This window comes from Trachinotus anak, unplaced genomic scaffold, assembly GCF_046630095.1.
Source record: "Trachinotus anak isolate AG129_WGS33_773 ecotype Australia unplaced genomic scaffold, CSIRO_AGI_Tana_v1 ptg000019l, whole genome shotgun sequence".
NCBI classification, from domain to species: domain Eukaryota; kingdom Metazoa; phylum Chordata; class Actinopteri; order Carangiformes; family Carangidae; genus Trachinotus; species Trachinotus anak.
Genome location: NW_027273870.1, coordinates 25601074 through 25709743, shown reverse-complemented (window position 1 = coordinate 25709743; position 108670 = coordinate 25601074). Strand labels below are relative to the sequence as shown.

Here is a 108670-nt window from a genome sequence, read left to right as displayed (position 1 = left end):
GCAGGTGGTGAGGGAGTTGCTAAGATACAGCACTGAGCTTTTCCAACACAGACAGATCCTTGGAATGAGAACACAGTGTGAGAGCACAAAACTGTGTTTGAACTTCAACATTCACAGTTATGGTACAAATCTCTGTAAATAAATACGATTTTTTTTTTCTTCTGCCTGTTTCTGTAATGTGATGTGTAACAGTTGCTGTGCCACTAGCCCGCACCGCAGTCCCTTTAGAAACCTGAAAAATCATTTTTCATTCATCTGTTCTATTAGAATGGAGTATATTTTATTTATTTAAAAAACAGTTGTATGTCCCAGTTTTTCCTACATGATGGTAAAAGGACAGATGGACTATAGGAGCTTTCTCCGATCTGCCAGCAAAGTTTGGTGATGAATATTGTTGAGTTTTTTTATTTATTCATTATGATTTTTTCCTTTTAGTGGGCTTGAAAACAGGCATTTAGTATATGCCCTTGGAAAAGTGCTAACTTAAAACCCTTAAAAACTTTGCAGAAATACATAGAGCTTAACCTCTTAACAGCAGCTGTAAAAACATGCAGATCCCAGGGGGTATGACAGAGATGTGTGCATGACATTTAATATTTTCCTCATGTGGTAATGTGTCCCTATCTTCACTGGAAACTCCAAAGAGCCTCTTGCAGGTGTCACATCTGCCTCAGCAGCCTCCCCTGGGTCCTGACACTCCCTCCACATCTAATTCTGTGTCTCACCAATCTGTTGTCACTTCCCCAGTGGCTCTCCTCCTGTCTTTTCCTGTGTCTGTGGTTGTCTGAGTGGAGTTCTGGAGCCACAACAGTCAACAGCATCTCATCACTGTAATCGAGCCTTCTACAAATACCCAACTCTGCCACCACCACCGTGCCAGACCACAGTCTCTGTTTCAGTCTGGCTGCTCTGTCTCCGACCCCCGACTCCAGCCCCTGGCTCTCCTCATCGTCCTCGTGCTTTCTGCTCGGCAGCTCGAGCCTCTACCTTCTCAGCCGCCATCTCCTAAAGCCTGCTCCACTGATCTCCACCCTCATCCACAGCACCATCATCTCCATCACCATCTTCAGCAAATTGTCCTTTAACCACCACCTCCTTGTCTGTTTCTCCACCTGGATTCAATATTAAATTAATGAGCTTTCTTCCTGCACACTGGGGAGAGCAGTTCAGCGTTGGCAGAGTCTTCAGTGTGACTCTGTGGCTCTTTGTATGAATTTTTAACAACGCGGAGGAGACACAGTAAGAGGGAGGAGATATATAAAGAGTGTTTGAGGTGAATAATGAATGAGATGCATCACAGGGTGGAACTATGTTTACTGACACAAGAGCCACTGGATTAATCAGAGGGCTGTTACAATAGCTGCAGAAAGTGCCGGCGCCTTCACGTGAAATAAACCGACCAGGTGAATCCAGGTCAGAGCCATCAGTGTATTACACTGGCAGGAAACCAAACAAATCTGGATGTATCTATGTCAAATCCATTCCAGTCATTAACGGTAGATGCTCACGGGATGGAGAAATGCCAAAGATGGATTAGCAAGCCAGTGATTCTCAGACCTGGGCTGTTTCTCAATATCATATCTTGCCAAAACTCCTTTCTGTAACATCACAAGGACGGAGACATTGCACGTGTCTGCAGGTCATTCCAACTCTCAGCTGTTAACTGTAGTGACACCATGAACCCGGATAATCTCAACATCAGTCGCCGTTCAAAGAAAATCAGAATCAGAACCTGTTTTATTGCCTAGCAGGTTTGCACACACAAGGAATTTGTTTTGGTGTTTGATGCAAGACAGTAAATAGTAACAAGGTGAGAACAAGACACTTGAATATAAATGAAAGAATTTAAACAATAAAATTAAAATAAAATAAAATAATATATTTACACTAAAGATGTGAAGGATGTTATAGTAAGTACAGAAAATATAAATATATAAAATATGAATATGTACATTGTGCAATATGACAAGGGAATGTGCATTAATTCTGTGGGGGAGTGGGGGGGTCAGTGACAGTGGGGGTCCCTAGCCTTGTTGATAAGGCTGATGGCAGATGGGAAGTAGCTGTTCTTGTGGTGAGAGGTTTTGGTCCCGAAGGACCACAGCCTCCTGCCAGAAGGGAGTGACTGTTTTGAGTTTGTGTCCGGGGTGGGAGGGGTCAGATGGCTGGAGGTGCAGAACGGGGGAGAAAGAACACAGCCTTGCGGGGATCCAGTGCTGATGGTCCCGGAGTCAGAGACATCCTTTCCCAGCTTCACGTGCTGCCTCCTGTCAGACAGGAAGTCGGTGATCAGGCACGCTCAGCTGGCAGAGCTTCTCCTGCAGCAGAGCTGGGTTAATGCTGTTGAAGGCAGAGCTGCAGTCCACAAACAGGTTCCTAGCATAGGTGCCTGAGGTGTCCAGGTGCTGGAGGATGAAGTGGAGAACCACGGTGACAGAATCGTCTAAATTAGAGAAGACTTTCAAATTCCTCATTGCTTGTAATGATAATTGTTAAGTAAATACGCAGGCACATTATTATTATTTATATAAAGACACTTTGGACCAGGATTCACTGAACTAAAGACACTAAGAAGCAAACAATCTCTATCTCTAAATAATAGCACCTTTGCCCTGAAGCATTGTCTATGTTGGTCAACATCACAAAAACATAACACACAAGATCATGTATTGATCAGCAGCTGTGGACCTAAGGGCGCTCTCTCTTATTATATCTATCAAATATCTACATGTAATATTCACAGACACAGTTTACAGAAGCGCATGTGAAACTTCTCATATGTCTTATTCAGAAAGTTTCATTTGCGGCTTAACCATCAGGTGAAACAGACGGATGAGTGTGACTCGACTGTTTCCTGCACTTGTTGGTATCGAGTGTGACCAGAGGGGAGTGGTGAGAGTGAGGCGTGAGGACATCAGCCCTGTTTGTGAGGCCAGCCTGACCTGATTTTGGGGTCACTGTGTTTGGGTACTTAAATGTTCAGGATGAAGTTGCCAGATTTTGCTACTCTGTCAATAATAGCCACCTCCCTCCCTCCACTGCTGGGTCAAAATGCCCTCCGCACTGTCATGGTGCAAAAGGGCCACTTCACTTACATAATATTACAGTTCTTTCACATCACGTTTCTCTTTTTAGTCTGTAGTAGTGATATTAAAACTATGCAGTGCAGTATTCTGTTAATAATACTTCCTTTACATACTGTTTCCGCACATGTACTCTAACAGTGAGTGTAGCTGAATTATTTATACGTTGCAAATCATCTCTTTCCACTGGTTCATGTCTATCAGCGTACAAGATGGTGCCAATAGGAGGCCACACATTAATATTCTAAACATGAAGTTTAGCAGTCACACGTTTATTCTACTGCTGGTGTTTAACTTGTCAACTGACTCAAATGTGTAAGCTACTGAATTTATAGGTATTCAATCTCATTGTTGTTGTTAGATTTAGTTTAAATGCTGTAAATAGTCAAATGTTCATGTCAGATTTGTCTTTGTTACCCAGGAATTGAAACTGCAAATAAAGGTCATTTTGCATTATTCAGACTGATATTAACTGATGCATTTAAAATAGATCACATGAACTGGAGCGTCTCTCACTGAAACCACAGAACAGAGCAAGCTGAGAGGAACTGTGTCTCTTTGTGTCAATAAGGAAACTCAACAAAGAACATTTAAGAAAAACTTGCAGTTTGAGCAAGTTTTCCCACAAAATATTTCAATAGCCTTTAGAGGGAAGTAACATTTAAACTGTAAAGCTGAATCTTTCCCACACAACTTTCTCCAGTTTCTCAGGGAAAACATTCCTCAGCAATTCTCACATGTCCCTAACACTCAATCAGTTTTCTTTTTTCCTTATGAACACAAATCCATTTCGGGTATTTTTGGAAGCATCTTTGTTAGTCTCCTCCTCTGTGTATTTCTTTTGTATAAAAAGCCTTGGAAAAACAGTTGCTGGCATGTTATTCCTCTGTGTGAAGCACATTCTAACATTCAAACTCAAAATCTATTGATACTTGAGACAGATGTCATTTGACTCTTGGCAGTGTGGGCGCAGTGACTAATGAAACTATTAAAAAAAAAAAAACCCTCTTCCCGCTCCAATTTGATCTCTACTTACCAGAAATCCCTCAGCAGCTATTATTTTCAGGGGGTCATAAAAATTGCATTTGCTTACGATGAATTTGACCTTAACCTTGAATGTAATTGTAAACCTTCAGTCACGAGCAAATGTTGTGAAGAACACAGGCAACAGTTCAAGTTCCTATTTCATCACATTTCAGAGTTTATTGTACAATCAGGTCAGTTCACACGTAATGGTCCATTGCACTGGATCATTAAAACTGGCATCACCATGGAAACAATCACATTGCTAATATCACTCAGCAGGGTGATATCATTAGGGATTATTACAAACACCTTTACAGGGAGAAAAGGTGGATCGGGTTTAGTGTTGCTTGACTCAGGAGTCTCTGAGCCTTTAGTTGTAAGAAGATGACACTGGTCCTTAAAAAGAAGTTTTTCAAGTCGCATCAAAATATGTACACATAAAAAATATTACAAATTTTATTAAAAGACTAGTGCGGCTTGAGAGAGAGAAAGACACGTGTGAAACGTTACAGACAGCGTGGACAGTTTACTGTTGCACTAACTGCTGAGGGAGGTGACAATGAAATGCTATTTCAAAAAACTGTGTGTGTCCAGCACACACTAACATATAAACTCATTCACACACACGCTCCCTGAAGAGGAATGAGGATAAAGGACTTTGGAGACCCTGGCTGGCTGTATTGTTTGTAAAAGTTAAACTTACTTGCACATGCACACTCACAATGTTTAGGACCATGGATACAGCTTCAAAGAAAAAGGGAGAAAAGTGACAAACAAGGCAGGAAGCTATTTTTATGCCAAAGTGACTGCCGCTCTCAAAATTCCCTTTCAAGTATCTTCCCTGCCAACTACGTTTTTTAACTGGATAAGATCTCCAAACGATGGTTTGCTATCTGCCACAGTGGCTGGTGGTGTGGACAAGATGACTTGCCGCAACACAAATGTAACCAGCGTCTGGCTGGTAGCTGGTGCTCATTCCCAGCCCAGTGACCAGGTCAGAGGGGAGGAGGGGCGGCGAGGAGGTGCTACGAGCACTTCCACACACACACGGCCAGGCTCCCTCCAAAGAACATGTAGAGCAGGTTCTTCACCTCGTGTGTGACCTCAAAGCCGAAGCCTTCACCGATCACTACGTGCCACGAGCTGCCAAATTTCTTGTCCATGGACTCCTTGATCATCTTCGCTGCACTCTGGATAAGTTGGCCAGGACAAAAAAAGATCAATGAAAAAATTAACTGTCATAGGGATTAAAGCCTAATAGAGTTCATAAAAATAAAAATAAATCTGATAGAATACAGCTGTCAAGACTGACTCAATTGCCTCACTGAACCCATTCCTATTGACAGAGCATGGCAGCAAAGCTACCATATAAGCATCAGAAACTGACAGGACACGACACACTTACCTCATTGTTGGTGGCAAACTTTTCACAGGCTGTAACACACAGCTCCATGGTCTCAACCCTCATTTCCTCTGGCATGTCTGTGTGCTGAGAACAACACAAAATGTAAGGGTCTACATTTTCCTGTCAGAATCTGCCTGGTCTATTACATACAGTGTTGGGCAGTAACGTGTCACTCAGTAATGAATTACTATAATATTATTACTTTCCCCAGTAACAAGAAGTGCAAGGGATTACAATTTCTAAAACAGTAACAATATTACGATGACTAATCCTATCAGTATTGCGTTACGAGAAGGCAATTTGTTTTTCTCCTAGGTGGGCTATCTTATGATGATATATATGATTATATATGTCGTTCTGCTGATGTAAGATGCTCTTATTGCAGCTGCTAGTTGTCTGAAGTTCAAACTCCAATAGCTGAGAGACGTCAGACAGAGTCTCAGGACAGCTACTTGGCAGAAAAATAATTAATGGACTACTTGACGTAAATGTTAAAAACATTAACATGAAGTACAACACTCCGACCCCATCTAGCTCACCCGAGGAGCTGCTTTGTAGCTCAGGAGGTTTGGTGCTCACCCTGACAAGGACAGACTGTCTGATAAAAGGTTTGAGAAGTTGCTCTGAGATATAATCATTATTTCACTCCTGAACATCAGGACCTTGTTTAATATGTCAGGGCTAAAATAAAAAAACAGGAAGCTGTGGTATCACCCTAAATGTGCAATGTTTAATATTTGTAAGCAAAAATAATATAGTAATATAATGGGTGACGCAAGTACTTTTAAAAGAGTAATAAGTGAAAAAGTAACTTATTACTCTTCCTGAGTAACTTGCCCAACACTGATTTAACACAAGTATTATGCCAGAACTATGGAAGGAATCTTGTGTGTGCCTGTCTTAGATAAATAACTGTTAAATATTTGACTCTGTAAAGTACACATTCGCTCATGGATTGAAGAGGAAGTTCAGTCAGGACTGCATTTACGTGTTTTGGTGACTCAGTCAGCACACAAAGCAGCAATTTGTATCAATGGGAAGTTTTCTTACATCTCTAAAAAGTCTACCAACTATACAGATTTCAGCAGGCACGTTTGATGAACTTAGTGAGACTCGATTCCATCACAATGCACATTTGCAGCACTCAAACTTATAAGCCTAAGCCTAAAATTTGCGGCCTACACAACAAATGTGTTCAATTAAAATATAATGTTGACGCTGTCTTTGCAGAATGGGCTGCTCTCAGTCGCAGTTAGGATGTTTTTGTCCTGTAGCCAGAGGCACTGTCCCACTTCTCTCCTACCCTGATGAGAGGGAAGCTGTGCAGTCTCTTATAGTCGGCCTCTTCTTTCTTTCCCTCGCCAGTTCCAGCCATTCCGACTCCTGCAAAAGGACATTTTCTGCAAGTTATCTAAAAAAAAATATCTTAATGGTTACAGGCTCCCTTAAATGTGTATTAGAAAAGTATTTCACGAGCAGCGTCAGGTATTGCAGAGAGGGATCACAGCTGTAGCTAGCAACACTCTGTACCCGGTTGGGGACGAGGTTAGCTAACATCACTTAGCCGTTACTAGCTAGCTACAACAAGTATCGCATCATAGTTTATGACAAAATAGATGATTTCGCATTTAGACAATACACAGATATGACACATTGCGGATGTTTGGTGAACTTGACCGGGCTTTATCATGTTTGTAACCTTAACTAGGTTAACAGGGTTTTACTAGCTAGCTAATTAGCCTAGCTTGTTCGATAGCAAACAGCTGATGCTACCGGTTGATGTTGTCTATCCCAGATTTGACTTATTTCAATCCATCGTTGTGTTATTACCAGTGACGGTGTGTTGTCAGTAGTTTATAAATACCAAATGACACAAGGACGGGTTACTTACGAGCCGTTTGTCCAGCGAAAACTTCTCCTGTTTGACTCCCAGCTCGGTCGTTAAGGAGACATCTTAAACAACAGACGTCCGTGCGTAGAATCCCCGCCCACCACAGCCAAACGTCGTTCCTATTGGTTCAGAGGCTGTCAATCAACTGAAAACGAACGCGTCGTTAACCGCCCCTTTTCACCAAAACTGTTTGTTTGTTTGTTTGTTTTCTATGAGAAATTAATGTTTCACAATGTGTTCAACAGCACATGAACCATACCACACCTACATCTGGCTGCATTTGTATGCAAAAGGGTGGGCAGCCCTGTGCAAAGTACACATTTTGTAGATTATTAGTAAGAAGACCTAAATACATAATAAAAAAAAAACTTCATAGTCATTTATTCAGATCATTCATTGAACTCCAAAAATACTCAATTACAAGTAGAAGTCATGCACTTAAAATTGTACTTGGAGCTAATTTTGACTGCTTTATATGCTGGGATTGCATTAAATGCAGTAAAACCCTGCATGCAAGATGTTACTTAATAATACTTGGTTACTGGTAAAAATAAATGAACAAACAAACAAAAAAGACACTTATTCAGTATTCAGATTGTTCTCTGTCAGTGTTGTACTGTTGTATCACCAGATTATATTTGATGCATCACCATTATGTTGCTGTCAGTGAGGGTGGAGCTAATTTTAACTGGTTTATATGCTGTTGTTTTTTTTTGTTGTTGTTGTTGTTGTTGTTTTGTCTGCAGTAACACCAGAAATAAGTGAGGAATATTTATTTAAATATGAGTACAGAAATATTAGCAACAAAAATACTCGACTACTTATTATGCAGAATGGTCAGTGTTATATAATTGAATCAGGATATTTCATGCACAGCTCTTTTGTAATATTGTAATGTTGTAGTTGTTTGAAGTGAAGTTAATTCTAACTGATTTAAAGGGTAATTTAATCTAATAAAACACAGCTATATATTCATTATATAATATTTTAGATTCTTGTGTAAACTCTTAATGTAAGTGAGGAGTAATGTAGCATAAAACTGAAACACTCAAGTGACATAAAAGTAATTAAGAGCATGTGCAATACTTTTTTTAAGAACTGAATTTTCTTTGTTTAACTTTTATTTAAGCAGATAAATCCCACTGAGGTTAGCCATCTCTATTTCAAGGGACACTGAGCCAGGACAGCGACGTCACGAGTTTCAGACAATATAACATCAGGCACACAAATAAACAATAGAGGAAACCAGGTAACACTGTATAAAGGCTGAAATAAGACAATAGCAAAGAAAGTTACAAAACAGTTGTCAATATTAAGGATTTTGAGATGGTGACAGTTCATAATGCACCATGATAAAAAAAGATTCCAACATAGGAAGACATAGTGTTGGTTCATTCATATATAACAAGTCACTGTGATGAAGAAATGGTATGAAGGTTGCATAGATGTAGATATTTTCCACTGCTGTCTAACTGCATGTCTGCCTGTTCTAAAATTACACCGCTCTGTGCAAGTAAAACCCGTTTCAATCCATCCTAATCAGCCCTCTCACTGACTCTGACCCACATTCAGCTGGAAACATCTGGGTGGAATCCCCAGGTGGAGAGCTGTGGCCCAGAATTGTTAGTCTGCTCCACACACACACACACACACACACACACACACACACACAAATACACAGGCCACAAATCCAAACTCGCAAACACAAAAATCCTCAAAGCTTTGAGAGTGAGATAGTCCCAGATTCTCTGTCTGTTAGCCTGGGTTGCGCATTTAGTGTCACACACCCGGTGGAGTAACTCACTCTGAAATACCACCACAAGCATCTGGATTACTTTGGTCTCTCAAACAATGACTCTGCTCTGGATTAGAGAGGATTATCAATCAATCCCCAGAAGGGCAGAAAAACAGATCACGTGATAATCTTTCTCTCTTTCTTCTTCCTCTCTCTCCCTGTGTCCTTGTCTCTACCCTTACTTCTGCACTTAGACAGAGGCTGCAATTTGTGAACCATAAATTTGAACTTGGCCCCTGCACATCAACTCTGCTGCCTCCTTTTCTCAAGAGTGTTTTGGCTCAGATAAACAATAAACCATTAACTAATTGCACCGCAGACAGATTATGTTATGAAATGCTTTAGCAGACGCTTTGATCAGCCCAGTTTGCCCCAGTTTGGTGACAACATGAGTTCGAGAGCCATAAATACAGTTCGAATGAACAGTCCCAGCTCAGGGTCCAGTTCATATTCCCAAATCTTTCCGTCAAATCACACAGTCTTCATCAGTGGATGGAATTTGCTCAGTTGTCATGGTGATGGCTCTGTTGAAATGGGAACTGAATAACTGTATGATTTCAACTTTGCAAAAAATTTACATCTATTTTGAAAATTGAATAACTGGTAATGGATTTGCTGCTTGTTATTGAAATGTAGGTTAAAGGTTTAATGTATGTGTTTTTGTCAGAGAGTAAAAAGAAATGTAATTGCTCTATTCTCAACAACAGGCTGTTTGTTTGCTTTTTATGCATGCAAGAATGTATGTATTTGTGTTTGGTGGTGTATTAATTAAAAAGAGAACATAGCACATTAGCATAGCATTGTATTGATAAACACAGTTCATGCACGTCTTATGTGCTTTCTTGGATCAAGTGTGAAACATCTTAAAATATACAGCGAGAGAGATGGAGAGAGAGGGAGAGAGCATTAAATACCCAGGTGAGAGACTCACAAAGAGAAGTGCCAGAGGGCTGGAGGGTGAGCTCAAATAAGAATGTCAAAATAAAAAGATAGAAGGAGATGGAGGTGTTTCTGACACAAGGTGTAGTGCAAAAAAAAAAAGTCAACAGGGGAAGAGCGATGGATGTAAGAGAGGAGGAGGAGGAGGAGGTGGTGGTATAAAGACCTTGAGGAAAGTATTTATCATGAGGGGAAAGTAGTGTAGAAACATTTTGTGGTAAATATGAGATGAAGCAGAGTTCTGAACACACACACAAAAAAAAAAGCTATGTTACTTCATGGTGAAGAAAGATAAGGAAAACAGTTTGCATAATGAAAGTCAGCGGTCGAGAGCGAAGGGGATCAAGCTGAAGGACTGGTCAACAAAGAAATTAAACTGTAGATGTGGAGGGTGTTGAAGAATTGCTTGAGTGGAGCAGCAATAACGCGATGCACTGCAGTAAATATAAAATTGATTTGTAATCTGTGTCCATCGCCACAAACGTAATGACTCAGGAGGGTTGGACCGAAATGCAGAATCAAAGAAGGGCAGGTGTAGTGAAGATAATTTATTAACAAAAGAGCAGGATTACAAGTAAAAAGAAGAACCATAACAGACACACAAGAAAGGTCATTTCAAAATAAAACAGGTAATAATAACAGAGCGAAAGCCAAGAGTCACTGTGAGGGGCAGATCATGGCAATGAGGAAGGCTGACACGCTGCAATCGTCTTCACAGCGGGGGACGAGAAAAGAATTAAAGATTATGAAAGGGATGAAGATTTGCTACAATATTAATAATGTTTGATCTGGTGTGCTCCTGTGACAGAGAGAGTAGTGTGTTGGTGATGGGTCACACAAGGATTTCCATAATATTTGCCTGCCTCAGAGAGAGGTAATTAAAGTGTATGTATAATTCAGCAGCGGGGGGAAGCAGATTGCTGGGGAGGGGAGAGGAAGACCCCATGTGACTCTGCTAACAAGCTGTGACAGAGGCGAGATCAACAGAGAGATGGAGCAGAGAATCATCAAAAAAATAAAAAAACAGAAAAGAAAGAAAAATATTCACTGACTGACTGAGAGGTTGGCTGACTGATTATCCAACTGAGTGACGGCTTGATGACTCACTGACTGACTCACCAACTCATGCATTCACTGATTGATTGTTTGACTTTGTGATTGATCCGTGGTAACAGGCAGTGAATTTATCATTTTCATGGCTTATATGAGGCGTTTTAAAGCGTTTGTCTCAGTGCATATATTTTAGTTTACAATTAATGACTTCTTGAATGATTTTGTGCTCGTTCATCCATCCGGCTTAAAAATGTGCCTTTCAGAGTCCTTGGGTAATGAGATGAAGAGACTGCAGCAGCCATGCTAGCAGCTCTGTTGGGCTGTATTTGCACAACATCAGCATGCTAAAATACTCACAATGACAATCACGACAGGATGATGCTAAACAGGTACATTATTTACTATGTTCACCTTTTTATTTTAGCATCTTAGCACACGCATGTTTGCTAATTCGCACCAAACACGAAGCTTAAGCTGCTGGGAATTTGCAGGTATGTGGTCATACACCAAAGTAATGGACAAATGTGATTTTAACTGAGTGATGACACCAACTGAAAAGTTAAAGGTTCCATTTCATTATTTCCATTATTTCCATTATTTCAGGTGTTTAATTTGAAGTGTTTATATCCATCAGAAGATATTTTTGTGTTTTTAAGTAACAAAACCCATCTCTCACATGGATGGTTGGTCCAGGTGGGCGGGGCTTGAGGCGAGACTAAGGGTGGTGACTGCTTCGTTGTGACATCACAAAGCTACAGAAGTCCTGACGGCTCGTTTTAAGGCTGAGTTTCTGAACATAGGCTGTGAGCATTTCTCTGTTGGGCTGAGCACTTTGATACTTTCACAGTATTAATACAGAACCTAGACCTGCTTTATAATCAAAAGATACATGGAAATTTGACTTTACACCATATGGGACCTTCAAATATTTATCAAAGTTAGTGCAGTTCCTCCTGAGGGGAGCATGAATATGTGCGGCAAATTTCATGATAAACCATTTAATAGTTGTTAAGATATTTCATGAAAAAACAAAAATGTTAACCTCATGGTGACACAAGAGTAAAGTCAGGGAATCACCAAAGTGAGTAGGATTCCTCTTCTGAGGACCAGGAATGTCGGTTCATGACGTTATGGTCTATCCAGTTGTTGTTGAAATATTTCAGTGTAGACCAAGAGAAAGAAATCTTGCTATTCAAGCATTTTATTAGTAAAACTTTATTTTCTGCAGCCCATAGACTATGATTAAAGTCCTAGAAGGCAGATCATGGTGGTGATGTCATTTGGGACCCAAATCTTTTATTGCCGCAGGGCCCTGATTCAGATAAATCAGGACGTGACACAAGAGAGAAGGAGGCAACTAAATATTGAAAAACAGGCTAGGTTCTTTGATGAGTGGAGATTCTCCAAATATTTTTGGAATATCCCTTAAAATGTAACTAATTCCCAGTCAGAATCATCTGTCCATGACTTCACACTCCACAAGCAATCTGTTAAAGCAGTTGATCAGAAAACACGCCCACACTGAACAGATGGGAGCATTGCCCAGCCGTGGCAAAGATCTGCTTTTGACCAACACGTGTGAATCAAGTGACCTAAGTAAAACTGAAGACATTTTTTCATTAATTAAATAAAACCTCAAATTAAGTGACAAGTGTAAACCTCAAATTGGAGTTTTATGAAAATGAGCTTGCTTCCACGATACTAGTTTTATTATTGCTTATTAGCAACAGCAGAAGTAATGGTGGTTTGATTTTTATGAGTAGCTTTAGTGATAAAAAAAAAATCCTTGGACTTAAATCATAGTCATATTTCTTTGGTTATAAGCCTGAGGAAAAGAGAGGAAAGCTAAAGTGAGACAAATAAAACTTTGATACTTTATCAGTGGGAGGTTACACATCAGACCACAGTTCAGCTGAGCCGAACACCAAGAAATCCTGGTTGTGTGGGCGGATCAGTAGTCACGAAGTCACACTGTCTTAGTTAAATCTATGAGTAATCTATTATGTCTACACAAAAGATCTGGCTCCCTGCTGAGTAATCGCTGTCTCACTGTCTCCATATTAACACACACACACACACACACACACACACAGGCACACGGACACACACACATACACGTGTCAAAGGCAAATTCATCTGACAGCAAAAATAAAGCTCATCTAGTCTGACAGATCAATGAGATTAGGCTGCACACCTGTGTGTGTGTGTGTGTGTGTGTGTGTGTGTTTGAGTCTGTGTTTGAGTATGTTAGGGTCATGAGTGTTTACAGTATCAATGCAGTTGCTTAGTTGATGTGTAATCCAGATGAGCTGAGAGGTGTAAAGAGATCTGTCACAACCAACACACACACACACACACACACACACACACACACACACACACACACACACACACACACACATTCTTTGATGTTTGTTTTAAGCAACGACTCTGGAGGTGTTGTCATAACCATTTTATTGTTTTTATCCACCTATTTCACAATATCATAGAAGATCCATGAAGATGCAAATAAGGACAAGTGCAACACTGTCACAGCCTTCAACAATCAAAGCGAGAGAGAGAGAGAGAGAGAGAGAGAGTGACAGAGAAGAAGAAAGAGGAGACGAAGAAGAAAACATTAAAACATCTGACGATTTTTTTGGGCTTGAGAGCCCAGGCAGGCACTTTACAGCTGGGTGTCAAATCGTACGTGGGGCTGATGTCTTGAGGTAATAAGTGAACAGAAGCACTGACTGCGTTTTAACCACAGTTCACTTCACTGCACAGTGTTGACAGGATACATGTTCAGTGTAGCAGGCCACAGTGGGAATCAATCCCTCACTCCTCACAGTGGGTGGCCTGTGCTACCTATTCCTATGATGTCCATTGTGAACTTGCATTGAGCTCAAGAGAACGAGAGATTAAGAATTCTGATCATTTCACAGAGCCCGCTGAAAACCAAAGAGACAGCCTGATCTCAAAAATGGGAGTGTGCAGCATCACAGCTCAAGGTAACATAGTCTGCAGGCTAAAGCTAAGTCCAAAGCTAAAACTCATTTGTTGTAATTGTTGTCCAAAGGCTAACTGACTAACTTGATTATACCATCCACCCTTTGGTCTGCATCAGGCAGTGTCAGACAGGCAGAGTTACCATCTGATGGAAAAGTGACAACTTTGATGCTCTTTAAGTCAGAAGGAACCCTGCATTTTTTTTTCTTTTTCTCCAATATGATGGAAAAAGAGGCAGGTCTTCATTCTGCTCAAGGCTACATTCATACAGTAACGTGGATAGAATAATTATCATTAAACACAGTTTAGATTAACACTCAAGTCTAGACTAACACTCAAGTCTGGACACTCCAAACTATTTAAAAGGTCCAATATAACATGCTGTTCTGGAAATAATGTGTCTGAAAATCAACAAATATGGCTGGATTTTCAAGGTAACGGTTCCTAACCCTTGTTAAATGTTATTTTGATTGGGTTCATTCCTTCATGAAATGATTCTTTATGATATAACAGCTTGCAAGTCTTGACCATAGAAATCTTTCCCATTGACACTTTGCATCCAACATGATGCAGACATTATTAGGTATTCGATGCTTTCGAAACAGAAGATGGAAAAGGTAGAAACCGATGCCGCAATTCAAATGCATCACATATTTCAGATCTATTTATTTTAAATATCTTATTTATTTGTTTTGGTCTTTCATTTGCTAAGAGAAATGAGTAGCTTGGACGAATGGCTGCCTAATGAGAGCAGATTCAGGTGCTCCTGCATGTCCCTGCTTCATCTTATGTCTTATGTCAAGTACAAAATGGTCATCAAAGAATTTATACACTTCATATACTTTGCTGTCTGTTCTGTGAGGATCTGATTTACCATAAAGACATCTGTGTGCTTCAGGGTGAGGGGCAGTTTGGGGACATCAACTTTGTAATATAAACACTTTGAGTTTGTTTCTTTAGTGACAGCAAATGTGACCTTTCATGCAAATATACTTATACATTCCATCTGCTTTACATTCAAAGATACAACACAGTTTTTTCAAACTCACTCTGGTTTGTCACGATTTCAGTGTCTGGTCGGTGCTTTTTAGTTCGACATCAAGTGTTTATTTCAGAGGTTCAATCGAGAGTGCTGCTTTGCTTAAGTCGTGACACGAAAACGCTGCAACTTAACCTTGCAGGACTGTGAGGCGTGTGAGAGGCTACAGCAGGGGGAGCAGACTGGCACAGAGCGACATGAGCAGAGATACATTATACAATATACATTTATAAGACCACTGTTTTACCAAAACGTAGTATGCAATATAGAAAACTTAAAAGTACACAGATATTACTCAACAGGATCATATACAGTTAAAAATGAAGAAAACTCATTTTGTTTCCCATTGAGTGTTGAAATCAGTGTTAGCATGATAGCGTCTCATAAATCAGTTTTAGCATTAAACACAACCTGCTGGACACAAGATAAGGAAAGACAGAACTTTGTGTCACTTTGTTGTAAAATTAAGAAACCCTTACATATGGCATCAGTAAAGGTTAATTCATAACTGCAAATCAAAGCCTTCTACCTGAACAACCATGTATACTTAACCGGCCCAACAGATTATTACCCACAACAGAAGGTGGTACATTAATCATCATCATGAATCTATTATGGAACGCCTCCATAATAGTCCCGTTCATGCCAAAAGTGAAACCACCCATGCAGCCTTCACTAAGGTGATTCTGTGACTAAACTCACTGTATCTCACTGCAGAAGTAAACACATGAGCGTGGACACCAACACAAAAATCAAAACAGATACACCACTCTTAACGAAGTAACAGCTCCACCTTCCAGTCCACCAGAGGAGCTCCCATCCCCACACAAACAAATATACTCCAATATGATACGCCTTTGAACTCCTGAATCGACTAAATCGACCTATCAAACACGACCACCCATGGCCGACTTCTCCCAGTCACCCCCCTCACTGTTTGGGGCTGGAGGGATTGGATCTCTGGGCAGCGTGGCAGGGGTCCAGGGACTCCTTGGTGGCACCACCATAGACATCTACATCGTGGTCGGTCCAGGGGGCGATGTTGCCGAGCGCCGAGGAGCTGCACTCGGCCAGGGCGGCCACCTCTACAGGCTTCAGAACCCGATCCCACAGGTTGAACTGGGAGAGTTCCCCTACCAGGGCCTGGGAGGCATCAAATCGGCCACCCAACGTATCCTTGCGTAGAAAGAGATGGAGAAAACAAAGGGTTGGGTGTGAAAATGCTAAAATCAATAGCCAAGAGATTAGAGCTGTCCCGAATACCATTTTTTAGAGCTTTGAATACAAATAGGTTATTGACATTAGACTTCAGTGTCTGAGGCAACAATCCCCAGGAAATTGTTGTAAAGTAAATACTACTGTGGTTGTCTTTCCTGCTTAAATGAAAATGAAAATGCAGCTAAAATTTGATCCATACACAGAAATATTTTGTTTTGATGATTCCCCCTTAAATAAGATGTTTATCCTTCCTTTAGAGCCCCCTTGTGAAGGGGATGTCCTGGGATTTTCCCCCGTAAAATCTGGTCAACACATCCACCCAGCAGCAATTCATCATTCATCCACAATACAGATTAATAAAGTACTCGCTCTATCCCCCGCACTCGCTCTAAAGAATATCCATTAAATCAAGTCTTGTTGCATCATTGCAGCATCTTGCAGAATTGGACTCAGCCCTCTGCTTTTTATCCTTTATGCAAGGACGATGAGCTTTGGGTTGTTCTTTTGACACCAGGGGGGAGGAATAATGTCAGACCTCATAATGGTTATGTAACGTGGGTGTCTCGCTAATGAAGAAGCGAGGCAGCCCAGTGAGATGATAAACACCATTAGGTTTCAGTCTGTTCTTGTGTGAAAAGCTATTGGTGTCCCCTTAAATTATCCCTCTCTCCACCCAGCCTCCATCTATCCATCCATCCATCCATTAACCTGTTGATCCATGCATCAGTTTGTTCATCTATCCATACCTGAATCTTTCCGTCCATCTTCCATCCATTCATCTGTCTACCCACCAATCAATGCATTCATCACTGTTTCAATTACTCTTCTGATCTATTCATCTATCTATATATTCAGCTGTGCATGTATCCATCTGTTCATCCTTCCATCAATCTGTCCATCCACTCATCTGTCCATTGTCCATGCTTTCATTAGTTTGTTCATCCATCTGTCCATCAATCCATCCATCCATCCATCCATCCATCCATCCATCCAAGCATCATCCATATGTCTTGTGTTTTCCTGGCCCAGTATATATCCGTCTGTCAATCATTCATCCATTTGTTAGTTTGTTCATCCATCCATCCATCCATCCATCCATCCATCCATCCATCTCACCTGTTCCTGTCCTAGTATGAGGACCCCTCCTGGTTTGATGGGATGCCAGGCAGCCAGACCCTCTCCCCTCCCCTTCATCTTCCCCCCCTGGTAGGCCTTCCACACTCCGTCCCTCAGGGTCCAGCTGACACAGATGTGCTGCCACTCGTCCTGCGGAAGGGACAGAGGCAACTGCGCCACCTACAGGTCAGAGAATACAGTGGCCATGGTTATATCTTTCTTTACAAGGTGAGTAAGTGGTTTCAAGTTCACTAAGCCACAACACATCAAGCTATTATGGCTGGATGTTAGAGAAGTGTGGGCAGGAATCAGGACAGAATGTGGACACACTGCTGGTTTATGTCAGCAAAACTATGCCAATGCCTAACCCTCTCTGCCATGGGAACTAGAGGCGAGAGCACTATAAAAGGGTGAGCACTAACGCACATCATAAAAAAGCAGCAGCAGAAAGATCACCTCCTGTGACGTGTCTCCTCAATGACGTATGTTTGCTGTTGGCCCACCACACATACGACAAAATAACCGAGTACATGGGTTTGTGTTGGACTGTTTTTCATTTTTATTCAAGGCTTATTTCAGGTGAAGAAGATTATACCCAAAGTTATATTCCCATTTTCTGTTGTGTTTATTCAGGGGTAAAAAACATTTACTTTCTTTGTAATTTTTTTTTTTGTAGTTCTAAAAAATTTATGTGTTGTTCAAGAGCAACACGACCCTTACCACAGCAGGCAGAATAAAGGTTTTTTTAAATCAGTGATGCATTAACTTGGCGGTAAAGCTTAGAGGGGGATCAACACACAAACACACCTTAGGCTCTAACATATCCATCCCTAGACCTAAAACAAACTCTAATCCACATCCTACTCCAAACAATAATTGGATGTTGTGACAGTTTAAGCCGTAGAGTTTGTTCTCTTCATCACTCCGGTAAGATGACATGAAAAAGTCAGTCTGTCGCAAGAAACGTGTTTTCCTTGCTCATTTGAATCGATGTATCACAACAAGCCACAAACCTCTGTGGAACACCATAATAAGCTGATAATGATTTCCATGGCAGACTAATTATAAAGAAACCTGCAGGGTTCGAAATGTTCATTCTTTTTTACCAGAAGCCATTAATTTCCATGTATAATATACAGTTTCACAATTACGAGCCGAACCCCCGTACCTTGTCGTTGATGAGCAGCTCCACAGGGTTGTGGACCCCCTGTAGCAGCACCAGCTCGTTAGGCTGCCCCGGCACTGAGTAAGAGAAGGGGGTCCCGATGCCCCCTTCTTTGGCCTTCAACCATACACAGGCAGTGAAGGCATACATCTCGGTTATCTCTTTTCTCACCAAGCCGTACATGTAGTTAGTCCGCATGGGGAAGGAGAGGACGAAGCCATCGGGGAACGACGGCTCTGTCAGCGCTTTGAAGACACAGATGAAGGAGATAAAAAAAGAAACAGTCAGACGGCAGAGAGGGGTAGAGAAAAGCTAAGCAGAGAGAGAAAACGGGGACGGACGATGCTTGAATGGCCAATTTTTACAAGGACACTGGTATTTCTCTTCTTACTTGTCACTGCACACAGTGCACACACAGCCTGGCAAGAACTCTAGTGATACAGATAATGATCAGCCTCTGTAAGTCCAGGTTCTTACAGCAGAGAGGCATGCGGAGACTGTTGGAGTGGTTGGGGAGTGACAGAGCTAAAGAGGGAATAGAGAAGTGCTTTTTCTTTCCCTTTTAACCTTCCTCTTTGCACCTCATGGACTCTCAATCTCTCTTCTACTGTTTCCATTTTTCCTGTTGTCAGCTCTCTGTTTTTTTTCAGTGGTTTTCACCTTCAGTTACTTTGATGGTCTGTGGAAGGGAGTAGTATTTCACAAACAAACAACCAGTGAAACCCTTCGAAACCAATGTGACATTTCCAAAATACACTACTGCCAACTTAAAAACCAAGGAACCTTTATCATCATTTTGAAGATTTACAGGCTGCGAGTGAGGGCAGCAAATGATTTCAGGTCATTTTATTTCCATTTCTAATATTTGCTGTGTCATTTTCATTTTCACCCCCAAGCCCTATTTGACATTTCACAACCTTCAGAACTCATTAATCACTTTATTTTAATCTACAGCTTATTCTCTACCGCTGTGATGAAACAGTTTGCCCTCGGTGCTAATTAAAGTTTCATTTTAGCTGTCTCTAGCGATGCTCTCATGAAAGTCAGCTTGGTGATGCTGTTGTCTACCTCCCTGTGGTCATCCTTACATCCCTTCCTTTATTTATTTGTCCACCACCCCTGGACTCACTGTGTTCCAGCTCAGTGACGCGGTGGCTGACGGTGTCGATGCCCTGGTTTATCTTCTCGTGTTGGCCCTGAGTCTCTTTCCTCATGGCCTGACGCTCCTTTTCCAACATCTTTATCTTCCTCTCCAGCTCCCCCTCCAGGTCCTCCACCCTCCAGGTGCCCTTTCCACGCCCAGGAGAACCCTTGGTTGGGGGCTTGGGGGCAGGGGAAGCGGGGGAGGCAGGACGACGGCCCCCTGGTACAGCCGCTGCAGGTGGGGAGGAAGCGCTGCCGGTGGGTGGAGCAGGAGCCTTGCCGGTGTTACCAGCTGGGCTGCTGCTGCCGCTGCTGCCACTGTTGCTGCTGCTGCCACTGTTGCTTGTGCCCACGGATGTGTCAGTGAGGTTCAATGCAGCAGGGCCAATCTCTGCCTGCAAGACAGGGAGAAAGGAAAGGAAAAAGAAAAAGTAAAGTAGGTGTTTAAATGTAAATAATTAAACATATTATAACAACAGTTGGATGGATTACCATGATATTCAGTCCACATATTCATATATGCCTCAGGTTGAACTGAAACAATCTCCTGACTTCTCATCCTGCACCATTGTAAGGTCAAATTTGTAATTTGCCTCGTACTTTGGTTCACAGCTGATAGTATAGTACATACTAGCTCTAGTTTTGTCAGCAGCAGAAGCTGAGGGTGTAGTTTTAGTAGTGTGAATAGTTTCAAGGTATCATTTACAAATAGTTCCTCTTGAAAATATGTTTGCATTTTTACATTATTAAATGAATTATTTTTGAGAGGTTTGCCATACTCACAATGTATTTATCCAAAGATTTTGTGATATGTTGCATCTGTGAAGCTTCCTATGAATCTGAATCTTTAAAACTACAATTCCCACTTGTACTTGCATGAAAAGGATGTTTACTCTCTTAACGAAGCTTTGAGATTCTCTTTTATAAATTTGCCCAACTGAGGGTCTAAAGATTGAAACACCTGACATTTCAATTAAATCCTCGCGCTGCACAAACATCACTTAGACATCTTGCTTCCCTTATTTTGTTGATCAGTTGTCCAATATAAATGATTATATTGATCAGTTTGTTTAATTATGTCTGTTGGACAGATTGTGGTTGTCCTGATTGACTACTGATGGGCGGAGCTGGGGTCAATATAATCTTTGAAAGTGGACATCTGGTCCAGATGTTGACAACTGGTATTAAATTAGTAGGAGAAAGTCTGTGAGGGCTCACCCCACTTATTTGTGAACTGTGTAAATTTTTGTTCCCGCAGAGCTTATTCCTGTCTTCATTGTAGTAGCATAAATAGAAGCGTTTTACTATTCATGACAGCAGTAGTAGGCCTATTTGTTATAAACTGAAATGAAGCTGAAGGAAGAAGAGTAACACGGTGAAGCAGCAGCAAAGGAAGAGGTGCTGTATTGATGATAGTAGTACCCCAGCAGTGGCAGTATTAGTATTCACAGCAGAGGCTGAAAAAAAAGAAGGTGTCGGTGAAGCAGCAGAAGAGAGAGAGATGCTGCTGTTAGTGTGGATGAGACGGCTGCGAGGGCGATATATAATATCAAAAGAGTTGCTGAGGCAAGGCTGGATCTGGACGTCCGGGGTATAAATTCACACTGACGGAGACAACCTTGTACCCAACTGTGCAGCAGTGTCCGCACATGTATGTGTGTGGTTATAAGCCTCTCTATGTCTCAATCTCAGCACACACACAGGCTGAGAACCTGACTCCCCCACCACCACCCTCTTTCCTGTCCAGCCAGCCTCATCTTTTATTTATTTCTCTATCCTGCTGTTGGATGCGGTGGTAGAGGAGAGAGGCGGCTGACGCGATGGGGAGGGGGAGTACAGAGGGATGTGATGGGGCCAGCAGGTGGAAAGATTTCCCTTGGGTCCGTGGGGAGCGTGTGCAAGACGTGGGGAGCGTCTGTGTCACGAGTGACTTGTCAGAGGAGAGGCGAGGTGAAGATAAAAGAGGGAGAGAAGGTTAAAGAGGGGGAGGGAGGATGTTAGAGAAAGATCAGGGCACATAAGATGATGAACATTAGACGCCACAGCACAAGCTTTTAAACCTTCTCACTGCCATTAGTCCTGCATGCAGCCAGTGTGGCTGTGGGATGTGGCACTTTTCTAAACAAAATCTTTTAATTTTGGTAAATTAGAAAATTCATCTCAAAATTAGAGAGGATTAAAGGTCTTAAACTGCACTTCACAGTGAATTAACACTGGGACAACAGGTCGTTTAATGGAACTGACACAGGCCTAATTTAGTCACTGGACAACAGTGGCTAATTCATAAAATAGTATCAGTCCAAATCTCCTGCTGTCAAACCAAACTCCAACAGCAAGAACAAGTTTGTGGGCTACAGCCTGTTCTCACCTCGAGTTTCTCAATGCGGTCCTTCAGGTCCATGATGGCCCTGGCCAGCTCCTCCACAGCCCTCGCCGTCTGCAGCTGTGCCGCGGCGGAAGAGCTGACATCATCCCCGGCCATGACGCGGCGGTTGCCGCTCCAGACCCCGATGCTCCGCTCCGGGACGCTCCTCTCGTCCTCCAGGCCACTCTCACACTCGCTCAGCTTCCCCGTCAGCTCCCGGATGGTCCTCTGGTCCATCAGTATCTGGTCGTTCTGCTGCAGGACCATCTGCCGGAGCTCCTCCGCGGTGGTCCGGAGGTAAGTCCAGTCCTCATCGCCCGCTCCGTACAGCGGCTCATCCGCCTGCTGCTGCCGCTGCTGCTGCTGCTGCTTCTCCCGTCGTTGCCTCAGATCTTTCGTCTTGCATTCTCCGACCGGTACAGGTGTGCAGATCAACCGGCTGAAACTGAACTGTTTCGCGGACCCCCCTCCAGTCTCTTCTCCCAGGTTGAGCTCGTTCAGAGTGGGAACCTCCAGTCCGATGCCTCCGAGCCCGTCCCCTCCATCGTAGGACTCGGCGCCGTGGAGAGCGCCCAGCGGCCCGGCGTGTGCCACCGATCCGTGCTCCAGGGGCTGGAGCAGCGTCTCCGATGTCAGGGTGCTGTTGTCGCCGAGAGGCGCGGCGCGTTTCCGGGGATAAACACTGGCGACGATGCAGATGACTGCGCCGAGGAAGGCCAGCGCGCCCGCTCCCACAAGCACCACCACGAACTTCATTATGACTGTGGAGAGCGATGCAGAAGATTAGGCTTCAGAGGAAAAAGGCTGACATGCACAAAGCTTGTTTTCAAGGAGGCTACGGGGCTACGGAGAGCAGCGTTCATCCCGCAGCAGCCTGCATCGCCATCGACCAAACTAATCAGACTAATCTGTCCGCTCAACAACAGAGCTGTTCGCTGTAAAAATGGGCACTTACACGGAGGAGATGCTTTCCAGAGGCGCCGCTGTTTTCCTCCTTCCGCCCTCTGTGCGTAATATCGGTGGCACCGCGCTGTCTGGACCAGAGATGCTCCCTCTCCGTCTCCGTGTTGCTAAGCTGCTCTCCTCCGCGCGTTACCATGGGGACCGCGGGAGAGGAGGAGCGAGGCTGTGGGCATGCGCCAGTTAGAGCAGAGGTGAGCCTTCAGGCAGTGATAGATCAGTGTGTGTCTGTGTGTTTGTGTGTGTGTGCGTAAGAGAGAAAGAGAAACACTGAAAGAAAGAGAGAACAGAGAAGGTCAGTGAGAGGTAATAAATCTGTTTACATGTGTGGTTTGACTTGATTCCTAAATAACTGGACTTGCTTCCTCCAGCCAGTCACATTACAGGAAGTATGGTCACAGTCTCCCCTTCCTGAGCATTGAATAAAGGTCAAAAGAGTTTTTGCAGAACATTATGATGTCACAGTGAAGTTGACCTTTGACCATTTGGATATAAAGTGTGGTCATTTCCTTTTATCCTTATAGATATTTTAGTTAAATTGTGTCATAATTAGTGTATGGATTTGTGAGTTATGGCCAAAAACATGACTTGTGAGGTCACAGTGACCTTGACCTTTGACCTTTGTGCCAAATCCAAAGAATTTCCCTCAAGCTTGTCTTAAGATATCACATTCAAGAGGCCAAAATATGTTTTGTGAAGTCACAGTGACCTTTGATCTTTGGTCAGGTCATCCTTGAGTCCAAGTGAATGTTGGTGCCAAATTTGAAGAAATTCCCTGAAGCCGTTACTGAGATTTCTGGCCCTGGCTGCCATAAAAATAAAGCATTTTGAGGCTTTGACACTTTCAATTTTGTCAGTCTTGATTAAATCTATCATGAAAACATCCATTCATAAATAAATGAAGAGGCTAAAATGAAAAATGAGGAGCTCAAACTAGGAATAAGAACGGGCCACCAACTCCCACAGTGCACACCTTCACGTGCACCATACACACACACACACACACACACACACATCTGCAACAACGCAATTAGTCTACTTGGTGCTGAAAGTGCTCTCAAAGTGTCACTCATACAATTTTTGAAGTCTGCATGTATTCACAGAGATGGCAATACCACGTTTGATGTAAAAAAAAAAAAAAAAAAAAAAAAAGTCCAATTTACAGTGAGGGGAGAAGAAGGATAACAAGAGCCTGTAGAACAGAGGAAGAAGAAGGAAAACAGAAGGATTCAGGCTCTGAGACACTACCGTTTTTGGACTGAGTAGGAGTGTATGAAGAATGTGTTTTTCCCCAAGAGGCAGTGCAAACTAAAACTCACCACTGCTGCCAACAGATATGATCTGACCCTGAGACAGCAAACAAACATTCACTCTCAAAAGTTTCTCTTCACGGGGTGGATAAGCCACTTTTAGACTGTTTGCTCTTGACGTAAATCCAGATTAAAGAGAGAGACATACAATTCAGGATGCATCTCCTCTGGTGTAATGCGCCTATGGGAAATGATGTACTGCCAGTCAGGGAAGTGAATCTGCCAATTAGCACAACATGAAAGGAAAAATCCAGCCTCAGACACATGACCTTAGATATCAGCCTGTGATTCTTCATTAATTCCAGGAGTTGCTTCGTGATGAAAAGCCGAAATTCACTTTGTTTGTTCGCGAACACACTTTCCTTTGACCCACTCATACTTCACTTTGTACATTTTCCAAAATCCCTCGCAACAACTTTCAGTGACAACAATTAACCAAAAGCTGTTCTGGCTGAAAAAAAAAAAACGCTAGTGGCTCTGTTGGTCTGTATTTAGGCACAGCAATGCTCTGAGCTAAATGCTAATGTAAGCCTGCAGCAGATAGAGTGTATTCGGAAATCATTCAGACCCCTTCGGTTTTTTAATGACAAAGCAAAAACAGAATTAAAAAAAAAATTATTAAAAAGTTAAAATTGAAATGTCCAACAACTCCTCCAACCTGAACAACCAAGTCGTTGTTTTCAACCTTCTGATACGACCCATAGGAATATCTCCTGAAGTAGTTCCCCTACAGCGGCAGGGTACCAGACTTCAGTTGTCATGGTTACAATAATAAGCACATGGACTGTAGTGAGAGTGGGGTACCTACCTTTGTCACCATGGCTACCATAATAATGGTTATGGCTTGGTTAGGTTCAGGAAAAGATTGTGATTTGGCTTAAAATGAGTACTTCCTTAACATCAGACGACCTTCGTTGTCATGGTTACAGTAATAACATCGAATGATCATGGATAATAGAAACAACATAAACCGGTTTCACACTGGGAATTGAACACGGCTCTCCTGCATCATATTCCTATGTTTTGTTGACCCAACCTCCTCCTGACGTGGACCTTGTCAATCTATAAACTATAATACTGCCCCCGTCACAATAACTACAGCCACTAGATGTCGCCTAACAACAAAACGTAACTATGGGTCATGATAACCTGCTGACCAAAATGGCCGAGGGGCCGTCTTTACAGGAGGACAGTCTTGAAATATCACATTGACAAAAGTACTCAGACCCTTCTCTACGACACTTTGACATTTAGCTCAGGCATCTGCATTTCTCTTGATCATCTTTGAAATGTGTCCACACCTGGGTTGGATCCACCTGTGGCGAATTACATTTGACTGGACATGATTTCAAAGGCAAACATGTCTAAATAAGGTCTCACAGCTGACAATGCATCAGAGCAAAAAACCAAGCCGTGCAGCGAAAGGAGCCGAGCTCAGAGACAGGAGTGTGTCGAGGCACAGATCTGGGGAAGGTTATAAAACTAATATCTGCTGTGTTGAGGTTTCTAAGAGCACAGCGGCTTCCGTCTTTCTTAAATGGAAGAAGTTTGGAATAAATCTTCGTGCAGCTGGCAACCCAACAAAACTGAGCAAAAATATCCAAATTAACAAATTCAACTGGAGATGGTTTGTGGGACACACATGGTTATACGTGTGCCCTGTCAGTGTAACAAAGAGAGCCACTTGAGTGTGTCTATGTGTGTCTGTGTTTGTGTTTTCATGTGCGATGCCTTCTACTCTCTCCAGTCAAAGTCTATAATGGTTGAGATCGATGAAAGAACCTTGGGATTGATGAGCTGCTGTTTTTACAGTCTTTCTTCTCTACTCTTTTCCCCTTGTCTGGATTCATCATGAAAAGGCTCCTGTTAAGACAGAAATATACTCGAATGTAGAGTCACAAACACTCTGTGCACTGTGCAGCAAATGAGCTAAAATTAGGGTAATAATTATTTTGATCTTGTAAAGTGATGTTCACAGATAATTCCAGAGTTTGGCGTTGTAAATCAACCTCTGTAAACCTGTAAAAATAAATCTGTATGAGAAATTCAAGTTTGTGCACTAATAGACAGGATTTGTATTTGTAACAAAAAGACTGTGTACAAATGTTTTCAGTGGTGAGGTTCCACAAAGACAGTGTGAAGGAAGTGCTTTTGTGAACGTCTGATCCAGAGTATAAAACTGCAGGTAAAACTCGGTGCTCAGCTCAATGTTCACTGAACTTACAAGTAGAATTTTGACCTTGTTTTTACACCTGAACCTGATTTTCTTTTTTTACACTGTGGCAGTATTTTGCTATATTTAAATAGGCCAATTATTTTCATTATTAGTTATTTTTCCAATAGATTTTATTTCCTGACAATAAATTACAAAATAATGCTGAATTTGAATCTTTTATTTATATATCATTCATTATGAATAATTAGTGTTGCAGTTTAACAAAGTCGTGTTAGAAGTAATTTATTTACAAAAATGGCTTCAGTGCTGGCTCACAGTCTGTCATACTGTCAAATAGTCATTTGACTGATAACAAGATATTCAGACAATATTGATACAATTCTCTATAGCAGCCTTAATGTAACCTGTTCTTTTTGTAAATTAATGATGGTGATTTTATGAACTATTCATAAAGTCAGTCTAACATTTGACCGTGTGGTAAGTGATTAATTAATGTATGTAAACAGTGATAAGGACATTAGAAACATAGCTCTACACCCTTGATCTAAGCTAACCTTACATGGGTTTTTAAAGTGAAAAGGCAAAGCAAAACTGCAGAGAAAAAAAGTCATTTCCACATTTCTTCTTTCTCCTGCAAGGACTCTACTCTTTCAGCATGCTGCATATTTTTCCATTTCTCCTGTTGGTGAAGAAATCAGGTTTGATCTTTTTTATTTCGGACTGCACGATTCACATTTATCTAATCCACAAAAGATGTGTTTTCCCATTATGTCAAAAATAACTGAACACATCGCACATGGAAATATTCAGATGGTTTGGTTTGAAGTTCAGATTAACCCTCCAACATAATCAGAGGCTGAAGCACCGCTCCACTCAGGCCTCCCTGCAGTGAACATTAGCCCAGATTTAGGATTAATCTCAAGAGGTGGCTGATGTTGCATGTACACACACACACACACACACACACACACACACACAGATGTGGGTCACTCATATCAAACCACTATGACTATTTTAGTTCCATCTGGCTCATAAGCCCGGTGCTATCGTGCCAGGGAGGAAATAGACAACAGGGGCAAACAGAGGGAGCACAGGAAAGAGTGAAAAGAGAGCTTTGCATCACTCGCCCTCGCTCTCAGCCTCTCTCCACTGTGCATCCAGTACAGCAGTCTGAGCAGTAGACAAGTAAAATAAAACGCTGCCTATGGAAAGGAATAAAGCTGTTTGAACGAGATGTATGTATTCATCACAACAGCGAAACAATCAGAGATGAATACCCAGGCATGATGACCTTGATATCACCCCAGCCCTCACAGTCCCTCTGCAGACACAGAGGCTGCTCAGCCTCTGTGACGCAATAACGGCTCAACAGCGACTCTCTGTGGGACATTTGGAAACTACAGCGAGAATATTAAAGTTAGAAGCTGGAGAAAGAAAAGATGAGAGCCTGTGGTTATCCATTTTTTTTAGTTTAGTTTAAGTTCTTCCTCCCTGCAAAAAATTTGATTATCTATCTATCTATTTAGGATCTATCTGTGTATTAACCTTTTATGATAATCATGCATGATGCATGTTTATCAATTATATGAGCTTGTTTTTGGCAGACATGAAAGGAAGGGATTGAATGATTTTTACCTTGCATTCAAATTTTAACACTTTCAGATGACAACGTTGCTCCTTTCTGACTTTATCTGTTCAACTTTGAAGCTGCATAAAATTTGTAATCTTTATTTTTTCAAAGTACAAATTTGTGCCGACAACTAATAATTTTACAATAAATATTCTAAAGACCAAATGTGTAAATAAATTATAAAAAGAAAGGCGCAGCCCACCCCTAAGCCCTGCATCCAAATGTACTTAGAGACATTTAAGTAAGTTTTCTCTGCTGCCAAAGGGGTTTCTCGTCAGGAGTGGGTGGTGGTGACTGTCGCTTGACCAGAGCTTCAGCCTTCATTGTGTTTACAAGACAAGAGGTTATAATACACCCTCTGAGCAGCGCTACGTCTTCAGGGCAGACTGGAGGCTACAGTGAGTCGCTGTCAGAAAGCGATTGAGCTAACTGGTTAGCGTGCTAACTTCAGTAGAAGACAAGACCTTATAGAGACAAGAGATAACACCGGCATCACTAAACACACAATTCTTCTAGACTGGCAAGTAAACAGCTGTTAACGCCAACGTTGGCCTTGCAGCAACAGCAAAACTTACAAATAGCTCCTTTAAATAAGAGACACCAGAAGAAAGAGCAAAAGAAAGCGAACTGCTTTTTAAAGAGCTTTTATTTAAAAGCCTTGTACAAGAAACACACAGAAAGCAACAACAGTAACAGTTAACATGACACTGAATACATAATCTGTACAATAAGGGTTTGCAAAACATGCTTCAGAAGATACATTACAATGTCATCATTATCCTCCACCTCCTCGTCATTACCATCAATACAATGTACATAATTCATATTAGCATAAAACCAGACGAAACTGCAGTATTGATACATTAAAATCAGTTTGCCTTCTGATCAAACCCATATTGAACTATTAAAAATGGCATTCAAATAAAGAGCATCACATTAACATTATTATGCATATTTAAAAAAAACTATTACAGTACAAAGAAAAAAAACAGCTTAAAAAGCACAATTTTCAATTCATTAAGCATATTTATCCATACATTTAAACAAGGATCCTTCCTTTTTTTCCAATGAGTGCCAAATGACTCTAGCACTTAAAATTACATCACATATAAATGTAAAACAATTCAAAAGGGAGAAAAAAAAGCTTAAAAAAGGAAATCAAATAATAAAATCAAGAGCCCTATTTGGTTGAAAGATAGGCCACTAAGTTGAGTTGTGCTACCCCATATGAGAAAGAAAAAGAAGGAAAACATTGCTATCAACAGTTGGAAACGTCGCCTAGCAGCCTAAAACCTTACACATCTACCAACTGCAAGAGTCACTTCTATCCACCACTTAAAGATATTAAAGATATAGTCGATGAAAAAATCTATCCCAAATCACGATATATCCATTTGGAGAAGAAAATAATCCTTTAGTTCATCATGTTTCTGAAAAATATAGAGGACTGAGTCCCTTCACTCTTTGTCAAATCAGGATTTAAGTTAAGTACTGTCCTTTTTTTTTTTATTTGAGTATTTTCACTTGAATTTGAGTTATAGACCATTTCATTATAGTGTCTGTCACTTTTTCTTCATATAATGGATGTGTCATCTTGGAATAAATCCTTCCACATGTAACCTATGAGAGTATTGAAAGAGTACTGACAACAACTAGAACCATCCAGTACATAACAGGAGAGGAGGCGACATCTTCCTCGTCAGCGTGGAAAGGAGACATGGAGAACGAGAACAGAAATTATGATAATGTAACGTTCAATGTTACCATGTTGAAGTCATGGTTTAACAAAGTTTTAGTTTTTTTGTTGTTGTTGTTGTTGTTGTTGTTGTTGTTATCATCATGCTCTGTGTGACAGGAGCCGAGTAAGACGAGGAAAACGTCGCCTGGAGTGTAGCTGGAATTTGAATGGAGCAGCTATAAGGCAACACATGCGGAAGATTTTTTTTTTTTTTTTTCTGAATATTGCAACACACAGGTACATCAGAGTAAGAGCCAAGGTCTGGGAAGGTCTAGAAAGAGCAGGCAGCACCAGGGGAGAGTTTGTTGTCTGTGTATAAAAGGCTTGTTTTCTTTTGAAGTATTTCAGGTACTCCTGAAGGTCAAAAACATGGTCAAAATCTTTGATCGCTTTCAAGACTTCAGGCTTTTAGCTGGAATTAGCCTGCAATGAATGAGCTGAGCAGGGGTTCACAGTCAACAACACGTGGGTGATGGATCAAACCCTCTGAGATTAAGCTCTTTTCCCCAACCTCCAGGCTAGCTGACATGCTGTCTGACTGTTACATGATGCCACTGTAACCCGATGTGTTTGGAGAAAATAAACTCTGCCAATTTTGCTTCCTCTTCAGCCAGGAAACATCCCGACTCGGTAAAAAAGTAAGCGCAGCAAGGCGGGAAACAAAATACTTGTCACTAGGACAGTGAAAATGAAGCATCTGATCATTTGTACCCTGGTAAAGTGGCTGGAAAAGTACATGACAGATAAATTTATCAGCCACAGACAAAAAGATAATTTGTCCTGAGGCGATTCCCTAATAGAGAAACCAGCAGGAAGAGAGGATGTTGTTCGTGTCTGTGTCTGGTATGTCCGTTCATCCGCTGGTTTAATTACCCATCATCCCACTGCATGTGCTCAAGATCACTCTAACCACAAATGAAGAAATTCCCAGGAAAGATCAGCATCTAAAGTCAGGACTGAGTGCCTTGCTCACAGAGACTTCAGCAGAAAAGATGCTACAAAAACAGGAGAACACGACAAAGTTGTCTGGTTCAGGGACGGTCTTCCTACTCTTATCCTTCATGCACACACTTGTGGCTGTCACACGCGGCAAAATGCAAGTTCAACAGTTTAACTGACATGAGTCTGTACAACAATATCAACTAAAACAAGAGCAGCAGGAGAACCTCAGCAAACATCAACCACCAACTGTGCAACATAAGCATCACCAAACCTTGGATACTTTTGATGTAGAAAGTACTTGAGTGTAACTAGAGAAAAGAGCAGACATTCTTCACTGTAAGTGGTGTTAGGTCCTTTGTAGCTTTGACTGGAAAGTGTCACTGTTCACGACGACACATTTATCAAAATGTTCCCCTAAATTTTAAACTTAGTTCCACCAATACAAAAATTTCAAATTCATGTGTGTTTATATATATATATATAAAAAACAAACAAACAAACAAAAAAAACAACGGGCACAGTAACCCATTTCCAGCAGCTCACCGAACAGTTATTGAAGAGCTGACAGAAAAAAACAGCCTTTGTCCTCAAATTACTGGCAAAGTCTTGGCCTGGTTCAGGTTCTCCAGCCCTGTAAGTCACAGGACTCTAACCATGCTACATGAACCTTTTCTATTGAAACTAGCACTTGAGAACATACAAATAAAGACCTGTTAGCTAAAAGACTGACCAGCAACATCCAAAGGAACAAAGCAGGGTGGAAAATTATTTGCTCTACCTACCAGTTTGGAAGGTAAACAGACAAACCTGCCAGTCTCTACTGGTTTTCACAAACCAAAACTACCTGGCTACACGCTCCACAGACCTCAGACACCGACCAAGTGGGTCACAGGTTCAACAACACTACTTTAGCTGCATTTGGTTGGTGGCTTCAGCCTGAACTGTGTTCAGCTCATGGACCTTCTAGACCTTGACTAGTTGAGAAGTTAAATCTGGCATAAAGAGAGAGTTTCACAACTGCAGGCCAGTTTAGAGTCGTGGTGGACATCACAGAGTCGAAGAAGGTGGTGGGTTTGTGAGAAAACAAGGCAAGCAGGGAAAGACGGCAAGGACAGCAATAACTTAAAAACTATTGTTTTTGTATATTATTTTGCAGCTTTCAAGGTTGTGCGTGCATATAAATACTTACTCATACTGTATGTATATGCATGTGCGTTCAAGAGAGCAAGAGGAAAAGGCCTTGAAAAATTGATGAACTACATAGAATAGGTCATTTTTCGATGCAGTCAAGTGCATTGCATTTACCTCGCTGTATTGATGCAATATATCAGAGTCCAACTGTGTTAAGTGCAAAAACACACCACCTCATTTATCATTAACAAGCTGGACTTCCAATGAGACTGGGAGGGGGTGGGGGGTTGGGGGGGGCAGGAAATTGGCATAACACCTGAAGGCTGTCCATAACAGCCTTCATGACAGAGCATGTGTCTAAAAACAGTGTTTGTTTCTTTCACGTGCACCAAGTGTGCTTGATACAACACTCACCCAGCACAACAGATGGACAAGGGTTTCAATCTGTGTCACACCAAAACAAGCTAAACTCTGCATGTCTGGAGCAAGAGAACGAAAACAAACACCATTTCTATCCAAGTCTGCCTCAAAGAGTCAGTGCTGTGCAAGTGGACAAAATATGGCAATTTAAGAGACAACAAAGGCATATGAGCTGCCCCCTTTTCCAATTTATACATTTTCTTTTTAAAAAAAATACGCTCTTTCTGTTTTTACTATTTGATGGCTGGGTGGTGTAAAGTTACATTACATTTCATCAATCCTGACACAAATATGGACACGCCTTTAAGGAAAAGGTAGGAGGGGACTGAAGTGGCAACACTGGCGTGATATTTTTCTATCATCAATGGCAATCGACTTCATAACATCTGATCTCCTATGGCTTGGCGAGGGAGGGGTCGTCGGAGGTGGGGGCAGAGGGAGGGGAAGAGGGGTTTTCGGGGCTGGCGGAGGGGGAGGCAGGGCAGGAGGCAGGGGAGGGGAACTCTTTTATGGTGACGGTGCCGAGGTTGGTGGTGACATCAGTGACCACCACATCCTTGCAGCTTGGCGCCATTTCAGGGTGCCAGTCAGGGTCTCCCTCAGCAGGCACCCTTTGCGGTTCGGTGGGGGCAGAGCTCTGGTCCGCAGGGGTAACAGAGGGGAGAGTGGTGGGGGGCTGGCGTTTAGCCCGGCGTTGGCGAGGATTTTTTCTGCCTCCTTCTGAGGGCACTGAACGGTCCAGGGCACCCTCCTCCTCCTCGTCCTCCAAGGAAGAAGAGGGTGAGGATGGGAGGAAGGGAGATGCTGAAACCGCTGGGTTTGCATCTGAGGACGGGGCAGGAGCAGAATGCTTGGCGCTCTGGCCCTTCTGGGTCTCTGTGTGAGGTTTACTGGGCTTGGGACCCTCGCTGGCAGGTGAGGCTCCAGTGGCGCGCTTGGACTTTGCAGCTGAGGCGGTGGGAGCTTTTCCTTCAGAGCCGCTGGAGCTGGCAGGAGAGGGAGGTGACTGATACTGAGAGGGGGTGGTGTTGCTGTCCCGGGCCCTTGTGCCGGAGCATGACCCTGTTTGGGAGTGGAAAGACACAGGGCCTCCGCACTGCAGCCCAAACGGCTTCCCGTACATTGGGAACCCCAGCATCTTCAGAGGAGGCTGGAAAGGTCTATAGGGGGCCTCGCCTTTTTTCCCTATGATACGATTGCGGGAAGGGATGTTTTGGCGTCCTGTTGTAATATTCCTACTGCCTGCAGCTGTGCCACCTCTGCCTGGCTTGTCAATGACCTTCAGGTTGAGGATGATCCGACCTCTCTTGACCTCTCGAGGTTTGACTCTACGGTTGAGGATGCGGACGGTCTCAGAGAAGGGGGAGACGTGCATACGGGAAGGGAAACCACCAGGGTTGGAGAAAGTAGGCGCCATGGGGTCCGACCGGGGCAGCGGACGCCTGGACATCCGGTGGCAGCGGTGAATGTCCTTCTTCAGCTTGTGCGTGGCTGCAAGGGAGTTTAGCTTAGGAGAAGGCGCTACAGACGAGGAAGTGGAAGATGAGGATGGTAAATGATGAGGCGAGGCAGAAGAGGAGGGAGCTGCCCGGCTGGAAGTGGACAAAGAGGAACGCGATGTAGTCTGGCGGGTGCTGGAGGCCTGGCTGCTGGGCTCTCTTTTCTGGCCACGCGCCTGAAAGAAACAACATGTTTCAGAAACCATGTTTGCAGGGGAGTGAGCTTTACTTTTGTAGGACTGGGATCTGCTTGTCTGAAAAATGTGTGCATGTATCAGTGTAGTGGTTGTCTGCCAGAAGCTCAAAATCAACTTTCATCCAGTTTAAGCCACATTTTTAAAGATAGAGTTTTTACACCATAGTCAATTTCAACTACATCTTAACTGGATGAGGGATTTTAGTCGTCAGATGTCTGGATCTTAAGTTATCAGAGAAAAAGCTGAGTGTCAGTCAGCTCAGCTCCCATCCTCCCTGATAACCTCCTGTGTCCAATGAAGAGCATCTGCGAATCTCTGATTTAAAGTGAAACTGCTTTATTCACTGTTTCTACAAGTTTTAATCCCCTGGACTGTTCATCATGGAGAGGAGGAGACCTCTGCCGGTAAAAACCTCCTGAACGTCTGGTTTTTAAGTGATCAGAGAAACAATCAAAAAAAGGTGAGCAGCAGTCTCACATCTGTTTCATTCAGTGCTGGTTATAATCACCAGGTCTGTTTGTTTTGGAGAGGAGGAGACCTCTGTGGATAACTGAGCTCCAGATAAAAACCTCCTGAACATCTGACACTGAAGAAATTCAAACGTGGTGAAGAAAACAACTCCCATGATCCCATGCTAATTCATGACGTCACCTGACGCCGTTGTTTGTTTTTGTTTTGATTAAGAGACGCCAAGCGGCAGAAGTTACAAACTGTGTGTTTAACACAGTCTTCATTTTAATTTTGACTTTTGACCTGTAATCAACAAAATCCATCCTCACAGGAGTAGTAAGTGCTTGAGCAATACAGCTATTGATTGACTATTTGTGATTTAAAGAACATCAGCCAGTGTAACACAACTCTTCATGTTGCTGCAACTCTAAATGACCCTAAAGTGCCTGTGCAGCTCAAACTACAGCTCTTACTGCAACTGTGACCGTGTCACAAAAATATGACATGACAGATAAAGTTAAACTGTTTTGAACTTCAGACTTGGCTTTAACCACTAGCTGGCGGCGCCGTGTCTACTCAAAGCTGATCTGTAAAAGTGAAAATGGCAGTGTGAAAAACAAAGTATCACAGCGTAACTGCCTCCATACAGCCCTGACTTTTACTCATGTTACTTTCCAAAGACAAGAAACTGTGTGTCCCCAGCAGTGCTGACAGTGATGTATGTTGTGAAGTACAAGCATTAAATAAACTTCAATCACGCAAGAAGACCTGCCTCAAGTGGGTTGACCTTGTTCTCATTTTAACAGTAGATGCCACAAACAGAACTTTCCACTTTCCTGTAAGGTGTTGCTACCTGAACAGATGCACCTATTTAAATTGTTTCTTAACAGCTTAAATTACATTGTACTTTTCTAATTGAAAAGTGAGAATCTGAAGCTCACATCCATGCAGATATAAAAACAAAACTACCTTCATTACAAAGTTTTTGGGTTTTGGTCCTCGCTTCTTCGGCCCATGTAATTCCCTTTCCCGTTCCCTGGGAAAAGAAAAAAAAGGAAATGGCAGTTTACAAACACACAATACAGAAGACAAATGCAGGCTAAAAAAAGAGACAAAAGAATGAGACATCATCAGCCAAAACAAAACAAATCAAAAGGGAAGACTGATGAAAGTTGTGGTTGTGTGAAAGTAGAGCAGTCAGGCACACAGAGCATTTGTTTCTCGGTCTTCACGTGCCCATTTTAGTTTCCACTTGGTGTGTCATTTTAGTTTTGTCTGTTTTATCGAGTTCGTTTTAGCTTTCTCTCCATCTTAGTTTACTGTAAACATTTACTCTCAGCACAGCAGCACAAGTGGCTTGGCAGCAGATGTAAAGGACATCAGCTCAGATGGACTTTTTACTATCAGAGAGAAGAGGAGGAGGAATGTGAAGACACTCAGAGAGCAAGCACAAGCACTTCAAGTGGGACACCTAGGAGTTAACTTAAAGTAGAGAGATGTAACAATGTCCAAGAAGAAGACTAAGACCTGAGATGAACAAAATAGACAGGTTTATAACATTTGAAGAGACTACATCAAAGCACTGCAGGGTCTGACAAACTGTAAGTACACACAACAATGCGCAGAATAAGACTTGGTGTGTGTACTCTCACTGTGTATCAGCTTTACTCACTTTTGCTCAAAGCCCAGTATCAGCCTGTCATCCAGAATATTCTCCTCTGGCTCCCAAGTGCTGTGTCTGAACAAAAATGGAGCAGCGTAAAGAAAACACACTAAACTGGACTTGATCCACATTTTCAATTTAATGCGAAGACATAAAAAAAAAAAAAAAAAGCATAACAACACAAACGCCTCATTTTCAAGAGGCTGACGGTTGTGGTATTTACATAAAATTCATCAATAAGAGTAGCACTTACTTCATTGCCCATCCTTTCCATTTTACCAGGTACTCAATTCTTCCCTGCAAGAAAATGACAGATGGTGGATTAGCCAAAACCTGCTCATATATGACAATGGGGAGCAAGATATATATATATATATATTTAAAAAAATCCATTAAATCTGGAGTGTATTTGCAGCATTGCCCTTTCTCTGTTCAGTCTTTAGTCTTACATTAATCTACATTTGGGAGTTGCTAGGTTTTTTTGTGTCCTTTATGCATAACACAGGCAAAAATCGTGCATGCTTCTCATGCAACACAACACCATTTCATTCATTTAAACATGTCACAGTCCTGTCGCATCCTACCCTACCCTGCATCCTGGTGTGTCTTAGGTTTTCTCCACATTTGACTGGGGATGCTTCACTGCTCTCATCTGGATGAGAGCTCATCCCGCCTCTCAAAGTCAGTCCCATACATTCTCAATAAAGTCATGGTGACTTTCACAAACTTGAACTGCATGATAACCATTATATCTCTGCATTTCAAAAGAAATGATAAGTCACTCTTAACATTTGTATGAAGGGGTAAAATTCAGCAATTCAGAAGTGACTGGAGGCCCGGTGGGCCTTTAAGATGGTACCCCCACCATCATTTACAGGGTCTTTGCCAGCATACAAGCTGTAGCAGGCTGGTGAAACACTGACATCAGACGACCTACATCAGCTGGACTTTCTCTCCAGCGGCACATGTGTGCAAGGACTAATGTTTTGGGAACCATCTCTCACAGCCTGCAGAAGAAAGCAGCAGTCTCAAACAGGCTTCAACGTGGTGCAACATGCATCTCTTCCACAGGCTGCAAACTGTGACCGTATAGCTTTAGCTACCATTAGCTGGCAGAGAAGTCAGGCCCCTCCATTTTTATAGCACAGCCCACATCCCATCCGCTGGGCTGCCTTGTTCTTTTGCAGCTAGCCCCTCTTCTTTGTGTCGCTGTTTTTACTGCCCTGCTAATGCCCGAACACACGACCATGCCATGACTGATAGCCTTGCTAGTTAGCTCCTAGCTAGTCGTGACTAGCAAAGCAAAGGCACCCACAAGCCGCAAGGCCTCCATAGCATTGCATAGGCGCAAGAAACAGCTCCGAGCCTATGGACTGGAGCTGTGCCGCGCCGTGCTGACCGCGGCCAACATCTGCAGGCAGTGAAAAGACGCGGGACGGCGGCGGCGTGGCTCACCTTGCGAACACGGCGTTTCAGTATGGCTTCCGCGGCGAAAATACGATCCCCCGCCGCCGAGAGCTCCATCTTTCATGCCCGGACTAAGCTACCTGTCTCCGTTTGCCTCTCTCCAGACGACAAGCTCCGCTGCCTGCTCGGGCCGACCACAGCCAAACTGTGAGAGAGGCGGCACACACACACACACACACACACACACACACACACACACACACACACACACACACACACACACACACACACACACACACACACACACACACACACACACACACACACACACACTACAGCAGCGGCGGCGGGCCAAGCGCTGTCACGTGGCCGGGGTCAGCCCCCCTTGGTCGTCCTGGCAACGACGAAGACACTCAAGAGGATGCAAAAAAAAAAAAAAAAAAAAAAAAAAAAAAAAAAAAAAAAACGACGCCATGACAGTTTCTCCCTAAACACATGAAAACCTTTTTATATACAGTCTATGATGAAAATAAATTGTTTTTCCTATTGGAAAGCAAGAAAGGCAAAGTTTTAGTCTGTCCAGGGCCGTAGCCATGATTTTAAAAGCACTGAGGGCATGAGTCAGGGGTGCCATATTGGGGGGTGGGAAGTTGGGATGTTTCTAAGGGCCTGTGACTCTAAAACATTATTAGAACTGAGTTAAAATAAAATAAAAAATAAAAAATAAATCAGTTATTAGCCAGTTATCATTAATTGAGTATTTAACAGTTTTCTTGTTTTTGGCAAAAAAACTAAATGCAGAGAAATAAAACCCACACAAAGTGCTGGGATCAAGCTGCCAGACAAAAAATGCTATGGACACATATTAGTTAATATGCACACAGAAAATACTGAACCTGAAAAGGTTAGTGTAGATGCTGCCATAGCATCAGTTATGTCAGAACTGGAGAATATTTCTGGCACTGAAGACTTTTCTTGACACTCTTCTTCCAGCTGGGCTCTGCAAAAGTTTGATGTGCCAATTGGATCCACTGGATGTAAAAAAAAAAAAAAAAAAAAGGGAAGGGTGCAGAATCTAAAGTTAACCCATGTTAGACAGTGATAGACAGATGGTTCATCCAATACCCTGCAGACTACTTTTCGAAAGCGCCTCCCTTTTCCAAACTGTTTCCAACTTTCCAGATTGTGCAGTGTAACAAACCATCTGGCGTGCCAGGTTGTTTGCTCCTCTTAAGGCAACATTTAATCAATGCAGGCAAACTTTTAGAAAACTATTCATACCAAATCATTGTCTCCGCCCCTGGCTGGTGCCATGCTCAACACATGCAGCAAATTCAGGCTCAATGGAGGATGCTGGACAGTTGGAGTGAGTCAGTCTGTATTATAGTGACAGGTAGTGTTAAAATAATTCCTTCAAGTTATATATCAAAGGTATTTTTTAGTATACTTTGTTAAAAAATCTGTTGCTGATTTTATTCTTTTGTTTGTTTTACTATAGACGATAACGTTAATTTATTTTAATTGAAGTATTTAATGTATATTTAAGTTATATTTATTTTAACTTATTCGTTAATGTTAAGAGAATTTTCCATTTAACGACTCTACCGTTAAAATTGCATATAAACTGTAAATGATGGCCTTTAGCACATTTCTTAGAGAGGGTATCAGTCTTGCATCAAATAGTGAATTCCACTGTATGCAGCATGCATGTCTGTGCAGTGGTATATATTCAAGGTTGGTGAGGCCTGTGGTGGTGTGGCCCAAAGTGATATCTTTATCATATCCCTGGTGGGGCCCGGATAAGATAAGATATACTTTATTGTCCCAGAGCAGAAGTGGAATTTGGGTGATAGTGCTACACACAACTGCAATCAACTTAAATAGAATACATAGCTGACAAAATAGTACAGTGGTTCAATAAATAAAAAAAAAAAAAACATATGACAAAATGAAAAAGATATGTAAAATATTGCATAAAAGGTAAAAGTTACAGATAAGTAAATGCATATTTTGAAAATAAGAATTGAAATCATAAATAAACCATAATAAAACGCTTTCAACTGGTGGGACTCTCCAATGTGAAGAAAAGCCATGCATGAGAAAACCCCAGCAGCTTCTATGCGTCATGGTCCCGCCCCCATCTAGCCTAGAGCTCTGATTGGACGAACCCACGTCAATCATGATTTTTAGCAAGTTTGCTTGCGGTGTGCGGCTGTTGATGTAGCTGTCAGAAGTCAGGCAGCGCAGCGGACAGCTAGCAGGTAGGAGAGGAGGCACATCCACAGGCTGCTTTTATGCTACTTAATGCGATTAGCTGCACTTGACAGGTAGCAAACCGTAATATAGATGCTCGGAATACTTTAGGGATTTTTTATATTTAAAAACATGAACTACAGGGATGGTTCGCTGATTATGTGCTGGCTTTTAGCTCTTATCATGTCAAATTGATTCTGGACAACAGGAAACTCGTGAGCAGCATGAATGGAGCCATTTATTCATCTTTTAGCGTCTTTCAGCCTCATTCTTGGTCGGTTACTAAAAAGGTCTGGCAGTGTACAGGAAGTGGAGAGTTGTCAGCTTACCTGAGTGATCAACTTACGTCGTAGCTGAGCTGCTAATAAAGATAGTATAATTAGCTTCACCTCCCAATAGATTGTTTCTGGTAGTTTAGTCCGTGAACCCACTTACCTTTACCGAAAATGAGGGACATGCAGCAGCCAATATATGTAATATGTGGGGTATTACACCTGTTGCTATTCTTGTGGTTACCACCTGTCCTGTGGATAAGATAAATCATTCATTATTGACAGCAGTCCTACAGCCTGTGGCAGAGCAAACAGCTGCCACAGAGAGCAGAGCCAAACATTTCTGCATGTACTAGCAAACCCTGTTTTCATTAGTCCGTCAGAGACTGTGCTGTAGATTGTGTCAGTCCTCCCTGAGCCCTCTTGTTTTCTCTCAGGTAACAATGCAGTTCCTTGGCCGGCTGTTGGACACGGTCTCCTCTGTGTCAACCCTCTTCACCAACCCCTACCGGGTCCGGGATGTGCCGCTGTCCGACTATGGTGGAGGAGGCAAAGTCTTGCTGAAAGAGGAGGGACGCATGGTCCTGTACAGAAACAATCAGTACCAGTCATGGGACTGTCTGCTTATGTGCTCTGAGACGCCGACTGTGGTTCTGAGGTCAATACTGATCACGTCATGGGGTGGGATAGTGGTGTCACGCAGTGTGTTATCTGTTGTGTAATACAGCCACTGAACTAGGGTTAAACGTTCAGATGTTAGCTGAAATGACCACAAGTTTGTTTGTGTTGTTTGTGATCTTGTGACCACCTGCAGATTTGGTTTCATTGATTTCACTGATTTAATTTAGACCACTATTGACCTACACTGTTACCTAGCAAGGCAGCAAAGGCCTTTATCTTGAATGAGTAAGTGTCAGCAGTCATTCAGCCGTTTCACGTCTTGTTGAAGTGAAACCAAAAATTTAACCTATCATAGGATATTGTGCAGGATCTCTGACAACTTAACATTAGATATAATAAAGGGAGAGGTTTTTAGGAACTTACAGTGTCCTAATTTACAGGTAAAGTTTACAATAGTTGTGCTAGTCAGCAGAAAATTGTTTAAGTTACTTTTAAAGCTTCAGTCTAAGTCACAGCAGCTACAAACATTTGTATTTATAATGTGCACAAAAGGTAATTAGAAGAGGGAAACAAAACAGAAAGCTTGACAACACAGCATCTTTACTTTGAGTAGGTGAAAAGACATTTAATAAGTCATGATCAATGAACAAAAGGCACTTTTTGAAGTCAAGGGCTGTAGTTAATGCAAAGAAGGCTCAGGGCTCTTTGGAATTATCTTTCCTTGTGGAGTGAAAACAGTTGTATACAAAAGGCAAAGTACTTATATTGTTGATGGAATTGAAAAGAAGTCATTCAACCCCTGCAGTAAACATTAAAACTGAGCCCTTCCTCAAATGTTAACGTATTGTTACCTTTTATTAAAAAAACCCCCCCAAAAACAGTAATTCTGGTATATGTAAAGGGTTTACGGTGTTAGTGCTTAGATTATGTTGCAGCCAGTGGCAGAGCTGAAATTGCTCAGAAAGAGGTAAGAATTGGTTCCATTCAATATCAGCAAATCCTGGATTTGCTGATATTTACTGAAATGTGCTGCAGTCGGTCAAATAACTTCAAATAACTGAAGCTGAATAGAACCTGGCTTCTGCAACAGGACGATGATCCAAAGCAAACCTCTAAATCCACCATGAACTGCTTCACGAAACGCAAGCTGGAGCTTTTTGAACATCATTTGAATATCTGTGTGAAGATCTTAGAGATGCTGTGTGTGCGAGCCTGAAAATATCTCAGAACTACACACTGACTTACAAAACTTTTCCATATGTCACAATAACGGTTTAGTTTCATGTCCTCTCTCTTTTTAACTTCATTAGATAAAAAGTAACAGTAGAATTTTAAGAAAGGTTCATGTTAATGTCTGATTGCACCAGGGGGGTTGTATTTATTTGTTCTCATAAATCAACAAAGTATGGTAAAAGTATGTGGCCAAACTTTTGCATACACCTATAGTTGTTTATGATAATCTTATCTATCCTGTCTGTCTCTTGTACACATATTACCACTTTCCAGGCTGTTTCAGGTGGCGTCAGAGGAGGACGCCATGAACTGGTTTCCACAGTATGCCCTCAAGCTTCGCCCCTTCTACGAAACCCTTCCTCTGAAGGCTGAGACCACCCAGCCGATTGTAGACTGCATTCGCAACCACCCGGACTGGAGCTCAGCCCACATCGCCGTGGAGACAGGCCTGAGAGAGTGTCTCAAACATAACTATGTCCAGAGGTAAGACAGAATGTGTTGACTTTTATTCTGAAGAGGACCACATCTTGTCATTTTCCACAGTGACACCAACTAACAGTCCAAAATCAAAAGATTTTCAGTTTACAATAATATGAAACAAGAGAAAAGCAGCATGTCCTCCACATTTGAGAAAGCCCAACTAGTACATTATAATAATGGATTGTTTCACTTCTGGCTCAGGTTTGCTCATGGATAAGTGCATCAATAAACAGCAGGATGAAGAGAGGATTAGCCTGTAATACATAAGCTTTTTCTACAGAAGCATTAATTGTGAGTCCGTATGTGAGTGCCAGCTACATGAAAACAATGTAACAAAAACGACTGAGTGTTTATAATTGCTTTATGTTAACAGGGCTTTGAAAGCTGATTTGATATATTTGACATTACTCCTTCTGTTTTCCAAATCATGCCATTTTTGAATAGATTTTTTTTTTTTTAAGCAGCAGTTCTTGTCAGCACCCTATGATAATCAGTTTATAATTACTTGAAAGCTACTTAGTTAATCTTTCTCAGAAGAAGCATTTAATCGCTATATTTATCGTCAAAACTTTGAAAGATTATGGGGAAACATGAACATATTGAAAGGGAAATTCAAAGCAAAATTTGATCTCATCTCGGAATCAAAAGCTTGGAGCTTTACTGGCAAGTGTCAGAGCTGGGATGTTGGAATTACTTACACAACAAACAAGAAAGAAATTTCCAAACTGTCCCTGCCTGACCTGCATTACCACACCATGTTAGCACAACTTTGCCAAAAAAGACACAAAAAACAAAAGGCTTTTAAGCCAGCTTTTCATGCAGTACTGATATGATTAGAAACCGATGGCTGCTTGGAAGGAAGGAAAATGCTTAACAACTGCTTTGTAAAATGAGTTTAAACTGCCTGTGTGACCCTACAATGCAAGAACTTTAGACTCAGTAATCCATGCCAACCCGAAATCAACCTGTCATCTTCTCGTCTCCAGTCAGATCAACGCTCGGGACGCGTCAGGTCAGACGCCGCTGCATCTAGCGTGTGAGCGCGGTGACTTGGTGTGTGTGAAGGAGCTGCTGGAGGAAAGCCAGGCTCGCACTGACATCAAAGACCGCAACGGGGAGACGCCCATGCACTGCGCTGCCAAGCAGGATGCTCCTCAGATCATCCAGGTGAGCACAGGTGAAGCCTCAGCTTCATGTGTAAAGGCTGGACTCTGACGGTGTTAACATGTTTCACTGTTTTTACAATTCAGCTGATTGATAGGTGAAACTGTTTCAGGTCAGAATTAAAAAAGTTATTAACAAGTCATTTCTTCTAAATGACATACTGGGATGAGAGGGCTGGGGGGGTAAAACTGCAAAAAAGAAAATGTTTTCATAGGAAAATATTGCATATGGCAGGAAGTAACGTGATATTCAGTATTATCCAATACTGGCCCTAGCCTACTGCATATTAACACTGCTTTTCCTCCTTCCACCTTCTTCCACCACATCTTCCCCTCCAGGCCCTGTGCTCGCGGCTGTGCTTGGGGGTGAATGAGCTGAACAGCAGCGGGGAAACTCCACTCCACGTGGCCTGCCGCTTGGGACGCGTGGAGGCCGTCAAGGCTCTGCTGGATGGTGGTGCCAAGTGCAACGTCATTGGCGGCACTGGCTACCCCATCCACACTGCCATGAAGTTCAGCGAGAAGGGGTGAGTAGGGGAAAGGGTGATGATGATGATTAACAACACGGAGTTGTTCTCTCTTTCCTGCTGTCTGTGGTGTAACTGCTGATAAACCTTTTAATGGTCTCTGTAGGTTGTGATCAGTCCACGCCAGTCTTAGTGTTGCAGCATTTCAAACGAATGTTTCTTAAACCACATGCCCTGCCCAGATTGAATTACTTAAGGTTTTTTAGCTGCAGAACAGCATCCCTGGAGCTGGCAGGGTTTCTCTATTTTCCTCAGTGACACTAAAGAGCATATGGTTTTGAAGCAACATTTTCCCCCAGTTACCCTGCTGAGCTGCCTCTATTATACATAGAGCTGTAATTGTAGATGAAAACTTATACTTTTCCAGTGTGCCTACAGGGGCCTGGGTTTGTTGACTTTGGGATAAGGGCAGTATATAACAGTAAGAATGATTTAAAAGAGTACCCTTCAGAAACTCATCTTGATAATTCATCGTAATATTGGGTAGTAATGTTGGGTAGGGAGGCTGTAGAAGTTGTTTCTTCTACAGAGTAAGGACAGTGCTTTAAGGAGTCATAGTCTTTGTGCTGAAGACACAAAAAGCATCGCTGTTTTAAATCAGGTAACTAAAACTGTCAGTTTGAAAATAAAACTTTAAACAGAAGGGGATTCTGTACAGTATGACTTTGAGATTTGAATTATGTACTTTACTTCATTTATAGTAAATACTCCTCTTTCTATTTGTGTTTGCCTGTCAGCTGTGTGGAGGAGATCCTCAAAGCGGACCCGGGCCAGCTCCAGGCAGAAGACTCTCTGTATGGGGGGACGCCTCTCCACTGGGCCAAAACTGCTGAGGTGAAAAATATGACTTAAATCCATAATGACATGTTCGTATTACATGTGTGCGTTCTAGTGGTATACATCCAGAGAAGTGAACATGTTGAAGCTTTGATGAAATGGTAATGTTTGACTCTTAGTGACCCATGTGAACAGTTAGCGATTGAGGAACACAGAGAAACCTTTAATCCTGCACACATTTATGGCACAGCTCCATGCCAGTGATGGCTGTCTGTATGTACTTGGTGTTCCTCCCCTGGGGAGACATTAGCAATGTCTCAGCGGGAGTTTATAAAGACTAAATTAATGTTTGCTCTCTCTCTCTCTCTCTCTCTCTCTCTCTCTCTCTCTCTCTCTCTCTCTCTGTCTCTCTCTCTCTCTCTCTCTCTCTCCCCCTCTCTCTCTCCCTCTCTCTCTGTGCCAGATGTGTCGTCTTCTGCTGGAGCACGGCTGTGCAGTCAACTACCTCAGCAAGACCGGAGAGACTGCCCTCCACATTTTGACCAAGAAGGGTCGCTTTGAGGCGGCCATGGTGTTGCTCACCCACGGAGCGAATGCCAACCTGAAGGGCCAGAATGGGAACACAGCCCTTCACCTGGCTATGAAGGTGTGTGCACGGGATATATCCATAGTCTTGATTTCCAGCAGAAAACAACAAGCTCTTACTGATAATCAAAATGGTAATGAAATGGAAAAGAAAGTGTTAACAGACAGACAGGATCACCTTTTACAGATATGGTTCTCTGTGATGACCAACATACTCGCACTACAAGATATTATCGCTTCCTCTTGATATGAGTTCTTACTGACATTTGTTGAATAGAAACTGATCTTTTTTTGTATTCAAAATTGCACAACTCAGCTTTTCCTCAGCTGGAAAAAATGTTGCAACTATGCGCTGATGTAACTGGTTCAAAATGGAAATGGATACAGCAAAAAGCTAAATTACAGAACTTCTTTAAATGTATTGACAATATCTTAAAGAAAACCTGAAGTTGGATTTTTATTTTGGATTTTGTCCTGCTGTGGAAATGCAAATGTTTTTGAAAAAAATATTCTGCTCCACATTCTACATCATCTGTGTGACACTGCGCTCATCAGATGGACCACATAGAGCTGATCAAAGCTCTGATCGTGTTCGGGGCCGATGTGAAGATCCACAACGACCTGGGAGAAACTCCTGGGCTGATTGCTGCCCGCACCAGCAAAGGTAAATGAGGCGGGGGAGGGGGTAGAAAAGAGGGCTTTAAACTATGAGGGGATGAGAGGTAAGGAGGGTATACAGGGGTTAAATGAGGAACAGTAAGACACTCTGAGTTTGGATGACTTTTTTTGTGCCTCATCTAACAAACCTGTGTGATCTAGTCCGATGTTGTTTTATCAGTCTTATTTAAAAGCATGTGTTCTGCTGTAGATGGCAAAACCTCTGCATGAAAATGGTTTGGTATTTAAAGAGTCATTTTGAAAATGTACAAACTCACAAATTTTAATTAACCAATAATCCTGTTTCACAGCTCCTGCAACTAATACATTGCCTTCTGACTAGTTAGGTGGTTAGAAAGCTTTAAACATGCCTCTTTAAAGGTGCAGTAAGTACTGCTATGTTATGTAAGAGTAATTCTCATATGCAAAATTCACATATTCTACAGTACAAGAAACAGTGTTTAGATCTAGGAAGTAGATAAAGTGTATGAAAAAGAATATGGACACATGCTGTAGAGCAAAGCCTTAACTGTTGAGTAGAGGGCGGAGCTACAACTGAGTGGCTTTTGAAAATATTTCCGTTACCAAAGCTAAAAATCTCTGCACTTACACATTTGTCAGTACAGTCTTTGCATCACCCCTTCACTTCAGACACTGAGCTGAATCATCACCTCTCTGACACGATTACAAAATAATTCCTTCCACTTCAGTTCAATATGGATTTATTTAGTGTCTTAATGTAAAGGTGCAGAGGCTTTTCTGTTGACAAGTTAACTCTGTGGTCTGTAGTGCAGTGAGAAAAAACAACAACATTACTACTCTGGGTTTGTCTTCCTATTGATGGAAGATAATGCTTGAGCATATTTGTTGTTTGCTCATAGATGATTGTGTGTGAAACCACTCACTAGATGCTCTGAAGCAGAAAGGGGGGGTAAAGTGAATTTGCTGTTATTATTTTGAAAATGCATGATGATTGCTAACAGCTTGCTCATGTTCTTGCTCTCTCTCTCTCTCTCTCTCTCTCTCTCTCTCTCTCTCTCTCTCTCTCTCTCTCTCTCTTTTTCTCCTCTCTAATTTTTGTGGTGTGTGCATGTCTGACATATGCTTGCGTGTGTGTCTGTTTGTGTTAACATGGAAGGTCCTAATAGAAAGATACTGCTGGACATGCTGTGTAGTGTAGGCGTCCAGAATTGCCTCCCTCCCTCCCCCGGCAGTCCTCCCCCCATCTCCTACAAGGCCAAGCCTCAAGGCATAGGTAACACCACCGTCCCTCACCTCTACCTCCCCTTCACTGTTTTCTGTTCAGACTTTCTTTTATTTAAATGTCTCCCTTTGAGCTGTATAGGAACCACATCTACTGGGAAACACTTTGATATTTTCCCATAATCCTTTTTATATTTATTGTATATTTTACAGTTATTACACTTGTTTTTTGTATTAATTAAAAAATCATCCTCAATCTATAAACCCCCCCCCCCCCAAAAAAAAAACAAACATAAAAGATGAAGTTTAGTTTTCTTTCCTATTCTAAAGTATAGTATAGAGTTTTTTATTTGGCATGTTTAAGTGCTGTACAAAAAATTTAATTATGACTTGAGCCATTTAAATGATGAAAAATATGTGAAGATGCAGCATTGACCTGCTCCCAAACTGTTTTTATAAGCAACATACTGTAAAAGACGGTGGTTATGCTGATAGTAAAATGACAGTGATAAAAGTAGTAGTTGTGTAGTTGAATTATTTCTTAAGTTTCACTCAGTTAACAACATAACTTGAATATGAAAAAGAATAAATCAAATGTCATTCGGTGCAATTTCTTTTTTCCATACAGACATTTGTTTTAAAACTCCCATGTTGCTTGTAGAAAACCCAATGACCCCCTTTGTTTTCTGTCATTCTCCAATCAATACTGACCCTGAGTACTGGTGTCATACCAATAGCTGTTGTGATTGGCTGACAGGGTTTGAGGACATCATGTATATGGGGGCTGCAATCGGTGCGATGAACAGAGGCACATCTGAAGTGGATGGCCCCAAAATGGAGAAAAAGAAGTGAGTAAAGAACTATACAAATATTATTTGGAGGGGGTGGGGGGTCATCAAAGACAGAAAAGATTTATCTCAGATTTATATTTAATTTAATTAGTCCCTTCTTTATTTATTCTAAAAACACATAAAATTAGATAAATGAAATAGTTACGTCAAACAGATGTCTTTTGTACAGGCCATAAAAATGCCTTTGGCAGCATAAAGCGGGAAACAGTCCAGTTTCATATCAGGGCTTTATTTTCCCCTCACAATCAAGTAGTGGTTAGTATTGATAAATATTTAACAAAATAAATCAGGCTGTAAAATCGTGTAATCTAATTCATATGAATTAGGCTTGGTGGTGAATCCATATCTAGCATAAACCAGCTGCAGCTCTTTATTTAAATATGAGTGTGGTTGTATTTATTCTATTTTGTCATATCTGCCATAAATATGTTATTTTGAGATGTTGGGGGGAGGTTTTAAAAAACCTATTAATGAAGCTGGGGAGGTCATTGTTTTTGGTTTTTTTTGTAAAATTAAATTGAATTAAAGATTTAGCCTCCTTCTCTGTAACTTTTTAATAGTCCTTATACTTTTATATGAATATTGCAGATTTGGAGACAACAAAGCACAAAGTGATTATGTGTTGTGAATTTTTTCTCTCCCCTCCTGCAGGATGGACAGACTGCTGTGTCTGGATGGTGGAGGTATCAAGGGTCTCGTGCTGATCCAGATGTTGATCGCTCTGGAGAAAGAGGCCAGTCGGCCCACCAGGGAGCTCTTTGACTGGGTAGCTGGCACGAGCACCGGGGGCATCCTGGCCCTGGCTATAATCCACGGTTTGTGTGTTTCCTTTTTACACTTCACGTTGTTTTTATAACGCAGCATCAAAACAATAATGATGTCTCTTTAACACGTAGGTAAATCCATGGAGTACCTGCGCTGCTTATACTTTAGGATGAAGGAACAGGTGTTCAAGGGGTCACGACCCTATGAATCAGCACCGCTGGAGGACTTCCTGAAAAAAGAGTTTGGAGAGAACACCAAGATGACAGATGTACAATATCCCAGGTAACTGTTGGCATCAAAATATGTCTACCAAGCAAAAGACAGACACATGTACAGAGGCGCTAGGAATAAAAAAGCAGAAAAACTGCTCTGCTCAGACGTGCTCACCAGCAAGTGGTAAAATACTATGTTAGCCAGTTGATAGCACTTGCAGCACCGTGGTACCACAAGAAAATGTGCAAATATAAAACCAAAACTCGTAAAAACCTTCCTGGAAGATCCAGTGTTCAGCCAATAAGTTCCCATAAAGTAAGTTTTATTTCTTCCTTGTGGTAATTTGTGTTTTTCCTTTGTTTCTGCCGTTGGGAAAAAATACACCAACCAGCTTTAAATACCCTACTTCTTCGCCGTGATTGGTCAGTGTGAGGGGAAAAAATAGCAACTTTGTCAAGTACAGTGCCTTTGAAAATCTGAGCTGATTTCACTCTGGGGGAGGGGGGAGAAAACCTCAATGATCTGGAAAAAATGCCTTCGCTGCTTAAAAAACGTCAGCAAGCGTTCTGAAACCACTGAAGAAAATTAAAATAGTAGCCAGATTCTGGAAATGAACGAATGTTATATCATATGATGCAAAAACCTTGTTTCTGTACAGGGTGATGGTGACCAGTGTTCTGGCAGACAGACATCCGGGTGAGCTGCACATCTTCAGGAACTATAACCCTCCCTCCGTCCACAGAGAGCCCCCATATGCCACCACTGCCACATTCAAGCCCATCACCATCCCACAAGGTAATTCACACTTGGCAGGTGTGTTTGTTTGCCCGCTGCACCTGTCCTCAGATGTTGTATTGGAGTGCTGTGGTTCTACCACTGGATGGCATCAAAGCAAGCAGGTGATAAGTCTGTCTAAACCGTGAAGCTGGGTCTCGGATCATTCAGGGAAATTAAACTTGAATAGAAAAGCACTGGGTTGAATGTAAAACCTACATCTGAGTTTATATGTCATATACAAGTGCAGTTGTGCTGTGTTGTTTGAGTGCCAGCCATGTTGTTATTACAGGATGGGAGGATGAGGATGTGTTGATAGTAGGATGCACAGAGGAGCCACCCAGAAAGCGTAGGAAGGTGACAGATGAAGGTGTGTGGATGTGTGTGAGTGAGAGACTGAAAGCATTTGAAAGGAACAGCTTCACAAAGAATTACATTTTGTCACTCACCTCACAAATTAAAAAAAACGTTTAAATGTAATCGTATACAGAATACATACTTAAAAAGATTTTTAGTAGCATGGCAGCAAAACAAATACGCCTCAGCTCCCACAAGTCTCAGATTTTCACCTTATACTCATGTCCTTATCTTTATATCAGAACAACTTGTGTGGCGAGCTGCTCGCTCCAGCGGTGCCGCTCCCACCTACTTCCGACCAATGGGCCGCTTTCTGGATGGAGGGCTGCTGGCCAACAACCCGACACTAGATGCCATGTCTGAAATCCATCAATACAACAAAGCCTTAAAAACAGAGGTAGGCAGGTTCACAGCTACATGCTATTTTTATTTCTCCTTTGGTCTTCCATTAAGTGCACATTCAATCGTTAACCCAAATGGATTGGTAAAGTATTTTACATTAGGTCATTATTTATCTTCCCCCTCCTTTTTTAACTCTTCTGAACCCACCTGCCTCTCAGGGCCACGGGGAGGGAATCAAGAAGCTGGGTATAGTGGTCTCCCTCGGTACAGGTAAGCTGCTTAAACTGTGTCTGATCAAAGCAAATAATGTATTTTATGCTTGTTCTGAACTTGACTAAATTCAAAGCTCAGGATCACTTTGTGTTTTATCCACGGTCAGCTTGTACTCTGCTCGTATGTTATTTTTCATTATGTCAATGCACGTAATGCACATGTAAACTTATCTGTATATCTAAAAACCAGGAATTTCATTATCATAAAGGTTCACTTTGAGATGAAATTACACTTAGTATGAAGCTATACTTAGTATAGCACAACATTGTAAAATACTCCTGTTTTTAACTGAAGTTGTAAATAATAATACACATAGTATTTTATATAAATGCCCTATAGCAGTTTTCCAGGAGGTTAAGGTATATTTGACTGTTACATCATGCAGTGACAATTAGTGTAAACTAAAAAAACTTTTTTTAAAATATCTTCTCTTCTTTACCCTTTTGAATTCCTCGCCCATCTTATGTCTCAATACATCTTCACTTTTTAGCAGGAATGAAATTGTGTATATGTTCTCCTTTGTGTCTCCAGGTAAACCCCCTCAGGTGGGGGTGACCTCTGTGGATGTTTTCCGGCCCTCCAATCCCCTGGAGCTGGCCAAGAGCTTTGTTGGAGCAAGGGAGCTCGGCAAGATGCTGGTGGACTGCGTGAGTTCAGCCACAGCACTAAATTCAATCTGCAGTGACTGCTGCACTCTTAACCATCAATTTCTACTGCCCCCACCAATATTTTTTTAATCTACTCGTGCAGCCAGAGTTATCTGTAGTTTGGACATCTCTCTAACTATAAAAAATGTGTCTCTCTGACTGAACAGTGTACAGACTCTGATGGCTGTGCAGTGGACAGGGCCAGAGCCTGGTGTGAAATGATCGACACCATCTATCACAGGTCTGCTGGAAATAACCTACTTCCTTTTCACTGCTCCCTCTGCACTCTGCCTTTAAGTCTTTATCTGATTCAGCCTGCCCTCATCTGTTTTTCTAACGAAACTCTTCATCATGTCAAATCTGCGTTGGCTCACTTCCCTTTGACTCTCACACTCTTGGTGAAATCACTATCTAAAGCACTTTAGTGGTAGTGTGTATCCATAACCACTTCTAGTCAAACATCATTCTCCAGGAAACTGTTTATAGTGATCACTTTGACCCACACAGACGTGATCGCTGTAAGCAGTTCCCACTGTACTTTGAAACTCTGTACAATTCTCTGTGTTTGTTGTCTTTTGTACAGATTGAGCCCCCAGCTGTCACAGGAGGTGATGCTGGATGAGGTGAGTGATGCAGTCCTGGTGGACATGCTGTGGGAAACCCAGATGTACCTATATGAGAAGAGAGAGATCCTCCAATCCCTGGCAAATGTGCTACTGGACGACTGAAAGCAAATAACAAGAAGAGGCTGTGAGACGGGACTGTGAGAGCAGAAGAGGCGGCGTATATAAGAGCAGAAGAGAGGCCTGTGAGTGGTTTGACAAGGCACAAACGGGTGTTTTACGCTGCCTTGGCGTTGCCTGTTGTCAGGCAAGTTATGTAGCATTATGTGACCTTATCACTGACCTTATCATTATCGTGGTTTATCAAGTTAACTGTGTGTATATAAACCAGTGAAGGATGGAGTGTAGAGTTTGCCTTTTTAGGTATGTGAATACAGGGTCAATGTAGGAGGAGGTAATGTCAGCTGACTCAGAGTTGCACCCTCGCTGATAGTTGCACTGTCAGCCAACTGTGGTTTACTTCCTTCTCCATAGTGTTTGGTAACAAATAGAGTCAGACCATGTTCAAACCCAATTCTGAGTGGTTGTGAATAAACTGAAATGCTCCTCGTCATTCTTCCTTCACTTTTTTTTTTTTTAACCAAAGTAGCTACAAAGGCTCTGAATATACAGATATTTTGCATGAGGCGATATGATCAAAGGGACCCTGCAGTATCAGTACAAGATCTGCATTAAACTGTAGCTTTTGGATGATGGTGATGATTAAAAGGCTCTGCCTTATGTGTCTGGGGCCCGGATTTGTTCTTTTTCCTTTCTAATCTCAACAATGCATTTTCATGCCTTTGTAAGTTATTTATACTGACTTTAAACATAATATTTAACCTCACACCCACTGATAACCTGCTTGCACATTGTACAGTGTTACATCCTCCTGGTGCACTGTGAATGAGTCCTGGTACATATTTAACATACTATTACGACAGGACTGGAAACCAGACTTGAATTGTCAACTTACTTGAAACATAAAGAAACAGAAGACTCACTACTGATTGCACAACATAAACTCAAGGCAACAATTTATTTCCTATGTTTTTTTGTATGGAATAATTATTGAAGTGTATACTGGTATGGTAATAAAATATATTAATATTTACTTAAGAAGTATCCATGACTGATTTTTGTCTTTGTTGCTGCACTGATGCACATGCTTAAACTGTGTGGTCTGGAGTTTCATTCAGCCTTAGACGTACAATCCATAGTCCACCTGTGAAGTGAAGGGTCACCTCACCAGCAAAACGCAAAACACAACTTGATATGACTTACTCTACTAAACTATGTTTATAGAAAAAATGGAGTGAATAATTGTAAAAAAAAAAAATATATATATATATCTTTTCTGTTGTAGTAAGATAAGAAACCAATTTTTTTAAAGATTTCGTTAGATACACTTACATATGAATAAACCTTTAATGGATGGACAGTATGTCACATATTGATACATGGTCATAAAAATGCTGCAAGCATAGAAAAGCAATATAGAGACCCATGGCATTACAGGTAACACTTCTGACATGAGTCAATCTTAAAAACAAAACTTGAAACGGCGGTCATGAGTTTTTACGGTTAGACAAGTCATTTAATGTGAGGTGAGTATTTGCTTAAATAGCTGGTCGTTAGCTTTGTGTATTGTAAGAGCTGATACCTAAATAGGAATTAACATAAAGCTGAAACGCAAATTCTTCAATACAAATGAATTCTTTGAGAAATAAGTCATTAGCTTAGCTGGCTTTAATTTTTGTCTCATATTCATTTAAGGTCTGTTGTTTACATAGTAAACAGTCCTCAGGCTGTTGCGGGCAACAGGGAAAGTGTCATGATGTATTTATTTATTCAATTTATTTATTTTAAATTGATATTGTTGTTAATCTGATCACACATTAACAATAAAAAATCATTACATGTGAATTGCTTCACATTCTTAGATATAGTATTTACATTTAAATTCACTCATTTTGCAGATGCTTGTTTCCAAAGTGACTTAAGATTGAGGGACTGATTGTACCTTTTGAGGTTTTTGTGTGTGTGTGTGTGTGTGTGTGTGTGTGTCATACTTTTTTAAAATGCATGACCCTGATGAAGGCAGCAAACAAATGCACAGCAAAGTTGTTGATACTGTAAGTGCTGCAGGAGTTGTGGCGTCTTCAACTTTGTGTTGTGTGTTGTTTTGTGCGTATCACTGAGGCAGCTCTTTACACATTTGTCTGTGTTGCACGCCCTTTTTTTTTTTTTTTTTTAACACATGCAAAGTTCCATGTAACTACTTTTTCAGAAACACTTTTTTTCTTTTCTGACAGATATTTCAAAGTGTGTTGCAAGTTGCTTCTCGCAACACTCTTCAGGCTCGGTCCTTTTGGGGTGAAGTGAAATAGAGGTGGAGAAGCTTTAAAATGTGACAGTAAAGTCTGTCATATCAGAGAGGTCACCCACAACACACCTCTGTGCACTGGAGGGTTTTATTAAAGTAGAGCTTGTGCCAAAAATGAGTTAAGTCATGAAGTGGATCCTGAATCAGTTGTAATGGTAAGAGATGCTCACTCAGGGGTCGTGTTGGGTCTAAAGCTGACAGCAGTATAAGTTGCATGGTCCTCTTTCTCAGGCTGATGTGGTTGGACGGTGCAGTACAGAGGATCTGTCTGGGTCTTAGAGAAGAGGACTGTGCTGTAGTGAAAGTCGTCCTGCTCTGCTGGTTGAGCTGAGATGCTTTCATACACAGGACCAGGGTTTAACTAATGAGGAACAAGACAAATAATGTTAGTTCACGTTGTGGGGCAGTAATTACTGAAGCAATAATAATTACACTACACTGAAACTGGACTGGTTAAGTAATGGGGGTCTTAGTTGTGTTTAAATGCAGCATAACACAGTAGGTATTCATCGTAAGGTATGATAACCCCCCCGTCCCTCCCTCCGGCCGACATATCAGCTTTTGGCAATTTGACAGGGTGAAGATCAGGATGATCAGACTCGAGATAGGATGGTGTACTCATCAACCCTTGTGCTCAGTTTGAAATGACTTGTTCTCTGTTTCTAAGAAACTCGTACTAGAGTACAAGAGTTCGAGTTAAATCTTATGGACCTGTGATCATGAATTCATGTTGTGCAAAATCTTTGTTGAAATTTATGTTTTTTACCTGCTCAGTGTTCTCTGTTGCTTCAGTTGTCAAAGACTGACTTGAATTCCTCCTTCTTCTGGTTAGAGAAATGAATGAAAAGAAATAAATCTTACATGAAAAAGCTATTTCAGATAATAACTCGAATGTTATTGATCTGCAGCAGAGCACAGTGTTGCTCACCTAATCCAAAAGAAGACCACTACACCTATCAAAGGGATGATAACCAGCAGAGCAGCACTGGCTCCTGCAGCAGCTGCTGATCCGTGGTCCTTTCTGATACTTTGGACTGTTAGAGTCTTCTCATTGGATTTTCTGCTGGTTATTACAGCACAGGAGTAGCTTCCTGCATGCTGACTGCTGACTGGGTCCAGAACCAGGTGTTTGTTTTGACCTTGTGGCAGGGTCAGAGGTCGACGGTTCAAGTACCAAGTGTATGTCGTGCCAACAGAAAGAGGACAGCTAGTAATACAAGTCAGTGTGACTCTCTGACCCTCTGTCACCACTGCAGGGTTCAACCTCACTCTCAGATCTGAAATATAATGATATGAGTCAGTAAATACATAAAAAGATCCACAAGTTCTCAGACCTGGATAACAACTCCTTACACCTGCATGAGAAAATAGAGAGTTACACAGTTATTTATTCTATGGAATTACCTGTGACAACCAAAGTCACTCCAGGAGGATCAAACTGTTTCCCAGCTGTAGGTGTCTGGAGTCTGAACATGTACTCAGCAGAGTCATTCTTCTTCAGCTGTTTGATTGTCAGCGTGTGGTGTTTCTTCCTGTCTTCATGATACTGCACACGACCAGCAGCTGTGATCAGCTCTTCACCAGCCTCCTCCCCATTTCTCTTTATTTTATACCACTGTTTAAACTGTGGCTGCTGGTTGTTGGGATGTGTGTATTTACTTGAAATGTCCACTGAAGAGCCTTGTAGAGCACAGATTCTCCTGCTGGCATAATTCACACTCCAACAGTTCTCACCCTCTATACCTGAAATATAGAAAAACAAAAACACTATCAGGTTTTAGGATAAATGTTGGGACTTAAATATCATGATTCTTTGATGGAATTAAAGGGATAGTTCAGGTTATTTGATGTGTGGTTGTGTGAGGTCGTCATGCATAGTCAGTGTGTTACCTGCAGTACCTCAGCTACCTCACACAAGCCCTGGTCAAATAACCTGAACCATCACTTTAACACTGAAGTCAGTGCTTTGACCAACTCATTGAACTGCCACAATCATTAGTCAGTTTCTCTCACCAGCAGTTCACAGGCAGTGTTACCAACCTTGCGCCTTTGTCTCCAGATTTACCAACTTTTCAGACCCCTCGAGCAACTTTGTTCAATAAATCACCCAGCAGCAAAACTAGTGACTTTTTTTTGTCTTAATGAGCCACATTTCTTTGACCATTTTATATTGTTCTGTTGTCTGACAACAGAAACAGACAAACATGTAAATGAGAGAAGCTTAATTGGGTTTTGGCTGTTTTAAAACACTGTATATGTGAACACATGAGCGAGCAGATAAAGGGCTGAAACCAGCTGACACCAGGCAGAATGAAAATATGATGCAGTGACATCATGTACATGCTAATCAGCATATTACATCATCCTGTGATGACATTTAGTGACTTCTTGAATTGGGTTTAGCTACATTTAAAGTAGTTGTTCACAGCTGTTCCACAACAGTTTTCATCTACATCCTTAATTTCACACAATGACTCTACAGTCCAGCCTTATAACAGGTGATGATCTAGTCTTGTTGTTTTATGGATTTCTTCATGTCTCTACCATAAGCATATGCAACATGTCAGCTGCTGCCTACATGTCCCAGTGTGTATTTAAAGTCAAAGGAAAATGTTTTAAGACAACTACAATAAACTCTACAGTGTTTCAGTAATTTCACCCACTCCCCTGATGCTGTGTCATCATTCACATCATCATATTTCTTATTTCATGTATTTGTCTTTCTTATATTTAGATTTATGACACTAATGATTCCATGAGTTTAAACAGATGACAGTCTGATCATTGGTTCATACTCACAGACTTCAGGAGACAGCAGATCCTTAAGACCTTTTACAGCACAAGATAAGCTGTGAGCAGAGCTGGGAATTATAAGCTGACTCTGAGAGTATGAGTACACTTGTCTGTTCCAGTACCAACTATAGACAGTTTGAGGGTCAGTCAGTGGACAGCTGGTGGTACAGGTCAGGATTCTTGGTGAAGTCCTTTGAAGACGTATTTCTGTAGGAAGATGATGAAGACAGTTTTAATTTGTTTGTTTAATAATGAAGTTACATCAAGTGTCAAAAAACTCTTAAAGCGTAATTTGCACAGGTGAATAAGTTGTTAAAAAAACACAAGTGAGAAAACAAAAGACAAACATCAACAGTGTGAACACAAAATCAATATTGTGTAAAAGATGTTTATTTTGAAACATGAATCCAGTCCTGAGGGAAGGAGGTCTGTAAATGTTTGTGGTAACTTAACCTGTGGGATATGTGATGGAGCAGGACTCATCCACTGACGTCTGCTCACACATTCTTCCTTTAGCATAGGTCACATTAATGCAGGTCGGTGTGACCGAGTCTGAACAAAGAGAAATTACATTTAGTATTTTTATTGCTGAACAAGTTTTACTCCATGTTTTCTGAAAGTGTCACATGTTAAACCAAACACTGTAAAACATCCCACAGGGATTTAGAGGAATGATGTCATCTTTTCTCATCAAGCTAATGTAAATATATATAAAATAAAAAGTTAATTCAACTTCAGAACACAGAAACATGAGTTGTTCTGTCTTGAAGTCTGTTGACCTAAAATGCTGAGTTGAATGATTGTACAGCTGAGTGTTCACTCAACTCTTTAAATAAAGTTTTTAAAGAAACTAACCAGTATATCAACAGACTTCCCAGCATGCATTGTTTGAGAGTTAAAACTCTCAAACAAAACTTCTGAGGAGAAGTCACAGTCATGTCCCTTTCTAATAATGAAAACAATGTGAACCACAATGGAGGTTTCTCACTCCTTTACACAATCTACAACACAAATGTTCACACAACAGACAATGTTTGATCAAGATAAGAATTGGAGGTGTGAGAAGAACTAATTGCATTTTTTTGTGTGATTAAAAATGTTCATGCTGCCCCTTCACTCATATTTTTAAATTCATACTTCAAGTTATATTGTACAGTTCTGGTTGTGTAACATAATAAGAAGCTAAATGTTGTGACTCACCCACTGAGACTTCAGGGGCTCTGAGCTCCTCGTAGCCTTTGACAGCACAGGAGTATCTGACTGCTTCCTCACTGCTGACCAGCTCTTGGTACCAGGGAGACCAGTCCTGATAGAGAAGCTCTCTGTTCTTGTACCAGATGTAGGCTGCAGGGTTTTCAGTCAGAGGACAGCTGCTGCTACACCTCAGTGTCACCGTCTGTTCCTCTGTGGCTGGAATCACCTTTACCTGCAGGTCTGAGATGAAGGTGAATATACAGTAGATAACACTGGCATCCACACACACATGTAATTCTTCATGGAAAAATAAGTGACAGCCACTTTACCTGCAACTTGGAGGCTGATTACACTTTGCAAGCAGGCATGTGTAGAGTCAGTATTCTCACTGCAGCAGTAACGGTTTGCATCACTCTCTGTCAGATCTTTGATTGTTAGAGTGGGTTGACTTTTGTCAGACATGTTGGATGTTACACGATGTCCATCCACAGAGATCTCATTCAGGATGTAAGTGTAGCCATCCGAGTGCACAGTGAACCATTTGTTGCTTGAAGTGGGAACTTCAGTTGAGCAGAGCAGATCCACTGATGAACCTTTTAAGGCACAGATGCTTTTTGTTCGTCCACTGACCCCTTGAACAGAAGCTTTTATATTAGCAAACATCTGGACAGGTTCATGGCATCTAAAGAGCCGATTAAGTGACATTTTGTTTTCTATTTTATAGAAACAAATTTTCAATTCAGTAACTTTTTGTTCAGTAGTCAGTCAACAGCCTTTTTACCAATGTAAGTCAGCTCAGTAAAACAAATTTTAAATAGTTAACAGATAATGAGTGTATGATAAGAAGGAATAATCAATAAATCCTACCTGAGATGTACAGGATGAAACCCATGAACACACGTCCAGCTCCGGCCAACAACATGGCTGTTGTGCTCCTTCAGTTTCTGATCAGAAGGTTGAATCTATAACAGTATTTGTATCAGTCTTATAACAACTGCTGCATTCATAAAAAAACTCATCCGAAAGAATCAAACATGTAACGCGGTGGTTAAATTCAACAGCAGTTCACTCACGGCCCGAAGACTGGAGAGGAGCGTTTGTCTGAGAGTGACGCCTGGATGCAGCTTTTATGTTGTAACATCACTTCCTTTCACATTACGTGATAAAATTCTCAGAAAAAGGAAACTAGAAGTGTGGCTGCATGTTCTGTTTTTTTTTCCCACTACTCAACATCATCATTTTATTTTTTGTCCTTTCTCACTGTTACTGTTTATTTTCAAAATGTCTTTTCAGTTGTGTCCCCTTTTTACGTAAAATGCAAAAATAATGATCTAATGAGCTGTTTCTGTTGTCAGAGTGAGAGCTTTGGAAAGTGAAGCAATCAGAAGAAAGTCTCATCTGGTTGGTTTATGGTTAAAAAGAATAAACCCATGAAACTGAACTGACTCCTTTCTGAGGTGCTTGTTTCAGGACTTACATGTGGTTTAAACCCATGTGGGTTGAAAGAAGAATCAGACTGTATCCAAAATCATTATCTGTAAACTGTATAGTGCATTTCTTTACTGTGAAATGTATGCACAATGTAGTGCCCTCAAAAATTCCCACAACAGAATGAAAAAAATGTTTTACTATCAAACAACCCCACAATGCAATGAGGCATGTTTTATAAATGCAAAGTGCCCAAATCTGAATGCGCTGCTTCACCATAGAATATTCTACAGAGAGTCTGTCTTTAGTGGGCAGTAGATGGCTGAATGAGGGAGTGTTTTGCAGCAGAGCCTAAAAACCACTGAGGTAGGTGTCAACGGACATGTTCAAACTACTAACAGGAAGAAAAGAAAACTCAAACCAAAATATATAGACTCAGATTTCAGTCAAACTAGTTAGTGCTCTGATATTGATGTTTGATGTAAGCTGAGCCATCTAAGTGACACTGCATCACACTGTAGTTAATGGCTGAATTCAGCTGCAAATAAATGTAAAAGAAATGTCTTTATAATGAGCTTCAGTGTGACCACCGTCTCTGTTTCCATGGTTTAATGTTTGTTATCTCTCTCTATCACAGAGAGGGGCATTTTACATCAGATGAGGCTTGATACCTCGAACAGGTGTGAGTGTGAGTATGTTTTTGTGAGTGAGGGAAAGATCGAGTAACTAAGTAAAGCTTTATTAATACAGCACTTTTTAAAACATAGTTACAAAGAGCTTCACCCACACTCACATGAAAAATATAGAAATAATAAAGAAATAAAGTAAGAATACAGTGCAATATAAAACACAGTGGGCCCCGTCTTACACCCAGCACAAAGCACAACACAAGTGTCTCTGCTACTTTCACACTGATGCAGTTGTCATTTCCTGTCCAGCCCCCATCAGAGCACCCATCAGAGCCCCCATCAGAGCACCCAAGAGCGTGTTGGTCTAAAAATGAAGTGTGGTCAGGCGCATTGTTGGTACATTGCTGCAAAAAGCATCTTAAGTCAGTGGTGCAATATTTCACAGTTAATTTAAGTGCGTATTACCAAGTGAGTAATATCTGCCTACATAGGTGGGCACACAGTGTGCATACACTCTGCCTGTCACGCACAAGCAGGATGTGCCACAGTGTCTCTCATTCATCACCTGGACTGAAAATTCATTTACACTGATGATAATATAACATAAAAGACGTCTAACATTGCAGTTTGTGCTGTTATTGTGCACAGAGCATTGATTCTCTCAGCTCCTCCTCGCCCCTCAGTGCACACAGAGCTGCTGTGAGTGTGTGTCAGGACTGGGCAGACTGGTCAGTCACAGTGTGGAACCAACTCACCACAAATACAGTCTAATTCTGTGTGAAACACGACGTCATTATAACAGCAATCCTCCATGGTGCAAGTACACCTGGCTTTTACAGGGAATGGGAGATGGTACTCTGATTGGTTTATTGCATGTTACACCCAAAACACTCCTGTCATGAATTAAGAGATGAAGTGCAACCTTTTTGCACCATGCGCCCGGCACAGTGACTGTTTTTTTCCGCCATTAAAATAGCAGAAGTGGTGATATTTGCAGCACACGCTTTAAACAGAGCCCAGTGAGAGACAAACCAAACTAAGATGAGCCAAAACAAAACAGGGATGGACGTCTATGTAAAGACTTTCCTTTAAAGATGGGTTTTTAGAAGTTGCTTAAAATTATCCAAAGACTCAGCAAACCTGATAAAGGGTGTCCTCATTTTGTTTTACAATCTGTTCACACATTAGCCAGAAAAAAATGTAAATTGCTTCACGTTCAAACACATACATTTGTTTGTGTTGTGCATCTTTTTATCACATGCAATGCTCCATGTTACCGCTGCTTCAGAACCACTGTTTTTCTTTTCTGACAGATATTTCAAAGAGTGTTGCGAGTTGCTTCTCGCAACACTCTTCACGCTCGATCCTTTCAGGGTGAAGTGAAATAGAGGTGGAGAAGCTTTGAAATCAGGCAGAGAGGTCACCCACAACAGGCTGCTGTGTATTGGAGGGTTTTATTAAAGTGGAGCTTGTGCTAAAGATGAGTAGATGAGGATCCTGAATCAGTTGTAATAGTAAGAGATGCTCACTCAGGGGTCATGTTGGGTCTAAAGCTGACTACAGCTGAAGCAGCATGGTCCTCTTTCTTAGGCTGATGTGGTTGAACGGTGGAGTCCAGAGGATCTGTCTGGGTCTTAGAGAAGAGGACTGTGCTGAAGTGAAGGTCGTCCTGCTCTTGACCAGGGTTTCACTGATGAGGAAACAAGACAAATGATGTTCGTTCACATTGTGGGACAGTAATTCTCTACACTGAAAACTGAACTGCTAAATCTTTACGAGCCTTAATGGTGTTTAAATACAGCTTAACACAGCAGGTCCTAATTGGCAGGAGTAATTCTTTGATTCCTGACAACCTCAAAAAGAATAATGATTCTCCCCAAAATATGTTTATTAAAGATAAATGTGTATAGACCACCTGGGCTTTTACTGTATTGGAAAACTAGTGTAGCTGTCCAGCACGAAGTGCAGAAGAAGAAATGTTCCATCCTACTTTACAATTACATCTTTAAATTGAACCCATAGAACTAATGGCACATCACTGTACTTCTGTCAGTAGAATGATGATTGATGTTGTGTCAATTGAAGAATCACAGAATTTCTGTTCTTTGGGAATAATCAATAAAATCCATGTAATTGAACATATTCTACAGAACTGACTGTATTAATTGTTTCTGAGAAACTGCAGACGAGTGACCTGCAGTGTGTGGGATTTTTTAGCTCCTTCTCTGTCAAAACCTTTAAATCCTATGGAGCTGTATTTATGATTTAATGTTGTGCAAAAACTTTGAAATGTTTTTTTTTACCTGCTCAGTGTTCTCTGTTGCTTCAGTTGTCAGAGACTGACTTGAATTCCTCCTTCTTCTGGTTAGAGAAATGAATGAAAAGAAATAAATCTTACATGAAAAAGCTATTTCAGATAATAACTCGAATGTTATTGATCTGCAGCAGAGCACAGTGTTGCTTACCTAATCCAAAAGAAGACCACTACACCTATCAAAGGGATGATAACCAGCAGAGCAGCACGGACTCCTGTAGCAGCTGCTGATCCGTGGTCCTTTCTGATACTTTGGACTGTTAGAGTCTTCTCATTGGATTTTCTGCTGGTTATTACAGCACAGGAGTAGCTTCCTGCATGCTGACTGCTGACTGGGTCCAGAACCAGGTGTTTGTTTTGACCTTGTGGCAGGGTCAGAGGTCGACCGTTCAAGTACCATGTGTATGTCGTGCCAACAGAAAGAGGACAGCTAGTAATACAAGTCAGTGTGACTCTCTGACCCTCTGTCACCACTGCAGGGTTCAACCTCACTCTCAGATCTGAAATATAATGATATGAGTCAGTAAATACATAAAAAGATCCACAAGTTCTCAGACCTGGATAACAACTCCTTACACCTGCATGAGAAAATAGAGAGTTACACAGTTATTTATTCTATGGAATTACCTGTGACAACCAAAGTCACTCCAGGAGGATCAAACTGTTTCCCAGCTGTAGGTGTGTGGAGTCTGAACATGTACTCAGCAGAGTCATTCTTCTTCAGCTGTTTGATTGTCAGCGTGTGGTGTTTCTTCCTGTCTTCATGATACTGCACACGACCAGCAGCTGTGATCAGCTCTTCACCAGCCTCCTCCCCATTTCTCTTTATTTTATACCACTGTTTAAACTGTGGCTGCTGGTTGTTGGGATGTGTGTATTTACTTGAAATGTCCACTGAAGAGCCTTGTAGAGCACAGATTCTCCTGCTGGCATAATTCACACTCCAACAGTTCTCATCCTCTGTACCTGAAATATAGAAAAACAAAAACACTATCAGGTTTTAGGATAAATGTTGGGACTTAAATATCATTATTATTTGATGGAATTAAAGGGATAGTTCAGGTTATTTGATGTGTGGTTGTGTGAGGTCGTCATGCATAGTCAGTGTGTTACCTGCAGTACCTCAGCTACCTCACACAAGCCCTGGTCAAATAACCTGAACCATCACTTTAACACTGAAGTCAGTGCTTTGACCAACTCATTGAACTGCCACAATCATTAGTCAGTTTCTCTCACCAGCAGTTCACAGGCAGTGTTACCAACCTTGCGCCTTTGTCTCCAGATTTACCAACTTTTCAGACCCCTCGAGCAACTTTGTCCAATAATTCAATTCAATTCAATTCAATTTTATTTGTATAGCGCCAAATCATAATCTACATTATCTCAAGGCACTTTACAGGGTCAGGTCAAGACCTTACTTTGTTACAGAGAAAAACCCAACAGTTCCCACAAAGAGCAGCATTTGGCGACAGGGGGGAGGAAAAAAAACGTTTTACCAGGAAGAAACCTCCAACAGACCCGGGCTCAGGGTGGGTTTTGTTTGAGAGGTAATAAATCACCCAGCAGCAAAACTAGTGACTTTTTGGACAAACCTCAGCTACTTTCTGCAGAGGAGAGTCTCCATTATTGCTCTGTTAATGGCTTGGAAGAGACTGTTGGTTAACTTATAGTCTTAATGAGCCACATTTCTGACAACAGAAGCAGACAAACATGTAAATGAGAGAAGCTTAATTGGGTTTTGGCTGTTTTAAAACACTGTATATGTGAACACATGAGCGAGCAGATTAAGGGCCGAAACCAGCTGACACCAGGCAGAATGAAAATATGATGCAGTGACATCATGTACATGCTAATCAGCATATTACGTCATCCAGTGATGACATTTAGTGACTTCTTGAATTGGGTTTAGCTACATTTAAAGTAGTTGTTCACAGCTGTTCCACAACAGTTTTCATCTACATCCTTAATTTCACACAATGACTCTACAGTCCAGCCTTATAACAGGTGTTGATCTAGTCTTGTTGTTTGATGGATTTCTTCATTTCTCTACCATAAGCATATGCAACATGTCAGCTGCTGCCTACATGTCCCAGTGTGTATTTAAAGTCAAAGGAAAATGTTTTAAGACAACTACAATAAACTCTACAGTGTTTCAGTAATTTCACCCACTCCCCTGATGCTGTGTCATCATTCACATCATCATATTTCTTATTTCATGTATTTGTCTTTCTTATATTTAGATTTATGACACTAATGATTCCATGAGTTTAAACAGATGACAGTCTGATCATTGGTTCATACTCACAGACTTCAGGAGACAGCAGATCCTTAAGACCTTTTACAGCACAAGATAAGCTGTGAGCAGAGCTGGGAATTGTAAGCTCTCTCTGATAGTATGGGTGCACTCGTCTGTTCCAGTACCAACTATAGACAGTTTGAGGGTCAGTCAGTGGACAGCTGGTGGTACAGGTCAGGACACTTGGTGAAGTCCTTTGAAGACGTATTTCTGTAGGAAGATGATGAAGACAGTTTTAATTTGTTTGTTTAATAATGAAGTTACATCAAGTGTCAAAAAACTCTTAAAGTGTAATTTGCACAGGTGAATAAGTTGTTAAAAAAACACAAGTGAGAAAACAAAAGACAAACATCAACAGTGTGAACACAAAATCAATATTGTGTAAAAGATGTGTATTTTGAAACATGAATCCAGTCCTGAGGGAAGGAGGTCTGTAAATGTTTGTGGTAACTTAACCTGTGGGATATGTGATGGAGCAGGACTCATCCACTGACGTCTGCTCACACATTCTTCCTTTAGCATAGGTCACATTAATGCAGGTCGGTGTGACCGAGTCTGAACAAAGAGAAATTACATTTAGTATTTTTATTGCTGAACAAGTTTTACTCCATGTTTTCTGAAAGTGTCACGTGTTAAACCAAACACTGTAAAACATCCCACAGGGATTTAGAGGAATGATGTCATCTTTTCTCATCAAGCTAATGTAAATATATATAAAATAAAAAGTTAATTCAACTTCAGAACACAGAAACATGAGTTGTTCTGTCTTGAAGTCTGTTGACCTAAAATGCTGAGTTGAATGATTGTACAGCTGAGTGTTCACTCAACTCTTTAAATAAAGTTTTTAAAGAAACTAACCAGTATATCAACAGACTTCCCAGCATGCATTGTTTGAGAGTTAAAACTCTTCAGAGACTCTTCTACTTTAAAGAAAACAGACATGATGAAACTGGTGTGTGTCTTTGGTGCATGTGAGGAGAAGTCACAGTCATGTCCCTTTCGAATAATGAAAACAGTGCGAACCACAATGGAGCAGTGTCACATCTTTATATCTACTGTAAAAATATAACAAAAATGTTGACACAACAGACTGTTTTAGTGAAGTGAAACAGGTTTGCAAGATCCAACAACAACCAAATTAAGACACAAGTTCACTCAACAGACAATATTTGATCAAAAGGAGAATTGGAGGTGTTAGAAGAACAAATTGAACTTTCTGTGTGGTTAAAAAAATTATGGTTGCCCCTTCACTCATATTTTTAAATTCATACTTCAAGTTATATTGTACAGTTCTGGTTGTGTAACGTAATAAGGAGCTAAATGTTGTGACTCACCCACTGAGACTTCAGGGGCTCTGAGCTCCTCGTAGCCTTTGACAGCACAGGAGTATCTGACTGCTTCCTCACTGCTGACCAGCTCTTGGTACCAGGGAGACCAGTCCTGATAGAGAAGCTCTCTGTTCTTGTACCAGATGTAGGCTGCAGGGTTTTCAGTCAGAGGACAGCTGCTGCTACACATCAGTGTCACCGTCTGTTCCTCTGTGGCTGGAATCACCTTTACCTGCAGGTCTGAGATGAAGGTGAATATACAGTAGATAACACAGGCATCCACACACACATGTAATTCTTCATGGAAAAATAAGTGACAGCCACTTTACCTGCAACTTGGAGGCTGATTACACTTTGGAAGCAGGCATGTGTAGAGTCAGTATTCTCACTGCAGCAGTAACGGTTTGCATCACTCTCTGTCAGATCTTTGATTGTTAGAGTGGGTTGACTTTTGTCAGACATGTTGGATGTTACACGATGTCCATCCACAGAGATCTCATTCAGGATGTAAGTGTAGCCATCCGAGTGCACAGTGAACCATTTGTTGCTTGAAGTGGGAACTTCAGTTGAGCAGAGCAGATCCACTGATGAACCTTTTAAGGCACAGATGCTTTTTGTTCATCCACTGACCCCTTGAACAGAAGCTTTTATATTAGCAAACATCTGGACAGGTTCATGGCATCTAAAGAGCCGATTAAGTGACATTTTGTTTTCTATTTTATAGAAACAAATTTTCAATTCAGTAACTTTTTGTTCAGTAGAGAGTCAACAGCCTTTTTTTACCAATGTAAGTCAGCTCAGTAAAACAAATTTTAAATAGTTAACAGATAATGAGTGTATGATAAGAAGGAATAATCAATAAATCCTACCTGAGATGTACAGGATGAAACCCATGAACACACGTCCAGCTCCTGCCAACAACATGGCTGTTGTGCTCCTTCAGTTTCTGATCAGAAGGTTGAATCTATAACAGTATTTGTATCAGTCTTATAACAACTGCTGCATTCATAAAGAACTCATCCGAAAGAATCAAACATGTAACGCGGTGGTTAAATTCAACAGCAGTTCACTCACAGCCCAAAGACTGGAGAGGAGCGTTTGTCTGAGAGTGACGCCTGGATGCAGCTTTTATGTTGTTAAGTCACTTCCTTTCACATTACGTGATAAAATTCTTAGAAAAAGGAAACTAGAAGTGTGGCTGCATGTTCTGTTTTTTTTTTTAACTAATCAACATCATCATTTTACTCTGTCCTTTCTCACAGTCGTTATTTTTAAAATGTCTACTAAGTATGTTTCTACACAGTGGGCTCTGTCTTACACCAGGCACAAAGCACAACGCAAATGTCTCCGTTAGTTTCAGATCAACACAGTTGCCATTTTCCCAACCAGCACCTACATTGTTCAACTCGCAAATGCACTTTCACCCATCAGATCACCCATGGGCATGTTCGTCTGAAAAGAACGTATGGTCAGGTGCGTTGTGCGTCGCTATCTTGTGGCTGCAGAGAGTGTCTTCAGTCAGTGGCGCAGTATTTCACTGTCAATTTAATGGCGTGTTACAGGGGAATAATATGCGCCTCCAACATTGGTCGTGCACTCTGCCTGTTGTGCGGAAGCAGGATGTGGCGCAGTGTTTCACATTCATCACCTGGACTAAATTTATCCCACCACAGTTTCATAATGAACTGACAATTCATTTACACTGATCATAATATAACATAAAAAGACATCTAATGTGGAGATTTTTGCCGTTGCTGTGCGCGGAGCATTGATTCTCTCAGCTCTAAAAAGGCGTTCCTACTAAGATGGGTTTTTACAAGTGGCTTAAAATTGTCCAAAGACTCAGCAAACCTGATAAAGGGTGTCCTCATTTTTTTCACATTGTATTTTATCACAAATATTATTTTTATTTTTGATTTCGGATGTTGGCTCCCTGTGCAACATGCAGGATTGTTAAACTGCATTATGTTTTAAACAATACAGTTTAAACAGACATAAAAGTCCTTTGAAGTATTTCTGTAGGAACTTGATGAATCTATTGTGTCTGTTTTGAAACATGAATACAGTCCCGAGGGAAGGAGGTCTGTAAATGTTTGTCGTAACTTAACCTGTGGGATATGTGATGGAGCAGGACTCATCCACTGACCTCTGCTTACACATTCTCCCTTTAGCATATTAGTGGTTATCTGGGTTACTGTAGCCAGCTCCAGCCAGTCTGGTCATTCTCCTCTGACCTCTCTCATCAACAAGGTGTGTCCATCCACAGAACTGCTGCTCACTAGATGGTTTTATTCTTACCGCACTGGTGGCGGTGCGGCAGACCTAGGGTCAGGCAGGAGGAACACACACCTGTATAACTGAATACTCCTCATGATTGGCTGATTGGATGACTGCATGAATGAACGGGTGTTCCTAATGATGCATGTGGCAAGTGTGTTCTGGTACAGACCGCTGCAATGTTTTTTTTTTTTTGTGAAAATTAAATACAAAATGACCAGTCCCACTAAAATCATGACTCATGCAATTGCAATGTTTATCAGGATAATTGCAATATGATTTTTTTGGATACTGTATACAGACAGAATGACATGTATGCATCAGCTGACGTAAAACATCCAGGAGAAACACTGACTCCTGCTCGAGTATGACCTTCAGAGGGCGCCATCATCGCAGCACACAGCCCCTGCAGGAGACTGTGCAGTCAGTGAAACAGATACACAGCACAATGCCTCTGAGGCATTCGGTCATGCTTTCTCAACAGCCTTGCAGGTTGTGTATCCAGTAGTATTGTCCACTGTTACCCAGGGCAGTGTGTGTGTGTGTGTGTGTGTGTGTGTGTGTGTGTGTATATGCATGTATGAACTGGTTAATAGTTCAGAGCCAGCTGCACAGAACTGCCCAGTGCCAGCCATAACATAGTGAAGAAACAGGAAGACCCTGCAAGCAAGGCAAGGCCATGGTCTCTCTCTCTCTTTCTCTCTCTCTCTCTGTGTGTGTGTGCAGTCTGTGCAGGGAATGTGAAGATGAAGCACTTTGTTTAGTGCCTGTGAGCAATTTCATACTCCATTAAAAATATCGCATAGAAGACAATAGCATATTAAAAGCATATTAATCACCTTTTAATTTACTAACATCATGTCAGGGACACTTACATGTGGAAAACACAGTGTCAAACAACAATGAGGCCCAGTGAAATGGATCACGGTTCTTAATGCAGCTCAGCAGCTGAAAAGTTGAACTGTCATGTATGAGCAGCCAGCCGCTATAAGCCTGCTACTGTTTTGACATGACTCAAGTGGTTAGTCCAGTAAAACCCATTAGCAGGCTTGACGACCTCTAACAGAGCAGATGTGGGACAGACAGCAAAGGGCGGCCGACTGTTCTCATGCTGCTCAGTGTGGGAGGACCAGACTGTGTGAACCTGGGACCAAGGTTAACGCTTTGCCTGCATCGTGCTCCAAATATATGTCACACTTTGTTCGGACAGTCTATTTCTGTTAATCAACTCTCTATCGAGTGACTATGAAGGCCAACAAGTTCAATGTGACTCACAATAACGTGAGAAGTTGTTAGTATTCAGCATCTGGGTTAAGGTTAATCTTACTGGGGTTTAATGTTAATATAGTCCTTTAATGGTTCTTTGTTTAGCACAGGTGGGTTGCTGCTCTCTGGGTAATAATCTAAAATGAATGAAAATGAATTAAATGTATTCACTGGATTAACTTCCTGCACCTGACAGGTGAGAAGAGAGTGAGAGAAATCGGATTGTAATTACAGAAAATATGCAGGAACACACAACTTTATTATTGTAGCTATTATCTTGAGGCGCTCATATCACAGAAATAATTCTCAAAATATAATCATCATAAAATATTGGAGTTTTCTTGGATCATTATTAAGTAAGCCTATAGCTACATCCTCACTATGATCTCCATCGAGACAACTGTAGCTCCGTATCAGAAACCATCTCCGTCCATACTAACACACATGAAAACAGTTAAAATGTTAAGTTAAAATGCAGAATTTAACTGCACAACAGCTGCTAGTAAAGACAATAAGGTCAGTAACTCTTGTAACTCTTTATTTATGTTGATGTCACCTTGCGGCCGATAAGACCCAATCAGGGAGCGACTGTTGGTGTCCACGTCACCATTTCCAAAGGTCTCAGTTTTTGCTCGTCCAGACTACAACACAAGAACAGGAGTTTTCAAACTAAAACTCCGTTTTCAGGGCTTGAAAACTGTGGGGTAGCGTGGACGGCAGGTCAAAACGTGACAAAAGTGATGTTTTAAAACAACAATGCAGTAATGTGGACATAGCCTGAACCTGCAATACCTGCCTGTTAGGCCACTAGGGGGCAGTAGAAACAAATTGTGACCATAACACTGACATATCATCATCTTTTATGTTGATTTATCAAATTTGTTAAACATGACACATTTGCTGATTTACACATCCAGCAACAGTGTCATTGTTTTCAAATCGTGTTTCTGGCCACTCAGCTGTGTCTGTCTGCTGCTTGGTGCTGAGCAGATAGTGTAGAGCGTTTACACTGAAAGCAGCTGCCTGCCTGCTGACAACAGCAGACAGTAAAAACAGTAAAGTTGCGGGGCAGACAGGCAAATAATGAGCTGAAACACCCTGTAAAGCTCCATCAAGCCAAGTGGAGCTGCAGATACCGGTGATGATTCTCTGTAGGCTCATCAGTGTGAGTGACACTTTACACAGCCACACATTTTTTTCACATCGTCATTTGATACATTGTTATTACAAAAAATATCACTCATAGATACTTTAAGCACTTAGCATAGTTAGAATAATCAAATAAGAATCAAGGCGAAATTCTTCAATCATCACAATTTTGATGCAGATTATCCATTTACATATTTCTTCATTGATGCTAACATACAAACTGTTTATGAAAGCAGCATTTTCATTTGACAAACTCAAAAACATTAATACTGTTCTTCACAATAAATGCATCATATTTAAGTGTGTCAGTGCAAGGACCCAGGTATTGTGCTCACTGGCCATGCTGTGCGCACATTGAAAGAAAATAATAAAATGCACGTCTGCATCTGTTTATGCAGTTTATCCGGCTCCTTTGTCTAATCAGTGTTTCAAGGTGAACTCAATCTAATCAAGAGGCCAAATGATAACGTCTTGAGATTGACTGAAGTTTGATAATGTCAGTGTAGTTTCTCAGAAGCCTCTCCAGAAAAACCATTATGTATACACACATAAATCATTGTGCGATTGTATATTGTGATCTTTTGAAAGCTCTCTGTTTTGTGACCAGAAATAATATGTGTTCATATTAAACCTGTGGTCAATGGATTTTTTGCGACTTTTTTTGCGAGACAACACAACATTGACATATTATGATGAATTTGTTAGCAAAAAGTGATTCATTTATGCAGTGGGCAGACACAGAGCAACGTTAGCATATATGTGGAGTCGTGTTTGTGGCCAGCGAGCAATGGCACAGTCAATACTCACTCTTCCTTTAGCTTTGTTCTGCTTTCCACTGACTCTTTAGAGAAATATTCAGCTCTTAAGTGTAGATATCATTAAAGTCTACTATCAACTTTTATTAGAGGCATCTCTCCAAGCAGCTCTCAGAGCCAATCACAACCAGACAGCCTAATGAGAAAGTAGTAAGTAGTGCCTCTTAATACGAGGGCAAAGCCTCATCAGCTTTTATAAGATTTCCCTCTGTGGTTCGCCTCCACCCACTCGCGCTGAGCCCTGCCGGCTCAGGGCTTGTTAAGCACTTGTTGAGGACTTTTAATGTCTTTTCCGCAGAGATATGGAGGATAATAATGACGTCTGACGAAAAGGAGAGGGGAGCCAGGCTACTTCATGTCTCAACACAAGACAGAAATTCTGTCTTCCCGCCATCACCTGCTGGCGAGTTGGCAAGCAGGTAATAACACCACTGTTTAATTAACACATAAACACACACAAGTACGCTTGAGTTTTGTTCACTTTGCCAAAGAATTCCTTCAAAATAATACAGTCTCAGGGGCTGCATTCCTGTGTAAGCTTGGCATTGGTTTTTAAATTGTTTCATGTGAAATACCTGTGAGCTTTACGCTTTATTAAAAAGACATTAGTGGCAGATCTGCATCAAAGATGTTATTTTGACTGTGAAGGCACATACTTGTGGAACAAGCTGGCTCTCACTCCTGAATGGCCTTTTTTAATTTTTTTTATTTTTTATCTTGCCTTATGTCTATTTTCCTTCTCACTGGGATAATGAGACATGTCTCTGTCTCTCAGTGTTGGAGTCCTGTTACACAGCATGTAGTTCAGGGGTGTTATGGTTTCAGTCCAGTTTGTTTTTCTGCAAGTTTGCACCTCAAAAAGTATTTTCAGTAAACTCAACTGTCAGTTTATTAGGTACATCTAGCTAAAGCTATTGCAGTCTAATATAAGAGTTCTGCAGCAACGCCTGCTTTCATGTTCTATGATGTTTTTGGTGAAATAGTTTCAGAGCAGCGTTGATACACCTGTATGATCGATCTGGAGGCTGCAGTTTGTGGAGCTGCTGAACTCTCATGTATTTTGTAGACAGGTGTTCCTGTAATTTAGCCCACCACCACTAAAATAAATGATGTAAACAACAGTGTAAAAGCAGATATTCTGAAAGTCATCATACCACATCTTTGATTCTTTGGAGCACTTTATATAAAAGTAAATACTGTTGGTACTGGTTGTGGTTGTCACTAACTTAGGCACCGTCACACAGGAACAGCCTCGCTTTCTGTTCCACTCTGTTTTTTCCTGGTGCTCGTTACAATCACACAAAGCGTCTGTGTCAGCGTCCCGATGTGGAGTTAATACGATGCTTCCTCCTTCATCTGGAAGCTGGTGTGGCCCTCAGAGCGATGCCATGATGTCACCTCACTGTGAGTGTGTGTACCACACGTGAACACGCACACTCACACACACACACACACAGGGCAAACACTACCTCCGTTACTTCCCTCCATTACCCCTCTTTAGACAGCGTAGCATTGTTTCCGAGCCAAAATTACCACATCAGCAGCCCTGCAAATACACCCCACATCCTTCGCTCTCAACCCGGCGACAATGAAGGAGAAATCCTTCTTTTGGAAAAGGAGAGAAGGGGATTTCTTCTCTCTCCAGTTCCCAGCATGGAAATAACTGCCGTGAGAGCTTTACTAATTGGCCTCTTAATCTTTTGAAACAGCAGCGAGAGAGAGAGCAGCAGAGAGGGTGAGAGAGGCTGAAAGTGAGAGTGATATGGAGAGAGAGAGAGAGAGGAGGAGAGAGAGAAAGTAATGCATAAGCAATCTGAGCTTATGTATGAGAGTGTATGTGTGCATACATGTGGTCTCTGCGAGTGTGTGTATAGTATGTGTGTGGTCTGTGGAAGTGAATGTAGATGTGTGTCGGAGTGTGTGGTCAGAATATGTTTGCATCTGTTCGTCTGTGTGTGTAAGTGTGTGAAATAATGTACATGAATGACCGTGTGTGTGTGTGTGTGTGTATCCCTTCTTTGGTGTGTGGGTGTGTGTGTGTGTGTGTGTGTGTGTGCGTGGGTGTGTGTATCCCTTCTTTGGTGTGTGGGTGTGTGTGTGTGTGTGTGTGTGTGTGTGTGTGGTCAGCGGGGTTCACCAACACTTCCTGATGATTCATCGGTGGAAAACACAATTAACTCCCTCACTGCCTCCCAATTATTTCCGCAGAGGAGATTAAAGTCTCCCAACTGAAACGATGAACAATTGTGGACGGACGAACGTTTTGAATCAAATGTTCCACTGGTCAAACGATCCAGCGGCGTCTGTTTTCACACAGTCAGAGTTCCCTAACAGCTGTCAGCTGGACGGGCCTTGTCAATCCAAATAAGAGTGGTTTTTGTTGTCTTGTTTTCTTCTTCTTCTTTTTTTTGTTTTTTGTCACTCAGCTCCAGCTGCATCGACCACGGGTAGGTTGATCATCACCTTATCATATAAATCAATTGGCAAACATCAGAGGGAGAGGTGATAGAATTGGAGGAAGAGGAAAAGGGAAGAGGTGTTAACCTTCTGCTGCAGCTGGCTGGAAGTCGGAGAGTGTCAGGCTTGGGACGCATTAGAAGACAATTAAAGAATAAACAAATTCTATAAATGGTTTGGAGTATCACGTGCATTTCAAAAAGCACCGCACTGACGAAATGAAGGAAAAAAATTAGCCACGGCTGCACAGATAGCATCAATCTGCAGGGCTGTACACATCATGATCTTTACATCAAATCCTTGTTTGACTTGAAGAAGCAAAACCAAGGTGGATGAAGTGAATACGACTGTTGTCTTTAAGGAAATACCTCCCTGACAATCACACACATTCAGACCTGGAAACTGAACCCAGAACAACCACATTCTGATCATCTGCTAATGAGCAGCTCTGCTGGAGCAGCTGGGGAATGGGAAGTAGTGTCTCTCAGCACTCACAAGGAGGGATGGGAATATTCTTGTCTTTCCAGAAAAATCCTACTCAGTGGTGTTTAAGTCAACAAAAATCGAATCCATTAGGCAACAATGCTGAGTGCAATTATTAACTCTCGCCTTTGGCACCAGACATTTTGTTTCTCTTGCTTTTGAAGTGTTCCTCTCTCTGGTTTGTGTTTTCCACTGTTTCTGTGTTTTAATGGAGAATCTGAGGTAGAGATCAGTTTTCTGTGATGTTTACTCAGCTGAAACCGAACTGAACTTTGTTTGATCAGTCAGAGGCAGAGATGACTAAAGCATTCCTTAATGTAATGGATCATCACTTGAATATTTCCTGTCTGAATTACTGTGGGGAGTGAACCGGCGGTGGAGCGTTAATCTGTTGTGCCAGTATCTTTGCCTTGTTGCATTGTTGCCGTCGCTTCCTTCGGTTCTGAACTTGACCTGTGGAAGCAGCTCTCTGACCTTTCCATCCGAACGCTCTGAGAGGGGGGGTTCACACACACCCCTGATATCCTTTAAACCTTGTGAATATGAAGAAAAATTAAGGCCTTGATTTTGAAAATAGACATAAATAGACATGGGTCATTGAAAGTGCTTGAATTTAGACATTCTGAGCAAAATAAATGTTTTTTTTTCTTGCTTAACGTTGATACTGCAGACTAGATGCTGCCGTCTGCATGTATGCAAGAGACCACACAGCGTGCCATCACTGGAACACAGCACAGCTAAGACACAGATTCAAGCCTCAATCTCTTGATTGTTGTCTGTGAGCTCCCATGTAGCCCTGTAGTTCTCTTTATAAACCTTGATCCACGTCTCAAACTACGCTGTGTTGGGTCCTTGAATTTGAAGGAACTGGACCTGGAAAATTTGACGTTTAAGAACATGTGAGAATCCTGTCAACAGAGCAGAAGGTACTCAGGCGGGATCACTGTTGTGATGTTTTGTCTTAAGGCTCTGATAAGAAGGCGGAGACATGGCTGTCCCAGCGTAGAAACATTCCTGCTTTAGTTCACATTTTGAGAGTGAATTTGTTTATAATTTGAATTTTTCAATAATGAATACATTGTCATTCCTCACTTTTGATTTTTTTCCAATCAAAATCAAGGTCATCTCAGTGATTGTAGAAGGAAGTCAGAGTTTCACTGAGTTATCGTCCTCTTCGCTTCAATATAACATTTTCAGAAAGAGTTGAGCACTGAAACTGAATCAAACAGTTCACAGTTTCTTTCTAGCTCAGCCACTCTGGGGTTTAACTGGTCGATCAGAGGGACGACGTCCTCTGGCCTGTTGCCCACTTATCTGCTGTGCATGCAGCTGTCAGTGATGAGACACAAATTTTTTTGCCTCTCAAAGCGAAGGGAAAACTTTCATTCATTTATCTCATGATATGCACAGTGAGTAAAAATTTGTGGTTGTGGCATCGACGTCATTCATTGAACCATATCTTCCTCCTGATCTAACAACGATTTGTTTTAAATTACTCTCATAGTGAAGCCCTGCCCACGTATTCTGTCTCAGTGTCTCATTCAAATGCAGTTAAGTTTTTTTTACTTTACAATATTTTCTCACAAACTGCTGCACTTACATACGAGGAAAACATCTACCACATGATTCTCAGGATTCTCCATCACCTTGTGTATTTGAATTCTTTTATTTAAGTAGCAAAACTAGAAAATTGTGCAGTGTTTGTCTCAGTCTGGCTTCTCAGTCCAGTCTTTAATGCAGAGTAGATCTGGATCACATTGGTGGGAGGTCCGGCACTTACTGTATGCCCCGTCCAGTTAAGCTGCCTCTCTGTCTTCATGACTATGAGTCCACACAGCACAAGGGCCCTGTGTTTTCTCTTTCCCAAACAGACCTAAATAAAGCATTCTCCGTGAGCCTTGTGGCCTGTGATGAAGAGACGGGTGGGGCGGTTGGTGGTGGTGCTGGGGGGGTAGCATTACATATAGGTAAATGCCAGCATATTTGAGATGGTAATCCAGGATAAATCTGCAGTTGGCCGATGACCAAACATTCATGCGTGGCACAATAGGTTTTGGCAGGTGCCCAACCGTAGACTTACTCTGGGTTTAACGGTGAAATCCATTCTGACTTTCTTTGGAAAAGGCTTTAATAATTAATGTTGGCTGGTTTGAGGGGAGAAGGGGAGGGAAAAATGTGTGTAAAGGGTTTTTTTTCCACCATGTGCTTGGTTTTGTGAATTAATTCAGGGATAGCCCTTAACCCCCACCCTGCTCGTAAAAGTTTTTATCCCTCGCTGGATTAACTTTTACTGCCTCTATGTCTCTTAGACACTCTCTCTCTCTCTCTTTTTTTTCTTTTGCTGCTCATATCTCCCTCCTCCCACAATCTGACTGTTATATTTTCATCTCACTCTGTCCCCACTGTTGGCATTCCCCTCTCCCATAGGACAGCGTGTTTCGGTGGGAAAGCTTTTGCTGGCATTGACTGTACCAGACGCTGCTGTAGTGCTCCTGAGCAAGGTCACCAAGCCCCAGTGTGGTGCAAGCTCTGTACGTATGTGTGTCAGTGGGCTTCCAGGAAAGGAACTGGAAAAGTTGTACGAGAAAAAAAATGTGATACAGAAAGCTTTCCCCTGGCTTGTTATAAATAGACTCTATAAAATATCTACTCCACTTGGAAATTTATGTGGGAGAAAAAGAATGAAGGGGAGGAGTCAGTTTAAAGCTTTTTTTTGGATGAAGGCAACATTTATCTTGACGACCATATAGAGTGTTTTATAATGTAACTGGTTGGGTTGTAAACACAACGGACGCCTCATACAACTCTAATTTTCATTTAAAGTAAAAATAAACAAAATAAAACATGTTACCAACGTTAATTAAAGTAAGGTCAAAACTTTTATTTGGTGATAACTAATATCTGATACGATACAATTAAAATATGTAAACGTATAAAACATTTCAGACATAAACAAAACTTTCAAAAACCCATTGTGTTGAATTGACAACTTTGACGCCCCCCAGTGTTAGTCTCAAAAAGGACGACGCATGTTATACAAATATTTTTACTGGAATTTTAAGAAATGACTCCATATTTAATATATCATGCAACATATTTACAGTTTACAGTATTTGAGTGTCCAACTATGACATTTATACAAACTCAGCACCCTCAAAAATGCCCAAAGAAATCAAATCCATGGAATTTTATAGTCTTTTTTTTGTTGTTTTTTTGTAACAATCCAGCAATGCAGTGTCTCAACATTTTACAGATGCCAAAACTGTGTGTGCCTCTTTCTGGTGTGACCAGGGCTTTAAAGCAAAACTAGGATTTTCTCATAAAATGTCACTGGGACATTTTTAAAGTTGCCCTTAAAGTCACTGTTCCCCGTCTGTAACCGTCACACTTTAGCTGGATACCGGCGAGCATGACTGGCCCAAAGAAAGACAAGGGAAGAAGAGAGGGAGGACAGAACAGAACGAGTGGGATGCATCACAGGAGAAGCTGCTGCCAGGAGGAAGTGACAGCGGCTTCACGGCACGAGTGTTGCCATTCAAGACCCGAATCGGTTCTGACCCATTTCCCCTCCATCATTCCGGTTCTTTGTCTGTGTGTGTGTGTGTGAGTGTGTGTGTGTGTGTGTGTCTGTTGGGTACACTGAAGCTGTTCAGGGGAAATGAAGGGAGAGAGACAGAGGTGGATTTCTGTTGTGATGGTATTAGCCTCTGTCAGGCTAAATGGGCTTTAATTGGGGGAGTGTTTGGTCCAACACAGGCTGGATTTTCTACACACACATGTGCTCAGTCACCCCACTGTCATCTTCCTTCCTCCAAATAGGCTTCATCTTGGTATCAACAAGCTTCTTGTCTTCTCTCTCCAGTTTTTTTGTTTTGTTTTTCCCTCCTCTTTCTCTTCCTTCTCTGCCCTCTCTCGCTCTGGTTTCTGTGTCCGCACAGGAACCTGTAACATCGAGTCAGATTAACAATTTTTTAAATAACCACGTGTGCGTGGTTGAATTAAGGATAATGTGTAAACAGCTATGCATGTGTGTGTTTGTGCATGAGAAAGTGAGACAGAGAAAGGGAGAGTAAATGTGTACGTGCATGTTTGAATGCTTGAGGCTGGATTTCCAGATTCCAGCGCTGCTTTATGAAGCTTTAGCTCTGGGAAGTCTTTTACATTCCCTCACTAAGAAATGGATGAATGCCAACTGCTTCTCATGTCACAGATTCTTAGGCCGACACACATTGTAGGACAATTACTGCAGGTACGCGTTTGGTGGTTTTGCTTGGTGGTGTTCTGTATGTGCAGAACCTTTCCTAGACACCTTTCCTCTAGGCTGACTCAGGCCTAAGACCAATGTAACCATAGGAACAATGAATAACACCTGCGCTGACCAGTTGCACCCAACAACAAAAAACAGCAAAACATGGCTCATAATCTAGGGTTTGCTAATATTGTTATGGAGAGAGAGCAATGAGAAGGGAAGGAGTTTAAAGAGACCATAATGATTTTTATTGTTGTTATGTTCTTCATTGAATTTCCACAGTAAAACATCCATGTAACTGTCGACTTCTTCCAAGAGACAAACGTTTTCTGCTGGGCTAAATGGAGCCCAGCGGTTGGATGCAGTTCCTTGGTTGGCCTTTTTTTTTATTTTGAAAAAAGTCTTAATTTACCCAGAATTCATTGCCCCACACAGTCCTGCTTAAGATAGTCAAGAACTAAACTGCTTGTGCAAGGGGTGAATTTAGACGGCTATCTATATGTTACATCTAAGCCATAGTCAAAGTCGACCTTTGAGGAACTGGCCCCAGGACAACATTGTTTGACAGTGTTACAAATGATTGTAATGAAAATTATTATTCACATTTTCTGTGTTTTCTGAGCTGCTGCCGCTTCAGTTAATGGTTGGAAGGTCAGGAAAGTTAAAACTCCATGGTTAAAGTTCGAGAGAGATTTCGGTAAAAAGAAACCAAAGTTAATTGTTGGTATAAGACAGGATGCAAACCGCAGTCTCTCCGGTGTCTAACTCGGTCTGCCTCTGCTTCTCAGAAACAACAGTCATTATTCACGCTGTCAAAAGCTGGCTCAAAAGTGTGTGAACCACTTCAGACCCGCCAACATCTAGGACGGAGTTTTGCATCCATCCTTTCTTTGTTTTGTGGGTCCCAGAGATTCCTGTTCGCACAAGGCTTGAAAAGCTGTTGTAAATGATGAATTTTAGTAAGGTGAACCCTTGACCTTGCACACAGCTCCAACAAAATTCTCCCTCTTTCTCTCTCCCTCTCTTTCTCAGGGCAGTCAGTTTCCTGTCTGGACACTCATTAATGAGCTTTATTACACAGCAATTAAACACTGACATGGTCACCAATCTACCGCTCACACACACACACACAGAGAGAGAGAGAGAGAGAGAGAGAGAGAGAGAGAGGAGGATAATTTAAGGGAGAAGCAGGGCCACTGACTTTCTGAGCAACTTATTCACAAAATGTTTTTTAGTTAGGTTATGAATTAACCTGCACAAAGAGAGTTAATTATTAGTTTTTATCAGTTGCTCAGAACAAGATTACAGATCATTGTCATCATCAGACCTTCTTCTGAAGTTGGGATACAGCTGTGATACGATTCTTTGCTGTAGTTTGCTGCCTGTCGTCGATTATGCAAAGCGCGTTCTCGGTGTTCTGCCACGGGGACGCGCACAGCTATATCCTGTGACTGAAAGCATCTCGACTTCATTCACCCCGGAGATCACACGACCGCGGGGAGCCGACAGCAAACTCCTCCGGGCCTGAGACTTTTCTTTTCTTCTTTTCGTTCGTTTTTTGCTCCTCATTTCTGGAACTTTCAAAAATAAAGGATTTAAGGAATTTTGATGATTTGCCCGCACAAAGTGGCAAGATGCTCAGCAGGCTGCAGGATGCACAAATGTGTGATTAAGAAGGGATTATACTGAGGACAAAACGATGGATATTGTTGGGTGTGTGAATGTAAAAGAAAAGTTTCCCTCCTTCCATTGGACACCTGTTCCAACAAGAAGAGCAGCTGGACATCAACTTCACTTCAGTTAGGTTTGGTTGTTTGATGACTTGGACTTAAACTTGCTTTATGGTCACTTTTTATATTACTTTGGAAATCAAGCTCTCTCACCTCCAGTGATTTACGCTGAATGCAGGAGCAGAATAAGCTTGAATCTCTGCCTCGACCGCATTTCACCCAGGAGTTTAAAGATCATTTAAGTTTTATAAGCTGCTGGCTCGCTCTTTTACTGAGGCTGTGGTGGCGGCCAGTTCTCCCGAGGGATGATTCTGGGCTCCCGAGGCCAGGGAGCGACAGCCCGGCTCCTGCAGTGGACCACCGCCTCGTCCTGGTGCCTATGCAGCGGATCTGAAAGGAGATGAGACCCGCAATTTACCACCTCCTCGCCGGCTGCCTCTGCCTGTTACGCACCGCTGCTGAGGTAAGCCGGGCCACAGTACGTGTTGGGTGACAGCTGCTGCTGGTTGCAGTCATGACTTGTCAGACATTTGCTGCAACTCGAAGAGAAAAATAATGCAGCGGATTTAAAATCGTGTCTGCGTAATTACGCACACGCTTCCTCTTCCCTTGGCGCAGTCAGTGCACTTTCAATTCCGCCGGCTTTGATGAGCCGTTTTCAGATGAGCTGTGTTCAGATTAGTGATGACTGCACGTATCTGTGACCTTTTACGCAACAACGGGTGCAGCTCCCTCACGGCTCTCTCGTTGACTTTCTCCCCACAGGAGTCTCCTCTCCCCCGGGAGCTGTTGGAGCGGCTCTCCCGCAGCGACATCCGCAGCATCAGCGACCTCCAGCGGCTGCTAGAGATAGACTCCGTAGGTAAAGCGCTTCATTATAATACAACTCTCACTCCTAAGAGCTGGATTACTGAGATTTACTGCAAAATGAGGTTGTTCAGCAAGCTCATCTTGCAGCCTGAAAGTGGTGCAGGTAGATGCAGAGTGGGTTCCCATTCTACTCGGAGCTGGCTGGTCAGGGCTGCTGCTTCCCTCCCTGTCTGTTCCTGAATTGAGGTATAAGCTGCATCTGGATCAAGGCACAGTGAGAAGATGCTGTCCCCTCATCTCATTATTGCAATGTCTCACTGGATTATGCTGGGAGATACCCTTTAAGCCATCCTTGACCTTTGAGTTTACTTCGGATGCTCCTCATCGTGAACTAGGAATAAGATGTACATTTGTGAGGGAAACGTTTGTTTAAAGGGGCATTTAGTCTGTTTGTCCTTAAAAATCTGTTTGTTGGTTATGTGAAGTACTGCCCGTCAGAACAGTTGCATAACTGTGGTTCTGCAGGAGATTGTAAAGATAAAAAAAGAAAATCTAAACCGATGTTGTCACAGTGATGCCAGAGATGTCAGGTCTTGGACTTGGATACTAAAAGTTTTTGAAGGGGCGCCTGCGTTAGAAACTGCAGATGGTGTGGACTTTTAAAGCTGTAAGAAGTGTAGTAGCTCAGGCATGGAGGGTGTAATAAAGAGGCAGCTGCATTATGGGAACTGTAGTGTTCTGGAGCGTCACCTATACTGAGGAGTAAAAGTCAGGATATCTTCTTCAACACTTCTGCAACATTAATTTCCACCTTTCTTTTTAAAAACTGCTTCTTGCAAGTCTACCAAATTTATGGAAATGCAACACCACACCTTTAGTTTGTGCTGATGGGCTTGGTTGTCCCTTGGTATTTAAACTTCCTGCTGGTGTCGCCAGAAAGTCTGAGCAATTGGCTCATTTTTTTCAGTCAGAGAAAAGCAGTTACTGCCTTTAACTCCGTTACAATTTAAGAAAAAAACTTGAACATGAAACAGTATTTTTGATTTAGTTAAAGTTTATATACCAGTGCACACATTGCTTAAACTTCATCTGCTTCCTGTCAAACACCTGACACTCAAAGAAGGAAAAAAAGTCTCTGAACCCAAAAAGTTTTTTTTCAATTTTAAATAAAATAAATTAAAAATGAACATAATATAAAAGTGAGTTATCTACAACCCTAAATAACGCTAATATTTGCCTTCTATAAACACAGTAGATGCCAGTTCTCATTATGAAGGTAATAAATCAGAGCAGGCTGAATCAGTGAGGTGAGACAGGAGGAAATTACTGTGGCAGAAAATAGGCTTAATTGCATCTACGCCTTGAGTCAGACTCCAGATTTCTGCCACACAAACTTCTCTTTTGCTCGGGACTTCTCGTTGCCTGTGAAAAATGGTTGATTCATTTTTTAATGTCTGCTGCTCCGAGCGGTGCCACCATTAATCCTGGCATCATTGAGATGCAAATGTCGAGTGTGACGGCTCCCCGGCCCGGTGGGGGTCAAGTGGCTCACTTCATTATGCTGTTGTCATGCTGCCCATTATTGGTTTGAGAGCAGGGCTCGCTGGAAGGCTGCTGTGTTGCTATGTATAATTCATGCTCAAATTCCTGCATGTCAGGGCGAGCGAGAGATGCACAGACTGAGAGAGAGAGAGAGAGAGAGAGAGAGAGAGGGAGAGGGAGATGTCGAAGGAGGACTTTGTTGTGTTTCAGAAGCACATTGTGTATATAGGCAGGCGTGTGTGTGTGACTGTTTGCTCACACACACACACACACACACACACACACACACACACACACACACACAATCTCAAAAAGAAGTGTGAGGATTGGTATTCACTATCAAATTAAAACAGTCCTGCCCACATCTCATTGATGGTGATTTTGAGGCATCTTTCTCTCTTTTTTTCCCACTCTCCTACACACACACACACACACACACACACACACACACACACACTCACTCACTCACTCAAACACACAAAAGTCCACACTACACACACCACCTTTGAGAACTTATTTCCTCTGAGAGATCTGTGGGGATCCTTTGGTCTGGCAGTGCTGAGGACTGAAATGGTTTGATGAAGCCGTGAACACTTCATATACAAACACAGAGCTTGGTATGAAAACATGCCTGTTGTCATGGGAACAACCACCGCTCCCTTGTTTAATTTTAAATCATCCCTAAATGAAACTTAAGCATCAGCTTGGATTTAACAGCGTGTCAAGATTTAAGATTCATTTATCTGTTAACCATTGAACAGACTGGAAGCATCTCCAGAGACTGCACTCTACAACTACTCTGATTCATTGTATTTATTATATGGCTTTACTGTCTGTGATGCTATTAAATACACACACTCCTTACCTACATTCATTCTCCCATAGAAGCTGATGCAGTTTTATACAACCAGTTAACTGCATTTATTCACCGTTGAGGGTTGAGTTAAAATGACATGTGAGTATTAGAATGACAGATAAACATTTGTGGTTTGGATAAAAACCAGATGAAGGCTGCAATCAATACTCAGGATGAGTCAGTTTATTGTCAGTCTTCCACATATTACTGGTGGGCGACAGTGACTGGGTGGGATGATGATGGATGGGTGTGTACCAGATGTTAAGCTATGCTGTCACTGATGTACACTGGTTTACATGAGCTTGTCTGGTGGGCTTTAGCATATGTTTTACATATATTTGTATGTTTTATGTGCTTTATTATGTTTTATGCACAAATCTGTGTATTTAATGCTTCACTTAGATGTAAGACAAATTTCTCCCTGGGGAAAGTAGAGTTAAAGATGAAGAGGACACTGCCACCAATAGCCCGTTCTCTTCAGCCTGAACTTACAAATATATCTGGAAAGAAAATATATTAAATTAACACCAATTGCCTGACAATCCTTGACTTGTACAAATAACATTTTGAGTGCTGATCTTGATTAAATGATCAGGTCACACAACACCACGAATGAGCCAGAGATAGATCAACATTTTTCTGGTATATTTTTCTGGCAATGATGCATCAGACTCATGGAAAAACTCAGTCTGAGTCTCCATTCAAACGCTCGGAGAGAAGGACAGTTTGACTTGTGATCACGTCACAAGTGATTGAAGTTGTGGCCGAACAAAACAGCATTTTCTCTGCTGCAGAGTCCTGCTGACCCACGAGTGACCTCAGTGAACTCCTGATGCAGTCTGTGTATCCGTGTCTTTATGTGAATTCGATTTAAAATGTATCTGATATACCCACTGACTTGCTGTATCTTTTACCAGCAACCAGTTTCCATGCAGAGAACCCAGAAGCCTGTTGACACATAAATAAACATCATAACTCAGTTAGAATAACCAGGTTAAGCTCGTACTCCGATCAGGAGAGACTTGAAAGATGTCTGAGATAAACAACTTACTGCAGCATGTAAACATCCTCCTCTTCTGACTTTTGTGTTTGTTGTTGGTCAGTCAGCCATCAAGACGTCTCAAGAACCAGATGTTTCCTTTTTTTTTTTGCCTTGACCAACACAATATCTTGAAAATTATGGGAAGATTTTCATTCAGTTTTTAGGTGGAAAAAAATGGCCCCCAGAGGAGGAGCTCTGATGTTTCAGGAGACCCACTGACCTTCTTTCAGACCAAATTTTCATCTTGTAAAGAAGTAAAATTCAGTCTTATGAGTGAATAGCTTTTGCATTTACATTTAAGTGTTCTTGCGTCCCATACAGGTGATTTATGAGCGCTGTTGTTAAGCGTGAGAGTGTGTGTGATGTCTGAATGTGTGTGTGTGTTGTTTGGTCTTTGCCCAGAGAACGAGGTGATCGAGGAGACCAAACACAGCTACCACAAGGACTTCTCTCACAGCTTCCCCGACCTGAAGAGAGCGCACACGCCCACCAGACACAAGAGGAGCACTGGTGAGACCCACACAGAGACACACACTAATGTAGACACAGAGTCTATGGATGGAATAAAAGTTGGTTTATGTCAGATTGACATGACTCTTACATATTACCATCTGTAATAAAATGTTAACTGTAGTGAAAACTCATGATCTACAATAAATGAATATATTTCCCAAACATAAATAAAAATAAGCGTAATATTCAAACCATTAACACAAAGTCAAAAACCCCTTCATTATATTAACCTGTGCCTAAGTGACAGTGGCACCACTGCCCCAAGTGGTGGGAGGTTTACTAAAACAAAATATGAACAAAGATGGCTCTCATATGAACCCTTTAACACCCATCGCCATGGAGACACCAAATTCTTTTTTAATTTGAGAGTATAATTTGAAATTTTTCTTTTGTAAATTGTACCTGGATTATTTTCCTTTTTCAAAATGACCAAAAAGATAAGAGTCTAATCTATCAGTACATACAATATGTTACATTATCACATTGATGTAATTTACTATAGGAGTCTGAAAGTTCTCCATCGCTCTAGTTTCTAACAGATGGAAGAGTAGCTGGTTTAAAGTGATGCTGCAATATTTAGTTCTTACCTCTCTTTCCTGCCAAGTTTCTATAACCTTTGACCTCTGCTCCCCTCCAGTGGTGGAGGAGGCCTTGCCAGCAGTGTGTAAGGTGCGGACGACGATCTATGAGATCCCCAGGAGCCAGGTGGACCCCACCTCGGCCAACTTCATCATCTGGCCGCCCTGCGTCGAGGTGAAACGCTGCACTGGCTGCTGCAACACCAGCAACATGAGGTGCCAGGCGTCCCGCAAGCATCACCGCACAGTCAAGGTACAAAACAAAAAGAAGTTTGGACATGTGTTTGAACTTTTTACGGAATTTTTATGTAAGATCAAAGCAGATGGAAATTTGAACATGTGTGCAGGAAGTAGATCAGCTCAGAAACATGCAGCAACAGGATACAGCAAAGAAAACTGAAAGATAAAAAAAAAAACAGAATGAAGATGCATTTCTGAACTAGACAGACACCATAATACTGAAGCTCTGCAGTTCTTATAGAGAACTCTTCTTATAGAGAACTGCCAGGTAAGATTCAAAGAATGGTTGATTAGGACAATGGAGAAGATTTAATCTGACAACACTGTACGAGGTAGGAATGTAAATGAATACAAATTATTTGGATATGAACAGCATCTGAATTTTTGCAGTAAAAACTGTGTCTCCCAATGGACACTGAAGTTTGACACAAATGTCCCACCCCTTCTCAGAGTTGTAATCTTGTCAATTGAAACGAATGAATGAATGAATGACTTTATTGTCATTGTATGTTCACATACAACGAAATTTACTCTCTCATAAAGTGTTTTTCATACTGAAGTCTGGCACCATGAAGACAGAAAAGTGAACACTTGAATCAGTGTGTAGGAGACTACCTAAAATGACAAAAACCATATTTGGGAAAACTGTTTAATTTGTACTATGGTTTTTTAGTTTGGCCCATCTTGTTAACATGGAGGGGGGCAGAGTTTATAACCTATGATGAAACCAGCCATTAGGGTGTTATCAAGATGTTTTGGCTTCACTTTTAGGGACCTGTCATGTGATCCATCTATATATCCAGTCACTGACCCAGACTCATTGAAGATTCATTCATCATTGAGAAATTTTCCTTCTAAATGTTCTGAACAAGCCTCACTCCTCTAACCAATCAGAGAAGAGCCAAAGTCAGTCTACAGCTCACAACTTTCAATTAGTTTGACAGTATTTCTAGTTTACTACTACAAGCTTCAAGCTTGAAGCTACCACTGCTGGAAGACACCACTATTCCTGCATTAGCTGAGACAGCAACAAAACAACAGTATAATCAGTATAAATCTGAATATAGATATTCTCCTGTGATGAACCGATACAGAGATACAGACTGTAGCTTTGCCTTTCAGAAATACTATGAAAGTAGAAAACAAAAACAAGCAAAAAATGTTCTTAATATTTGTTCTCACTATTCTCTCAGCATGTTGGCATGTTGGTCGTAAACACCCTACAATCACTCTACAAAGATTTTGTACAAGGCTTTTGTTATTGGTCTTTTAGTGGCCTCGACCCTGAACACACACAGGACTAATGATGGCATGTAAACACACAACCACTTACTGGAGGTATACACTCCACACCTGCCAAAAACAATTACTCTCCCTAGCTTAACTATTGTGTCGGTGTTTGTGAGTGTGTGTGTGTGTTTTGGGGACGGAGAGTCTGGCAGTGGGTTAGTTCAAGAACATAATAGCTTCCTTTTGATCTCTGCCAGAGCTGGAAATAAGACTCACTAAAGCCCAACTGGTTCACAGTCACACCCTGCCAACTGGAAGCTGACCCAGTGTGTGTGTGTGTGTGTGTGTGTGTTCTGCACACAGGAAAGGTATCTAAGATGCACTTTTAAATTTTGAACATAACAATATTAGCTTGATATTCATGTACGTTGCATAGTAATTGCACAGGGTGAGATATGGATTCATCACCACTTTTACACTAGTTCCTATTAGCACTTAAGTAAGACTTCGTCTACATGCATAGATTAAAATAAGATAAGAAGAGTGAAATAATAAGAGTGAAAGATGGAGAAATGAGAATAGGTATTAGTGTGTGTTGCCAGAGGTCATGAGGTAAAAAGTGGAGGGAGAGGAGGAGATGGCAAACTTGATTCGCTGTGCTTTGGCCTGCTGATACACAATCTGAGATGAAAGGACTCGTTTTCTGTCTGCTTACAGAGGAAATCAAAAATAAAGTCACTCACATGTGCTGAGCTCCAGCGTTCAGAGGGTAAACGGTCACGATTGCAAGATGGACTTACCCGCAGCCAGAGGGGATATGGCAGGGCTAAGGTTTAACTGGTGTGTCCATATGTGAGGCAAAGAGAAAGAGAAAAATAACATAAGCATTCGAGCATTAGTCTTAACCTCACGACTACCATGTCAGGCTGTGAGTGTGAAGCAGGTGAGGTGAGAGTCTGTGGCTCCAAATCTGAGGTTGTTGTACTCTGGGTATCGATGGGTTTCCCCTTCAGGGTGGAGCAAGTTACTGCCTCAGGTGCCTCGGGGCAAATGTAAATTGGAGTATGAGATGGATCATCCTGGGATTAGTGCTGCTGTTAAAGTGTCGGAGCCTCTGTGTGAGACACTTTGATCGGTGATTGTGTGCTTTTGAAACTTATTTCAGGGCTGCAGCGTCACTGCAGTATTTCTGGTGTAACACTACCATGGGGGGGCTGGGGCTTTTGGTCACAAGCCTGCTTCTCTAATCTTTAGGAGATTTAAACAAAACCATAGATTCTCCCCAACCTTAACCAAGTGTGTTAGCAACTAAACCTTTAGCATGCAGGGTGCAGGATTCTCCATTTCGGTCATTTGCTCTGGATGCCCGTCCATCATCCATCTCGACCTCCTGAAACTCCCTTCACCTTGCTCATGTCAGATCTTAGAGTTTCCTTCAAAAATGTTTGTAACTTTCTGAAACCAACAAACTGAATTTCACGCAGTGACAGACCAGGTGTGTAAGGAAACTTACTCTTTTCTCAAACTTTTCTTTCCCTCTTTACATTCTGCACACTGCTCTTGCTCAACATCACCATCATCTTTTATTCATCATCATTAACATTTCGGTCCCATTAGACCTTCATCCTTCTGACGAAGGTCTAATGGGTGCGGGATCGTTTTTCTTCTAAGACGACGTTCTCCAACGCACCTGCACCAGATGATTGGATGTATGAATATTTTCAATGAGGAATCTCTTTACGTTCTTCTCACCTCAACCAGAGTATGCGCTGTTATCCCCATTTGAAACATTATTGCATGTCATCCCTTTCTATGCAAGATTTCCCCCCCACATTCAAGACAACAGCTGTAAACACTTTTAGGTAGTGACCCTAAAATATTTTGAATACAAGCGGCACCTTACAGGGTCTCAGGACTCATCCTTTTAGAACTATCATGAAAGTGAAAGCCTGGCCCGATGGGTGCTTCAGCAGCACAGCTCCTCACCTCAGCTGAACCTCCTTGGTCGCTGAGTTTTTCAGTCTCTTCTCATCGGTGTCTGAGTCTGTTCAGACTTGAAGCAGAGATGTTGTGCAATCAGACCTGGAGCTCCACTGACTTGGCTCCTTGTCTGGGATATGAGCATAAGCATGTTGTGTGTGTGTGTGTGTGTGTGTGTGTCCGTGTGTGTCCCGTTGTTTCTGTATATTTACGATATACTTGATATGTTGATGCATTTGATTATGTGTGTCTGTTTATACTGTACATGTGTTTGTGTGTAAGATTAGACCGGTCACCAGGTTCAGACATCCGGAATTAGCAGCAAGTGTGACCTGTCTTGACATAAAAACAAAACATGCCTCACTTAGTACCAGTGAAATCAACTTCTTGGCAACGTTAATGCTCTACTTCATCCAAACAAGAGCAGACACACCTGTGCGTTTACACAGGTACAGTAAAGGATAGTTGTCATATGGAAATAAAAAGCTCATCAATTTTCTCCATCGCACTTATGTAATACAGTTTCCCAGTAGAAATGCTGCTCTGCATTAGATGCTCCCTTAGTCGTTTCTTGCAGGATCACCAAACTCTGCACCAACGTCTTTAATCGACTCCTTGACTTGGTTGCTGTTTCTTCGTCTGTCAAGCTTTCTGTTCTGGCACAGCACTTTCTCAGCAGGTTTCTCACCTCTCGCCCGTGACTGTTGCTGGTGGATTTTAGCAGCTACAGCTAATTAACATTGGCCCCATGAGTTGGTTGAAAATGCTAACTCCAGCTGGCTAACAGCGACGTCAGAGCAGATAAAGCACACTTTTAGCAGTACTTTATACTTTTTAGTCATGTGTTTTTGGTTTTGAAAAGGCCTTTTTGTCTCCTCCTTTTCATTCCCTCCTTCTCTGTCTCTCTCCAGGTGGCGAAAGTGGAGTATGTGCGGAGGCGTCCCAAGCTGAGGGAGGTGCAGGTGAGGCTGGAGGATCACCTGGACTGCATGTGCACCAACAAACGCCACATCAGCCCAAACTCAGACACAGACAATGGTGAGCATATAGCTGTGTGTGTGCTTGTGTGTGTGTGTGTGTGTGTGTGTGTGTGTGTGTGTGTGTGCTTATGCATTGGCTCATTTCACATGTGAAGGTTGCTCCTGTCTGAATGCGTCTACTGACACCAAGATAAGCTGATAAGAGATCTGAAGTATTTATTGTGTTTTTCCTCTCAGCCTGAATTAGTCCTCCCTCAGGGCAACACCTCCTCACACACACACACACACACACACACACACACACACACACACACACACACACACACACACATACTTGTACTTCTATCTTTGTGAGGACACTCATTGACATAATGCATTCCCTAACCCCTTACCCTAACCTTAACCATCACAACTGAGTGCCTAACCCTAACTCTGACCTTAACCTAAACCTATTTCTAACCATAACTCAAAAACCAAGTCTTAACCCTCAAAATGTGATTTGAAGGTGTCTCAAAAAGTGAGGACCGGCCAAAATGTCCTCACTTTCCCAAAATGTCCTCACTCTGTTAGTAAAATACTATTTTTGGTCCTTACTATGTAGCAAGTACAAGTAAACCCTTACACACATAAACACACACACTCCCAAACCCTGCTCCTTATTATACAAATCCCTCTCTGACGCCTCACCCAGCTACAGACAGCAGAATTGATAAAAATGCTTTGAAAAATCACAGGTTTGATGCCCAGGACAGAAATGTGTCAAATCAATCTGCAGCTCTGCATCTGTGACATTAAATACAAACTTGTCCACTCACTGTGAACAAAAGGCACAAGTCCATTTATGGCAATAGCAATTATTTCTACTGTGAATTTGACAATAAATCACAAAATGAATGAAATCAGTCAGGTTGATTTTACACTGGAGGGTCTGCAGAAGTATCCTGTAATCCAGAGGTCAGAGGGTCAGTCCCTGCAGCAGCCGCGTGATTTCCTGCTGACTTTCTGCAAGTCACATCCACATCATCTGAATGTAAAACTGCTCCTTTCAAACGTGCACCTCGTTCCGTAAAGGCAGTCGTCTCGTGTCTGAGTAAGCGCCCGCCTCACTTTTACACACAAGTCACAAATGACTGAACGTAGCCAGATTAACGTAAAGGCTGCAACAGCACAGTAATAACAGTAATAATCCCACCAGCACCCCCTCCCTATGTTTTAGATTTTCATTGAGATAAACTGCATGAAAATGTGAATATGTAGCAAAATCTTTTACTTATCAAAGGGAAGTCGTTCTATTCTTATGCACATGTGGACATTATACAATATTCAGCAGTATTGCCCACAAATGATGATTTCGATGAGGAAATGCAGCAGGTGATCCACTGTGAGAAGAGCAGGTGTCAAGACTTAAATGGGAAAAGCAACAAGTAATTTATAACTTTGATCAGCCTCACTTTGGCAGTAAAGAACTTTGCTTGAAAATTTTAAAGCCACTGGATGCAGCAGAGCTCAGAGTAGCTGGCAGTGGTTGATGAAATGGTCCCATTTTCACAACATAGATGAGTAAGGAAAAACGAGATCAGTTACAGCAGGAATGTGCATGTTTTTGTCTGTAACATTGCAAAGTATCTTGTTTTGGGTATGATAAAGAATTATGTTTGAGAAAGATGAGTTTATCTGTCTTTCTCTGTCTTTCTTTCTACAGGCATCAGGTGAAGAGAGAAGGACAGGTGAAGGAGTGGAGGAGAGGAAAAAGACAAGAAGCAGAAAACAGCGAGCAACATCTTCACCACCTGGCAGCGAGTGACTGTGAAAGGTTTGATGGGATATATTTTGACCAGTGAACCTTTGGGAGGTTTCACTTGTGTGAATCTCAACTGAACTTGGAACCTGAAAAAAAAATAAAAAAACAAAAAACTGAGAGGAACAAACTGTCAGACACAGAAATGAACCGCAGACAGGCAGAAGGTTTCCTCCCTGTGATTCCTCGATGGAGAAAAAAAAAGTGATTAGATGATTGAAATGCAGAACACTGGCAGGAGTGAGGTGGATTCTGGGATACCGGAGGACTTATTGTCTGCGTCTTGTTCCTTCTCCAGGGTATAAACCGCTCAGCAACTCGGATTATAAACTGGATGGAATCTTTTCTAGAAACAGTGACTGGGATTAGGTTTTATACTCCAAGATTTACTCTTCCTCAGCAGAACACATGTGCGCGCACACACACACACACACACACACACACACAGACACACACACACACAGACACACATACACATATGCACATACAATATATCCTCTTATTTTTATAACCTCTCATTTTCTATCACTGTCTGTTTCTATTTAGGTATGTTACCCACATAAAGAATGGAGGGAAAAAGATCCTCCTGACATGTTACTGATACTAATAAACTATTTATATGAAAACAAAGCAGGAGTGTTGATCGTAACAAAAAACAACTTTTAGTGAATCAGGTTTGTCAGAAGTGTTTGTGTGACTGCAGGATTTAAGATTTCATTTAAAACAGAGAGAGGGACCTGAACAGGCTTCTCTTTGTGTGTGTGTGTGAGAAAGAAAGCGAGATTATCTGTTGGATCATAATACTGACGCTAAAACCCCTGTGAATTTCTAAGTGAGAGTGACACACACACACAACCACACACACACACACACACATGTATAAAACCCGACTAAAGGAGAGACACAGTGGAATAACTAACAGCTAACAGGTGATTTTTCACTGTTGTTGCACAGTTACTGTTGTTATTCCAAACTCGGGTCGAGGAAGTGACAATGTTCTCGGTAAAGAGGAAGGTAAATGTTTTCAGAGGTGACCTCATCCCATCACTTGCAGACGCTGGTTGACGTGGAGGAGGAGATGACCTCATATCAAAACACGACGCATCCGTCAGCTGCTCATTTAGCCTCCACTTTCATTAGTGTTTGAATGTGAGTTCTCTCGCTCCTATATGTATATTAAAAAAACATGTATTTCCATGGTGCAAAATCACATGTAATGATGATGCAAAATATTTCATGTAGGTTACTGATTCAAACTGAGGTGATGCTTAACTAGAGAGACAGGTAACTAGAAATCCAACTAGTTACTCAGAAAATACGAAACCACCCAAATGCTAACGCACGGTGAAAAGAGCAGGTAGCGTGAGTCATTCTTTAACAATACAGATAACATAGCATAGTTATTTCATGTTTACGTGATGCTACACTGAAGAAAGATTCCCACATCACCAACAACAACGATGAAAACAATCATCAAAAAGAATTAGATGTAGAAGATGTCACCGTGTTCCCACAAGGATGAATCGTAGAAAAGCACAACATTAATAGATGAGAGTCAGGCAGGAAAACTCCTCTCAGATCCCCCACCTACTCTTTGACATAAAAACTGAAAGGTTAAACAGGGACAAAGATTACATGACAGCAAAAAATATCTCATTGTAATTTACATTTTACACCACATCCTGTACACACAGCGATTAAGTGAAGACAAGCAGACACTTTTCTACACAACTTGTCACAAAGTCTGTATTGAACGCAGCTGACTTCCCTCACAGTGAACTTCAACATGAAACTTCTATCTCTGTTGGACTGTACACACTTGGCACCAGGCGAAGGACGACGAGCAGTTGTATGCAGCTCATCTGCAAAAGTAACAATGAAGCACAACCTTAAGCACAGTTATGTATGATATATATGTATTTTAATTAAGTTCATGCACATTATTGGCTAAATGATTGTTAATGATTGTATGCTCAGAGGATGATTAGCAGTGACCTTGCCTAGGTGCTTTAAAAAGGTAAAACATCAGCTGCATTTTACTTTACATTGTAGTGATGTGTGAAGTTTTAGACAGAGCCACGAGTATCTTCAGTGTATGTACCATCTGTTGTACAGTACATACTTAAACAACAGATGCAGGTAACTTGATTTTCTGGCATAACGTATATAATGATGAAATATTCTCCATTCAAGGTTCAGCCTTTCTCCAGAGCTTTCGACTGCATCTTACAGCCTTGTTTAGCACCTTCTCAGGTGTCATCAACATCGTTCAGATGCAAGGAAACACTCCAACATAAACACAGGCTCCAGTTATGAAATGTTTACGCCAGAACAATAACTTTTTTGTCGCACTGGCAAAAGTAAAACAGCTTTTACGTAACAACTACACTGGTTTGGGAAGAGCAGCCAATTAGTAAACAGCAAAATAAAGAGAAGACTGTCGGGTTTGTTTCTTTTGGTGGTGAAGACATGATGTTTTCTCTTCCCTCGTCCAAACCTGAAGCCACGGAGCCCAACCTCGTAGCCATGAGGCCGTTCCAGCCCCTGCTGGCATCCCACAAGACCTGCTGTCTGGGCTATTACCCTGCGGTTCCACGCAGCTCTCAGCTGCCTCAATCACCTCTTCATGATTCAGATGTTTAACACTTATTAGGACATGCTTCAACAGCCGAATGCATTCATGACAAACTGAGGACAAAACAAATGTTTGTTTGTTGCGGTGGTTAAAAAGCAGACGAGGCAGACGGTCGGATGACTTCATGCAGGCTTGAGGTCTCTTTGCGTAACTCAGTTTGCTGGCATATTGCTCTCAGAGGAGCCGGTGTAAACCTACTGTAGACGTTGGCCAACACTTTAAACCAGAGTGGGTAGTACATAAATTTTATAATTTAGTGGTTCTGTGCGAGCTGCACAAAGACGACACTGTGTTTGAAGGCTTTGGTTTTTTGGTTCCAATCCGTCAAATCTGCAGAAGCAGGACAAACGCTGTAGTTTTGTCTGTCGAGTTCTCGGGATGCATCTAAATGCCCAGCACGTAAATGTGAAAGAGAGAAAGTATCATGTAGAAATAATACAGTGAAAAACCGGTCGTTTGTGAGCGAGGGAACAAAGAGAGAGAAGAGACAGATGGGGATAAGACTGTGTGTAACAGGGTCTGAAAGGTGAGAGGGAGGAAATGAAAACTCAGTGTGTTTGTTTGCGTGCGTGTGTGTGTGTGTGAAAGAGACAGTGAAAGTGTGTCTTTGTGTGTGACACTGGATAAAAGTGGGTCTGTGTGTGTGAAACAGAGAGAGGAACTCCATCTCGCTCTAAAGCTCAGTTAAGCAGATTAACAACATGCTAGCTAAAATGCTGAACGCTCTGCAGGTCAAGTACAACCTGATATAAGCTGATGGGAGTCCAACTCGTCCCCTCTCAGCTGCAGATCTCAGATCAGATTACCAAACCTCAGGATTCCTACACTCTGCCATAAGAAGCTGAAAGTATATCTGATTCTGGGTCAGTGGGTTTTTTCTGGATAAACACCTCCTGTTGCTGCTTTCCCGTCTTTGATAAGTTTTTCTCTCATTAATGGAGGATTCTCCTTTAAACTGTAGATTTTCCCACAGAAAAACAGCAAAAAGCACTAAGCATGGCCTTAAACATAACTGTTCTAGCTGCCCACTTTTCTCTTAACAGTTTCACGTGCTAAGTAGAGGAATGCAGCCTTCACATCAAGCATCATGAAATTTACATTTAAGCTTGATACATATCTGCAGTGGGGGTTCAGAGGGGGTTTCGGAGCATGCTAGCAGCATGGTCACTTGGTTCACCACTTAAATAGCTCAACAGCCATTGGATGGATTGTCATGAAATTAGCTACACATATTCATGCTGTGTGTTTATGACTGTAACCATGACGACAAAGGTCCTCTAACCTTAATGAAGAATTTATTTCACCCCAAACTACAAATTTTCCTAAACCCAACCAAGTGATGTTTGTCCCTGAGCCTGATTAAACTGCTGACAACCGTAACCGTGTTTATTATTGTTACCATGACGATGAACATCTGGTATCCAAGGGCAGCGACAAGTGACCCATGTGGTCATTTAAGTTGGACGACTTCTGGTCCCATTAGGATGAACTGAAATAAACTTTGGTGATAAACTTTTAAACTCATCACCATCATAAAGTCGACATTTCAATAACTAAATACCTGATAAACTAATTTCCCATCAGCCTCAGCTTTGAAATATGGTTGATAATGAACATAGTAAACAATGTACCTGCTTAATATCCACATGTTAACATTATCATTGTGAGCCTGTTAGCATGTCGGCATTAGCATTTAGCTCTACTGTGGCTCCTAGTGTGGTTTGTTGGAGGTTATGTAATAATATTGAAACATATCTATTTGGAACCGTGTTATGTTCAGCATGTGTGGATTTAATCTGTTATTGAAAACACTCCTGTGCTGCCTCCTGGTGATGTGATAAATTATGTTTCCATGAAATGAAGAGTGGCTCCTAACTGTTAAATTCAACAGTGGTCAGCTGGGGGAGAAATCATCATCATGTTGGCAGTGGACAACGAGACAGAGCAGTATCCAGTATTTTGAATTCAAAGTCAGTCCTGTGTGACATTATTATCACCGCCATGTCTTCTTGTCCTCCTGCTGTCTGTCTTTACTGCAGTGATGTCAGACTCAGTCTTGATTAGAAGAAAAAGTCTTGTTCTATCTCTTTTCCTCCCTGATTTCCTCCTTTCGTTTCCATGTCAGTGTGTCTGCTTTATGAACACTCAGATAAACACGTCCACCTCCCACCATCAGACATGTACCCACTGGACACAGCCGGGACGGAGAGATTGCTGAGGTCTGGCATCATTGGATGAAGATTTACTGCTGTGTGGTCAAGGCTGATGTTTTGGTGCTGGATCCTGGGTAGAGGTTTTACTTGTTTCCAGTGAACGGCGATGTGAATAATCCCTGTTTCTAGAGTCACAGGGAGAGACACAGAGGTAGAAAAAGCTTTTTTCTGAACTCACATGGTATTACCTGCTGTCCCATAATGCTAATTCTCAGCCGGTGTCCACATGTTCATAATGAAGACCAGCTCCCTCAGTTAATAGTGTAATTATATTGTCTTGTCACCCTCCAGGTTTAAACTCAGGCAGGGTATGACAGTACGTTCTTCTTGTTAAGGAGCGTAACAAATCCATTTCGCCATGTTGGTCAAAGCCATTTCCTCTGTTTGTGTATCTCCTCCTTCCTGTTTTCCTCCTTTAGGGCCTGCAGGTAAACCAGCTGCCACCAGTGCCAGGCTTTTCTCAGAAAATACACACACACACACACACACCTGGGTCCTTGTAAGCACACACACCTCCTTAAGCCAAATACTGTTCTTGTGCAGAACAGGAAGAGGACAGATAAGCAGTTATTGACTGAACATGCGGGTCACAAAATGATTAATTATGGGCTGCATGACATACTGTACCTTTAAGAGAGAGGATAATAATGAGATGCTCCCACTGTTTTTGGTTTGTCAGTCCTCTGACAATGATTGGAGGGAAAGAGAAGGAGATGAAGAGAGGTTTGGACTCCCTTGGGCCACATTTGAAATTTGGTCTTAACCATGTGTTCAGCTAATTATTTCTGGCGTCATCAGTTTTTACATGCTTTAATTTGAGCTATGTGCCTAATTATAAAATTTGTTAGCCAAGCTTAATATGAATTTATAAAGCTATTTTCAGTCAAGGGTGAGGTATAACTTTGAAGGCAAATGAATGTGATGCAATATAATGAGGCCAGATGGTTTCTAGGCGAGTACAGGGGTTAGTAAAAGTGTATTCAGTGGAGAAGCAGTCAGAGGCCGTCAGTGCAGAGCTGAATTATATTACAATTACATAACAAGATGAGTTCCCAAACAACAAATGCGTGGTTTAACAATCTCCACAGTAGAGCTCTGTTTTTTAAAAGTCCTCAAAGCGTGCACCGTTCAAGATCACCTGTGGCTCAAACAGTTATTAAACTTTTAAACTTGCAGATGATCTGTTTTGTTGTTTTGGGGAAACTAACATTGTCCATTGTTCTCGTCTTTTGACATATATACTTATTTTACATGCCTCCAATGCCGGCGACAGCCAGGGTTTTTAGGTTGTCCATCTGTCTGTATGTACGTTTGTCGCATTCTCGTGAACGTGATATCTCAGTTACGCCTTCAGGGAACCTCTTAAAATTTGGCACAAACACTCGTTTTGAGTCGAGGATGAATTGATTAGATTTTGGTGGTCAAAGGTTGAAGGTCAAAGTCACTGAGACTTTACAAAACATGTTGTTGGACAAAAGTGCACAAATTGATATGCTAATTATGACACAGTTTAAAATGAAGCGATGACATTTTATATCCAAAGGGACAAAGGTCAACTCAACTGTGTCATCATGACGTTCTGTTAAAACACTTTTCTCACCATTGTTCAGTGCTGTAACTCAGGAAGGAGAGTTTGTGACCATATGGTGCAATAATGCTGAACTACAACAGAAGTAGGATAAGTAGTAAGATCAGTAGTGGCCTCGTCAGTCAGCTGTGTTCTGATGGGTTAAAATGTAGAGCGAGTTGTCTGCAATGGAGCCCGGAGAGCAGACTAATCTTTGACTGTAGTACATTAATCATGTTTTATTATTGTGTTTCATTTCTGTGCTTTTTTGAAGAACTTCAATGAAAGGCTGAAACTAGGAACATGTGTTTTATTGAAGCACTTTCTTGGACTCTACATCTTGAGCAGCCACAGTAAAACGTCCTTTTGTTTTAGATCAAATGTCTTGATTTTGACCTTGTTTGTTGAGGCAGGTACTCATCTGCTGCGGGTCTCTATGACTCTGCAGCCTCAGGGAATACAGCTGCTTGACCACAATCACATATTTCCTCAAACCCCCAAGTCACCTCTTAACCACACACCTCCTGCTCTCCTGCTCGCTGTTTGACTCTGGCACAACTTTTTAGAGCCATAAGCCTCTTCCACACACATGCACAAACACAACAAAGAAGCTGTCCTGCTGTCAACCACTCCAAATCACTCAACAAAATAAAACCTCTCCTCCTCCTCCTCGTCCCCCTCATCATCGTCTCCATCCCCTGCAGCTCCCCCTTTGTCTTTGGCTGGGCCGAGCAAAAGGCCTGCTGCTGCCGCTGAGAGTTTGTAGAGCCACAGAGAGAAAAGCAGCAGTGTGGCTGAGCAGGGAAATAAAAACAGAGAGGGGTGGGGTGAGCGAGCTCGGGAGGGGTTAAGTGCTTTTTGATGGACTCACTGGAGGAGGGAGTTGGATTGTTAAAGGATTAAGGTGTGTGTCAGTGTGTACGCTCGCTGTGCCTGTGTTAAACCCAGATGATATACTGTCACACAGTAATATTGCACAACATTAAGTCACACGACGTTAAAGCATCTTTGGCTCCTCACAGACCCAACAAGCTGCAGAGCTGTGACTTTCCTCCAACCTGGTTTGCGGCTGTGCGTGGAGATTAAGCCCGATGTCACATGTAGCTGTAAGCGAAGTCTGTCTATCTCAGTTATTTTTACGTCAGTCTAGCATGTTCTCTCTCTCTTTAATCCCTCTGCGCTTGTGTTCTCATTTACCACAAAGCCATTAAGAGCCATTGTGATGCCAGAGGAGAGCAAGAGCATCTGCATGAAAGATAATATTTAGATCCTTTGGAATATTTATATATTTTCTGATGAATATTACTGTACATGCAAGACATGCAGTTCTCTGTTTAACTATCACATACTGTAGTAGAGTATTCAGTCATGGTATATTTAGTCATAATATTATATAGTATTCACCCATTATTATTATTATTGTGTTATTGCACTTTTGCATACTCAAGAAAAGGCTTGACATCTAAAAATAAAAATAAAAATGACATTTAGTAGCAATTAAACATTGTCCCTGCAGAATTAGGAAGTTTTATTAATGCTAGTATTGACTGAAATTTGACTTCCTCCATGTTTGCTTTTGTATCATGATATTAAGATTACAAGAAACATGACATATCAAACTATTTACTATATTCTCTTCAATCAAAACAAGGGAAGCAATCTGTCTGTTAAAAAAGCATTACCCGAGTCATGAAATCCATTCGCTGCTGTAACAAGAGGATTAGCTGGAGTTTGCATGCAGGAATGGGGTCAGTTTATGAACTCAGTGAGGCTCGAGAGATGATAATCATGGGAATTATGGTGAGAGGGAGACACAAAGTTGGAAGGAAGTTTATTTTTTTTTAAATGGGAAGTCCAAAAAGATCGAGGTGTGCTCAAGTTACATTGTGCTCTTGGAGAAGAAAATGCAAAGGTGATGATAAAATACCTTTCTCAATTACATGGCGTGATAATGAGACAATAAACCTCTTTCACTGCAGCAGTTTTGACTTGTCATAGGAGGAGAAGCACGGTTCAGTTCTGTTCAGGTGTCCCACTAAGCCATGGCAGTGTGACAGTGAGCCAACACGCACAATACCAGGAGCCTGGAACTGAAGCAGCTAAAGCTTTTTATCATAACTACCACGTCGCAGAGCAAGAGCCCGGAGTTTGCTTTTTAACAATGCCAGCAGTGTGACTCTATGGAAGGATCAGCCCATCAGTCCACTTTTTTGGTCCAGACTAAAATAAAACAACAACTTTGAATTGCAGTGGCATCCTGTGTAGAAATACATGGACCCCAGAGGATGAATCCTACTGATTTTGATGATTCCCTGACTGTACCTTGTGAAGTACCTCAATATCCACTAGATGGATTTGCTCAAACTTTGCACAGACATTCATGGTTCAATGTCCCTGTTGATCACAACTATTAGGTAGATGTCCTAAAATCTAGTTCAGACATTATTCCCCAGAGGATAGTAACTTTAACGATCCTTTGACTCTTCATTATCAAAGTTATAATTTGTCAAATTTTTTAGTGCAGATCCTTAAAAATCAATGACATCCCATCAGCCTCAGCTGCACTTTACATTGATTGATGATATCAATGTTTTGTATTTAGTTATAGTTTGTTAAAAGGAAATTCCAGTGTCTTTCTGTCATATCCTGTTCAGTCTGACTATTGTATAGGTCTCAGTAATTTTGCCTTGGCCACCTTTGTTGTGAAGATTTGATTAGTAGGCAGTGGTGGATCCCTATGTATTTACTTTCAGCCAAACCCAGAAACATGTGTTTGAAACAATTTATCTAAGTTTATTTGGAGGTTCATGCATTTTTGCCGACATCGTATTTTCTGAATTTCTACCATGGATGTGGCTAGTGTAAAATCAGCATATCACATAGAGCGAGCACAAGTATGGGAATAAGCCTGGTTGAAAAACAGAATTGTCCCCTTAAGAGACTAATTTGCTTGTGACTCTGTACAGAGTATGGAGTTTCTAATGTCCTCTCAGTCTTGTCTTGAAGTGCCAATATTGTAAAGCCATCCAATAAGAGCTCTTTTTTCACGTCTGTATTGAGCTCATTTGAATTATAGAGCTCTCTGAGTAGATACTAAAACTCTAGTCAGCGGTGAGAAAAGAGGGAGCGACATCAATGGGCTGAAAGAGGAAAAAGGAGGCCTATGAGGAGGTGAATATAGAGGCAGGGGTAGACAGGGGCCACTGGGCCGATGGTAAATCTGGTTTTATTATTGAATGAGCATTAAGAAAACAGACACATGCTTCAGTGACCAGCAGAGTTTTTCACCAGCGAGAGGTTCAAACCTTTCTGCAGTCTGACAGTTTGATGATTTGCCGCACCACTAACAGGGAAGTTAATGATTTTTCTTCTTTATTTAACCTGGTTTGTTGCACTGACATCAAGAATGTCCTCTTCAAAGGAAGAAACGTGAATTCATTCACACGTTTAAAAAGACATATCAGTATTTCAACACTGTAAAGAACTTTTCAAGGACCACAAAAGGAAGAGCAACAGCATGTCCCGACACTACAGCGCTTGTGTTTTGTTGACTCTGGAAGACATGCACCCAACATAAAAGAAATAAATGACCATCACATGACAAAGCAAGTAAATGTGCTTCATTCAAAGCTGCATAAAAGGAGGTCTGACTTCAGAGAACAAGCCACACAGTGACCCAATGAGGACCACAATGACTTCTCTCTTTATTACCCGTAAAGCATCCTTTTGAATCCTCTGAATGTGGAGTGCAAAGGGACTTTTCCTATAAAAGTCAGAGGATATGTTGCTTTTAGTGTCACTGTGTGTTTGCTAATTCACAAGAAAAGTCTTACTCAGTGGTGGTTGTTTAGGGATTAAATAACTCAACAGCTGGATGGATTGCCATCATTTTTTTTGTTTTTTTAATTTTACAGACATTCATCATTAACAGAGAATGAATCCTGCAACTGTGATGACCTTTTTCTCTAACACCACCATGAGGTTTACATTTGTGGTTTTAGTGAAATCTCTCAACAACACGTGGAGTTGTGTTTCTCTAGTTTATCTAGAGGCAACATCAGGTCAATTTTTTTATGTGTGAAATACCTGCAAAACGAAGACATTCTCATCAGCTGTAGTTCTAATTTTCTGTTTAGTACTAAATTAATGTTAGCATGCTAACAGGGTAAAGTAAGATGGTTAGCTTATCATATATTACTCCTGCTGAACATCACTGTGTCATCAGTATTGTCGTTGTACACATATTAGCATGTTGACATTAGCATGGCTGTAGTCTGAACATGTCCTCCAACCTGAACAAACATATAGGTCAGTCTCTGCCCTCTGATACAACCCATAGGACTGTCTCCTGAAACATCACCCCTATGGTGGTTGAGTACTGGACTTCCGTCATCATGGTAATAATAAAAAAACAAGTAATTAACTGTATCTGTAATGAATGGTTTGGTTAGGTTCCGCCCAAGTGGCAACCTCCGGGGCTGAAAAATGAAGTCAACGAAGTGCTAAAAGTTCCACGGAGGCCCACTCAACTCTGGCTCCAAAAGTGAGTCGATCCCAATAGACGCCCATGTTAAAAAGTCAAACTTTACAGCAGAAATAAACATGTTTACAGGCTGGTAAAAAAAAACAAAAAAACGGTTATAGCTAATTTCCCTCTTCATGAGAACTGTATGGGTGGGGGGTGAATTTTTGTATAATTCACCCATTTAAATTTTATTAAGGTTTAAAGTAAGTGAGGGCATGCCTCTTCAGAAACCAATGGATGACGTCACAGAGGCCATGTCCGTCTTTATTTACAGTCTATGGTTTAGTTATAAAAATAACTTGGTTAGGTTAAGGGGAAGATTGGTTGGGGTAAGACTTTCATTAAGGTTAGGAGTGTAAGTTAAGTAAGTAAACTCACTTTTAAGGTTGTGGAATGGTCACAGATAGACGATAACAGTTTTTCACTGCAAATGAACATCAGTCTCTTGTATGAAATTCCTGTGTTTTGTCCGTCCATCCATCCCAACCTCCTCGTAACACACGGTTTGTCACGCTGTATACAACGTCACCTAACTTCCTCCTTTGCTACAGCAGATAGAGTTCACCTAACAACAAAACATTGTAGTAAACAACTTGTCAGGTTGTTCCTTACAGCAGGTCAGTCTCCTTAGTCCGATGAAAAAATGGAACATAACTATATGTAAAATGACCAGGCGAAATATCACAGGCAGAATGTGAGAAAGTGAGAGAAAAGGAGAAACATTGACAAAGTCAGGAAACATGCAGCTGAATTCTTTCAAGCCACAGGCATCAATCAGCCAAACCTTTCCCCCCCCCGAAAAAGAAAGAAGCAGCTGCTCTCCTGCCTCCCAAGGAGTGAGACAGTTAATAAGAAGGAGACAAAATGATCTGAGGTGATTCACAGGTCTTTCTTCTGCATCCACATCAGGCCTCTGCTCCTGACCTTTGACTCACAACCTCTTGACCTCGGCTTTGTCCAGCCGTCAGGTGCCAGCTTGCTTTCCACAGGGATCGAGATTCCTTCAAGATGCTCTCACCAGAGGGGGTTTAGTATTGTCTTTCCAGGACAAAGAAAGAAAAGTCACCCTCGTACATATCCTATGAACAACACACACACACACACACACACACACACACACACACACACCACTCGTGCATGGTTTCCATCATTTGTCCATCCCTTCCCCTTATCCAATCACATTTCACATGTCTCTCCTGGCATGATGAGGCAGAGAATTTCAGACATGCTTTAGACTAAGACATCAAAACATTCGAAGAGAAATATGAAATCCTTCCACCTCCCTCTGTCCCTCCTCTTTGATTTGTAACATCTTGCGGGCATCTTGTCGGTCACTCCTAACTGAGATCAAAGCTCTACCTCTTTCATGCAGAGATATCATTCTTTATGAATATTTTTCAAGTTCCATCACAGATCATATTTGCCCACTGGCTTTGATATGGCTGTCCTCCCCAGCAGGAATTCATATCATACACCCCCTCCTGCTCTTCCCCTTCTGTTCCTCATTCGTCTCTCATCGCGATACATAATAACGGCATCAAAACTTCAATCCAGGGATTGAGGCGAATCATCCCTGACTTCAAAAACAAAAGATATCCATCTTGGCAATGGTGAATTTATGTCTTGTTTTCATATTGGCAAAGTCACAGTGCACTTTCTCTCTCTTGCTTTGTTCTTTGTCCCCTCCGCTTTGCATCCCTCTCTTTCTCCACCTTGCTCTCTCACCCGCCTCTTCCCTTTTCTTCCCTACACCGACCAGAAGAGCACAATATGTGGGTTCAAACGTTAGGGAAGTGAAGAGCAAAGTGTCTCTCTGTCTCCTAAGCCCAGGGAGGATTAAGGCCAGGAGACTTCTGAGGAGCAGTCATAAAGTGTGTTCATGCCTGCAGGGTGTAAAGGGAGAGAGAGAGAGAGAGAGAGAGCGAGCAGGAGGAGGGGGACGATCAAGATAGTGGTAAGTAGGACGGGGAGAAAGGGTGTCAGAGCTGGAGAGGTTTCAAGGCAGTGACACTAAATAAAAGCAGTTAATCAACTCAACACTGGAACAGTGTTTGTTCTTACACCCAAGATGCAGTCAGGTTGAATAAGAAGCAGATTTTCACCTCATATTATTTGCACAAATTTAACCAGTGGACTGTTTTGCAGTTTATCAATCTATTCCAAACAGTAAAGAACTAGCTAGCTAACAACATACACACCAACAGAGTGTGTGTACAATGACAGTGTGGCCGCTGATCTCACTGTGTCTTAATGAGATCACAGAACTGACCAGTGCCTCCGGATATTTTCATCCAGTTTTACCTTAATGAACCTGAATCACGCATATTCATCATTGCACTTCTTTGCATCTTTCCGTTTATGTTAACTCTGTAGACACCTTCACAGTTCATTTAGCACCACAATCTTGTAACAGATAACAGTCCCGCTGCTGCTATAAGTTTCAAATCACTTTACCTACTTCTGAGATAAAATCTTTTCATTCATATTATCATTTTTCTCCGCTAGAGACGACTGATCTCCACTAACTTGACCATGTTCAGAGGTGAAATGAAGATTCAAGTCTTACTCACTCAACAGTCAACACCAGTCAGTCAAATAAAAATAAACAAACAGAAAATATATTACACAGGTTTTCGATGTTGCACTTTCTATAAAAACTTTTATAAAAGAACAAGTTGGACTGAGCTAATTTTAATTTTCACAACCCATAAACCTCAAAAGTAAATCTAATCTTGATCTATAAAGTGCCAATAATTGATTTGTTAACCACTAATGAAGTCTGTATGTACAGCTTACATGCCTTCTTTAAAAAGTGTTAGATTTATAGAAAGATATAATGTAAAGCATGTTGTTCTGTAGGTCGGGAGGATCAGATGCATGAAAAACACTCTGAGCATGTACAGGAAACCACATTCATATTTCTTTTGTGTAGAAAAAGTGGTGTGCTATCCGGACTACTCCTCACAATGACTGTGGAGCAGCAAAATAGTTGCAAGAAACATGTGACACAAGTAAAACAAAAGCTGATAACAAAAAATGCCACAGATAAATGAATACAGAGGGAGCAGTCGATGTTATGTGAAGATGACAGGTCATTTCATGGAAGGCTTTGCTGGGATTTCCAGCGCTCTGTGTGAGTGAAGGATGATGATGCTGGGTTATGACTTGTCATGCATTCAGACGCTAACGTGCCTGGCACAGTAAGTCCTGCACAGATGTGAACCTGGGATCACAGCCATGCTAAAGACTCCTCTCTGTACTCGACTCCTCATTCTTCATCTTCTCCTTCTTCTTCCGATGCACGTGAAGGAGGCAGGTTGGCCCGTAGGCGCAGAGGTAAACGTCAATGGAAGGTCACAGATAGGAAGTTTTATTTCGGCTGTGAACTGGAGGGCAGCTGGTGTTAAATCTGTCATGAGCGCCCAAGTATCTAACTGCGTGGGCCTGGTGATTGGTGCACAGTCCTGACCTCTCTGAAGAGAAGCACATGTGTAGGGTTAAATGCATAGGTTTATCTGAAGTTCCCATTTGCTGTTGCATAAGAACTAAAACATTTGCACCATCCACCACTTTTAGGAAATTATCCTTTTTTTTTAAATTGTCTGTGGATCAGGTATTGAACCTTATTTAGGGTTTTCTCAACTTACATGGCAAAATGCTATCCTTCAACAAAAGTTAAAATCACCTTGAGGTTGTCAGGTTTACATCGAGGACTAAGAGTTGGTAAGTTGATGACGACAGTCCTCTCCATGGTCTTCATTTTCATCTCTTCATCATGTTGTATTTTTCATCCTCTGATCTCCCCTCGTCCTCGATAGTCATTGAACTCTTGATCCTCATATCTGCTTCTCCTCCTTCCAGAATTTATCTTTATATCTTCACCTCAGTTCCTCTCTCATCCCCACTCGATCTCTTCACTTTCAAACATCTGTTGCCATTTTAGGGGTGGCTTGGCAATTTGAATTTATTAAGGCTGTTTTTCTTTGTAGAGCACAGTACTGTACCTCCACTGCCTTAGAGTAAGAAGAAGTAATAATGATAGTAAGTTGCATTAATTTGTAATAAACAGCATTTAAACTGTACCATTTTAAAATAATGTTAATACTTTGTGGGCCAGTTAAAGGAACGCATTCAACTTTTTAAGTAGATGAAAAAATGTGGAAACAAAACACAAAATGCATTTGGGGCCCAAACCTGAGCCTTGATGTGCTCCACTGATCATTGATTTTAAAGGATAGATGGAGATGCCTCTGCAGTATGCAAAAAAAGTTATACTGTGTATGATATAGGTATTTTTCTGGAATCTCATGAAAAAAACACAATGATTTTTGTAGTTTTATGGCCTGGAAATTAACTGTTTTGGTTCACTCTCACCGCTCGCATACATATTGATTCGAAACACAACAGGCATTTCACTGTGTTTTCACTGAAAAATCACTGTTCACTACCTTCCCAGCACCACAGTTAGGGACAAAACTGATGGACCTAGTGGAGCATTTAGCTGCTGAAGAGCCTGATGTTTCTCTTATGGAAACAAAAACCAAAAGTAGAGTGAATATTGGACCTACGTTCATCAAGCTGCCAGAAAAACAAACAGGCGAATATGTTTGCCAGTTTTATCTGGTAATAATGCGATGCAATGTTTAAAAACAGCAGTAATTGTTCCAAAAGTTGACTGATTTACTTACTTTTTAGCTAAACCAGAGTGGTTTGGACTGACCAAGCGAGTGACTGACATTATGGTAAGAGTGTTTAGCTCTTGCAATTCATGCTAAATGTGTTCTCCATTAACTTTCCCTCAAAATGGCTTAAGTGCTACATTGAAAAGAACAGTTTGATTTAAGGTATTTTCTTTTGTGAAATTACTAAATCAGGACAAAGATTTCTGACTTTTTTCCAGTGTGCTATAAAAGCCTTTAAATGCTCTGTGGCTGTCTTTAAAAAAAAAAATAGAAATCAGGGTTCAAACTCTTTTTCTCATTTTCACACATGGTCAAACAGAAGGAATTGTGGGTATGACTTT

The 108670-nt window shown here is 41.5% G+C and overlaps 7 protein-coding genes across 12 annotated transcripts; 2 read left to right on the top strand and 5 right to left on the bottom strand.

The window, feature by feature from the left end:
- Positions 1-4260: 4260 nt before the first annotated feature.
- Positions 4261-7543, bottom strand: LOC139636815 (dynein axonemal light chain 4). The gene is made up of 4 exons (XM_071505163.1): positions 7406-7543; positions 6818-6897; positions 5515-5598; positions 4261-5299 (listed from the first exon to the last, which is right to left on the bottom strand). The coding sequence occupies exons 2-4, from the start codon at positions 6887-6889 to the stop codon at positions 5135-5137; spliced, it is 321 nt and encodes a 106-aa protein (XP_071361264.1). The 5' UTR covers positions 6890-6897; positions 7406-7543; the 3' UTR covers positions 4261-5134.
- A 6086-nt stretch (positions 7544-13629) lies between these two features.
- Positions 13630-23320, bottom strand: nptxrb (neuronal pentraxin receptor b). Of its 2 annotated transcripts, XM_071505037.1 has the most exons (6): positions 23182-23320; positions 22230-22987; positions 19848-20256; positions 18722-18963; positions 17554-17733; positions 13630-16395 (listed from the first exon to the last, which is right to left on the bottom strand). In XM_071505037.1, the coding sequence occupies exons 2-6, from the start codon at positions 22980-22982 to the stop codon at positions 16150-16152; spliced, it is 1830 nt and encodes a 609-aa protein (XP_071361138.1). In that variant the 5' UTR covers positions 22983-22987; positions 23182-23320; the 3' UTR covers positions 13630-16149. The 2 variants fall into 2 exon arrangements, with proteins under 2 accessions (XP_071361138.1, XP_071361139.1); XM_071505038.1 differs by lacking the exon at positions 23182-23320 and having other exon boundaries at positions 22230-23116.
- Positions 23321-28930: 5610 nt separating this feature from the next.
- On the bottom strand, positions 28931-38071 carry cbx6a (chromobox homolog 6a). Its single transcript, XM_071503617.1, has 5 exons — positions 37798-38071; positions 36596-36639; positions 36352-36417; positions 35649-35715; positions 28931-34208 (listed from the first exon to the last, which is right to left on the bottom strand). Exons 1-5 carry the CDS (start codon positions 37864-37866, stop codon positions 32928-32930), a joined length of 1527 nt encoding a protein of 508 aa, XP_071359718.1. The 5' UTR covers positions 37867-38071; the 3' UTR covers positions 28931-32927.
- pla2g6 (phospholipase A2, group VI (cytosolic, calcium-independent)) lies at positions 37933-53469 on the top strand. 4 transcript variants are annotated; one of them, XM_071503612.1, is made up of 19 exons: positions 37933-37956; positions 40712-40932; positions 42402-42611; positions 43595-43775; positions 44111-44298; positions 45036-45132; positions 45539-45721; positions 46216-46324; positions 47456-47572; positions 48278-48368; positions 49023-49186; positions 49268-49418; positions 50008-50144; positions 50416-50493; positions 50723-50877; positions 51041-51092; positions 51627-51742; positions 51910-51983; positions 52326-53469. In XM_071503612.1, the coding sequence occupies exons 2-19, from the start codon at positions 40718-40720 to the stop codon at positions 52468-52470; spliced, it is 2463 nt and encodes an 820-aa protein (XP_071359713.1). In that variant the 5' UTR covers positions 37933-37956; positions 40712-40717; the 3' UTR covers positions 52471-53469. The 4 variants fall into 4 exon arrangements, with proteins under 4 accessions (XP_071359713.1, XP_071359711.1, XP_071359714.1 ...); XM_071503610.1 differs by lacking the exon at positions 37933-37956 and adding an exon at positions 39918-40010; XM_071503611.1 differs by lacking the exon at positions 37933-37956 and adding an exon at positions 40002-40076.
- A 289-nt stretch (positions 53470-53758) lies between these two features.
- LOC139635990 (cell adhesion molecule CEACAM1-like) lies at positions 53759-59784 on the bottom strand. 2 transcript variants are annotated; one of them, XM_071503614.1, is made up of 9 exons: positions 59585-59784; positions 59047-59349; positions 58724-58957; positions 57977-58075; positions 57530-57730; positions 56135-56473; positions 55659-56007; positions 55497-55554; positions 53759-55091 (listed from the first exon to the last, which is right to left on the bottom strand). In XM_071503614.1, the coding sequence occupies exons 1-9, from the start codon at positions 59637-59639 to the stop codon at positions 54897-54899; spliced, it is 1833 nt and encodes a 610-aa protein (XP_071359715.1). In that variant the 5' UTR covers positions 59640-59784; the 3' UTR covers positions 53759-54896. The 2 variants fall into 2 exon arrangements, with proteins under 2 accessions (XP_071359715.1, XP_071359717.1); XM_071503616.1 differs by having other exon boundaries at positions 55497-55551.
- A 973-nt stretch (positions 59785-60757) lies between these two features.
- LOC139635992 (obscurin-like) lies at positions 60758-67801 on the bottom strand. The gene is made up of 9 exons (XM_071503618.1): positions 67582-67801; positions 67042-67344; positions 66719-66952; positions 65841-65939; positions 65394-65594; positions 63716-64054; positions 63240-63588; positions 63078-63135; positions 60758-62464 (listed from the first exon to the last, which is right to left on the bottom strand). The coding sequence occupies exons 2-9, from the start codon at positions 67172-67174 to the stop codon at positions 62462-62464; spliced, it is 1416 nt and encodes a 471-aa protein (XP_071359719.1). The 5' UTR covers positions 67175-67344; positions 67582-67801; the 3' UTR covers positions 60758-62461.
- A 12855-nt stretch (positions 67802-80656) lies between these two features.
- LOC139636868 (platelet-derived growth factor subunit A-like) lies at positions 80657-94868 on the top strand. Its single transcript, XM_071505246.1, has 6 exons — positions 80657-81601; positions 81904-82000; positions 85791-85898; positions 86539-86732; positions 90841-90967; positions 92612-94868. The coding sequence occupies exons 1-6, from the start codon at positions 81539-81541 to the stop codon at positions 92620-92622; spliced, it is 600 nt and encodes a 199-aa protein (XP_071361347.1). The 5' UTR covers positions 80657-81538; the 3' UTR covers positions 92623-94868.
- Positions 94869-108670: the final 13802 nt, after the last annotated feature.

Excerpts from the sequence above, each read along its gene's own strand:
- LOC139636868 (XM_071505246.1), top strand. The coding sequence starts at position 81,539 with ATGAGACCCGCAATTTACCACCTCCTCGCCGGCTGCCTCTGCCTGTTA. Across the intron at positions 82,001-85,790 it reads GCTAGAGATAGACTCCGTAG|AGAACGAGGTGATCGAGGAG; the intron begins GTAAAGCGCTTC and ends GTCTTTGCCCAG. Across the intron at positions 86,733-90,840 it reads AGCATCACCGCACAGTCAAG|GTGGCGAAAGTGGAGTATGT; the intron begins GTACAAAACAAA and ends GTCTCTCTCCAG.
- LOC139636815 (XM_071505163.1), bottom strand. The coding sequence starts at position 6,889 with ATGGCTGGAACTGGCGAGGGAAAGAAAGAAGAGGCCGACTATAAGAGA. Across the intron at positions 5,599-6,817 it reads ACAGCTTCCCTCTCATCAGG|CACACAGACATGCCAGAGGA; the intron begins GTAGGAGAGAAG and ends TGTTGTTCTCAG. Across the intron at positions 5,300-5,514 it reads AGTTTGCCACCAACAATGAG|AGTGCAGCGAAGATGATCAA; the intron begins GTAAGTGTGTCG and ends CAACTTATCCAG.
- cbx6a (XM_071503617.1), bottom strand. The coding sequence starts at position 37,866 with ATGGAGCTCTCGGCGGCGGGGGATCGTATTTTCGCCGCGGAAGCCATA. Across the intron at positions 36,418-36,595 it reads TGGAAAGGATGGGCAATGAA|ACACAGCACTTGGGAGCCAG; the intron begins GTAAGTGCTACT and ends ATTTTTGTTCAG. Across the intron at positions 35,716-36,351 it reads ATACTGGGCTTTGAGCAAAA|GGAACGGGAAAGGGAATTAC; the intron begins GTGAGTAAAGCT and ends TTCTTTTCCCAG.
- LOC139635992 (XM_071503618.1), bottom strand. The coding sequence starts at position 67,174 with ATGTCTGACAAAAGTCAACCCACTCTAACAATCAAAGATCTGACAGAG. Across the intron at positions 66,953-67,041 it reads AATCAGCCTCCAAGTTGCAG|ACCTGCAGGTAAAGGTGATT; the intron begins GTAAAGTGGCTG and ends CCTTCATCTCAG. Across the intron at positions 65,595-65,840 it reads CTCCATCACATATCCCACAG|AAATACGTCTTCAAAGGACT; the intron begins GTTAAGTTACCA and ends ATCTTCCTACAG.
- nptxrb (XM_071505037.1), bottom strand. The coding sequence starts at position 22,982 with ATGAAGTTCGTGGTGGTGCTTGTGGGAGCGGGCGCGCTGGCCTTCCTC. Across the intron at positions 20,257-22,229 it reads ACCGCATTGAGAAACTCGAG|GCAGAGATTGGCCCTGCTGC; the intron begins GTGAGAACAGGC and ends CCTGTCTTGCAG. Across the intron at positions 17,734-18,721 it reads AGCTGCTCATCAACGACAAG|GTGGCGCAGTTGCCTCTGTC; the intron begins GTACGGGGGTTC and ends TCTGACCTGTAG.
- LOC139635990 (XM_071503614.1), bottom strand. The coding sequence starts at position 59,639 with ATGTTGTTGGCCGGAGCTGGACGTGTGTTCATGGGTTTCATCCTGTAC. Across the intron at positions 58,958-59,046 it reads AATCAGCCTCCAAGTTGCAG|ACCTGCAGGTAAAGGTGATT; the intron begins GTAAAGTGGCTG and ends CCTTCATCTCAG. Across the intron at positions 57,731-57,976 it reads CTCCATCACATATCCCACAG|AAATACGTCTTCAAAGGACT; the intron begins GTTAAGTTACCA and ends ATCTTCCTACAG.
- pla2g6 (XM_071503612.1), top strand. The coding sequence starts at position 40,718 with ATGCAGTTCCTTGGCCGGCTGTTGGACACGGTCTCCTCTGTGTCAACC. Across the intron at positions 44,299-45,035 it reads ATGAAGTTCAGCGAGAAGGG|CTGTGTGGAGGAGATCCTCA; the intron begins GTGAGTAGGGGA and ends TTTGCCTGTCAG. Across the intron at positions 51,743-51,909 it reads GCAAGATGCTGGTGGACTGC|TGTACAGACTCTGATGGCTG; the intron begins GTGAGTTCAGCC and ends CTGACTGAACAG.